The 123686-nt window shown below is 49.4% G+C and overlaps 5 protein-coding genes across 7 annotated transcripts; 2 read left to right on the forward strand and 3 right to left on the reverse strand.

The window, feature by feature from the left end:
* Positions 1-7088: 7088 nt before the first annotated feature.
* MACO1 (macoilin 1) lies at positions 7089-38083 on the reverse strand. Of its 2 annotated transcripts, XM_075721991.1 has the most exons (11): positions 38004-38083; positions 28253-28394; positions 27424-27550; positions 25159-25282; positions 22746-22924; positions 21772-22270; positions 13104-13262; positions 12726-12908; positions 11765-11885; positions 10091-10265; positions 7089-8967 (listed from the first exon to the last, which is right to left on the reverse strand). In XM_075721991.1, exons 1-11 carry the CDS (start codon positions 38081-38083, stop codon positions 8765-8767), a joined length of 1992 nt encoding a protein of 663 aa, XP_075578106.1. In that variant the 3' UTR covers positions 7089-8764. The 2 variants fall into 2 exon arrangements, with proteins under 2 accessions (XP_075578106.1, XP_075578107.1); XM_075721992.1 differs by lacking the exons at positions 21772-22270; positions 22746-22924.
* Positions 38084-41214: 3131 nt separating this feature from the next.
* On the forward strand, positions 41215-52985 carry LOC104037597 (RH-like protein). Its single transcript, XM_009491605.2, has 10 exons — positions 41215-41955; positions 43202-43388; positions 43618-43768; positions 44449-44590; positions 47518-47678; positions 47991-48128; positions 48371-48501; positions 49413-49492; positions 51200-51273; positions 51908-52985. Exons 1-10 carry the CDS (start codon positions 41826-41828, stop codon positions 51932-51934), a joined length of 1221 nt encoding a protein of 406 aa, XP_009489880.1. The 5' UTR covers positions 41215-41825; the 3' UTR covers positions 51935-52985.
* A 787-nt stretch (positions 52986-53772) lies between these two features.
* On the reverse strand, positions 53773-57888 carry TMEM50A (transmembrane protein 50A). Of its 2 annotated transcripts, XM_075721929.1 has the most exons (7): positions 57848-57888; positions 57342-57454; positions 56789-56901; positions 56329-56396; positions 56029-56121; positions 54643-54703; positions 53773-54363 (listed from the first exon to the last, which is right to left on the reverse strand). In XM_075721929.1, exons 2-7 carry the CDS (start codon positions 57432-57434, stop codon positions 54318-54320), a joined length of 474 nt encoding a protein of 157 aa, XP_075578044.1. In that variant the 5' UTR covers positions 57435-57454; positions 57848-57888; the 3' UTR covers positions 53773-54317. The 2 variants fall into 2 exon arrangements, with proteins under 2 accessions (XP_075578044.1, XP_075578045.1); XM_075721930.1 differs by lacking the exons at positions 53773-54363; positions 54643-54703 and adding an exon at positions 55234-55271.
* Positions 57889-58208: 320 nt separating this feature from the next.
* On the forward strand, positions 58209-63283 carry RSRP1 (arginine and serine rich protein 1). Its single transcript, XM_075721926.1, has 6 exons — positions 58209-58366; positions 58521-58576; positions 59870-60499; positions 60841-60995; positions 62192-62275; positions 62757-63283. The coding sequence occupies exons 1-6, from the start codon at positions 58278-58280 to the stop codon at positions 62940-62942; spliced, it is 1200 nt and encodes a 399-aa protein (XP_075578041.1). The 5' UTR covers positions 58209-58277; the 3' UTR covers positions 62943-63283.
* Positions 63284-64152: 869 nt separating this feature from the next.
* Positions 64153-66416, reverse strand: SYF2 (SYF2 pre-mRNA splicing factor). Its single transcript, XM_075721927.1, has 7 exons — positions 66360-66416; positions 66162-66269; positions 65932-66057; positions 65561-65678; positions 65385-65475; positions 64669-64767; positions 64153-64559 (listed from the first exon to the last, which is right to left on the reverse strand). The coding sequence occupies exons 1-7, from the start codon at positions 66414-66416 to the stop codon at positions 64394-64396; spliced, it is 765 nt and encodes a 254-aa protein (XP_075578042.1). The 3' UTR covers positions 64153-64393.
* Between the last annotated feature and the right edge of the window lie 57270 nt (positions 66417-123686).

Here is a 123686-nt window from a genome sequence, read left to right on the forward strand (position 1 = left end):
CCAGTGAAGTCCCCCTCAGAAATACTGAACATTTTAATAACGCCCTAAACATTTAAAGCAGCAATAAATACGGAGTGAGCTTTAAAAAACTTCCCTAAGAAGCCAAGAAACAAAAATCCCATTTTACAGATGGGTAAGCAAGTAGGGAGACATTAAATGATTTCCTCCAGGAATCTCATCATGAGGAAGATGGTATTAAAGTTACAGTGATCCTGATTTCTTGGCATCATTCAAAATTGGCTGGGACTTTCCAAAGCCCAATATACGACATAAAGTTTTTGTAGCAAATCAGAGCCGTTTAGATGCTTCAAAAGCAAAGCACAAATGGCAAGTCTCCTGTCTGAGAAGGAATAACGTTAATTTGGTGTCAGCCAAGCCTTTTTGTTTTAACAAGTACAACTTGGGTTGTTTTAAACAGGCTTTAACACAAAGTAGTTGCACAAACACACTAACGTGCAGTATCTGCAGTCCTGTGGATGCGGGTCTCCTGCTTAACCATAAAGCTTGAGAAGACTCGACCTCCACGCCGAGCTCTTGCCGCAGCAGCTACTGGGCTCCCCCTCCTCAGCTGCCCGTTTTCCCAAAGGTTGTAGGAGCTTGTGTATCCTTAGCATTAATGATTTGCTGCCAATTTTAACTGAAATTAGCAAACTGATTTTAAAACTAAGCTGGAACAGACGGACAGACACCCAGCCATATGGGAACACTTACATTCCATATGAAGACCAGGTAGAAGAGATTAGGAAATATACTTTCACATTTCTGCGTTAGAGCCAGAAATTGAGAGTATCAGGCTTTATCAATGTGCACCTGTAAGGCAGTTACTGGCACTCAAAAATATACGTTAAAAACCTATAACGTATAGAATTTTTTTTTAATGTAGTGACAAAAAAAAAAAGTGAATGATACTCAATCAAATTCAGCAAATTCAAACTGGCATCTGGAAAAAAAATGTGTCCTTGCGAAACATTAAAGGGATCATTTGTACCTGGTAAGGCAGCTATCCGCGGATGGAAAGAGCCTTAAGGTCTCACTTTGCTGCAAGTGGGTTCGGCAAGTTGTGCTAATGATATGTAAAAACGCCATTCCGAAAGGGCAGGGCCATTTTTGTACTCTGCACTCGCATTGATATACTGACTCCTTGGAGCAGCGCACATGAATCTTTAGATGTAGCGGCAGTTTCAGCCTGAATTGCTGGGTCTTACTCGAGTTGCCAGCTCTGCCAAGGGCTTGAACCTGCTGAAATCCGCACAGGAAGATGGGTTTTGCAAAGAGCTCGGCTTCCATCTGCGCACCGGGAGACGCACGGAGCTCCTCTCCAAACCCGCCCCAGCAGAGCGGTCTTCGAGGCGGTGGAGGGGGAAGCAAACCCCGCATACTTGCGCCTTGCTAGCCAGGTTGTACAACGCGCACGCGGCCGTGCTGCGTGTTTGATTTCTCTCTCCTCTTCTGCAAGTCCGCTCAGGCTCTGAGCACTCCAGGGCAAAAAGCCTCCTCGCTGTCCGTATACCCACAACGCAAGGCACAAATGCGCTGAGCTCGGTCCAGACTTGTAAGCGCTACTCATAGCTTACTAATGTAAGTGTCCTGGGTTCGGCTGGGATAGAGTTAATTTTCTTCCTAGTAGCAGGCACAGTGCTGTGGTTTGGATTTACTAGGAGAAGAATGTTGGTAACACGCTGATGGTTTAGTTGTTGCTGAGCAGTGCTGACACCAGGCAAGGGCTTTTCAGCTCCCCGTGCTCTGCCAGGGGCACAAGGAGCTGGGAGGCGGCACAGCCAGAACAGTTGATCCAAACTGGCCCAAGGGCTATTCCATACCATACGGCGTCACGGGCAGTATAGAAACTGGGGGGTTGGCTGGGGAGCAGCGATCGCTGCTCAGGAACTGTCTGGGTACTGGTCAGCGGGTGGTGAGCGATTGCATTGGACATCACTTGCTTTGTACATTATTATTACTATTATTATTATATTGTTATTATTACTATTTTACTTTATTTCAATTATTAAACTGTTCTTATCTCAACCCAGCAGTGTTTCTCACTCTTACTCCTCCGATTCTCTCCCCCATCCCACCGGGGCAGGGGCAGTGAGCGAGCGGCTGCATGGCGCTGAGCTGCTGCCTGGGGCTAAACCACGACAGTAAGTAATAAAAAAAAGGAGTTAAAAAAATAACTAAATGGAAGGGAGAGGAGGAAAAAAGGGAAAGCAATTTCATTCCACAATCCTCCTCATCTTCTCGAAAGAATAACCTCCCAGCCCACCGGCCCACCCGGTCCTGCTGCGCAGCTGCGTGGCAATGCACGCCGTACGCACCGGACAAGGAGACACAGCGCGGAGCTTAAAGGAGCCAGTGTGGAGAATTGCATTTAAATTCGGAAGCCAAAGGAATGAGCTAATGAAGGTCAACTCCACAACAACAGGGTGTTAACAGGACATCTTGCAGCACCGCTGCGGTTTCTCCCTGGCCCATGTTGAAATTTGGTATAAAGTGTTAATTTGTCTAAGGTTTAAAAATACTCTGTGTTTACAAATAGTCTTTTTTATGTAGCGACTTTTGATGCTGGGCATCTTTTACTATAAATTGAACTTTAATGAGAAGAATTATTCTCTACAGAATCTAAACCAGCTCCTCCACACAAGTCAAGATATGTGCTGTACCCCTTTGCAAATAGAGGAGACTTTCAGCGATTTGTTCTTAGCCCTAAGAAGTCAGATTCCGGATCCTAAACTAGACTTTGGTCCAGGACTAAGTGGTTTTCACCCGCATTTCTAAATAATACCTTTCTTTTACGGGAGGTGACAATTCTACACTTTTGGGTAGCAAAGACATAATGGCTTGTAGGATATCAAGAATAGCCACGGATCTTTGAAAAGGTATTTAAGCTGTAACATTAGCGTTCCCGAGGGAAAAGAGCTACCGGCAAGCGGCTGCTGAAGCAGGCAGGCACCCAGCAAAGGCAGTTCAGCTGGTAAGGACCATCACGATGGACAGAAGACGGGTGAAATACTATAGGTGTATATACACTGTGGAAAGTTTCCTGTATTTGCATCAAACTTCAACCAAGGATCTATATCGCTTTGGTTTCTGCAACAGAAAGGCACCTGGATATGGAGAGTAAAGCAAAGCTTGCTTTCTTCCCTTTCTTTCAATCTCTAGATAGTCTCACATGGAGAGAATGTTTGCATATTGATTATACTTTTATTATCACACAAATCCATGTATTTCTGAGCTCTCCAGCCTTCCCAAGATGAATTTTCTATTCTTCCACATAATGGAAAGACTATGAAATAACATTCAGATGCCTGTTTAAAAAGAAATGGAATTTTTTCCAGCACGTTGGTGACTGAGTGATGTTCCCACGTGCTCTCCGAGCAGCGCCAGGCTCGCTCCCGGCACCCTGGGCCCTCTCGTGGCTCTGTGGGAGAGGACACAGAGCACTTCTCAGCAAGTTCTCACTTTCAGAGAACTCCAAGGCATGTTCTCCTCGGGCCCTCCAGATCGCAAATATTGTCATTGAAAACTGCTATGAACCACAACATTTAGTTTCAGATCCATATTTACTTAGGATTTAGGGGTATTTGGATTTTTTTTTTGCCTTCAAGCTAATCACCAATAAAATACTACTTTGATTCTAATTTTTTTTCCCTATCAGAACAGTTAAATATTTTAAAACTTGAGTCCCTAAGGATGGCATACGATTTGGTTTCTTTACAGATGCGGGGTCCTGCTGCCCTCCAAAGGGCCCCAGGGGCTTTGCAGACAGAAGTGCGTTCCCATGGCTAGCGGATGCGCCCTATGTAATCGCTTTGGTTTGCTTTTTGATACGTGGGACTAAAAGCAGATGAAGCACAAATCTTCTCAGGATAAAAATTGCTTGCAATTATTCTACATGGCAGTCAATTCATAGAGAGGTCAAAAAAAAACCAAACCAAAACCCAAATCCTAAGCCTATTTAAAAAAAAGAAATTACAGATAAACAGATGGGTTTAAGTGACAATACACCTGAAGAGGTTAAAAAAAAGAGAGAGACTGCCTAAAAAGATCATCAAGAGACCAAATTGTTTAGTCAAGGTTAATGAAAGTTAGGATATAGTGGCAAATGCATGAGGAAACAGATCAGATTAAGTGAGCAATTATGGAGATAAAGATTGTAAAACGTTGGTTATTTCAATCTTCTAAGAATCCCTTGGTTTTAGCACCGTCTTAAATTGTCTTTAAAATGCTTGTCATGCATTTTGCGTAAGGAATGTTTCAATCAGGCTTTGAATGGAATGGCTTGAAAGCAAAGGACAAGAACATTCACCTGGAGCTGACACTTGGTTTATGATCAGGGCACTGCATTACAGCTGTGTTTGTTAGGAAAAGGAAATTGTTAAGCTGATGCTTCGGGGTAGAGCAAGAAAGAGCTGCATTTCCCCACAAAAACTGTACTACTCCTGGAGCATTTCCAGAAATCTAAAGAGAGCAGGCTACCTTTCACTAACAGCCACTATTATTTTATTATCATCAAACCATTATTGTTCATACCAGCTAAATTTTGATGGGAAATGATTTCTTGTTAATTATGTAAGACATACAGTTTAAAGATTTTTCATTGTAAGCAGTAAACCCCAGTATTTTCTGACCCTGACAACATGCTCTAGAACAGCGTAATTACCACTCGGAGACATTACAGGTAAATGAGCCACTTACATTTAAACTTGATTGAAATGGATTCTTGCCCTTTTTTCTGCTTATTCTCCTCTATTAGAAATGCTTTAGTCAAATGGTTGTGTATTATTTTAGCGCATCATACAAGCTGATTCAATTAAGATACCGCGGCATCTCAGATTTCATTTTTATAATCTATTATGCATTAATAGAAGGTCTGTTTATGACCTTGGCTTCCAAATTGCAATACAAGAAAAGGAAGTGTCCAGCAGTAAAGAAACACATCCCCCACCGCACACTAACTCCTGTGTGACTCCAGCCCAAACCAGGACAAATAACCATTGAGCTTATGACTGAAACTTGTATGTTAAGAAAAAAACAACGAAAAAAACCCCCCAGCACCTTACTGCTGGGGATGATGAAGCGGCTGCACTAGCGTGCTCAGTGCCAGCAGAACGCAAACCTGTCTGGAGGAGCTCAGACGCAGGCTTTGGGTTGGGCTCTTTCCACTCTCAGATGCTAATCCTGGGACCAGCCCGATCCTCAGTAGCAGGCACTACTGGTGAAGGAAAAGGGTTAAACTCTTTAATAGAGCGTTTTCTATCAAATGCTGTTGGAAGGAGCCTGATTTTTATTTTGAAGTACAAAAAAGTCCATCCGTTGCGTACAAATATCATCGACAACAACATACTGGGAGCAGCCAGCTCTGGACACGGTAACGGCAGGATCAGGAAATGCCCAAAGGCACGCTTCTTTTGCTCTAAGAAACCGTCTCGGAGCCAGTTCCTCTAGTGTGCAATTCCAGCGTGCTTAAGGCAACGCTGGGGTAAGCAAACAACTTCCAAATCTGATTTAACAATTAAGAAAGAAAAAGGAAGATCTGCTTAAACCCTTCAGAGGAAATAGCTACTTCAATGCAGATGGATGCTCACCTGCTTTCCTGCACTGAAGGTGGTATCTCCAGCTTAATTTCCAGCTGGCCGTAGAGGCCATTTCAGTCGAAGCAGCAATTTCTTTACTTTCTGGAAGTTATTTGATGAAGCAAGACTGAGTTCAATACACGCATTTAAGCCTTCCCTTCCCCGTCACCATGAAATATGCTAAGAAAGGGGAGCTAGTTCATCTCAGCACAGTTATAGAAGAGATTCTATGAATAAAGGAGCTTTTCGTTAAATATTAAAAATAAAATTACATACTGCTTTCCGCTCTACTTAAAATTTTAGTGAGGATAAACCCCGAGGTGCCCAAAACCATTACATAGAAGTCCTGCCTTTCCATTACCTTTTCTTCTTAGACTTACGCCAGCTGGAAAAAGTTCTGGATACTTCAGTTTTTCTTTGTCAGATCTCTCTATAGGATTTATTCTGCAGTAATATTTCAAAATTAACTGTAGAAAAAACAAAATAGCCTAGGTGACCCTTCTGCGGTCTTATGTTCTTGAATTCCCCATATATTAATCTTGCAAGTACAATTTATGATGAGTCATTAAGATATTTTCCATTACAGACATTTAAATATTTAAACATCCAGAGGTTGGCTGGTATAAGATTTGAGTGCTTAAATTATCTCCTTCCGCTCACTCCGCTTACCCTGCATAGCAGACTGGTGCCTGCAAATACTTTTTTCACCTTTCCTAAAGGAACATTTCCATTTGAGCTGAAGAGGGTACTAGAGAATGCAACTTCCGCTGCGCTGCACTGTGATCTGTTAAAATCGCAAACTTATCTATAATGTATTTCGATCTATGTGTATGTCAGACTGGTGGTGGTTTGAGAAGAGAGAACTGGGAGGTTCTGGCAGTGCTTGCAGCGGAATCACAGAATAGTTGAGGTTGGAATTTCTTGGTACCTGAAAAATTTTACCTGAAGGCCTAACGCGGTCAGAGAAGAACACCCACGTCAGGACCAGCTGCAGCAGCAGCCAAAGCAAAGACGTAAAAGACAGCTCATTTCCCTGAATACAACTGCAGGATTCCCAATAAAAAAAATTTACAACAGGAACTGTGGCTGCTAAGAGAATGAAGCAGATATACTGAAAACCAGGGACAAGTTGTTCTTTCTTTTTGTCTAGACAAGGACAATGCTTAAACCTCCAAATTGTCCATCTCAGCGTTGCTTCTGCAGAAAGGGGAACGGCTGGAAAGGAACACAGGCTGAACCTACAGGCATACTTTTGCAATTCTCAAGAAATTTACCTGCTTTTATTTTTTTTAGAGCCCACAAACAGGGTAACTTGCTAAGCTGATACATCGAATACAAAACCCATCTGTTCTTCCTTCTGTTTCAGAGAAGTGAAGCTCCGTTGCAAAAGAGAGGACTTACCTGGAATAACAATGTGCTCTTTAAACAAAATGTGTTCTTTTATACCAGGCTAAATCAGGTCAGTTAAAAAGGCAAAAATTATTATTTTTTTTTTATCTGCAAGAAAACGTTTATTCTTTGTAAACCCCACAGAAAAAAAGAATGCAGCCAAGACCGAGTATTGAAAGAAAATTGTGCCAAAGTAGGCAGCAAAATGGGGGAACCTCAACACAAAAAGTCAGTGACAATATTTCATGTTTTGCACAAAGATGGAAAACCTATGACATTTCTGAGTAACACTTTTATGGTGACAATTACACAAGATGATTCAAAAATGCATATGACAGCAACATGCACACCTGGCTAAAGCTAGAAGTTTTATCCCAAAAGAATATCTGTGATTAAAATGATGGAACTTTAATACTTCTATTGACTTGCGTGTCCTACTTTTTTTTTTTTTAGTGAAGCATACATGCCAATTAACATGGAACTTTTTTAAAAAAATCCTTTTTCTTTTAAGAACTTTGTCCTTCCAGAGTCCACTGCATGTTTGCAAAATCATAATGTTGGGTTTGTAATTATGCTAGTTTCCAATACAGTTTTGCTTCCCACCCCTCCAATCCCCACCCTCAAAAAAATCTGAAACACTTCAGAAGTTGCCAGTGCAAACACTTTCTATCAATGTATAATATACATTTTAACTTAAGCCTTTGTGCAATTTATGAGTTTCCTTTAAAACTCCTTAAAAACTCCTTGGCACAGCAGCTGAAACATATTCAGCTCCATTTAAACTGTCAAACACAAGGTGATATAAAGTGTAAATCACAGTTGAATAAAATAAAAAAAAACCCAGAACTGCAGCTTTTATTAGCCAGCTTTACAGTCTCTTGTATACAGTACATTGCACAGTTCCGCCTTCACAATAACGCTTCCTGTATTAATATTGTGCCTTCCACGATGCAGTATAATCAAGGCAAGTTACAGAACACTGCTGAGTTTATATTAAAATAAACAGAAGATGTAACCTTGGTTTATAATGAACATCCAAATTACCATGTACAATTTGCAGTAGACTCTGTAATGAGCTTGATATATAAGCTAGATGACAGTGAAGGGGGAAAAAATAGTTTAAACTATCAAGTTTCCTCTTGAAATGTCTTTTCCCAAGGCACTGTGAACAAGACTGTTAGCAATTCTCAATGACTAAAAACACCGATGGGAATATAAATATTTCACACAACAACCACCGTCACATCATCATCTATTCTCTTATTCTTTCCCTTAAACAACGCCCCTGAAATTTGTTTGGTCCTTTGAGGGGTAATCAAATTATCTTCTCCAACTTCACATATTTGTATTTAATACATCTATAAATCAAAGCTTTGTTAGATTATTTAACCCTTTCGCCGTAAAAACTAAAGGTTTTTCCTCACTATTTCTGAATGAATCTGCAAATTCAATTTGATTATTAAAAAAAAAAGAAGAAAGGGTTCAAAATCAAGCAAAGCCCTGTATTTTTCAAGAGGAAACCATGCAAGAGTACATAAAAAGGCAAAATTGGCTACTTGAAAACCAAGAATTGTTTTTAATGCATTGGCCAAGGAAAATAAATTGCAAAGTTCTGTGAGGTTTTCTAAAAATTTACAAGAAAAACCGATGGGCAGTTCTAGTCAATCCAGATGTTCTTTTATCCTGTTTTAAATGACAACAAATACAGTCTCACACAATACAATTTCATCTTGACTGCAAGAGACACTCCTGTGTGATGCCTTCGGCATGACAAAATTACTGGGCAAAAAGAAAATTGGCATTCATTTCTTCAAGGGCTGATAAACGGAGGCATTGGGATCAAGTCCAGAAGGGCTGGTCTCCACAAATTTGGAAGAGTAATGTGGGGAAACAGGACTCAGAGTGCTGGTGGCTGCAGTGTATGTTATGCTGGGCATTACTGCCATAACTTCTGCAATCTTCTGTTTTAGGTCCTTGATTTCCTGATCTTTCTGAATGATCTGCCCTGAAAACAGCAAATAACAGCACTTAGAACCAGCAGCGTGTTTTCACCAACTGTTCAATGATAAGAGCTGTTGAAGCGAAACACCCGGAAGACATTCAGCGCTCTGACATGACCTCAGTAACTCCTGGTTTGTGTTGAGGAGCTATGTCTAATTACCTCTGGTTACCAGGTAACACAACGAGACGCAGCGCTTCCAGTAGATTTTGCATTGTTTGGATTCACAGCCGCACCATACCAAAAGATTATTTCCACGGCTCCACTTTTTTCTGCCCTTTTCCATTCACATTTTACAAGCACCTCACAGGAGCACAAGTGTTTGCTTATTAAATGTGTTATTTACTTTATTTTCAAAACTGTCCTATTCTCACCATTCTCCTAAACCCCCTTTGCGCACACTCGCAACATCGCTACAGCAATTTATGAAACTAAGAGGAACACCACTGAAACGAAACAAAAAAAAAAAAATTCTCACTCTAATCAAATTTTCCTGCAACCAAGCAAACTTCCGCAAGAAAGTCTAACAGGTACTAAATCAAAAGGTTATTTAATTTTGCTTCAGGGTTTGCACAGCTGAACAAAGGATGGTCTGCGCAGGGGTTTATGCTGGCTTCCTGCTCCCTCTGGTGGCTGCGACACCAGCCCAGCACGGACACCGCTGCCCACGCTTACCCCACCAGCGTGGAGGTTAAAACAAGTTGGGTTATTTTTTTTCCCCCCACATTGAGGTTGTATTTACTTCAGGAATATCAAAATATTATTAGGATTCAAGGACAGTGGCTTAACAGATGGCCATTGCTATTTTATCTCCTAGCTCTTTAAAAAAAGTTCTCCAGCTTTAGGGCAATGGCTTATAAAAACATAGAAAATCATCATAAATTAACTTAAATGCCCATCTTGACATTTATTGTCTTCAGCTGACCTAATCTCCCCAAGCTATTAAACTGATCAGCTGGATTGCTTAGGCTCACATTCACAGAGCTGTAAAAGACAAAAACCCACTGAAAGCTGAAATGCTGCGTGGGGACTGTAGCCCACCCCTAAATAAAAAGCTAGGATATTCCTTCTGTCACATTTTCACTATTTCAGTCGGTACTACGTGTTGAATTAAACTATCCCATATTACCTTGGGCAATCTCAAGCTGCCGTTTTGCATCTCCTAATGCAGAGAACAGATCCAGCTTGATTCTTGTCTCTGCACTCAGGCTGTTCTCTAAGTGCTGTGTTTTATCCTGCATGGCTGAAAGTGCTGACATTAACACCTCCGTATCCTTCTCATTTTCCTTGTACTTCCGCAGTTCCTGTAGGAGCAATTAGGACAAATGTTATTCTCATCGACTTTACACATGAGATACACTGAGAAGTCTTTCTCTTCCCCACAGCACACCACTGGGCCTGGTATTAATACTGTAAAATTAAAATGATGGTTAATTAAGGACACTGTAATATTACCTCCAGTAATTATACATGACCATCATACAAGTGATTAAAGCCATATTGTACAATGCATAATTACAGTGTGGTGAGCAAGTACCATTTACTCTGCTTCCCAGCCCTCTATCATCTGTACCGAGACCCTCCACCCAGAAACCCTCCTCAGCACTTCCAAGTGCCAGCTAAGCAGCTTCACGGTACTCTTAGCCAAGCCGTGGAATATGAAAACGCTTCCCACAAGCAAAATGGGGACTGATCTCTTGCTAGACAGTTTAAAGTGATACTGCATCAGCATTTTAAGCTATTTTAGTTGGCTGACGAGAGGGATTTCTTTATCTCAGAATACTTCCCACGTTGAACCTAGCTGTGCTGCAAACCCAGAAACTCAGAAAAGAGAAAAGGAGGGAGCAAGCATTCTGCACATAAGAGACAGGCACTTTGTGGCTGGGAAGTATGCATGAACATTTCGACTAAGAAAAAACCAAATACTATACACCAAAAATAGCTCTATACTTTTAAATGAAGAAACAATACAACGGGGGAAATATTAATGCCTGTAACAAAAAGGTTCTCTAACAGTTTGAAGATGGTAATAAAATTAAAAAGCTTGATCATAGCTGGTGTTAATTATTTGAAAACCATGCTCATATTCTCCATGGATAAACCACACTTGTTTTCAAGGGCTTGGTAAAACCAGGAACAACAAGGCTGCATATGTTATTTGGAAACAAGTTCACAATAACACCAGGTGGATTTTGAAGAGTGTCTAAAAAACCACAAGCCATTAAAAATACATATTCACGCAAATTGTCAGTTGACAGCCCGAGTACATCTTTAGGAATAGACATTTTAAAGGAATAAGGTCCACTTCAACTCACACGTTTGAGCTCTTAAACCCTAACATGCCAGACAACGTGTCTGCTACAAGTCTACCACAACATACTTTCAATATTCAAGCACTGTCACAAAAAAAAAAAAAAAAAAAGCCTGGCCAGTAATTAAGACTGTACTGAGTAAGCAACCTTACTTGCTAGCAGTTTAATTTATAATGATACAGACTGGCAACAAGCTCCTCACATTAGACAAAAAATGTTGTTGAGGGGATTATATTCTCAGTCTACCCAGACCATTGGTTTGGGGCGAAAAAGATTCTGATAATTTAAACAATTGAGTGGTGTGGAGCTGAGACTATTAACCTTTTTCATACCCACGTTCTTACAAAGCCTGATGCAAGACAGGCAAGACAGACATGTGAAGAGCATAGTTCTTGAGGGTGTTGATTGCCTCTTATGTAGATCCACCAATTTCAGAGGGCTGAAAGCACTCATTGTGATGCTGATCTAAGCCCCTGGTGCTTTCTCATTACCTGAACTTTCATTTCTAGTTCTCGTATCTGATCTTCTTTCAGCTTTATGTCAATTGTTAGCTTCTTGCACTCTGTTTCCAACTCTCGGATACGATTTCGTAAAGTTTCAGTACATTCTCCTCTGCAGAAAAAACATTAGAAGAGCAGGTGGTGAAATAAGAATGAGGCTGTCAATCCTGAACTGTTTATAACATTAAAATTAATATAAGTACTGAAGGATAAAAAGAGGAAGGTAACTCTGTTCTTTTCAGCAAGAGAATTTCCCTTACGGCAACAATGCAAAAAGTTACCCAACGTTATGCCTCAAGTATTAGGAAATTTGGAATACGTATGAAATATGGAGAACAGAAAAGCCGAAATAATTCTTTTTAGACATTTGGAGCACTGCAGATTAAAGTCATCCACACTGGTGCCTTGCTTTCATCTTGAAAAACTTCCCATCTATACAACTATGTTACTACGGAAACACCACTGTGCTGAGCACTCGTAGTCACCAACTAGAGCAAAATACTTTCAAGATGCGAGATCAAGACAGTGTTTTGGCCAACGTCGTTGCATGAATCCTTGATTCACAGCCCCCACATGAAAGGGGATGTTCCTTTTTTTTTTTTTGAAGTAGACTGATCCACGCAGGGTACATCGTCTCTCTGTTAGCACAATCAAGGTACAGCAGATCATTTAGAGCATATTCATCCTTTACACCCTGTACATGTAATGTAGACGAGTACTGAGACTCAGCTTTGTGGAAGGAGAGCTCCCAGTCCTCCCACTGCCTTAACACAAATAAACCTCTTAGCATAAATAAAGGGTTTTTTTTAAAAATCAAGTACAGACTACTCCTGTATGTACACAAGAGTGAAAAATGCCTCCCCAAATCCCCCCCAACACACATTTCGGTAGCAACAGCTACATTTCCGTAATTTTCTGGAGCTGAGCTTGCTTCTGGGGCAGAACAAAGTACCTTGTAGCAGCAGCAAATGCGACAGCACGTGCAGCAGTTGCTTCTTCCAACTTCTTTCTTTTCTTTTCTTCCATTAATTGTTTTTCTACAAAGGCTCGTGCCTCCTGCTCTGCCTTTAGTTTCTTCTCCAACTGGCTGATCATTTGTTTGTCTTTTTGTTTCATTTGTACAGCATTGTGTAATCTGGAAGGTAACAGGTATTGGATTTAATGGAGGATTTTACTTACTAAAAATAAATTGCTGTCAATAGTCCCAAATGAGTCTTGCTGGATTTGCAGAGGAGCGCCTCAAATTTTGTAGACCCTTAACATAATACTTCCCCTTTACCAGACTACAGTCATCAGCAACTAATTTACACAGCTGTGTAGAAACACGTACTTGTTCTGAAGCAGTTCATTTTCTTGCCGGAGCTGTCCGATTTCAGATCGAATTCCCCGCTCTGTGTTAGTCAGAGAACTGATCTGACTACGTAGCTCCTGTTCGATCTGCCTGCTTGCTTGCAGGTCAGCCTTTAACTTTTTAATATCTTGTTCCAACCTAAGAAAGACAATTTTAAAAGACAATTTCAACTTTATTTCCCAGTTACCCAAAGGTTCAAGCACATTATATAAAGGTAAGCAATACCATCTGCCAACCCTCCCAAACCCTTGATTCTTAAAATAATAAACTCTCAGAAATCATGCCTATCTGCTAAATAGTAATAATGTTTTATATAACTATACATACATAGCTCTATGTATAGCTATACACACACTTCATAACCTCCCATGGGAATTTTGTTTTCCTTCAGGCACCACAGAGTTGTAAAACAAATCCTATGGAATTATATTTTTCCTCTTCAAGCAGGAGTGAAATGGGGAAGTCTGAGAGGTTGTAAACAAGGACAGGTGCACATATGATCAAATTTTACTTTTCTCAAGAAATTATGAGTTTCATTTGTTAGTTACAGCTGAGCTATGGAGCATACTGCTGAATTCTCACCTAAACGTTTTTTGTTTTTTTTTTTTTTTTTCCTTGAAGTACACGATGTGCATGTTGAATAAAGAGTACGTGTTAAGTCATCCAGAGTTCAGGAGTCAGTAAATTTAGTTTTAATTGCTCCTGAACAGAGACCATCTGCTATACACTTAACTGCAGCTTTAGAAAGTTCTTGAAGACTCATGCAAGCTTATTAATTAAAAGATTTTCAACCAAAATTGGTTAAATAAAACACAAATTTCTAAAGGGAGGCCCCCAGCTCACCTTTTTTTCCCCTCATTTTCAAAATAAGATTTTTGATTCTTAGAATAAAAGTCACAGGTGCATAATCAACCATGTTTATGAGCACTGCGTTACATACTTATTTAAAGCAAATATGCCTCAGTCATTCACACATACTACTCATTTGCTCCGTCAGTTATTGATTTAAAAGTTTTTAAATGTTGATGAAGAAGATAAAGATGTTTTTATTTTCTAAAGCTCCATACAGAATTAGGGGTAGTAGAACATTAAGACTTGGGGAAAATAGTCACAAAACCCAAAATGAACTGCCCTTATTGACATTCACTAGCGCAGATGAACTCTTACAGGTTTTTCTCCTCATAATGAACACACTTAGCTCTTTTGGGCTTCAGTGCAGGAAAATCTCAACCTAAAATGCTAGTGAGAGATGTAACGGTATAAGGCGTAAGGACATCCTGTGTGAATGAATCAAGAAGTTAAATGTGGAATCATCAAACTTACGGAAATTCATAAAAGTATGTCTGTAATAGGCTAAAACTGCACTGAAGAGGTATACTGTGCAAATTAACAGCAAGAAACAGCCTATAAAAGAGCACAGTCTATAATACACTCATAAGTCAAATGCTCAGATCCCACTTTCTACAGCTGTACTAAGCTGCCTTTCTAGTTATACTTGAACTGCCCTACTGGTAAGATGAATTCCTTTTAATATCGTATAAATTGTGGTCAAATGTGCCTTTAAAAAGAAAGAAAACCCAACTTATACTCAGTAGGCAAATAGTAATAGTACAAAGCAAATACACATTTCATATTGAAGACTACAAATCATTTCAACACCTCGTACTCTGTTGTAGGAGGAAAAGAATTTGCAAACCTAATATTCATTCAACCACGTAACCATAGCACACAAACCAAAAATGGAAACCCCATCAGCGGATGTTATTAGGTATGTATTTTCACCATGTTCTGCATGTTAAGTGATAGAGCTGGACAGTCGTTGGATGGTGATGTAACAGTTTAATTTAATCTTCCAATAACCAGTAACTAAGTGTTTTAGAAAGAGCAAACTCAATAACTGAAGAGAGTAAGATGCTGTAGGAAGCATTAACAGACTGTTGTCTGCCAACAGATTGGTTTTAATATGGCGTTTCATAAATAGGTGAAAAAATGGCTGGTAGGACAATGTAAAGGAATGCACATAAATCACACACCCTTTACATTGACAAGTACCCATAAATAATTTCAACATACATCCCTACAGTAAAGTAGTAACTGTGAAAACAAGACAGCTGTAAATAGCCTTTTCTCTATAACTAAGGCTATGTCAAACTTGCTCAAATAAAATACGCCAGGATTTATTTTGTGTATTTAGTATTCCAGGAAAAGAAGCACTGATCAGGTAAAGCCCGATAAATCAGAGGTGCTGGCAGAGGACAAGCTGAATTTGCATTTTTGGCAAGAGAGTATTGACATTAGTTCAAACTTCTTAAGCCATCTGGTTCATGGCTTTCCTGCCGGTTTCAGTGAGGGTTCCGCACCTGCAGCGCTCATGGGGCTGGTCCAGAGCGTGCTGTAAAGATGCAACCTGCGCGATCTGTAGAGCGCACACAAACGTGAGCAGAAAGGATGCCTGCTTTCCAAACCACGAGGCCGCCAGCCACAGCCTTGCTTTTTACTCAGCATAGGTAAGAGAGTCCAACCAGAATGGCACACGTTAAATTTGTGAGAATCGGGATCAGAAAGCATCCCACACTCATGATCCATCACTCAAATCCTGCCTGAGCACAGAGCCAGAGCCTCGTGGATGTCCTTTCCGCCTTAACTTTTCAAGCATGCTCCCAGTGTCAAAGAGTCATCCTTTTACTCTGAAGGACAACAGGAGACTTTGGGTAACTTTTACAGGAAAATGAGACCGACCTGCCGTTATGACTTTCACTGTAAATCACAAAGAAGTCAGGACTAAACTCAACAAGAACTGATCAAATTGTGGGTGCTTCGGCTGTTCATGAAAAACCAGCAGCCATGCCGCTAAAAGACATCCAGACAGACCACGTACGGATAGAGCATTACTGCCCGTGAGCAGCGCGCGCTGCTCGCCTGCAACCCTTCATTCGCTAAGCGCTGCAGAGAGGAGTTTCTTTTTCTTAGAAACTGCTAGCAGGTGTAAAGTGGGAACTATATACCTTGTGCATCCATTAAAACACAAAGGCTCTCCAATTTACTAGCCACCACAAATGAGCTCGTGGTAGGCTCAGGAGTGAAAGAGTGACAGCTTAACCGGTTCCACTTACTGTAATAAAAGGATTCCGGTACTTCCACACATCTGAATTTTTCAGGCCACCATGCAGTTAAGAGTTTTTATTCTGTTGTGAAACAATTGCTCCTATCAGTACAGATGACCTAACTTAAACAGTCGAAAGGCAGAATAACATACGTAGAACACAATCAATCTATGTACAGCGAGTGATCAACTAGTGCCGTGCAATTCCAAAGGGGCAGAAGAGAAATACAGAGAAAACTAATCTCTTCCAAGTCAATGGCAGACAAAACCACTGGAAATTTATCTGTCGATGGACTTGTTTAGAAATAAGTTTTAAAGTAAGATTTTAATTACTCCTTTTAGTTATGCTGTAATTTTTCCTATAGCTTTCAATACCAGAGCAGGCATTTTCTGCAATTTATAGAGCAAATAAATGCTCCTTACTATCTAAAATTAGTTAGGAAGCAAATAATACATCATAATGCAATGACCAAATGTTTCCTATATGGTTTCTCTCCCAGACCTGCCACAATTAGCTAGAGATAAAACTTCATTTAAAAAAAAAAAAAGAAAAAAAAAAAAGAAAAAAGAAAAACCACATGAAGTTAGTGTCTCTCAAAACCACACGTACTCCTTGCATTCCCCGGTGTGTAACCATGTTCTTATCCATCTTATAAAGTCCAGTCAAACATTTTCAGACTAAAAATTTCCTCCTGTGAAACAGCAAGTCAAAGCTCTTCTCTGTACATAGACAGAGTCATCCATCATTTTCACAGAAATACAAGGAGATTAAAAACACCCTTTCTGTTGCCCCTTTCTCAAATGAGAGCACATCATCAAGGTAACCCAACACAATGTCATAAAAGAAAGCTTCGCTGCTACGAGCACAGACTAGTGCGCGGAGCTTTCCCTCCTCCCCTCCGTAGCAGTCTGCACTCCTGTTACAATGATAAATGACCCAATAAGACAGCACTTTTTTTAAAAATTATTATTCATTCTACCATTTCATTTTCTGCTTAAGTCTCTTATTTCTGGGCTTACTGGAAAAGCTATTTACAAAGGGGGCCGGGGGGGGGACGACACACATGAAGAAAACGTGAGCTCTAGAAGATACTTTTCTCTATTGCCGCACAAGCTACAAGTCTTTTTGACACACAGCTATTTTTAAAATGAGGGTTTAGTTGCAGATTATTACATTGTGCTGTTTATACAGCTAAGGCCAATTTCTTTCGGTTTGTCATTACCACAAATGCAGATTTACCCATTTTCTGTTCTCAGCACTGCCTCATGATTCCTGATCTCACTGATGAAGAGAATTAATCAGTAATCACCTCCAAGACTGAGTATTTTTCCAAATGCTTCAGGGAAGATTGATGGATCAACTTAAAGACAACTCAATCCAGCTTAATCCTCCTAAGTATTGATAACTGGTGAATAACATATCCTTGTTGCTTAGTTTACTTGGTTAACGCAATTCCACAAGCACCTGGCAATTGCACAGAAATTAAACACAATTTAGGTAAAAATTGAAGTTTTAAAAGACCCAGAAGACACTTAGATACTTTTCTAAGAGACCCGTTTTTTCCTTTGTTCTGTTCTGGCCCAATCTGTTGGCATACGCATGCCCCGCAGTGAAGCCACTTTGAAGAAGCCAACGTGATCCCACAGCATTGAGGTTCTCCTGCTGTAACTAATATGCTGTTACCAGCAGTTCCTCAGAGCTTTTTTCATTACCAAAAAGACAGTAATCCACAGAGAGAAAGCCGAGTTACTTATTTTTCTCCTACACAGAATTGATCTAAGTAGCTGGCATTTCAAAAGGTTATTCTGCTTCTGAACAGTACAAGCACTATATTGACAGTGTGGTCTGCTAGAAGGATCGCTTCCCGGATTTCTAGTTTACATTCCCAATTCCTTTACTTTCACATTCTACGCTTTCCTTCACTCCCATCGTATTTCATGAAACACTGACCATCTCCCCCACTGCAGCTGACAGCAGAAAGCCTTCTGGTATACTAATGCCATTTCAGGCAGGGGGGATAAGGAAGAAGCAGCAATCGCTCTTAGGACATCCATGGTGCCACGGAAGATGTACAATAATTAGCATCAAATGGACAGAAATGTACATTAAAACCTTCAAGTCTGTCTCTGCAGGTAACATAAAATTTTAGGAAAGCAATATAAGATGTGGTAGACTAGCCCTTGCTTCACAAATATTTTTCTTAGTCCAGTTGCCAGAAGATGTCATCGTTACCTCTGAGAATAATTAGTACATAAGACAGCTTGTTTCAACACCTCATGTGCCAAAGGCAAGACCTCTATGGATACAAACAGTTTTGCCAAGCTGCACTGCCAGGTTTTTGTGTGTGTTTTTTTGTTTTATTTTAAGGGTGCAAATAGCTAGAAGCAGGACACAACTATTACTATGTAATATGCAATAAAAAAAAATAAATTCTGCAGCAATTTCAGCTTGGACTTGTTCCACACATTGAGCCCCTAAAACGTGAACAAAACCTGCTGCACCTCAGAAGTGAGAGGGAAATGATAACAGGAACTCAACTTGCTCTGCACCTGCTGACAGACAATACTAAGGGCTACCAAGTTCACCCTGCGCTGGAGAGCAAACGCATCCCTCCACTGGCCCAATTACCATAGTGTTGGGAAATAAGCAGCTCAGATGACAGAGATTCAGTTAAGTGCTTGACAAACAGCAGATTTCAGCATCCATCAGAAGCAGACAGTCATTTCAACTGTAGGAACAACAACAACAACAAAACCTAGGGCAGAGATTACTTTCAAGACTGATCGGCAGGGACGGAGCCTCTCGAATCCCTCTGCCCCAGCTATCAAGATGACAACAGCATTATATTCGCTGAAATACCTAGAGATGGGGATCGGTGACTTCCTCTCCAAAAAACTAAACACGCATGCTCTAACAATTGACCAGACAGAACAAAAATAAAAACTTACTGTTTCAAATAAGAACAACATTGTGAATATAAAATGTAAACTTAAATTAATTAGCACTAACCTTTCAGATATGTGACATCAAGTATTTAAGAGGAAAAATTAACAAGCATGCAAGACTGTCTTGTTCTCACCCCCCCTCCCCCCCCCCCCCGATCTTTACCGTCTCGAATAACCGCTGTTAATCCTGAATCCCTAGCAGTCATAAGGCATACTTTACATTTAATACTGGTTAGTCAGCTCAGGGAAATAATTTGTGAACACAAAAGGAAAGCAGCTTGGTTTTGACATCCTGCTGTGAGTCTGCTGGACAAGAAGTTATAAAAAGCATCTTTATTTGGAAGCTGAGCAGGTCGGATTTGAAAGTTGGACACAAATGCAGGACTTCACGCAGTCCTTTTCAGGGTACAGCACTGATGCAGGCTAAAAGTTTAGTAACAGTGAGTTAAATCCCAGACAAATGGGAATGACTAATACTAGTGGAAAATATAAACAAATGCCTGACACTCCAGGGACAGGATAACTGACAAGTTAAAAAAAACAAACAACCAAAAATCATGAATTTTTAAATTTAAGTGCATTCCATCCTATCCAATTTGTCAGGTAAGTTTATGCTTCTATAGGTGTAGGAGTTACATACTCAATCTGAACTGAAACAAGATTTCATGAATGATTTCAGTCACCTACGTTTGTAAGAAACTGCGAGCAGCGACACAGGGGAAGTTGGTGTTTTAAGTGCTCTCGGCTTGCCTGCACGGGGAAATGAGTGCACGATAAGCAGCTACATGAATTTGCAGCACAACAGCCACATCACACCCACGCGTCGCACAGAAACACTCGACAAACAAGAGACTGAAGTAGCTTAATTCACTTTCAGGGCAGAGTAAGGCTCCGTTACACAAAGGCACTTTCAGAGTACGCTAATTGTGTACTCCGTCCCTAGCCAGTGAATTGGAGGAGCTAGAAAGCTGTAAGGGCACAGCCTCGTTTATTGTACACTCACCTCTGCATTAGAAAACCGGCTCTGGACGGTCACAATGACCACCTGGCCTAAGCTCACATCCCAGCTTATAAAAGTTTCAACGTGTAATTTAAAACTTAAAACACACGAGGTTTAAATCTCATTCCTTGTCCTAGCTACATGGGACAAAATTCCTAGTCTGGTAGGTCATTCTATAAAGCACTTTCCTTCTCTTTTCTCAGGACTTCGAACCACATTTTGAACGGCAGCAAAGCTGAACTGACCTGTTCTCTTCTTCAGTGAGCAAAGAAGCCGTGTAAAGAGTATAGAGACGCCCACGTGAAGCCGGCGACATACAAATACAGCAGTCGTAGACGTGTTTATTTAGATGCAGCTTTGCTGAAGACAGAGCCATCTGCATCCCATTAATCTTGGTTTAATTTGATTCACAGATTGGATTGATTAACTGGTTTCTTACTTGCTTCATACACATTCTCTACAGACATTAGGTATCAATTAGTCTGGATATTTAATCGGCAGAGGTACGCCAATCAGCGGCAGAGTGATTATCAGAGGAGAAAATAATACTTTCATTGAAGTAATTGTATTCACATAGCACAAATCCTCAGAGACAGACCAGAGTCAGAAGTCCAATTACCAAAAGGTACCTGCAGGGAAGGCGAACCTGATCTGACAATTAAGTTAGCCAACAAGGATTTGTTGCCCAAAGAGTGTTGTGCACATGAGAAAAGGAAAAAGAGAGACCTAAGCCAGGAATGGTAGGAGAGTGCATAATTCTGCAACAGTTTTGTTCTAGACATACCTCTATCCCCATTTTGAACAGTTACACACTACCTTTCTTACAAGTACTTGTTTTGGTAATGTGACAGCACTGTTGTCTCAGGACTTACATGCTGTAGTACTGAGCTGCATTTCACAAATACATCTTTATTTAAACTTCAGATAAGCATATGTAAAGGTGTGACTTTTTCAATCCTTACAGTTTACAAAGCAGCTAAATTAAATCCCTGTGACCTGTACTTAAACCAATAGGGCAGCAGGTAAGAAAGCAGGAATCTGCACTTATCATTTTAAGGAGTTACGTAGTAGCTGATACTTTGCACCTATACTTGTCAACTGAAGATTAAAACAAAAGCCAAACAATTCAAGGGAAAAAAGAAACCGAAACAAAAAATTAAGACAAAACACCTGTTCAGGCACCATCAAACCCCACTGAATTCCCCAGAGATGTAAAGGTCACCCCACGGAAGATTTGTCAAGAACACATCCACTGAGCTCTGTAACAATGATTCTGCACATTTCTCTCATGCCTTCTATCAAATGATTGTCAAAGCTATTTATTATGCCTCACAACACCCCTGTGAGGTAGGTAAGTATCGTATACTGAGGTAGAAAGGAAGAAATTTGCTCAAGGCTGCATAGCAAACAAGAGGCAAAAATCAGGAACAGAACCCAAAAGGCCCAGCTCCTAGTTATCTTATTCCATTACTAGACAATTCTGTCTTCTTTATGGGATCACAAGTTACATTTTCCTAAGAAAAAACAAGAGAGTTCCGATGTATTGGAATGAAGGGAGGATAAGACAGGCTGTTACACAACACTCAGATCAAACTTACCTTACCAGTGCATCTGGTTTGCTTAGCTGGTTATTAGGAATACAATTTTCCATTAAGTCCTTATGTGTGCTTGGGCTCTTGCTAGCACATTTCTGTTTTTTCTCATTTTTAGTAGATGAGGAAGGGATGCTCCCATTAGTTGCACTGTGACTGCGAGGAGAGGAGTTCACAACTCCGCTGACATTTTTGTAATTTTTGGACGAGGCAGTGCATGAGTCCTCTTTTAAGAGGTTTTCTGTACTTCCTACAAGATCATTATTTAATCTTTTACTATTGATATGGTTTTCCATATATTCAATTTCTTGTATTTTAGAGTCTACAGGTTGCAAAATATTGTTATTTATTCCAAGGTTGTGTTTCTTAGCATCCTTGTCCTTTTCTTTCCCTTTTTCTCTATATTCTAGCTCTGGCAACGTTGCAGATAATTTTTTATTGGCTGGAATGCCTCCATTGTGCTGCATAAGTATTGAGGAATCCATATCAGATAATCCTTTGGCTGCTGCAATACCAAAAAAAAAAAAAAAAAAAAACAACTTAGTTCATTAAATCAATCAATACTGTGACATACAAAGAAAAATCATTAAGCACACATCAATCACTTCTGCAGAAAACAATCATTACTAGAGTCTATTTAGAAAAGAAAATCAGAAGTCACATGATATTTTAAGACTTTTTCCTCATTACAGGCAGGAAACAGTAACCAAGGGATTTAATAATAAATACTTGTGCTGCACAGAGCACTGACTGACTAGATTGATGCAACTGCTAATGAAGAACTAAACAGAGAGGACATAATTCATTTCTACTGTCATACTAACGACTGCCAAAAAAATTTTATTTCTGGCTCCTGTGTTTCTAAGTTCACTATACGTTCATTGAAACAACATGGACTAAAGAAGCTCTAACTTAGCAGGGCTTTTTTTTTTTTTAATAGCAGATAATAGCAAACACATTAAGTAATAAGTATAACTTGCCTTCCTCTGCCTCCCTCTCTTGCCTTTGTAGCATCTGCTGTTCGGGGGGCAGAGCTTGCTGGAGAAGCTGCATGTAGAACTCATTCTCTTTCTGCACTTCTTTTTGTTTTCTTAAACGCATTTTGTAGCTGACGTAACTTTTAAAGCCAAAGCCCAAAGTCACAACAGGGTAGCCAATACTAAGAAAAAAAGTAACGTTATTATTCAAAATGTAACCAGAATAGCAAATTAATAAATTGTAAGAAATTATATGGCTGTGAATACATCTGGATTACAACTCTTCATAGAAAATTATATATAAAACGTTTTTTTGCTGTACTACAACAAAGCTACAGTTCAAAAAACGTAGGCACTTCTTTATCAAGATAAAATTACAGTTCATTACAGACGGCAATTAACTGTAACACAGATTAAAGGATTACGACAGTGCAATTGCATTACGCATAGCAAAGACAGCTTTTAGACAAGCACCAGACTAGGAATTATGTATCTTTTAAGGAGAAAACAGCCAAATACAGCAGAAGTTCCCAAGTTTTGTTCCAAAAGGGCCATGTAACATGTAAGACATTAAACTGGGAGATGCGTTAACAACATTCATCCAGAACCGTGGAAGGAGAAACTGATCCTTAGCCCCATCCTTTCACACTCAGAAACTGAAGAGCAGATCCCTTTTCCTCCATGCTTTAAAGCTGAGACAAAACAATGGTTCTCCAAAATACCGCCCCTGCAACAGGCCCTGCGACACCTTCCCACTGCAGCACAAGCCGGGAAACGAGAGCCGGAGAAGCCGCAGAACAGAGCGCGCTGGGGCTGCTGCATCCCTGGGGGCACCACGGCTGTGGGCCACGGTGCCGGCGCCCGCGGCGGGCACGGCGAGAAGGGACCCTGGAGGTAAAGCCTCGGTAGCCATCTGCCTCTGGTGAGGATGGCCACGATTCAGACAGCTTTTGTGGGCAACAAACGGCCTTTGGAAATTCCTCCTTTAGGAGACTGACCTTGAAGCTGCAAGCAAAAAACATCTAATCTCTAAACTTAGTTCTTCCACTTATCTTAGCGACAGATAAGATACGAAGAATTTCACTTCCAGCCAGACTCCGCTGTTCCATTTGTTGACAGGGATGACAGAAGCGTAGCAGAACTTTGGAATTATTTTTTTTGTATATCAGCTTCATCATGCGGAATTTAAGTATTCTTATTAGCTTGTGACAAACGCACCAATACAGAATGCTTACAAATCATGCTAGTGATTTATTAACAAGGATACTCAATCAATGAGCAAACATCCCTGTATAAAAATAAATATATCTTTGACAAGTATTTTAACAAAGCACAGTGAAGTTGCATTTTAAACACTGAAGGTGTCCTAGACCAGGGGAAAACTCAGATGCAGATGACTATTAACCATTAAAATCTCCTCATTCTTTGCTCAGTAATAGCACTGTGCAAATTGCATTTCTAAGGGAGCTGCCAGAATGCAAGGATCATTTGCATATGCATCTGACATTATCTTTGCCAAATGCTTCTTTTGTAATACTGTGTAAAGCCAGCTGTAGCTACAGTTCTAAAACTCTGATGACAAGCTGAAATGCTTGCACCCAATTCAGCAGCAAAGACCTTTCTTCACAGCTCCTAAAGTGCTTCTGTAACCTATTATAGAATTTAATTAGTGTTTAAGGGATTTATTGCACAATGTAGACAATATAAATTACAATGACAGATGTCTAATTTATTGGAGACTGTATCACAGGGAACTGGACCAAACGAGTCCAGGAAACACAGGACACTTTTTAAACGCAGCCTGATCAATACATACTACACTAAAAACTTGCGGAATAAAAGTGCATTTTTTCCAGATATGGATACTCTGCAGTTAAGTCTTTTGCCTGAGGTCACTCTTATCACTTCCAAAGAAGTAGTGTAATAAGTAGTGTTTGGTTTTTATTTTGTCACAATTTTCAACCTGAAGTTTATTCATTTCCCCTGGTGAATTATGAAATCAGACACTCATGAGAATCCTTCTCATTGGAGGGCAAAGAGGGGAGTGCTTTGTTACAGGAAAAAAAAAAAAAAAATCTCGTGATCGGATACATAAATTATCAGCAAATTTTTTTTTTCTCCTACTTTTACCATCTATTCATTATGTAAATACAAAATTTGTAAATTGATGCCAAGAACTTTCAAGAAATGTCAGGAATATCCATGCTACAAATTCCCCACAGCTCACAAGCGCTGTATCTTCAGGAAGGTTGCACTTGGTTAATGTTTAGCGTACTTTTCTCGTGGAATATTTAAGGACAGATGTGCAAGGGGAGAACTGAACAGCCAAACCCTGAACCAAAATAAAAACCCCTGAATATTTATTTCTGTGGTGAAATAAAGGTTAATGGGAAAAGGAGGGAAAAAACCCACTTACCAGTGTGCTGCAAATGGACGACAAAGGTCTACATGGAAGTTTTTTAAATCTTTAAATCTAATGGCTGCTTCGATATAAACAAAAAGTATCCACAGTGATACTGTTGGTAAGCACACACCCCTCTCTAGTGAGAGAAAAGAGAGAAACACCTTAGTAATGTATTACAAACAGCAAATATTTTAAAGTTATTTTTAAAACATTCCAAAAGACAAGGGAACTTTTCAGACACATATAGGGAACCGTAAGAGGTTTTTTTCAGAATAAAGTATCTAGGATGTCTTTATTTTAAACCAACTCAAAACTTTTGTCCCCTTATCTTGCTTTATTACTTTTATAAGGCATCAGTGAAAAATAACAGATGCACAGCTAATGAAATAGCTTGGCACAAAACCCTATACAGAAAAGGAACACAAATGGAAGAAACTGCAGAAGATGAGGTAATGTAACAGCTTATGATCTTTGAGTCAGAAGTGGTAAGCTTGGACTACTTTTTCACTCCAAGTTAGGTATATCTGAGTAGCAGCAGCGAGCAAATCAGCTGAGAAAACAGGAGTGAGTAAGCACAGTACTGGTTACTCCATATACAGTAATGCAGACACCAGTCTGTGACTCAAAACGCTCCATCAGGGGCACATTTAGGACGCGGTATTGATTTCTCTTTCCAGCACTACTGGTGAGAATGTAAAATAGTAGCCAAGCAAAACTAAGGTCTTCATCCTCTTGGCCAATGGGAAACGCCACTGTTGCATGCAATATAGCCACCGTAAATTTCCACAAATCAATTCCAGTTATATGCCACAAGCTTCATAAAACCAAACAAAGTTTTTTGATTACATACTGACATCAACATACTGTGTGCTTATTTGGAAACAGCTCTTAAATTCAAAACTAAAAAGAGCATTACTCCGAGGCCCTGATGTTATTTACTGTTGTCTCTAATTTGGTCTCTCTTGAGTAGCTGCACTCTGCATAAATGAGAAACCTATAGCAGAAACTGTCAGCTTAAAGGGACTCAACATTTCAGCTAGGTAGACATACCACCTAAAAAGATTGTAACTTCCTAAAAAAAACCACAAAACCCAAAACCCAAACCAAGAAAAAAAAGAGCAAGTTCCCATCACCTTAGACAAGCATTTAAAAAAGAAGAATCCCTAAGGTTGCAATGATTAAGGTATTAAACAAGCTCAATAACTACAGTTAAAACTGTCCCATCAGGTTTTTCCTTTAGGGTTTCTAAACATCGACCCTGACAACAAATTCAGATAACACTTTAACATCTTAATACAACCCTAAAAATAACTCCAGATTTTTTACGTATTTTAAATTGGGCAGCAACTGGTTCACAGTGTATTCCATTAGCTCCCACATTGTCATCAGTATAAATGACTAACTTGTCAGAAAGATGACTGCTTTCACCAGTAAGCTGAGAAATGATCCATGCTATCCTGCAAATTCTTGTGATCTGACGGCAAGTCTAACATGAAATGCTAAAAAAGTCCCAAATCCCAAGGACTTGGGCAGGGAAAAGTTACTAAAAAAAAACCCCAAAACCCACAACAACAACAACAAAATCAAGTTTCATTCCTGAATTTTTTTGATTGAGGGAAAGACATATACGTAACCCACGTCAAGTATTAGTGCTCATGCAAAATAAACCACCTCCCCCCAATCCAATGGCTGCCCCAAAACCCCAGGATTTATTAAAAAAATACAGACCCAAACAACCAAGGATTAAAAAAAAAAAAGGCGGGGGGGGGGGCAAGGAGAAGATTTCTCCACACATTTCAAACTGTTGGGGCAGCCACTGGTATTACCAGCCTTTTTGCTCCAAAACTGAATCCAGTTGACACAAAGATTTGACTAATAGGAATTTAAACTATTATAATAACCAAAATTAAGAACACACTAATAGAGTAGGAAGAACGTAACACTGTTTCACAACTTTTTGTATGTACTCTGTATTTGTTGAATTACTGCAGAAGTGTTTTGAAGTCAGGATTTTTTTTTTTTTTTTTCTGCTCTGGAATTCCTGTTTATACACCTTCAGTTCCATTGGTCATGTGTTAATGATTACTACAAGATCCACCCAGACATGAATCAAGTGCAAACTGGCATACTAACAGAAGCAAAAGAACATTTTTCAACTATAACAAAAGTGCATTAAAACCAACGTGGTAACAAATAGAAGAGGGTTTCTGCATGCTAATAAAAGCTGGAAGATACATATTGAAAGCAGTAAGTTATAAATCAAAAATAGTGACCTACCTGTGTGCCAGACATACTGTACCCAAACATACGTGCTGGCAGCAAAAAACAGCCATTGTATTGGTATGAAGAGCAGACATATTATATTTGATGTGAATGCTACACAAACAAAAAATACTGAAAAGGCCTAAAAGAAAGGAGGGGTGGGGGAAAAGAAGGGTGTTTTGGTTTATTCCAGCAAATATTACCAGTTTATTTATTAATGGTGACACCACAATGATTTCAACATAGAAACACTAGTGCTGTTTATAATCAGGGCAAAGAAATGGAGCAGCCTAGCCAACAAAAGTAGAAACTTGGCCAATTAAGAGAGAACAAGCACAACTTGAGAATTTGTGCCCATCCACTCTTCCAACTAATCTCCAAACAGCTATATTTATTCGTTATTATTTTGTTTGAAGACTTTCATTTACACTCTTGATATAATATTATAATTACTATATTCTCCTTCTGGAAAACAACCAACCAACCAGCAGCATCATTTACTCTCCGAGAGAGTAGTAAATATCTAAACAGGCAAGGGCTTCTGTTTTATGTTAAAGAAAACCCTGTTATACAGGGATCTAAACCAATTCACTAATCTCAAGAATTCAAACAATATTTTCCTATGGCAAAAATCTGATGGCTATATATTTCACTTCCACTTGCCACAGATAAAACAGGTAGTCAGAGAGAAGAGACTTGAGCCCAGGTCACCTAGTCACTTGAAAATTCCTCCTCTCGTGAAAATGATCACCAGCACCATTAAGTTAGTTGTGTAACATGGGATATGCCCTGAAACGTTGCAGGATTTCCCTACAAAGGGACAGTAATTTTGTGTTATACTTACCAAACCCTGGTATCTGAAGGAATCGTAAACGCTCCTGATGAAGAGCCAGAACGGCCACAGATACTCAAATCTGAACTCCAGGACAAAATCTGCCAACAGTACTAGGGCCCACACTACCAGGAACTTCAGATACAGAAAAGTACTGTAAAAAAAAAAAGTCATTTCAGGTCAGTATTTCCAGTAGAGAGACTGACTTTTTTTTTTTTTTTTAAATTAACAGTTCAGGAATAAAAACTATAGACAACTATAACACAGGTAAGAAAACCTCATTCAAAATAATTCTACAAAATAGGTAGTTTTATTACTACATTAAAATCAGGCCTGGTCTAATGAAGTTAATTACATTTGTTTTTGCAGTAGCAAAGAAAAAGAAGGCTCGCTGCTCTTACGAGACATTCAGCGACAACCTCCCTTTAGCTTTGCAGCGTACTTCTACAAAGTGAAGTCTTGCCAACAGGTACGCTGCCACAGCTGAAATGCTGCTCTTCTAGCCTGCACTCTTGCACTTGGAGCTCAGGAATTTCTGTGCTCCCTCTCCTCAACAGACTGCAGATGTTCACTCATTTTCCACATTTAACACAGACAAACTGCAACACCAATAAATTGAGATATATTTTAAGCCTCTAACTATAGCAATTAGGAAGACTGTTTTGATACTGAGTTGTCAGAGATATTTGGAAACATTCACATTAAAGTCAATGCAGCCATTTAAAAAAAAAAACCTCAAAAACAACAGAAAAATGAAGGCACATGAGACTTGAGACCAGACGGTCTAACTTCTATTTTTTTAATTATTTCAAAGCCACATTCTCTTATTCTTAGTCCTGCATTTTGAACCATCAATGATCCTTCTTGGCTACAGAGCTCAAAGTATTTTGAGATCGTACCTAACACACACGAGAGCACTTGAGAGACCAGCCCAATCCATCCTGCTAAGAAAGAAACAGCAAAGCCCCTTTTCCCCCAAAACGCAGCACCCAGAGATCTAGTGTGTTACTCCAGCACCCCAAAATGCAACTACCTTGCACTGGATTGGGTTACAACAAAGGTGGGGTTTTTAAATATCTTTTTATTTTTTAAATCAAGGGCAGTTCTTTTTCTTTTTAGTAACTTATTTTTCCTCCTCTATCATACTGCCACTGCCAACAAAACCAGTAGAACTTTGCCCTGGAATGTTTACTGATAAGTTGCCAAGAGTTTGCACGCACAGTGCCAGGTAGGGTCAAGTTTCTGCACCGCTCACGGACACGTGGCTTTTTTTAGGAAGTTGTTCAGAGCTTCAGAGAAGATACAAAATACAAAACTTGCATGAAAAGGGTTAGGTACCAGCAGAGGTTTAGAAGCAACTGGACTACTCGTGCAGTTACCCCTCACGTCGCTCGTCACACGAGCTCAGCTTCCAAACCACGCGACCGGGCAAACACTTTGATTTCTTGCGAATCAAAGATGAACTGCATACACCTGAAAGCGACCCTTATCAACTGTCCTGGCCCTGCAGCTTCCCCCAGGGGAAGAGTTTCTGCTAGGCTTTCCCGCTGGATGCTACCAGGCTCTCCCCAAAAGCCCAGTGCCGAGGTTTTCACTGTGACTGGATCCCCTGAAAGGAATTGCTTCAGTGGAACTACTTACAGAAATGCTCTCAAATGTCCTCACATGAGTGTATGCTTTAAATCAGCACAAGCTAAACAAAGACTTCATAGAAAATACACTTGTGAAGTCTGAGACAAACAAGCAACTATTCCTACATTTAACCCACCCCGGCCTCCCCCCACCCACCTTTTTGAATATTCTGTATCTGGAGTTTAACCTAATGGGACTAAAAAAAATAAAAATGCAAATAAAGAGGCTACAGGAAGCACTTTAATGGAAACAAAATTAATGACACGCACTCGGAAAAGTTAAGGTACTGCTTTTTTTCAGTTTTTACAGAACCATCCCCAGCGACTTAGTCAAAAATTACTCTTGGAGAAGAATGAAACTGCAGCATAAGTATTATAAAGAAGAAAAAAAAACCCACAACAAAACCCAACCAACCAAAACCCACCAAAAAAACCTTAAATGGACGTTTGTCCTGACAGATTATGCTTGCATATGCTGCTGTTCTCTGTTTATTTAAAGTTTAAATCTTCAAGAGAAATCTGTAAAAAGCAGCTGCATTCAGAGAATACTTGGACATAAAAGGACAGACACTTGGGTACGCAGCCACCACTGTGTTCATTTTGATCGTGCTGTTGGATTGTGCATGTGCAGCTCTTAAGATTTGAGAAAATATATAAAGGCATTGCACCGAGGCGACCATTATTCTGTCTGTTTAGCTGGAAAAGCAGTTGTGTTGCGTAGGCACTTTTTCCTGGGTTAAAGTTACGGCTATTGTTTATTTTTCTGCCACTGAAATCCATAGAGACTACATTTTTCCTAGCAAATTAGGGTTATCAGAACTAATGCTTTTCAAGTGTTAAGTGCCACTCTAAGTCAAAGCATTTGCTGAATAAGAGTTCTGTAATACAGCCATTAAAGTGATTTCTAATATTAAATTCATATCAATCTGAAGGCCGTGGTGACATTTACCACCTTTTACACTGGAATTGCAACAATACAACATTTGTAATAAGGTTTTCCCAACAAAATCAAAGAGCCTACTTCTCAGTAATCTGAAGGACTCAAAAGCAATTAAGAATTTAATGAGTACAAGACTAAGACAAGAAAGTTATTTCCTTTTATAAAAGACTTCATCCACTTATGTTGGCCTCAGCAACAAACACGGTTGTGTAACATATTCTACATATGCATTCAGCTGCATGAGTCCACATGCACACACGCGCTCATAGAAAACGTCATAAAGGTACTATATGCCATCAATTGTTTGGGGCATTTTTTGGGTTTGGGGGTTTTTGCGTCCCCCTGCCCCCAATTAAAGCATGCAGGACTGCAGGGTCGGAGACTGCAGTCCACAACTAAACACTCCAGCCCAGCTTTAAAATAAAATGGATATTGATAGCAGCCTAAAGACATCGGCTCCCTCCTCGAAACGGGCTGGTTTTACAACCTGCGCTGGGCTTCCACGCTGCCAGAGTTACGTACAGAGCTGGGTTACAACCAGCTCGGGTGCCTTTGCAGCACGCTGCAGTCCGCAGACGGCAATGAGGCTTTGTAGGCGGAAGAAAGGAACGCGCATCCCGGCTTCCCTTCTTCCATAAAGGCACGCTGCACACCAAGATTTGCTGTTCCTGGCAAGCACACGGCTCATCGGTTAATTTACAAGTGCTTAGTGAACGGACACCTCTTCAGTGAACGCTTAAATTAGTGATAGCTGAAAAACATCCAGCGAGAATTAAACCCCCAAAGAAAAACAGGCTTATGTTTCATACAACAGACCTTTCATATAAGATCACATGAATGAAATGACTAACAAAATTTAGCAGTAGCCCTCCTCCCTTTCTCTGCTTTGTACTGGCCACTTTTACTTCATCTTTGCCCTTCGATCCCTCGATTCCTTCCCGACACCATTCTTCCCTTCAGCGCGTTCCTGTTGTTATCCAGTCTCTGTCCCCACCGCGCCTCCGCTCCAACACGCTCATCCTACAACCGAGACAGCCGGCGCTCCTTCGGAATCCAGCACCAGCCATTTGGTGCTGGGAACCTCCGATAGTCATTGATCTTTCTGGGCACATCCGCACACTTCTCCAATTTTGATAGCTGCTGCGTCAGTATCCTCACTTCGAGATAATATTCACTAGGCGAAGTGCTTTCTAACCTCTGTAGCCCTTATAGTAGAAAGGCTCAAATATATTCCATAATGCCAATTATAATTCCAAGTTTGCTCTCAATAGAGGGGAAGATTGTTGCAGATAAATACCTAAAATCTGGGTTATCCAATTTTCTGACACATGTTAAAAAAAAAATCTGACTTCAGTGATCTGACAGAGGTTTAAGGAGGACAGGGCTTCCCCTATAAAACTAGCATATGGTGTCTAATCTTGTAGGGTAATACAAGACGAGGGGGAAGGATGGACACATTCATGAGAAGAGCAGGGTACCAAACGGGAAGGAGCAGCGATTACAGTGCTGCAAATTCTGTGAAAGGTCAATTGATTGCTAATGTATACTGAAAATAAAGATTTATTCATAACCCAACAGTGGCTGTGCTCCCCCTTTGAATTTTCAAACAAATAATTTTCCTCCTTATTCCTCCTCCCCCCTGCCTCAAGTGCCAGATGCCATTTCCTTTTTTTTTTTTTCCCCTCCTGTTCTTTGTTCTCTTTTTATTGCCCCACAGAAACAGATATTGTGCTTGCTGTAAGGTAAAAATATTAAAAAAAAAAAAACACTAGAAAAAATTATGCTCCCCAAATCCAAACTGGTAGCAAATTAAACCTCCATTCCACCCCACTATTATCAGCAAGTGCCAAAAGCTGGAAAGTGAATCTTAGCAGAATTGATGGCACATTTCATTTTGCAGCCTGACTCACACAAGGCAACGGAGTGGAAGGCATCTTGAGGCTGGCAGGGCACCAAATGCAGAGGCAGGCTTTAGAAAGGTGAAGCTCAGCACGCGTGTGAAATTACCAAATAGTCAACAGCCACCATCTCAAGGTTACCCATCCAATGCCAGACAGAACACTGGGGATGCCGACTGACCATCACTGGAGATTTTCAGATAAAAAAGCTTTACATATGTCAAGACACAAATATATAGACACAGGTAAGATTATTGCTAGCGGACAAAAAAAAGCAGTCCAGAATGAGCACAGGAAGTATGCAAGAGAGAAAACATGACTGCTGGGATGTGGTATGCATATTGGAAACTTAGGCAAAATACTTGCCAACTACATTTTTGAAAAGGAAGAGAAATGTAAAGAATCCCAGGAAACCTCCCTGACTACTTATTCAGTCTCTTGATACGGCACAGAACACACCAATCACTGAACTATGGAAATGTAAGGAACAGAAGACAAAACAGAAAACTCTTACAGTCATTCTGGAAGCAAGCGTAACAGACTGCTGAACCACAGGCATATAATCAGCAATCAGTATTGTGGTACTGAAACAAGCGAAACTGTTAGCCCACTATGGTAACTCAGCTGAAAAGACCCGAATCCAGAACGCATAAAATAAAGCTAGAGGAATTGCAGTGTGCAGGGAATGAAAGTCCCTGGCAGAGGGAAGCAATATTACATGTACCATTGGGGTTGACACAGTAGAACACATTTAAATGTAAGCTAAATTAGATTTGAGACCTGAATTTAAGTTAAAGTCATAAAAGGTAGCACTGCTGGTTTGTTACAGACCTCCAGGGCAGGTTGAGAAGAAAATGTTTTTCCCCATGTAGGAAGCTTATAAAAAAAAGTGCCAGAATAAATCAGTAGGAAGAATCATTATGGATTTAAAAAAAAAAAAAAAAAAAAAAGAAAAAGCCTAAAAAAGGCCACATTCTTGGAGTTAGTAATAAACTGTTTTTCCTTACAGTTTATTTGGCTGTCAGCAGAGTCAAAAATCAAGTCCTTGGAAATAAGGCACATGAGAAGTTAGGTGGCACACAGAACCGCGCGAGTACCTGAGCAAAGGGATGACGGTATCAAGGAACGCGGCGCGGCTGGAGATGCCCGGGGCACAGACAGACTGCCTCTGTGCCATCGGCGGGGACCTCCGTAACCACCCGGAGATTACAGACACACACACATCCCCCCAGGCACTCACCTGGCTGCCAGCACAGGTAATGCCTGCGATGAAGGGCAATATATATACAGAGTGCTAAAAAAATCCTAATTCTAAAGGAACATACAGTGTTTACGGACTATTGTCAGGACATCCGTGATACATAGCATAAGTCAGCTGACGTGACAGCGTAACTTAAGCCAGTAACATGTGGAATTCATCTTGAAACTTAACCAGCTACAAAATTGGTACCAAGTGCCAATATGACTCAGTAGAGCCAAGACAAGCAGTATCAGCAATAAAGCTGAAGGATTTTAAATAGATCAAGGATGAGGACTGAGAAGACTTAGAAACAAGCAGTAACAAGTAAACTTTAATTGCTTAACTGATGACAAGCTGCAATGAATACTTTAATTAACAATTAAGGTTTTAATGCAGGCACAGTGTCAAAGGTATGAGATATTAATCACTCAAGCGTTGTAAAAGAATGGCAATGGATAGCGTAAAAAGTGTAAAAGGCAAAGTTTGGAGTGGACACTGCTGTTGTGGTTTAACCCGGCAGGCAGCTAAGCACCACGCAGCCATGTGCTCCCTCCCTCCCAGTGGGATGGGGGAGAAAGGTAAAACTCATGGGTTGAAATAAAGACAATTTAATAGGACAGAAAAGAAAGGGAAAATAATAATAATGATAAAAGAATATACAAGTGATGCACAATGCAATTGCTCACCACCTGCTGACGATGCACAGCCAGTTCCCGAGCAGCAGACCCGCCCCCCAGCCAGCTTTTCCCCCAGTTTCTATATGAGCATGATGTTGTATGGTATGGAATATCCCTTGGGTCAGTCGGGGTCAGCTGCCTGGCGATGTCCCCTCCCAACTTCTTGTGTCCCCTCCCAACTTCTTGTGCTCCCCCCCAGCCTGCTCGCTGCTGGGGCGCAAGGTAGAAAAGGCCTTGGCTCTGTGCAAGCACTGCTCAGCAGTAACGAAAACACCCCTGTGTTATCAACATTATTCTCATCCTAAATCCAAAACACAGCACTATACCAACTACTAGAAAGAAAATTAACTCTGCCCCAGCCAAAACCAGGACAACTGTGGAAATAACAACATCTCACAATTCTTACCATTAGTTTGTTGGTTTTGGAGATCTACTGAAAGCACAGTTGTGCTTTAATTATAACAACGTTCTTTCCCCAGATACTGCAATAGTCCTAAACAGCACAAGTCTTTACCATGCTTGCACATAATATTAGATTGGTTTTTCAGAGTACAGGTAGCAATATTCACTTGAAGCAGCGATACTGCACCGCTGGCATCCCAGGCTTCGGTCACAGCACACAGGAGCAAAGCTGCTCAGGGCAGCGCTGGCGTGCCACGTTACGCAGCACTTGTGCACAGCCTGAAGCACCCGAGAGCTGGAGATGGGGAGTAAAACTAACCTGAAAGGGTAAAAAAAGGCAGAAAGCCGAAGGAAGGAAAAACAGCAGAATGGAAAAAGCAGTCTAAAGAAGAATAGGGAGAGCAGCTGTTGAAAATTTGGTGGGGAAGGGGTTGGGGGGGGGGAAGACTGGTCAGGAATAACTTTGAAAGTGTTTATGAAGGGCTGAGGCCAAACAGTCCAGTTAATTCAGGTGGTGAATATTGGGGAAAGTACTTTAAAGAACTACAGCTGTAAAATTTCAAATAAGAAAGGTTGTGAACCCTTAAGCAAACTTGTTAAAAAGGATACTGCAGAAGTTGGCAAAAAAAATAACATTCAGGGAGACAGGATATTCACATTTTTCAATGCAACCCAGGATTTTGCATTTCTAGCTCTGTTCTGTGACTAGAAATTATTTTTCTATCGCTTCTTATAATCTGCTTCAGATTTACACATGTAGAGAACCCTGCCACCAGAGTTTTACTGCAGGACAACTCCTTCAGTGCTTCACCTGCTCCAGAACTCTTCAGCTTTGCAGCTCTCAACTACGCTCAGGTGTGTCTGTTAGTGACAGCTGTGCCTTGCTCTGCATTGCAAGATTGGAGAGGGAACAAGGATGGGAAGATTGATCTTAATTTAAAAAGCAAACAAAAACCCTACAAGAGTTAAGTATCTCAATCATGCTGTTTGTTCAGCCTAGCTGCTTTGCTTACAACACTACGATGCTACCTACTGATAACTGTATTTACTGGGTTTGTGTAAGCTGATGGTGACAATTAAGATAAGTTGAGTAAATAACTATACTAATGACAAGAATTTAGAAATCTGTAGTTATATGAGAAGCTACCTGTATGTAATCTCTCTGAATTATGGGGGGAAAGAAAAGAGGGGGGAAAAAAGAAAAGGAGGAGAGCAAAAGAAACAAAAGAGCCACAATCCATGTAGAGGTACCTCTCTCTGGTTAGACTTCCAAGGAGGCAAGCCTTCATACCAGTTTCTCTTTTCTTTCTGCGGGACAATACTTTGAAGTCACTGACGACTTCTGTTTATCAAAATGCCACGTGAAACAAAGGCTAAAAGTCCTATTTCTGAACTACAGCATTCCGGGAGAAGTTAGTACAAGAAGCCAGATGTCTCTATGAGCTGTTCACGCAACTACAACAGCTCTACACGCTGAACACACTCCTCATCTGGTGGTGTTCTCATCCTTTTCTGGTTTTCCTTCCTTCTCTCACCCCTCTTTTCCAGCCAGTCACCTCAAAGGTAATGGAGAGAGCGTGATTTGGAATGACTTTTGAAAACTAACTAATTATATAATAAATTGCTTACATTTGGGTTATTTTCTTAAGACTAGTCATTTTAAATATTAACTTCTAAGCAATAGATGGTTTTTTCTTTAATGTTCTAAGCACTGTTTTCTCAAAACCTGGGAGTCTAAAGCAACAAGATGCCCTCTACTTTCAAGTGGAGATTCACTACAACTAGGATGAGCAGTATATTGTGACAATTTTGTTACAGTCAGAGCTCACCATCAACTGTTTCCCTCATGCAAAGCCAACATCTGCATTGTATGAGTTTGCTCGAGTTTCCAGCCACTGCACATATAAACCTCAACTCAACTAGAAACAGAAATGGGACATTATGCTCACTATAACTTTCAAAAGCCAGCTTTCTAGCCTCTACTAAAACAAACTCCTCTTTATTCAGAAATAATTACTGTACTTCATATAAAAATTGGCATACTTAGATACCCTGGAAGCCAGAGCTCTACAATACTCTTTAAAATATGCTCACAACAAGCAAATGCTTAGGAACCTGTGTTTCGGTGCGTTCTGCGCGTAAACACCTGGAAAGCATGCTTTTATTCCCAGGCACCGATGAGCTACTTCCCGCGTCTGGCAACGCGGATCTCATTTCACTACAGCTCCCTTTGCTATTTCGTAGGTCAGAGGCGAGTCCGATACCCACTGTGCTCTCACCACCGCAAGGCCATCCATCCCTGCTCCAGGCGGCACCCGCGCAGGTTCCTGCTCGCGTCCCTCACCGCTAGACCTATCGCTCTCGTGGTGCTTCCACTGCGGAGGCCACGGCACGGGGCCCTTCGCCGCCACGTGAAAGCCAGGTTAACCTCAGCGCCGAGGCTGCCGCCCGCCAAAAGCCAGCGGCCCAGACGCCAGCCTGCTCTGCCACGCCGCCGAAGCACGGCGGCACGCAGGTTTGGCACCCCTGGGAAAGCCCAGCCGGGAGCGAGCCGGGTGGGAAGCCTGCCACGGGAGACAGGAGAGGGGCCCCCCGCCCCACCGCAGGGTGCGAAGCCCCGGGAGGCGGCGGTCTGGCGGGGGGAGGAGGCTCCCACCGGCTGCCTCCTCCAGGCAGCGCCGACAGGACCTTGGCCAGCAGCTCCCCCCACGCCCCGCGCTCTCCCCCGGCCCCGCCGCAGCCGGGAGCGGCCATGGCGGGGGGGCGGCGGGCCCGGCGCGGCCTAGCGGCGGCGAGAGCAGGCGGCGGGGCGGGGCAGCGCCCGAGGGGAGCCGGGGCGCCATGTCGAGCGCGGCCCCCGCTGACAGAGGCGGGGCAGCCGCTGAGAGGACCGGGGCGCGCGGGGACCGGGGCGGCGCGTCCCCCCCTCCCCCCCACCCCCGTCCCTCCCCGCCACCCCGGCGGCCGCTCGGTACCTGCCGTAGATGCCCTCGGTGATGCGGTTCCGCTTGAGCGGCCGCCGCAGCTTGCTGCAGTCCGCGCTCCGCCGCTTCATCCTCCCGGCCGCCTCCGGCACGGCACGGCCCAGCCCAGCCCGGCCCGGCGGGCCCCGCCGCGCGTCCCGGCCCCGCGCTGCCCCGGCCCGCCCCGGTCACGGCAGCACCATCCGCCCCCGCGGGGGGTTCCCTCGCGCGGGGCTTTGTTGTTTTTTTTTTCTTTCCCCTGCTTTTTTTTTTTTTTTTTTTTCCCCGGGAAACAAAGAAATAAAAATAATTCCTGGTCCGTCCCTCCCCGCCGCGTCCCCCCGCGCAGCCGCCGCGCAGCGCCCCGCCTCTCCCAGCGCTGCCCAATCAAGCGGCTGACCTCGCCGGAATGACGGCTTGCTCGGCCAATCGGCAGCGGAAAACCACAGACGGACGGCCGAGGAGGCCCATGGCGGCATCAGACAGTTTGTCCCGCCCCACGCTGGCGGGTGGCCCGCCCACACCCTTGATTGACGGCCGCGAGAGCCCGTCAAAGAAAAGGCTTCGTGAATTGATGGCTTGTGGGCCAATATCTGAGTAGGTTTTGTTCTTCTCCCGCCTACTGTCCTTCTGGGCTGCTTCCCGCCCCTTATTATGATCGACAGCAAGGTTGCCCAATGGAAGAGACAAATAAAAATAAAAGGACAGCTCAGCTATCCATTCGGAAACGGAAGAAGGTGGGCTCAATTTCCTCTGTCAGCTTAGAGCTGAAGTACCGCCCCTCACAATTGATTGGCAACCTCGTTGGCAAATAGGCTGTTGGAAAAGGGAAAGCTAAGTCTCAGGGTGCAACGGTAAGAAGCAGCAGCTCGTCGCGCTCTGTGCTTCCCCCGCAGCGCGGCCCTATCCTGATGGCTTACCGGAGGGAAAAATACCCTCAGAGCGACTGACAGACTCCTCCAGCCAATAAAGGACGCATATAACAGAGTGACAAGGACTTGGTCCAATCGCGAGGCAGGAAGCCGGGGTGGGCGAGGCGACTCGGCCTCTTTTTCCCCTTATCCGCCCAAAGACGGACGGTGGCTGGAGATGAGCCAATCAGGGGCCATGAGGGAAGGCAGCCTTCGGCCAATGGGAGGCCAGTCCCTAAGGGAGGCCTGTTGGGAGGGGCGGAAGTTCAGCCAATGGGAGGCGGGGGGCGGGGCGGGGCGGTCCCGCCGCAGCCGCCGCTCGGGGTTGCCGAGTCACGGATGGGCACCGCCCCCGCCCCGCGCCGTCGCCGCTGCTTCAGGGCGCGGGGCCCGGGCTTTGGGCCTCCCCGTCCTGGGGGCCGCTCGGCAGAGCCCCCGCCGTAAGGCCTGTGGCCCCCTTTGGACTGTGGAAACCGTGAGGAAAGCAATGGTGGCCCCCGAGTCTGAGGGAGGCCGCCAAGGCGGGCGGGCCCGGCCCGGCCCCTCCGCCCGCCCTTCGGCTGACTGGAGGCTGGTGGTGCCTCGGCTTCCCCGGCCTCGCCCGGAGCTGGGCTGGGTGCCATGGGCCTGCCAGGCCTCTCGGGGGGATAACGGGCCTCCCTGAGCGAGGGTCATGTGACGCTGGGCCGAGCCTGAGCCGTGTAGGTCCCGATACGGCCTTGGAGCTGGCGCGGAGGAACGTACGGGAGGCGTCTGGTCCCCTCGGCTGAGTCGATGGGGACGTGTTGCTGGCAGGGGATCTCTAATTTGAAAGTTATTTTGTGTTTCGCCCTGCCTGAGATCACTGAGCTTAGGTCTTTCTGCTTGGGAGGGGGTTTAAGCTGGAAATCCGAGCATCAGCATTTACAGTGTGGCATGTCATCCTGAGGGGAAAACATGGGTGAATTCCTAGCCTTTGGTGTATTTTCCCTGAGTGTTAACGCTGACAAGGGACTTGGTAACAAGTGTCAAGCTAATTGTGTTCATTTGGCCAGGGCAGAACCGTGGAAGGAGTTCTGGGTCATTCTTATCCTGAGTATGAGTCCTAAGGGTTTGTCTTGCAGGAAACAGATGAAAACTAAATAGATATATTGCATTTACAAACCACACAAAGACACTGCATCAGTTAGCTAAATCAATTTCTAAGTTGCTGTTTGAGCTGTTACCTTTTTCTTGTCTACAGAAAGTTCACCAGGCATGCTGGCTCTGTCTGAATTACCCACATGATTACAGAGCTCCCATGGAAAGGCTGAATGTATCTTTCTAGATCTTTATAGATCTTCCTGCATCACGATCTTTCTGAAGTCAGAGCAGCGCTCTGCACATCTGGGAAAGTCCTTTGAATGTTGTTCAGGAGTTTCTGAAATGCTGGTGAGGATACTCAACTGAGTTTTATTAGGCCTGGGTAAAAGCTGGTAAAGCAATTTGATACTGCGCGTGAGGAGGGTGCAATTTATCACCACGAATGCGACCCTTTCACAGATGGCTTGAAAAATACTGTTGTGCCAAATAGCCTGGCTTTGCAGGAGGAATGTCCTAAAATATAAGTGAACTGGAGTTTTTTTTGCATGTGTTTGTCTGGTACATATTTCTGTCACCAGTAGGTGGCTTTCTACCCATTTGTATGCATTGTTACTATCGCAAACCCCAGCATGCAAGCACAGCGCTCAGTTTGAAATGGTCTCAAAGTAGAACTACCTTAACAGAGAAGCGTTCAATTTACCAAAAGGACAGTGAATACTGAGAAGATAGTAATGTTCATATTATGGATTCATAAATTGTCCTCAACAACCAAATAATCTTACCTATCAAATTATGATGTTTGTGCGTGGGGATATACTGACCGTAGATAGCTTCCACCATATAGCCCTGCCTGTGTGCCCAAAATGCTCACTCTAGTGGCTCCTGGTTTAAAAAAAACGGCAACCACAACAAATAAAAAAAGCCCGTGCCTTACCAAAAGGCTCAGAACCCCTAAGGCAACAGGTACCTTGTAGCCACAAGGTGGTAATGGAAGTTGATACACTTCTGTGTGAAGGCTAGGTCCAGATTAAAGAATCGGGAGGATGCAGGTCTGTGGTTTGGCTCTCAATTAAAAGCCTGCAGCACTCTGAATGGTGCTGTCTGCCTGCAATTTCCCGGCCTGGGGATTACCAAGGTCTTCCAGAGTGTTCACTGTAGCTGTTTCCGTAGCCGTACTAAACAATAGACCAATCTTACAAGTAGCATAGGAAATGCTACATCTCCTTTACGTGTGTTAGGTTAATGGTTGGACTAGATGATCTTAAAGGTCTTTTCCAACCTAAATGATTCTGTGATTCTATGTCCAGAGATTCTTGATTCTCTAGCGTTGGGTTGATTCATGATGTAAGAGAAGGTTTGTCGTGGGACACGGGTGTAGAGCTATAGCCTGACCAAGCTGAGAATCACACTGATGATCTCAACAGGACCTTCCCCGACCTTTATATGAAGGGACTTGGGTCTAGGATGGATACGAGCAATGTCAATAACGGTTTTGCATAAGCTTCAACATCCTACCCTTCTGAGTCCATGTCTTTCTTTACTTGCCATTTAGCTGATAGGTCAGGCCCCACAGCAGCTGAAGTAGTGTATGGATGGTATCCTGGAGCATTAAAGTATTGACAGCTTGATATGTTTGTGTTCATGAATACTTTTTGACCTCAGTCCACGTCAGTTGTGGTAAGTTTGGGCTCCTGACATGCCGCAGATAAGGAACTGTTCCTTGCTGACGCCTCTTGGGCTTTTTATCTCTGGGTTTTTATTCCTGCCCCCCCACACCTCCTGCTCATTGGTTTGAGGTTACTGGAACATTTTTATAGAAAAAAATATTAATGTGTTTGTGCTTAATGTAGTCTAGTGCACAATGCCTTCTAATTACCGCAACTTCCGAAACAGTGTGCCATGGCTAATCCTTGTCCTGGAAGCTGTTTTTATCGTCCTCTTTTACTTTTTGTTCCCAGGTGATGTGGCCGTATCAAGCGTCTCCTACTCAGGTAAGATTGGCAGCCTTACTGTGAAAGGAAGGGTTAGTTCCTGCTTTTATTTTGCAGTGCAATAGAGATGGGATTCAGCAGGTTTGTGTGTTTGTTAGTGAGAAGTAGAATGTTTTTCCTGCCCTTTAAGTCCCCTACCTTGCCATGTATGGTGTGTATTTATTTGTATCAAAGCAATGACAGTGAACGAAGAGGTTAAGTGATACTAAATTGCATTGCTGGTCTGTTTTCTGCCCTGTTTGTGGTAATCTTGACTCCTGTTAACGTAACAAGACAGAGCAGTGCCTGCCCTCCGAAGTTTAAGTGCCTAACTCCTGTGAGGTCTTGGCACGCAAAGGCGTTGTTGTGCTACAAAGTAAGAATTCAGGGTGGCAGTATTTTCCATTTGAATGCTTGATGTAAAGAAATGAAGCTAATACAGTGGAATTAAGGGTTTACATATATTTTTGAGATGTATTTTGTGCATTGATCAAAGGAATGTATTAGAAGATTTTGCTACAGCCATAGTGTGTAACGTATTTACAGTGTCGTGAGCTGATTAATCCTCGTGACATTCTTGTGTTACCCTCCCTGTTTTATAGCTTGAAAAATGAGACCTACTTACTAGCAGTTTGATATTTTGCTGTAGGTACAGGCTGGCACAACCATATGAGAATATGACCATTAGCCTGTCCTGGGGGACGCTTCCAGGCCTACAGATCCAAGAGCTATTATATCTTGGACAGCCTCTACCTTTTATGCAATGGTGCTGGTTTCCATATTAAACTCTTTCTGCTGCTTTTTCTGTTCCTTCTACCCAGATGAGGACATTGTACAGGTTTCTCTTTGTAACTCATTTCTTCCCTAATGCCCTTAAGGAATGAATCAGCACTAATTCACACTAACTCTCCCTGAAAAGTCCAACTTAAGGTCTTTCAATTCACTTCAGGAAAAATGAATGTCCACATTTCATTGCTAAACATACTTCATTTCTGTTGTGCCTTTTGACCCCTCAATCCCCATCCTATGGCATCCATTCTGATCACTTTGTAAAATTAAATTCAGGGTAAAGGGTATTTTTTTTCTGATTACTTATGGATTAGAAAGCAAGCTGTGGAATTCTTTACAAGTACTAAGTAATAATGACACCTGAATTTTTATCTGAAGGCTTCTTAGTTAATTGTGATTTTTTTAAATTTATTTTTTAACCAGATATCCAGTCTGCATTAATAAATTCACTGCTGTCTTGGTCTTTTCTGTCATGCAGCTTTTAAAGATGTCAACCGCATGCTGATTTTTGGATTTGGCTTTTTCCTGACGTTTCTGAAAAGATATGGGTTTAGCAGCACTGGATTAAACCTCCTGATCAGTCTACTTGGTGTCCAATGCTCCGCGCTGATAGAAGGTTTATTAGCTTTCCTTCAGCAAAGGGAAAACGAAGGTCATCTGGAAAGGTAATTAGTTTGTGTTAGAATTGGAATAATCTAGAACTGCTGATTGCTCTTTGAGGAGGATAATGCTTTGTTATATGGATTTATTTGCGAATTAGCACAGTTATATTTTCAGACATTTTAGAAGTGTTTGGGTTTTTAAGTACATTTTACCATCTGTTATTCTTTCTTTATTGGCCCTGGCATGGTCCTGATACAGAACGGTTTTTTTCTTTCCTTTCTTTTGTTGCAGAATAGCAAAGGCAGCTGTGAGTACAACTGCTGTGGTCATCTCCACTGGAGCTGTTCTTGGGAAGGCTAATCCTGTGCAATTAATTCTGATGGCAGTTGTGGAGATAATAGTTTTCGATCTGAGCAGATGGATCACCAAAACATTCCTGCAGGTACTGTAGTGCAATTTCCAGGCACAAGGGGGAAAATTTCACTGGGACTTTGGAGTATTGCCTTTTGGTGGTTTGTTAGTGCGCTGCTGACAGGAACATCAGTGTGTTTTATCTCAGTTAGATTGTGGCTATGTTTTCATTAAGAGATGAAGTCTGACTTTGGGACTATACTTAAAGACATGGAACTCCAAACCCTGCATACTCTATATCTGTATAATTGGCTATATCTATATTCTTGGCCTTAAAGGGGGAGCTGATCTGATGGATTGGGATGTAGCGCTCTTGGCCTTGCCTATGCCCTGACCATCCCCAACACGTGAATGAAAGCCTTGACCTAAAGGCACTAATTGCCTTTAACCTTTACCCCCTCCCTGTGTCAGCCCAGTCTGGAAGATCTCCAGTGTGAATGGTATACCAGCCCAGTCTGGACAGCAGAGTCAGACCTGCATTTAACATACGATGTAAACATACCCCAAACTCTCTGTGTATGAATTGTGTGTTTATGAGCTGTATTTGAACTCAGATAAGTTAATCTCGCATAAATAACCCATGCATAAACTGAGGGACTGTGAAAATAAATTGCTTATAGGCAGGTTAAATGAGCAACTATATCAGGAACTGCATCAAAGGCTTCCTGTGGCCTGAAATAAACCACAAATTTGATTATTCTATTGATACAGATTCCAGACAATATCAGCATGATGCATGTTCACCTGTTTGGAGCCTACTTTGGTCTGGCAGTCTCCTCACGTTTCTCTGAGCCGTCACCAAAGTCTGAGAAGAATGCAAGTACCCCGAAGTCAGATTTATTGTCCATGTTGGGTAAGGCATTTGCTTTAGCGTCTCAGTTGGAAGAAGGGGTTGCAGTGAGAACATAAGGAATGTTTTTGGGGGCTGGCCACAGCACACTGAAGCTTTTGCATCCAAAGTGCAGGTCTGAATGCAGCCAAGCATAGAAAACTGCTGCTTGCTGTGGTTCGTGGTTTCTGACGAGTTGGTGAGTCTCAGCATGTTTCTTACCAGGCATATAAGCCACGCCTGCAACAGCTGTGGCTTAGTTTGCTTTTGTCAGTCGCAGCATAAAGGCTATGCCAGGTTAACCGTTCCCTCTCCCAGCTAAGTTGTCCCCTTGGGCTTGTATAGGCGTATTGGTAAGGGACCTATGCGCCAAAGTTGAGGTCATTACTTGTATTTCAGTAGTGCTTACAGTTCCCAGCCGGGGCCAAGGCTCAGTTTTGTTTTACAAGGTGCTGTACGGAGATATGGAAATGCAGTCCCTGCCTAGTAATGTAAATGAAACGATAAAAGCCTGATGAAGGGTGGGGAATATGATATAGACAGGCACACGAGAGAGGATCTGAGTGATGATAGGCTGGATGTATGGGAGTTCCGTTCTTTTTCTTAAAGAAGCAACTTAGTTTCTTTATTATCGTGACTTCTGCTATGTAACTGCCACCAGCTGAACAAAGATATTTCTGTGAAGGCCCACAGAGTCTAATTCTTGGTCAATATTAGCCCAGTTTAGGGAAAGAAAAATTTAAATGCTGCTCTTTGGAGTCCCTGGAGTTCTTGCTTTGCTGGAGAATTTGAGGAGATCAGTATTTCAATCTAACTCATCAGGACACTGTTACACCTTCATTATATTTTCAGTGCAGCTTGCTTCAACCAAGTGCTTGCTGTCTGAAGTAATTATATTGCCATGTCTTGAATAATTCCCGAGGTAATGTGGGTAGAAAGGAGAAACTGGTCAGGCAAATTCCTCAAAGTTCCTTTGTATCCTGCTTCTGAGGGCTGTGACTCTCTGAAAATATTGCGCTTGAGTTTGGGATAAAATTACAAATGCTTTTTACTTAGCACATTAGTTGCTGTAGTGAATATGCTATAGGGAGCCTCACAAATGTCTTTTAAGAGTGAACTCAGAGCACTGACTGAAAACAACCTGCATCCAGTGTCTGGCAGGGAGGTTTGCAATGCCAAGATTAGGGCTGTAGGATTACCTATAAATTGAGAGTACTGCTAAAAAAAAAAAAAAAACCAAACCAAGAAATGTGTCCAGACTGTCTGGATAGACTGTAAGCACTGAACTGGTGAAGAATCCAGATTCTCAAGGGATATCCTTGGTAGAAATAGCACTCCACTTGCAGAAAACATTAGCTAGGAACATGACCTGGCCAGGTAATATCACTTTGCTGGGAAGCCTGTCAGTTTTTCAGATCAAATCAACGTTTATGGGCCAAATATCCTGTCTGAGAGGTGTGGTTATCACCTCCTTGGTGCACTGAAAGGGTGAAAATTAGCAATGGAAATAGGATTTCAAGGAGCCAGGGTAAGCTTGTACAAAAGCAGTAGCTGCCAGGGTTGCTAGAAGCTGGGTTTAACCATTGTGCTTTATAGTGACAATGCTTGTGTCACTTCTTAATTAACTTGAACAAGAACACTTCAGATTTTACTGTCAGGTGAATTGCACAAGCGTCTGGTACCTCTGTGGCATGGAGAACAGAACATTAGCTATGCAAGTTGACGGAACAGCAAAAAGTAATGACCGGACAAGGCAAAATAAACCGTTCTGTTTAAAAACGAATCTGTGCACTTAGAGCTATGAGCGAATCGGGGAGCAAAAGCACGGCTTGCAATGTATGGTCCAGCTTGACTTGGTGTGAGGCCACCTACTTCCCTCTGCTGGCTGGAATTTGATCTATGCATGTGTATCCATATGCACATAGGAAAAGATGCATCCTGCCAAGCAGGGAACTTGTTTTATAGAGGCTGAGATTCCTAAATGCTGACGGTTAGGGCCCAGGCCATAGAAGCAGAAGAACCTGTTTTCATTCCTATTGTTAGCGAAGCCTATGCAGTCATGACAGTGTAATGCTGTCCAGTGATCTTATAGGAGGAAAGCGAATTGTTCTTTCGGACCCACATACTAGGGAGTAGCTATTTCGTAGGTAACTCTTTCACAAATAACAAGAAAGTTAAGCCGTGTATAGCTGAGTTGGTGAAGCATGATCACCTCAGCTCAAGCTCTTGGTCTTTAGCCCTCCTCTGGAGTAATCCTAGTAGAGGTAGAGAGGATTCTGTTCTTCTGATCCAGTTTATCCTCTTTTTCTCTTCAAACCCTGCCAGGAGGCAAGACAACCAGTACCAGTCATACTGGCAGCCAAGGTATGCACTTTGGGTGCACTTGCAAAGTGCACTTTGGGTTTCTTTATAGTGATTTGTACCACATGAGCTGTTTTCTCTTCTTCCTCGGCTTGCTTTCATTCTCTCTTGCAGCTGGTTTTGAACAGTTATTCCACAGTTCCATGAAAAGGAGCAGAAATTTTGGCCAAGGAGCAAGCCCCTGGTGCCTGTGCAGAACAGGCAGGTGCTGATTATTTGGAAATCAACAGTGGAATTGTTCCCACTTGTATCTGAACCTGCATTTAAGGGGATGAATAGATAGTACAAAGCTGATGTTAAAGCTGTTCTTGAAAGGAGCATCCTACCTTCAACTCTGCGAAGGACCAGCCAGATGCCAGTAGAGCTGTGCTTTGGCTGTGTGCCTGACGTTACAGTGGTATGTTTCTGGGAAGGTGTTGGTATAGCAGGTAACTCTCAGGACTGTCTGCACTGTGAAGTGTTATCCTTTGTTTACAGTGCAGGAATTATAGTGGATGCCAAATGTGGGCTGGAGCTCTCCAGAGACAGCCAGTGATGGATTCACTGTGTTTTAGAGCAGGTAATGATAGTTGCTTGTCTTTGTCTCCAAGGTACTCTCTTTCTCTGGGTATTCTGGCCAAGCTTCAATTCTGTACAAGCTGGGAATGACAAGAACAAAGCAATCTGCAACACCTACTTTGCCCTTGCAGTGAGTGCTGTAATGGCCTTCACATTGTCTGTTCTGACCACAAAGGATGGAAAATTCAGAATGGTAAGACACGAGGGAAAATCACTGCGTGGAGAAGATCTTTTTCTGTTACTCTCAGTAATACACTGAAAGTATAATGGCTATTAAGTAAAAACAAGGCCAGGTTTTCAGCCTGACAGTCATCATTAGCCTCCCAAGCAGAACGCTGGAGCTGTAACTTAGAAATTATGTTCTCAGATTGTCATTTACAGTATACAGAGGCCCAAATTCACCCTAAAGAGATCGCACCTGCATGAGAATAGCAATCTATGATATTGGGCTGCTACAAGTGATGACTGAATTCTCACTCTATGTTTTTGTTGTTTTATTTTACAGACTGATATCCACAGTGCGGTGCTAGCTGGTGGGGTCACTGTTGGTCATGCAGCATGCAGTATCAACTATCCTTGGATTGCAATGATTTTGGGTCTGCTTGCCAGTGTGATAGCCATATTAGGATCTTACTGTTCACAGGTAATACTCAAAACCTGAAATTCTTTTTTGTGTAAGCTGTATAAAATTATTTTCCAATGTAGGATACCTCAAGGGAAACCTCTCTTCCAAAGAGATTAAAGCTAGGAAACCTGAAGTCTTTTGAGCAAAGCGCAGGATTGCAACTTGCAAGACCAAAGTTCATTTTTTAGGTCTGCGATAAGACTGTATGTTGTTATCAACTTGTGTTTTGGTGTATCACTTAAACCTTTTCTTCTTCCCAGAGATGCTTGAATCCTGCTCTCAAGATTCATGACACCTCTGGAATTCATTTCACTTTTGGCTTGCCTGGTGTGCTTGGAGCTCTTGCCCACATTGTTCTCTTAATAATAAAAAACTGGACTGACTTCCCAAGGTACATAAATTCTTACTATTAAGTAATAAGCTTAGCTAATCATTATTGTAGTATGCCTTGAGAAGAGTTCTTATACATACAGGAAGCCTGAACAGCATCACAGATAAATAGTTTTATACCAGATAACCTAAGATAATCTCTGAAGTCCAAAAAAGTAGGTAAAAAAAGACTTTCAGAGTTGAGCAGACTTTGGATCAAAACTTAATATTAGCTTTTGATCCTGCTTTCTGTCTCTGTTTTTATTTGATATTAAACACAGCAGACATAGGAGATGAAGGCTGGGGATGTGCATCCTTCCAACACTCATTTTGGCTTTTGTGGTGTGTTTTGGGAGCTTTGTATGCTAATACGGGGGGGGGGGCAGAAACAGCATTTCTCTTCGAATGAGGGTTTAACTCCGAGTCAGGGACAAGAATGCCAGTTTGGACTAAAGCCAGTCTGGAGACTGAACTGGAAAATATACTTGGGGAGACACCCTGCAAAAGCTGGAGGGCTCAGTTAAGGATATTCTCCATAGGTTGTTTTGATCTGGCACTGGCATCTCATTTTTTGCAAATCAAGCTCATGTTGTGTCATACAAGAAGTTCTCTGATTTTCTCAACTTAGGCAGGAATGAGTCACAGTGCAGCATAAGGGCCTTACATGTCTCGTCATATTCTTACTGAAACAAACAAATTTAATGAAGTTTTAGTACCACAGTGATGGTTTCTCAGGGCAAAATGTGTACTTTGCAGTCTGTATTAGGCTTCTGATAGGATCTCTTGACATGTCTGATGCAGCAGCAGACTCAAGAGTTACAGAATTTTCATGAGAGGTTTTGATGTAGAATGCTGTGTAGATACAGATTCATTCACAGTCTTAATGCTAAATTGAGTAACTGTAAAAGGTGAAACACTTGTTTTGCTTTTCAGAGTGGGTTATTTGGTCCTGGTTCACTTGGGTGCCTTCTGCCTGACCATCAGTGTTGCCTTGGTAATAGGTTTTATTACAGGTCAGTATTGAAAACTACGTTTCAGTAATCTCTTCCTCTTTTGTATGTCATCTTGTTGCACTTGCTATCATGCCAGTGCAACCCTTTGCAGAAAGAGGCCAGTTTAACTGGGGCTCTGAAGTGTGTTTCTGTGAATAAATTATTTGTAGAAGAAGCCATGGGAAACATGAATGCCAGGGAGTCTTCAAAGCCAGTCTTTTGAAGAAGTGACCTATTCAACATAAATAACCTAGTAGCACCATTCTTTCATTGGTGAAGTTTATTTTAACAGATGCTTAACAGCTGCCTTCGAATTTCAGACAGGAGATGTGCGAGGATGAAAATAGTTTTACATTTGGGTATTGTCTTAGTGACGGAAAAATGCTATCTAGAGCTTCTCACTTTTTAGGCCAGTTGGTATAAATCTGCGAAGTTTCACTAACGTCAGTAGCTCGCTTGCATCAGCCAAGCGCTAGGCCTTTGATCACTAGTGGTTTGGGATCATCAGGACTCACGTGCTTCTCTTGTGACATTCTGTCTGGTTTATGGCAGCTGCAGTTTTTCTATAGCTGTTAATTCTGTCTTGAATAAAAGAGAAATGGCAGATGAAAACTGCTGTGAAATAGACTCCAGAATGATTTTTTTTTTTTTTTTGGTGCTATAATTGATCTGAAACCTTTGCATTACCTGAAGTGTAATTAAAAAGCTGAGCTAATCAAGCAGATTTTTAAAAAACATTCTAAAATAATCAAGCATTCAGTGTTTAACCAATTGTTTTAAAATCTAGATGTTTCCATCTGAAATCCCAAGCTACCAGTGCTGTTAAGCCTCATTGCTTTAAATGCACAGGCATTTTTCATGCAAGAAGTTGATAATTTTTGATGTATTTTTAGAGTCTGGCAGGCTGTTTAATGGAGTTTTACCTAGATGTCATGGTTTAGCCCCAGCCAGCAACTAAGCACCACGCAGCCGCTCGCTCACTCCCCCTACCCCGATGGGATGGGGGAGAGAATCGGAGGAGTAAGAGTGAGAAACACTCCTGGGGTGAGATAAGAACAGTTTAGTAATTGAAATAAAGTAAAATAGTAATGCTAATAGTAACAGTATAATAATGATAATAATAATGATACATGAAGCAAGTGATGCCCAATGCAATTGCTCACCACCCGCCGACCGATACCCAGACAGTTCCTGAGCAGCGATCGCTGCTCCCTGGCCACCCCCCCCCCCCCACAGTTTCTGTACTGCCCATGACGTCATATGGTATAGAATAGTCCTTTGGGCAGTTGGGATCAACTATTCTGGCTGTGCCCCCTCCCAGTTTCTTGTGCGCCTGGCAGAGCATGGGAAGCTGAAAAAGTCCTTGACTAGCATAAGCAGTACTCAGCAACAACTAAAAACATCAGCGTGTTATCAACATTCTTCTCCTACTAAATCCAAAACACAGCACTATGCTGCTGCTAGGAAGAAAATTAACTCTATCCCAGCCGAAACCAGGACACTAGAGTAATTAGTTTTTAATAACACAAGCCTTGATCCTGGCAAGCTTCTCTCTTTGTATATAAGGTCAGCTGGAGTCAAGGGGCTCTGCTGAAGCATTTGGTTCTGAATGTGTATTTCAATCTATGTTACATTTGGATGCGGGTTACTAAGAAACCTCCAGTTACACAAAATATTCCCCTTTCCCTGGTGTATATATTTATATTGGATATATGTTTTTACAAATAGGTTTAATCTTAAACCTCAAACTGTTTAAGACCGTCCCTGGATCAAAGTACTTTGACGACCAGTTCTATTGGGAGGTAAGTTTCAATGTAAAATTAACTGTGTGGGAGCATATATAGCACCTTGTTGACCTTGATGAACAACTCTAGGTATTTGAATTTAAAAAAAAAACAAAAAGGGGGATAATTCTATTTCATAGTACGTTTTGGATGCCCTGTTTGAAATGGATCAACTGTTCCCCCAGTTGATCCGGAGCCTGAACATTACAAATGTTTGGAGTCTTCAGCTAGGATTGCCAGAGCCGTTGGTGGGCACAGGGCTAAATCTGAAATCATCTTGTTTGTTGTAACATGTAACCTTCGGGGCTCAGACATCCGCTGGGACTGACAGCCCCGCCCTCCGTGCTTCATACACAGCTCCTGAGGAGACTTGAGCAGCATCCAAGAGGGATTTTTAGAAAATTCCAGTGAGTGGAATGGAAGGTGCTTTTTTATGCAAACAGGCCAAGCCGCCTGGCCTTCACGGCTGCAGAGTGGCTATTCAGTCCGACGCACAAACACAGCACCTTTAGGTGCTGAATGTGACGCTGTATCTGAATTACAGAAAAAAGAAATGGATGAAAATAAGCTTCTAATAAGGTTTTCCATTGCCTTTTTCATATGATGATTTGATGCATAAAATGTTCTGATGCCAGAATGTTTGTCTTCACAGTTTCCCCATTTGGCTGTTGGATTTTGAATGGAGGAACCCAGATGACAGATTTGACCAAGATAAGCTTTTCCTACTTGTCGCTAGAGAAAATTAATAGCTACAACGGGTTGAAAGAGCACTGAAGTGTCAATTCTCAGGCTCAAAAAAGCCATCCCAATGGACACACAAAAAATTAGTAACGAACTGTTCCAGTTATGCTTGAAAGATACAGGGTGTAAATTTACAGATGCAAACTTATAACATATTTCGCTTTTCTGCTTTTTTGGTCTTACCTTAAGTATTTGTTTGTAGGATATGTACAAAAAAGTTGGCTGCATTTGTTGCTGTAATGGCTTATCAGTCAAAATGCTTGGAAACTTTATTTTTAGCTCCCAAGTTTAAGAGCCAAAATATGTATTTTAAAGTATAGTTTTTCAAGGAGTACATACTCATTCTTACCTAGGGAAGCACTGAAGTACTCGTTTTTAAGCTAAATTAATTCTGTTGAAGGCCTTGTTAAGCAAGGATTTGATGAGTGAGCTGGATCAGGGCCAGAACTCTGTGTCTTGCCAGACTGGGTGCTCCGAGTTATCTGACTGCTTAAAGAAAAATCTATAATTACTTGGCTCAGGCTCTAGCTATTTCAAAGTTCAAATGGCATGAAGTTCAAGTGTTCTGCTTGTGGACGGTGCCCCTGAGATCAATGGTATTTACTCAGGATTCGGCAGCAAACCTCGGAACAGCCTGGCTGTGCGGTGACAGTCTGCACCGCCGCGGGCTCAGCTGCCCAGCAGGCTCTGGCTGCCCCACGGCTGGGGAATCGTCCTTGGTACGGCTTGGTACCAGCGCTGCGGCCCGATTTCTGAAGTGCCTTTTAGGAATTCATTCATTCCTCAACCTATGTCGAGCTGTTTTACTCCGAAACAAGCCGGGGGCTCTGGTGCACGAGCTAGGGCACGATCGGGCAGAGGATTCTGTGCAAATGAACCCTTGATTTTAAATGGATTGTGATCCTCGGTGTTTCTTCTTTGTTTCAAAATAGTTGGCATAGAAAATCCTCTTTCCAAAATGCTTACCTAATAAAAAAGTCAAAATTTGATTGTTTTTATTTATTCAGCACACTGGCTTAAAAATGAAGTAATGAGGAAAAATGTAGCGCTGAAGACAAAGCACGAGTTCTTCGATGCTCGCTACAGTAATGCGTGCTGGCCTCAGTTCATTCGTTAGGGATTAAGCAAGTCGATCACTGCAGTTAAGTGTGAGACAGGTTTCAAGTAATGAAAAATTACTCGCGGAGGAAGGGCCAGTTTTTCTTATTTCCAGGTCACAAAAGAGCCGGCGATCTGCTGAGTTCATCAGCTTCTGCCAGTGGACGGCGACGCTCAGCCTGGATACGCGCTTACACCTTTGTGTTATCTCACAGTTAAGGCACTATTACGTGGGTCATACATCCAGGCTTAGCTCGTGCACTTCACTTCCTCAACTTGCCAGTGACCAACTTCTGCAACATAAATGGCTCCTGCTGTTTCCTAGCAGGAGTGCTTTTAAGAAATAGTATTTTATTCCCTCCCTTTCCCCCACTTTTATGATTGATTTCCTGAGCACCCAGCCTAGGTGAATGCAGAGGAAGGGGCAGACAGAGGAAGAGCTGTCTCACCCCTCAAGTGAGTATGCTACAGGATCAAAATTCTCCCCAGCAGCGACTGTCCCTGTCTGAAGAGTAGTCTTCTGAAGACAGAACTCTGATCTGAAGAGTACTTTTCCTTTGTTTTACAGCAGTTAGCAAATAGTTTACAGCAAGCTTTGTGGATGAGCTACTTCCATCTAGAGCCACTACGTAATTCGTACTTGTGCCTCTACAATGGCATCCGCAGCAACGGTAAGTTGTTACTCACCAGAGACTTCCTTGTTATCATCATAGGATAAATTAAGTATTCAGGGAGGGGGAAAAAATATCCCAAAGCAGCATAGCTCTATATTATGCAAGAAAAGCCACACACCAGTAAGTTTTGAAATTGAAGAAATGGTTATATTGTCTAGATATAGGAAATATTTAATAAATATATGTTAAAAAGTTGTTTTAAAGCATTTTTAGCAAGTCTTGGGTTGTAAATAACACCATAGAAACAGCTGGTTAAATACATCTGTTTTCCACTATACTATTTACTTGTAGCAAACATATCATAAAAGTGACTTCCATCATTACTTGTAGCGATTTTACATTTGTCAAAAACATTGCAACATTTAAATCAACATACAAGAGTAAAAAAAATTAAACAGAGTAGAACCAGAATTTTTAGTCCTGTGATTTAAGTTTTCCTTGTTTTATTTTTAGACACAATTGAAGGTCACCCTTTACAAAATGGTTTTACAAAATTTGCGGAGTGTGCAGTTAAAAAAAAGCATGGCCAACGTACTTCCACACGTGTGTTCATTGCCACAAATCTTCCGTGCGACCAAATTTGAAGACCAGTCCTCTGTTTAAAACAGAATAAAGGGAGATGAGTACAGAACGGAGCAAATCAAATACCTGGTATTTTAAATACATGATTTCAGGGACCAAGTTGTAGTATTTGTAAACCCAATTCCTGGTCCTGCAACGAAACCTAGATCCCAGAGATCTACTGCCTTTACCAGCAGCTTATTCACCCGTGTCTCGTTACAAAACAGGGCTTAAGAAAAAACACATTACAGCAAGTTTCAGTTTCAATCATTATAAACAAATTAGATAAATGAAGAAAGGAAGGTAGTCTTACCCAAAAAAGATGAACGCATTCTGGAAAAACACAGCTATTCCGGGGTATACTATTGGTTTTTCTAACGAAAGAAGAGAAAAAAAAAAAAAAACCTGCATAAATTTTTTGGAAGTCATTTTCAAGAATATCCCATCTCTGATATTTCAGAAACACTACGTTGCGCTGTGATAGCAAAGATAACCAGCTCCATTTAAATATGAACATTTGGAGTCTGTGCGCTGTGAAGCCGCGGTAAGGAGCTGAGTCAGATGGAGGGGTCCGTTACAACGTAGGATTCCCGACTGGCTACAGGGGTGAAGCGACAACAAAGCCTCAGCGCTGTTGCTACTACCGAACGCGTCCGCCTAAGCCAGATCCTTCCTGCGTGGGATTTAGGCAGCTCGTAGGCCCCATTCGTTCTCTAACAAGACGGTCCCCTCCGATCTGTTGCTCAGTTGTGTGACACGGAAGACAAGCGCAAGCCTCACCCCACTGGAAAGTTAATTCAATGGCTTTTGTCCTCCCAGAATCATTTAGCTTGCCAAATAAAAGAAGCCTCTCTTGTTCTCTAACCAAAAATGTGCTTCTCAAATGCAGTGCTCGTGAAGACTGTAATTATCACATGGGACTGCACATCCTGTTTGGAACACCTGTGTGTGTAAGTATGTATACATATATATTCAAATATAACGACAATATACAAAATGGGGGTGCACGTTAGTAGCGCTACTGTGCAACTAATGCACCCAGGTTTCCCTGAAAATCCCCTGTGAATTGAGTAAGGTCAAAGCTGACGAGAATGTAAATTAAATAAAACCACCACTGTGCCCTGACTAGTCTGAAATTCGCTTCAGCTCCAGGTACAAGTAGTATCTTTACATTTCCTTAAGTGACCTAACTTCCTTTTGAAAAACAAAGACTACTACACCGCAGTTTTCATGTCTTTCTCAAGACTTGCCTTCACAAAAAGTTACTGTGGTACCTGTTAAGGTATGAATTTAAATAAGCAATTTGAATTTTTTTTTTCTCCCTTTTCCTAATTTAGTATAGAGGCTTTGGGAGCAATTTGCACAAAATCATTTTTATTATAATTTTTATTCTGGGAATAATGTTCACCCTAGGAATTATTCCCATATAACTGCAGCAGTTTAATTATATCAGTACAGTTCCCAGTTGACCAAGACCTGTGTTTCTAGTGAGGCCAGTTGGAAGTTTGTGACTTAGAAGCAGATAAAATTCATCCCAATAATAGTAGATAGTATGGAATAGTGGTGTGTAGGGAACCAAAATATTAAAACTGGGCCTGCCTAGAACCTGTCTAAAGGTAAATTCTAAAATTCAATAGTCATTTAAAATACTTTAAACTTTGAACAATGAATCTGGTCACATTCCATGCCGTTATCTTACCTTTAACAACGTAGCCTCCAAAAAGGATCCACATGGAAGCAATCAGAGATCCAAAAGCCATCATAAAACCGATGAACAGCCAGATCCGAGCACCTTGAAAAAGACGTAGGGCTGTTTGGTGCCTGTGTCCGAGGACAGACACTTGTGCCTTTCAGTGTCCTTTTGTTTCAGAGCACCCGCTGTCACACACCAGAGCCACGCACAGATACACAACGTGCACGCTGGTGCAGCTCCTATGACCCTTCCAAGACTTAAAGGCTTCATGGCTCTATTGCTATACGACAGCCTATGGCACCGTACCTGTTTGTCCCAGACAGCCTTCACTGTAACTGTCGCCCCGCACTTGTCCGTTAGACACCGCATTGATCCTGTACGAGCAGAACAGGATAAAACTGGGTAACTATAGGTAAAGCAAGAAGTAAACGTTTACAAAACAGTAGGAGAAACTTCTCAGAAACCTATATAAAAAAAAGATGATGATGTGTTTTTTGTGTTTTTTTTTAAAAAGGGACAAGACTAAACCTTAAAAAGCATTTCTCCAAAGACTAACAAGACTTGGACCTGTACTACACACTTAATTTTTTTCAAGTAGTTCCTTACTGTAAATACCAACAAGTATAAGAGAGATATTCGAGATACTCAAGATAGTAATTTGATGTGTTATTCTTAGTTACCTCTCTATTTAAAGACTATACATTCTTTTACAAATTGCACAAAATAAGTTCTAGGAGCGTGTAGCTCTGATCAAGAAATTACTTACATTAGGAACGCAATAGTGGCTATAACCCCACAAGCATGGTATGAATGGTTGAAATCTTCCACTTTAGGGTATTTTACAGCTGCATCTATGATGATCCACCAACCTGTAAAAAACTGTTGCAAAAGAAAAAAAAGCACAATAGCTTAAAATATGGACACAAGCCTTTTAACATAATATATAAGGTATATAACAGCAACATATAAGATTACTCTAGGAAAACTAACGTTACTAGATAAAATCATTCTTACAGTCTCTAACCCAGAGTCAACTGATAGCATAACTTGTTTTGCCATCAACTTAGGAACAAGGTTAAATGCAAAGCCAGAGATGTGCCTGCTCCCGATAGTTACTACGTGGGTAGAAGCTGTGAAACTTAAGTAACACGTGGATGCAAGCACCCAGAACAGATTTTATCATTAATTCTGCTGCTGCATCCGAGGACAATGTACCCCTGTTCTTCCTTTTGCTTCCAAACGGATAATAATTTTTAGCTCATCGACAGCTGGCTACCATCTAAAAAGCCCGAAAGCAGCGTAAGAGAAGCTGTACGTACCAGCACCCCCGCCGCAACAGAAGCGATCGTGTTTCGTTTCTCGCCCCAGTCAACGCACTCCGAGCACCTCAAGCTCTCAAGAAAGCCTGACATTTTTTCAGCGCTCTGAAGAACTGGAGAAGAAAAAAAAAAGGACATTTCTTTGAAAGAGGAAACCCATCACGCGTCAAGGGCTGGCACGCAGCAACGCGCATCGTGCGAGGCGGGTTAAAAGCGCTACACGCTACCTGCAAATCCCGCAGCCAGGGCCCCTTCCCGAGAGCCGCCCGAGCAGAGCGGCTGACAGAGCCCGGCCACCAACGCCCACCCGCGAAACCGCCGGAGAGGCGACGGCCCCAGAGCTGAGGCGAAGACACGGCGGGGTCAGCGCACCCAGCCCTCGGCGGGGGCCCCGCCGCCCTCCCGAGGCCGGGGACGTCCAGCGGGGGCTGCGGCCACCCGGGACGGGGAGACAGGCACCGGCCGAGCCTCCCAGCCGGCCCGGGGAGCGCCGCCGCCGCGCTTACCTGAGGGCGGGGAAGGACCGTGGGCCGCCGGCTCCCGCAGCAGCCCGCACCGCCGCCGAGCCGCGCGCACTGCGCATGCGCGGCGCTCAGCTGATGCGCTCCGGCGGCGGCAGAGGGCGGGGCGGTAGCGCGCAGGCGCACTGGGGCGGGCGGGGAGGGACCGCCCCCCCGGGTCCTAAACAGCCCCTTCTGCGCGTGCGCCGCGGTGCCAGGGCAGGGGAGGGGGCGAGGGCGGCCAGGGCGCACGCGTGGGGACAGCCGCGCCCCTTCCCCCCGCATTCTGCGCATGCGCCGTGCCTCCCCGTTACGTAAGGGGCGGGGGGGTTCTGGAAGGTTCTCGGCCGCCCTCAGTCGCTGCTGGGTGGCGGGAGCGGGTGGCGGGTTCTGTGAGGGCTGTGTCCTATCGCGGCTTGTTTCCTGGCCGGTCGCTATGGGGGTGACTCGCGAAGCGGGGCTGTCTCCTCAGGCGTCGCCGCTGGAGCAGGATCCGTGCGGGGGAAGCCCGGCCGGCTGGAGCCGGTGAGGCGGAGGGGCGCTGGGCGGGGGGCAGCTCGCAAAAGGCGGGGGGGGGGGGGGCCGGGAGAGGCCGTTACTCGCCTTTGGCTGAGGGCGCCGTTGCGGGCTGATGGCGGGCGGGGGACACACGTTATTGACTTTTTTATTTTTCTCGCAGAAGCGCCCTGGTGTCTCACGGGAAGCAGCACGGGGGGTGTCCGGCGGCTCCCAGCGGTAAGTACCCATAAACACTCTGTGACGGGAAGCCCGGCCCTGTGGATTCAGCCCGCTCACGGGTGGGCGGCGGGGCCCGCGCTTTCTGCGCGGTTTGCCAGGTGAAAACAGGTTGTGTGAGGATACCTGAGAGGTGCCCAACATGGACGGTGTTGGAAACGCTGATGTCTGGGTAGCTCAGCGATGGGAGGCGGGGGTGGTGCTAGAGGTCAGAATTAATCAGTTGTTTGGTCTTAGTTGTGCCCGCTGCAGTGCTTGTGACCTTGGCCCTTGTTTAGAGGTGAAGTAGTGAAACTTGAGCTTTAGTAGTAGCAAGGGGAATGCTTCTTACAAGCTCGTGTAGAACTTAGTATGCTGGACTGATTTCAGTAAGGTATTAAAATTTATTTTGTAACTTTGGTTTGCAACGAGCGCTAACAGAAATTTTGTGATAAGGCAAGCTTCCTGAAACTGTAAGGCAGTGACGTAACTCAGGGTTTAAGTACTTGTGATAAGATAGTTACGCCCTGGAATACAGTAATCTTTGTAGATAGAAAATGGCTGCCACTAGAGGGACAGCCATTTTAATTATTAATATATAACCTTAACAAGCGTTACATCTTTTAGAAGTTGTATCCAGTGACTCCTTAGCTGTATTTTTCCCTATTGCATATAATATTTTTAATAGCAGCTTGCTATATATGCTGCTGGTATGTGTGCAACTTTGTGCAGATAGTTTTGTAATGTGATACAATCAAGATCTTGAAGTGGCTGCTTTGTACCTTGAAGGTACTTCCCCCTGTGTTGGAGGAAAACAGTAAAACTCCTTAGAACTGCAGAACAAAACTATTAAATTTGTACTGGTCTGGAAGGCAAATGGTTATTTTGCACTGTAGATGCAATAGGCTGCATTTAGAATAGATTGAAGATAAAATACCTTAAAAATTGTTTTGGGAGGGGGGAAAAAAAAAGGTATTGACTCGTATCCTTTTCACAGAAGGTGTGTGCTTGCCTAGCAAACAAGGGGTGTTAAACTTAAAATCCACACAATCAAACCTCTCTTCAAAATTCCACGCAGAACTACTCGCAGTTGAAACTGAAGCCTTTTTTATTTCATATAGAAGACTGACTACAGGCGAGGAAATGATGCAACTTAAAATTGTCATGTGCAAAACATGCCGATAAACTGGATGAGAATTGTTGGCATGTTTAATTATCTTTGAACTTTTTGCCTGTGTGTCATAATGTTTGTTGTTGCTGTATATGTGACTTGATGCATATAAATCTTTAGCTTCCCCTTCCCACCCACAACAGGAACAGAGACCGGGTATTGCAGAATGACAATAAAAACAGAACCAGCTTCTGAAAATACCTGCATGGAGAAAACAGTGGTCGGGAAAACTGATGACATGACAAACTTCATGGATGACTTAACCCTCAGCTCACCGAAGAAAAGAGAGTCATCTTTCAGATCTAAGAGAAGTTGTGATAGGTCGTCAACAAGGTCATCTAGCAGATCCTCTAGCAGTTCACGGTCCAGTTCAAGTAGTTCCTCTTCAGCTTCATCCAGGAGCTGGAGCCGGTCCAGATCTAGATCAAGGTCACGGGCTAGAAGAAATGGTTCCCGAAGGTACAGAAGATACTCTCGCTCATATTCCAGAAGCCGGTCGAGATCACGTGGCTACATGAGGTACCGAGGAAGGTACCACGCCAGGCACTACAGGCGGTACCACCGCTCTCCTCCGAGGTACAGATCCCGCAGTAGGTCCTGGTCTCGTGGAAGATCGTATTACAGAAGGTCCTATTCGAGAAGCAGATCACCTTCAAGAGGCCGAAGATATTACGGATTTGGGCGAACAATATATCCTGAGGCTTACAGGAACTGGAGAAGCAGGTCACGAACAAGATCTCGGAGTAGGTCACCTCTGCATTTGAGTGAAAAAGGTACTTTTTTTTTTTGAGACTTTTGTTGTGGGAGAACCTCAAAACATACAATTTATCTTAACCAGTTGAATTCTCATCTGTTTACTTGCTTTGTAGAGCATAATTGGTAATGGCAATGTGGAGGAAAATCTGTTGTTACAAAAGTGTATTTAAAAAAAAAAAGTAGTTCAGAGTATATTCTTTGCACTTCAGCTGAAGCTAAATGTCCCAAGTTCTGAGGAGAATCATCACAGTTGATGCTTACATACACGCAGCAATAGTAACCGTGCAGGTTTTAGGCTTGCGTGAGTAGGTACATGTTGATTTAAACATAAGAGAATGACCCTTTTTCCTTCTTGCAGACAAAAGGGAACTACTGGAAATTGCAAAAGCTAATGCTGCAAAAGCTCTGGGAACAGATAACATAGTCTTGCCAGCAAGCTTGAAGATCCTTACTCCTTCCAAAGAGATAAAAAATGAGAAACAAGAGTGTGAAGATCCTGGAGAGTCAGCTGAGGTACGTATGAACTGGAGTGTTCTCAAGGAAAAGGTAAACACTTCTTAAAACTTGTTGTCTGCGTGGATGTGTTATAGTTTTTAACTGTGGAGTTTGTGATTATGAATTCAAACCCTTGCAGATTTACCAGAATGCTAAAAACTACTCTAGAAACCACTGTAGACTTTGAAGCTGAAAGTAGTGTGGACTCTTAAGAGGTGGTTGATCCACCGAGCACATGCAGGCTTTCCAGTCGCGATAGGCTGGGAAGCAGAGGTGAATGTCGTTTGTTCCTTTGAGTTGTTCTTGCCTGTTGCTTAGACTAGCTCATGTGTTTCTGACCTAAAACAAGGAGTCTCCTTACCAAACCTAGTGAATAGTGTGGGGTTTTTTAAAAGGTTAAAATCTTTCTACCCTCTCTAACTGTGAAAAGCTTTTCATATGCAACAAACTTGTTTCCCAGAAATTACATACCCAAGCACACAATGCATTTTACATACTTTATTTCTGTCTTATAGAAATCATGACTATGGTTCCAGACATGATGAAGAAAATCTGTTGGTAATTAAGGGACTTGTGGGCTATAGCTGCTGTGAATTTAAGGGAGGGAGAAACTTGAGCAGCTTAAACTGAACTTGAATTTTAGTTTGGCTCTGTTGTTACGGTGTGTTAACCTGAGTGGTGGTAAATACAAAACTGCGATAACTGCTAGATCGAGCAGATACTGCTGTTTCAAATGGAAGTAAATTTACTAAGGGTTTTAGACAAATGGTACAGGCATCCCTTTCATAATATATGCAATATATTCCAGATGTTGAGAGAGTACAGAAGAAGAGGCCTGCATCACTTGCAGATAAGTTTATTGTCATTATCCAAAGCTCTGTAGGATGGATATGCAGAACTTCATGCAACTTACTCTACTGCTACACTTCATTGTATGGCAGTCCATGCTTTGAATCATTTGAATCCTTTTTAAAACTGTAACTGGGGCATGGATATCAGGTCACATGTGAATTGGCACAATGACATTGATAAAAACATTCAGTGTTTTCCAGTTTGAGTTCAACACTGATCTGTTTGTGTATTTAGTAGCTTACAGCTACTTTTGACGTAAATATCTGAAAGACTCTACCTGAAAGTTCATATTCTCTAGTAACTGCCTTAACTTGCACGGAATAATGTATCCTCCCACTGAAGCTGCGTGTGCTCTTCTCTAGCAACCCAGAAGACTAGCGGAAGACATGACCAAGAGTGGAATGGAGAGAGCAACCATACAGAGGAGCATTTCTTTCAGTCCTAATGTAAGTGTGACTTCCCAAGATCCAGAACTTCATCCCTCGTGTCAGGCTTTTCCCAGTGTTGGTTGCCAGATTAAAGATCTTATTAATAGTAACAAGTTGAATTTAATGGTTTGATAATTACTTTCCCAGAGGAGTTAGATCAGTACTTTAGCAGTGGAGCACTGTAAGCACACTACAGCAGTGTATTTATTTAAAATAGACGTTTACCTTTCAGTGCTTAATAATGTTGAATGCCTACACTGTACTATAGACATAAAAGTGTATGCCAGAACTGGTTTACACCAGAACGTAGTTCAAGTTATGTGTTTGGATATATTTTAATAATGCAGAACTAAGGGAAGAAGCAGCTTCCCTGAATCCTGTGTCAGTTAAGTGTCAGTAGGCATCAGGTCTCCTATGAGCTGATAAACCCCTTGAAGTTGACAGGTCTTGCGGCGTTCCTTCTCGTTCCACTGTTTCTAAAGGAAATTTCTTTTTCCAGAATACAATGGCAAAACCAGTACTACAGAAGCCAGTGAGCCATGTTGTTAAAGAACCGGCAGTTTCTCCGGGAAGAGAAGAGGACAGAAAGGGGAGTCCCTATGGGCAATGGGTTCCTGTCAAGAAGGAGGAAAAGAAAACATTTTTAAACTTCTCGCCTAGAAGCGCACCGTTGCGGGCACGCTAGCGTATTTTTCTCGCTGTCTCTGACTGCAGCATTATAGATACTTCAGTAGTGACATCTGAAATTTTTTGATCAGGTTGAAGACTTGTTAATACTGAGTATTTATTTTGAGATCTTAATTTTGGAATCTTAGGTTTCTCTTTCAGATCTAGAGCACAGTGATCCAGAAGCCACAGATGGGAATCTTGTGTATATTTGTAAATATTTTTGTATTGCTTTAATGGACTAGAACTTAACAGGTGGGTAACTTTTTCTAAACAATAGTTCAGTAGCTGTTATTTTGGACACTTGACTTACATTGTGTAACTGTTTAAGTAAATAAACTTTAGTTTTGCACTGGCTTCTCCATGTGTCAAGTATCAGACCTGTGTTTGGAAGTAAGTTGACTATGTCCTGGAAGCAGTTAACTATTTCCAGGTTCAGCTTCCACTTACCTTCTGTTGCGCTCTGTGATAACAGTAGGGTAATTCTTGCATCATTCTGAAAGGACCATTGCACTGGAATTGTTCCTGCCCAGGCTGTGGCTGGTTCAGGGCCTCCAGAGTAACTTCCCCAATAGCCCTCTGCAAGCGGGGAGCTTGCGCAGGCTGTGTACCCGACTGCTGTATGTGAAGCTATTGCCACTCTCGCTGTCCAAAGTGTTGCACCCGAGCAGCTGTCACTTCTGCTGACTTCTAATGCTGAACTTGACTGAGTGCTGGGTTGCGTTTTGATTTTAGGTCGCTTTAAAAACAGCCTTCACGGGCTCACTGTACAAGGCAGTAAGCGAATTGTGAAGTTAGCGGAGGAGGCAGCGCTCCAGAACGTAGCAGTATGGTGCTCCCCACAACCTTTGTGAAGAAAAGTATTGCAAGTAGGTCAGCTGGCTGTTGCGTGGTTTTGGGAGCAGGTGAACTCATTTTTTTGTAAAAATAAATGGTTAGTAAAATAAACTGACTTTGACAGCTACAGTCTGGAAGCTTCTTTAAGAAACTTAAATTGCCAAGACAAGGCTGGCAAAGGTACTAAGGATTATGTATTTTGTGGTGACCCAAGGTGAATGCTTGAGGCAGTCCCTGCTCCTCGGCCAGGACAGCTCTGCTGTGCAGGTGCTGCCCATGGGAGAGCTCAAGCATGTTCCTCAAACATTCCTTCATCTTCCTGCTCAACAAGTGTTTTCAGGGACTTTACCAGTCCTCAGCTACTGAAGAATGAAGATAAGCTTTATTCTAAATTGTGTCATTAAGTTTGTGTTTATTTAGAACACGGAATTACACAAGCTGGTTACTTCTGCAAGTAAAAGCTATATACAGCTGCAGTTGTTACACAACTTACTTCTATCAACATGAAGTATACTATTGGCTTTACAAATTACTGAGAGGCCTACAGAGTATTTTTCTGATACAACTTAAAATTGGCTGCACAATCTAACAGACGTAGAGGGCTGTGGTACGTGCGCCGCTGGAGACGGCGGTTCAGACGGCTGTTCCTCTCTCCAAGTTCTGTTTGATCTCGGCTGTGTACTTCCCGTAGAACCTCTCTGCCTTCTTGTTGAACTTGGCGTTTCTCTCGTTAATGTAGTCGATGTCTGCATCGTCGTTGTAAGGACGTCTTCGGCTGTATTTATCACGCTTTTCAATTCTGTTAAGACAAAAAGCAGTGTTCTGAAGACCGTGGGTGAATCCTGCAGACTTGATGACACAAAGCTGCTCTGTGTCACACACTTTGTTTTATCTTCGTATTTACTCACTGTTTCTCAAGATCTGCAACCATTCTATCAACCCCTTCCTTGGATGGCACGTGAGTTCCGTGGAGAAGACTGTCGGATGTGGGATAAAGCGCTTCACCACTGGACAGGAGTAACAGAGGGGCAGCAGTTTACAGAACCGTACCGACAGCTTTGAGATTTCACTGCTTCTGTCTGGTTCTTAATTTAACACTTGGGGCACTTAGCTCGTACTGAACTGTGGGAGTCCCAGATTCAGGTGAGAATGTGTTGGTACTAGAAACAAGCTACTAATAATTTTCAGAGACAAAAGCACACGCCTACAAAAGATACAGGAACCCCACACGGGAACTAAATCTGTCCGAACGCAAACTTGGCAAGTTCTCATCTGTTCTCATCATCGTCTGTTCTTAAACCATGCCAGGCTGCTTAAAAAAACCAAACCCCAAACCTACTCTGAGAAATGAGTAATCTACTCAGGCATTTAAATACAATCTAACTGACAAAATATTTCTTCAAACTCAGTAATGCCAGGTTTGAGGAAATGAACCTCATCAATTACGCTGCTGCCCCCCTTCCCTACCGAAGCGGCGATTGCAGAGATCCTGTTAAAAGGCTAATTAACATTACAGCGTATACGAGCATATGCACGTGCTGAAAGGATTGGTTTAAGTCTTCAGTGTTTGCTAATAATGCACAAATACCACAACCAATATCGGATGACTGAAATCAAAACTTACTATTGCTCTTTCAGCTTCTCGTACTGCTCCAGATCAGGTTTGATCTGCCGGGTTAACCTCTGGTACTGGCGCAGCTGAGCAGCCGCGTAATCTTTGGGAGGAAAGGAATTAGCGTCAAGGTGAAGGTTTTTATTTCACAACTTGGCAAAGGTGTTTGTTACGAACGCAGACATTACCTGAAAATCCTAGATCTGGATTTTTCCTCTTCTTTTTCCTTTCCCATCTCTCGGCATCCTCAGCGCTGATCTCTAGCAGTTTAACTCGCTCGTAGTCTTCTCCTCTCGCTGCACATTCCTAACGCAGCACAAAGAACGCTTCAGCCTTAACAATAAGATAGCGGCCGGGCGCCAAACTTAGTCAGAACTGCCTAGGTCAGCCCAGTCAACCTCTAGTGCAGGATGGTAATGTCAATAATCAGGAGGCTAATTAGGAGATGGATTTTTTTGGGGGGTAACATCTGTGTAAGCTCCCAGGAAGTGGGGCTCAGCACCACTGCAGGCGCTTGGGCTGACGGCCGGGTTATGGGAAGCTGTAATCATGTGTTTACCTTCTTTTTTTCCTCCACCTTCAGCTCCCACTCCAGCCGAGCTTTTTTGGCTTCCCAGTTTGCTGGCAATTTCAGTCGCTTGTCTTCTTCCACCACTTCTTGGTGATTCAGCTTCCGAGCCTCGTTCTAGGAACAAACCCCTTTGTTACGCACGGGGGCAGCGCTCCCTCACGCAAACGGGGCACCCGCAACCCCGCCGCTGTGCTGCCCCGGCTCCCGCCGCCGCGTACCCGCTTCATGTGGAGCTCTCGGAACTTGCGCAGCCGCTCCTCCCGCTTCTGCGCCGCCGCCGCCGCCGCCGTGCCAGGCCTCGCCTCGTCCTCCGAGCCCGAAGAGCCCTGAAACGACCCGCGCTCAGCCACCGGCACTGGGAAGGAGCCGGGACCCCCCCCCCCCGCCCCGTCCTCCCCTCGCCGCCGCCGCCTCACCCCGCCATCGGGACCGGGATCCCCCAAACCGCCCAGCGCCGACACCGCCGCCGCCATCGCCCCGGGCCAAACGCTTCCGCTTCCGCTTCCGCACTTCCTGCCGGAGAGGCGCCGCCGCGCTCGGGCGCCCCCCAGCGGGCGGGAGGTGCTGCCGCCCCTTTCCCGCGCCTTCCCCTCACGCCGTGAGGCGGCCGCGGCCTCCGCCACCGACCCGGCCCTCGCCGCTCCTCGCCTCGACGCCTGCGGGGCTTTTTTATTTCCCCCCGGAGCTGGAGAGGGCTCGAGCTCTGCTCCCCACCGGCATCTTGTAGCTGGGTTTGCCATCACGGCCTCTGGTCGTCATCTCCCCTTTCCGCTGCCCAATTGAAAACGAACCCCGGGGTCACAGGGGGCTGTGGCGCGGCGGCCGTGGCCTCCCCTGAGCCCCGATTGAAAACGAACCCCGGGGTCACAGGGGGCTGTGGCACGGCGGCCGCGGCCTCCCCTGAGCCCCGATTGAAAACGAACCCCGGGGTCACAGGGGGCTGTGGCGCGGCGGCCGCGGCCTCCCCTGAGCCCCGATTGAAAACGAACCCCGGGGTCACAGGGGGCTGTGGCGCGGCGGCCGCGGCCTCCCCTGAGCCCCGCTCGCGTTTGCTCTCCGCAGCCTGGAGTCAGCCTTCGGCATGGCTTGGGGTTACGGGCTCAACTTCTGTGTGCTGAGGAGAAGCAGATGAAAAGAGGTGAGTCTCCTTTTTTATCTCTGGAGGCAGAGTCAAAGCCTTGTCGCTGCGTCTCGGAGCCGTCTGGAAAGCAATCTTTAAATTACCCCTGTATTCCAGACACTAACGTCCGGGCAGGCAACTTACTGTGGGCTTGAAGTGACTCCATGGTTTAGAAAACACTGTTAATCAACCTTTTTTTTCTTCTTCCAAGGAATCAACGGGGTGACACAAGCTTCATAGTCACGGAAGCAGCAGGTGAGCCAGATGAACCCTGCTGTGCCTCAGCTCACCTGGAAGTACCGGCGAGATTGGGGGTCCAGCCTGGCGTCGGATGAGAAACCGAGAAAGAGCATCCCTCTGTCTGCGCCGTCCGTCCTCCGGGAGTCACTCAGGTTACCCGCAACAGGTTTGCCCAGGGAGAAAGTTGCAGCTCTCACAGAAAACAAAGTGATAAAGCTTTTGCTGCAACTTCTGAGCAAAGAAAATCAAAATTTCCCTAATATTGCTCCAGTGGCCAGGATCTTCCAGCCTTACAAAGCCAAATGTAGATTTACTATAAGGATTTATTGGTACTATTGATATGCGCATGCAAATGCATCTCTGTTTATGTACATGTAATGTCCTTATATTTGTACAGTAAAGGTAGAAAGCTTCAGGACTTTTGCTTTTCTTTGAAGAAACGATCCAAACCCTAGAAGGTTAATAACTGCTGGCCAAAGATATGTTTTTTAAATTGACCTTGTCAGCTGCGGCTCGTGACTTTCCAGCAGAGGGAAATGCAGCACAAGCCATGAGGGGTTGTGGCAATGGCAGGCAGCCCTGGCAAACGCAAACTATCTCTGTTCTCTTTTAACTTCACTTTCTTCCACTGCCAAACTCTGATGCATGCTGAGTGATTAAAAATATCAAATACAGTGTTACCCAGCAAGGAGTCAAGCCAGAGGAAAAAAAAGAAACCCAACCTTGTGAAGCCAGTGCTGTAAAACTGAGCAGACTGGGGCAAAGAATGGGAGGCAGAAGGCTTTTATATAGCCCTGTTGACAACAGCTTAAGAAAAAGGAGAGGGTTGTCCCGACGTGGTTTGGTTTTTGGGTGTCCCCCCTCACCTGCCTTGTCCATACCCTCATGGCTTGGCTGAGGGGCGTCAGATTTTGCATGTGGAGCGAGCTGCCACCACACTGGGGACAGGGACCACTGGCGCTGGAAGAGGGGGGATTTCTGAAAGAAGCAGCCAGCGAAGCGGTTGATGTCGTCGCGCTGTAAATTGGGCAGCGCGTTGTCAAAATCTGAGTTACGTGCTTGGGCCGTGGGTTTATGAATATTTCTCTGCTCCATCTGGAGCTCCCGGCGCCTCTGCCCTGAGGTTGTCCCTTAGGTCCTGTCCTCGCCAGCTTGGAGCCCTTCGCAGCGAGGGGTGTCCCACCGCCTGCGTGGGTGGCCCCGTGGAAAGGGTTTTTAGGGAAGGTGATCAGTGCATGCCAGGAGCAAAGGGAAGCCGAGAGAAACTTCTTGCTGCCGCTGCAGCAGCAACCCCGGCCGTGTCCCGCCTTTTATTTTCTGCAGCATCCAGACAATCTCCTGCGGCACCTGAGCACTCGGTCGCTCCTTGTCTCCTCCGAACCCAAGTTAGGAGCAAGCAGAGGGGCGAGCGGCAGGGGAGGAGGGTGGGCTCTGGGCAGAGGCTGCTCCAGATATCTGCTCTGCTCTGTGACGTGGGGGTGGCCACAGCTCAGCTGCAGAATGAGGCCATCAGCCGCTTGCGTACTCGCTACCCTTTTATTTAATCACGGGAAGCTGGAGGGGTTTTATGGGTTTGTGCAGTTTCTTGGCCCAGGCAAGCCCTGAGCTCGGTGGAGCCTCTTTTCCCTTCTTGCTACCGTAATGCAGTTATAAAATAAACCCAGGAGGTTTCCCTGGCTTCTGTGGATTTGCCTCTGGGTCCAATGCCAACTCGGGGAGCCCGGTCCCTGGTGCAGGTGCCGAGTACTGCTGCGAATCCCAACCTGGCCTGAAAGAGCAGGGAATTCACCCAAACCCTTGCGCCAAGGAGCAGGGACTGGTCCTGCGCGGGCTGACAGTGAGTACATGCAGATCTGCTCTCGCTGTCACTTACAGTTAATTTATTTTTAGATTAAAAAATGTTTTTATTTCTCATGCACACAGAATTGGCACTGCTTTTTTGGGTCGTAGCTGACTCCATTGTCTTCTCCAGTTATGCCTCCCCTGCAGTGCCGAAATGAAAAATTCCAGTTACATATTGTACAGGGGATGGGAGCTTGGAGGAACTGACTCATCTCGGTTATATTTGTCCTTTTCAAAGGGGAAGATCCTGGTCGAGGGGTGGTGGGGAGCAGCATCGGTTATCTCCCATCCACCGCAGCAAACATGCGGGGTCCGAGTGCCCCTGTGAAGGCAGCCAGGCGTCCTCGCAGCGGAAAGCTCCTCAGGCTGCTCAGACAGTCAGGGCAGCGCGGAAGGGAGGGGTTTGTGTCAATTCTCAGAAAAATAATTGTGGCTCCAGCGTGACGGAGGCCACAGCGTGCTCCCCGGGACGCGAGCCAAGCCCCCGCGCGCCAGCGCCACAGGTAGCGAGCCCCAGTCCTGGGGATGTTTCCCACCCACGAGGGAGGGTGGGGAGGGAGGGTAACCCCGAGCTGGAGCTGAAGCGAGGTCTGCAGCATGCCCGGCTTGCTTAAACACAACAGCGGGGACACCGGGACGGCCGGTCCCTCGCCCTGAGCCGGGGCATCCATCAGCGCCTCTTCCCTAAACGTCCGCCCTCGCTGCCTCTGTGCCACGGCGCAGCCGCCATCTCCCACCCTCGCGGGGCAGCCCCGGGGCTGATCCACAGCAGCACCCGGCTTGTGGGCAGCAGCGGCTGGAGCTGGGCGTGCGGCGCCGTGGCTGGACCTGCGGCACCAAAGCGTGGGCGTGCAGTGCCGAGGCTTGAGTGTGCAGTGCCGTGGCTTGGGCGTGCAATGCTGTGGCTTGAGTGTGCAAAGCCATGGTTTGGGCGTGCAGTGCCGTGGTTTGGCCGTGCAGTGCCGTGGTTTGGCCATGCAGTGCCGTGGTTTGGGTGTGCAATGCCATGGTTTGGGTGTGCAATGCCATGGTTTGAACATGCAATGCCGTGGCTTGGGCGTGCAATGCTGTGGCTTGAGTGTGCAAAGCCATGGTTTGGGCGTGCAGTGCCGTGGTTTGGCCGTGCAGTGCCGTGGTTTGGCCATGCAGTGCCGTGGTTTGGGTGTGCAATGCCATGGTTTGGGTGTGCAATGCCATGGTTTGAACATGCAATGCCGTGGCTTGGGTGTGCAATGCTGTGGCTTGAGTGTGCAAAGCCATGGTTTGGGCGTGCAATGCCATGGTTTGGGCATGCAATGCCATGGCTTGGACATGCAGTGCCGTGGTTTGGGTGTGCAGTGCCGTGGTTTGGGTGTGCAGTGCCGTGGTTTGGGTGTGCAATGCCATGGTTTGGGTGTGCAATGCCATGGTTTGAACATGCAATGCCGTGGCTTGGGTGTGCAATGCTGTGGCTTGAGTGTGCAAAGCCATGGTTTGGGCGTGCAATGCCATGGTTTGGGCGTGCAATGCCATGGCTTGGACATGCAATGCCGTGGTTTGGCCGTGCAATGCCATGGCTTGGGTGTGCAATGCCATGGTTTGAACATGCAATGCCGTGGCTTGGGTGTGCAATGCCATGGCTTGGGTGTGCAATGCCATGGCTTGGGTGTGCAATGCCATGGTTTGGGCGTGCAATGCCGTGGCTTGGGTGTGCAATGCCGTGGCTTGGCCATGCAATGCCGTGGTTTGGCCATGCAATGCCGTGGTTTGGCCGTGCAATGCCATGGTTTGGCCATGCAATGCCATGGCTTGGGTGTGCAATGCTGTGGTTTGGGTGTGCAATGCCATGGCTTGGGTGTGCAATGCCGTGGCTTGGGTGTGCAATGCCGTAGTTTGGCCATGCAATGCCATGGCTTGGGTGTGTAGTGCTGTGGTTTGACCGTGCAATGCCGTGCCTTGAGTGTGCAATGCCGTGGTTTGGGTGTGCGATGCCACAATCCAGACCTGCAATGCCATGGTTTGCACCTGCGCTGCCACAGGTTGGACCTGCAGCACCGTGGGTCCCTGCGCCGGGCGCCAGTGCTGCGGGAGAGGGCGGGAGTCGCGATGCTCTGCTGCGGCCGAGGACGCCTCTTCTCCCCTTGGTCCCGCAGGAGAGCTCGCCCCTCCCCAGCCGCCGCGTGTCACATCGGTGCCATCACGTGCAACCTGCCACATGGGCTTCTTGCGTGTCAGAAGGGAGCCGTGAGCGTGCTGGGGGATGTGATAAGGCCCCGGCATGCGGTGGCGTGAGTACAGCTCTCCTGCGCGGTCCCAGCAGCTGCGGGAGCCGCTTCCACTTCCTGCCCGTCCCTGCCTGTGCAGCGCAGCTCCATGCTGTTCAACAGCTGCCGCGCTCCATCCTGTTTCGTGATGAAAGGTGCTTTAGAAGCGGAAGAACATTATGATGATCAGGAGAAATAATGTGCAGGCAGGGCTGGAGACAAGGCAAGCCTGCGCTCAGCCCCGTCCCAGCCCTTGGGATGGGTGGTGGCGGCGGGGGGATGGACATCCTCAGCCGGGTCGCAGGGACCCTTCCCCACCTCGGATTTTGGGGGAAAGCGCAGGGGTGAGCGTGGGTGGCACATAGGGGGTTGGTTTGCCGTGCTCCCGCTGGGCCGGCTCGCTGCAGTGCCACCCTGGTAGCGTGCCAACGTCTGGGAATCTCAGACCCGTGGCCAAATCTCCTTTGTCATTGGGATGAAAATGGGGGACAGGAAAAGAGGCAGCGCCCGGGATGCCCACGTGGCCGGGAGCCCCAGGGCTGGGACCGGCAGCGTGCTGGGATCGACCATGCTGGGAAGCCCTTTGCAAGCCAAAGCGCTGGTTTGGGTAAAGAAGAAGAAAACCAGACCTAAAACTCGCATAGGACTAAATCAAACTTGCAATAACGGCATTAATCCGGCGAGACGGGCGACATACTAGTGTATTGGAAGACAAGATTAATCAGAGCATATTTACTTATTGGAAGAGATCTCATACGCCGCTTTATTGCGTGTAGTCGTTAACCGTGAAGAAATTTGGAGAGAGGGGAAATGTGAAAATTGTTTGGTTTTTAGGTAGAAGAGAAGCCGGTTTGCTTTCAGTCTGGTTCCTTTCAATCACAGACTACTGTTTGTGTCCTGTTGGGTTGCAATTATAATCTTTCAGATCAGACACATAATCATTGGGCTGGAGAGCAAAAGGTACCTGGGTAATGTGCTTAACAGAAATTAACCTGGTTACGTTCGTACTCTATTGAAAATGAGAAAGTGCTGATGGTCAAAATCAATTCCTCCCCAGCCAAATTACTGCAGGGCTGGCTTAGGGTTTCAGCTAAATGCTCAAGCCTCAAACAATGAGCCGGACTGTATTGAATTAGGCTCCTGACCGTACCGTTCAAATGATGGCAACGCTTTGCCGTTAATGCTAGCAGCGAGCGGCTGGGCAAAGTGGAAAATCCACCCGGTTCTCCCCCGGGACCGCGCAGAGGGTCCCGCTGGGTGTCCCCGCTGCCGGCCAAATGAGGGGCTGCGGGCGAGCTTTGCCCAAGCCTTCCCTGTCCACGTAACAGCCCAGCGGTCCGGGATTGCAGCTGGGATCGGGACGATGGGCTGGGGGACGTGGGGTGGAATCGTCTGGGATTCGCAGCCCTAAGGGCCGATAAATCACAGCCTTCCCGGGGGGGTTGATGTTTCTTTTGGAGACTTCTTAAGTGCCTGGAGAGCGGGGCAGCTCTCCGCAGCGCTTGTCAACTCCTGCCCGGTTACATCTTTTCCCTTAAAAGCCGGAACCTCGCGGAGTTTCCTGGATGAGAGCACCTCAGTCATTAACCGTGAATTTCCAATGAAGCAGATTTACAGTATATAGCACAGAAATATGCTGGTGTGAGACAGCAGGAGAGCGGCCCGGGGCACTCGCCCCTGCATTTCTCCCCTCGCCGGGCTCTGGCTGGGACACGGCCCGGCCGATGCTCTGCCCTCGAGCATTGCCGGCCGGCACGGCCGCCCCGGTGCCGCGGTGCAGGGCCGCGCTCTATGCCGCAGCCGTTTTGGGAGGTGCCAGGCTGGTTCTCCACCGGCCCCTGCGGGATGGGGATGCCTTCGGGGCTCCCAAAACCCAGCAGCAGCAGGGATCGATCGCTGGGGGCGGACGCTTCCCGGGGGGAATATGACAAGTGGCAATTAATTAGCTGTCAATAACGGGGAAGGATGGGACCTGTGGTCCCACTGTTGCAATTAGGAGGGAGAAGGAGGCCGGAGGGAGGGATGCTGCGAGCTGGGCAGCGTGGCGGGGGACACTCCTGCTCTTGGTCCCGGCATGAGCGATAGTGAGTCCACAGCACTGCGGCGTTCCCGAGAGGCTGCCCTGGACGCTGGGGATTTGCTTCCCTCCCTGCTGTGGGTGATGGGGCTGTGCCCCAGGGATGGGCCAGGGTGGATCTGTCCCCAGCGGGGCAGAGGGTGGCTGCCGGGGAGCAGGCTCTCCGGGCGCGGAGGGAGGATAACGTAACGTTTCCCCCGATCAATGAAGATTTTGGTTTGTGAGTTATTAGCCCGGTGTCATAAACTATCTCAAAACCACAAAAGTAAAATAATAAATCTCTCTGTTTACCTCCTGTGCGTTGTTTTTAAGTACCAAAGTCCCTCCGGGCAGCTGTTCGATATTGCATCGGCCAAACGCGAACACAAATCACAAAGACGAAGCCGGATTTTGGGGAATATTAGTCAGTCTTTGCTGTTTTCCAGCACTTGGCGGTGTGCAGGGAAGCTCCCGCGGGCTCGCCGGGCACCGCAAGCAAGCGCCGACCTCGTGACCAGCGCAGGAGGGCCGGGGCAGCACCGGGCGAGGGGGATGCTGCTGCGGCACCGGGGGACGTGTCCCTGTCCGGCGCGGGCCCCAGCGAACATTTGGGACGCCTCTTGCCGCTGCCTTGCCGTCCCCCCGCCCGTGGATTTTTGCCGCTGCAGAGCTCGAGCTCCCCCAGCCTGGTCATCGCTCCCTTGTGACCCCGCGGCGAGCCCCGCTGCGTGGGAAGCACACTTTAGCCGTCGTTAAATATTAAAGGGCAGCCGGTGCTGGCAAGCAGCAGGCACCTCACCCCCAAGCTGCGGTTCATCGGCAATGCCGGGGGGACAGGGGCCAGCTCCCCCCGGGGCTCCCAGTGCTCCCAGTACACCGCTGCTGGGGGCCCATGGGGCACCCAGTGCTCCCAGTACACCGCTCCTGGGCGCAAGCCCAGCAGTGCTGGGGGCCCACGGGGCACCCGGTGCTCCCAGTGCTCCCAGTACACCGCTCCTGGGTGCAAGCCCAGCGGTGCTGGGGGCCCATGGGGCACCCAGTGCTCCCAGTGCTCCCAGTGGGGCACCCCTGCCAGCGGAGGGGCTGTGCCCCCCTCACCTCATCCTCTGCCCGGTGCCCTGGGGATCCCAGAGGTGTTGGGGTGTCTCCTGACCCCCCCCAGCCTCCCTGCCCCTCCTGCCAGCCGCAGGTTTTCTTTTTAAAGACGCTTCTGGACGCTCTTCCCAGTATTTTTGTCTCCTGGCCACAGCCACTGCACCCTCCCTCGTCATTAACTGCCTGGGTTGGGTTGCTCCGTGGTTTTCCCTTATCCCAGCGGTCTCCCCGCTCGTTACCCACCAGAATAAACCTTTCAAAGAAGAAAAAAAGAATGGTAAAGGCTATTTCAGGCAGGGCCAGGGCCAGCAGGTTCCCCTCCGCGGCACTGGGAGCCGGATCTGGGGAAAACTTCCAGCTGCAAAGAGAAGCCCTGCGCCTGGCTGCAGCCGAGACCTGGGAGGAAAAAGCGGATTGCAAAGGTGGGGGGGGGTGGCCAGGGATGCAGGAGCTCACCCCGGAGTGCTGCACAGCTCCGGGAGGGATGCTGGAAACCCAGCCTGCGTTTCAGGCGTGAAGCAATTAGGATTGGGGTTTGATGGCTTTAGTGAGGTGAGCTCAGAGAAGAGAGCCGGGGCCACAATGTCTCTTTTCTGGGGCGATGTGAGATGCAATTCGGAGCAGGGAGCAGTGGGTGACGTGGTGCATTGGGGCACATCACGGCGCGGGCGGCGCGGCTCGTCGTGACTGCTAACGAGCACCGGGAAGGAGCCGGGGCGCGGGCTGCTCCCCGTGGGATGCCCCGAGCCCTGCGGCCCCCGAGCCCCCCCCACAGCCTCTGTCTTTGCAGAGCGGCGCTGGGAAATGCATCGTTTCCCGTCTCGACACCTGGATTTGAGGAACCCCCACGCTGTTCAAAGGCAGAGAGGGAAGGAAGCCAGCCCCTTCCCCAACCATGGGGAGCCGGAGTGGGGTCCCGCTCCCTCCCGTGCACCGCAAAGCCACCCCATGGCTGGTGCAGAACTCAGGATCACAGGGCTGGAAAACCAAAAGGAGCCGAGTGGGAGCATTTTGGGGATGCAAAGCTGAGCTCCCCGCGCTCCCCGGCCCCACGCTGCGCCCTGCGCTCTTGCCAGCCGCTGGCAGCAGGATGCTCCCCAGCCGGGCTCGTGTCTGACACACCATAGCAAAGCCCTGCTACTACACGAGGGTGGGTTTTTTTTTTTTGTGGTTGCGGAGTCGGATTCTGCTGGGATGTAAGCAGGTGCAGCTTACTGGGTTTCTTCTGAGGCCTGATTTTGGCCCCTAAAGTGTTAAGTGAGTGCTAAGCCCTATAAAATTACCCTTTCAGCTACTATTTCTGCACAAAAGGCTTTCGGCGACAAGATATGCCAAGGCATCTGATGAAGTAATATGTCTATTCTCATTTGTGACATTTATTATTAACAGGGGAAAAAAAAAAAAAAAAAAAAACCAACCCAGCCAGAAAGAACTCTTAATTGAAGGACTATTGTGCCGTGGTAACTGCTATTAAATTAATCTGCTGCATTCCTTTCCACCCACACACTTTAAAACTTCCTGGTTATAATTAGAACCATTTAAAACCAATTTGACACTCCTTGGATGATGCAGTTCAGCTGCTTAATATGGTGAAACTTTGGTGAAAGGAGCGGAGAGGGGCTGCAAGCAAGCTGGGTTCGCTTGGCTCTGGTGGAGGATCAGCCTCGGGAGCCGGTGCTCGTGCACGGGGATGCTCGGTCCCGTGGGGAGACGCAAGCTCGGCTCCGCTCCCTTCCGCTGCCGTGGTCTGCCTCGGTCCTCCGCAGGCATCCAGTGGGAGATGCTCCCGTGGGAGCTGCCCGGAGCATCCTGTGCCTGGGGACACCCATGGGTGCTGGTCTTTGCTGGGGGCTGCAAATACCTTCCCCCTGTTTTGGGAGGCACCTTGAGCAGTCACCTCCTCCTTTGTGCAGGGTGATAAATGCACTGATGCAAAAATGTTTGGGCATTCAAGTGTGGTAAAAAGGCATCTAACTGCAGGACCGAAAGGTGGTTTGGTTTTTTTTTTTTTTTTTTTTTGGCAACAGGAGACCTTAGAGGCGTGCTGATGCCATGCACCTCTGCGCCAATGCTCTGCCTGCCTCGAAACCTCGGTCGGGGCGAGGAAACCCTCAGAGGGTGCTGGTCCAGGGCTGGATTTGGGAAGGCTTCTCCAGCTGCATGGGACTCGGGGCGTAGCTGTTCACTGGGAGAATAAACAGAGAAACCACGAAGCCTCGCCGAAAACTGGTGCTGCGCCCCGGAGGGTGTCACTTCTGCAAATCTGTTCCTGCTCAGCCGCCTTTATCTGTCATTCTTGTAACCACCTGGGTGGCATTTTGATGGTATCTGCAGGGCTGCGCGTAGCTCTCGAGCACATCCCCGACCACCTCAAGGCAAAGCCAGTTCCTCTAACCGGCCCTGGAAGATCCCGTTAGTCACGGTATCTTTACTGTCACCTTCTGTTTCCTTCTCCATTTGGCTTTCAGTTTTGCAACATGTGTTAACCAGGACTGTGTGCCGGATCCAGACCCAGCCCCGCAGCTTCCTCACCCGCCGCTGGGACGATTTCCTCCCGGTGCCCACCTTGCACCCATCCACCCGGCAGCCAGGGGTGTGATGGCTCCAACTCTTACATTTCGGGGGAAAACTCGCTCTTTTGCACTCTGTACCCTCTGTTCCGCACATTTTTCCCTTCGGGGAAGCGCTGCGCTGAAAACCTCGAGGGCTCGAGCGTTGCTCCCGGTTCCTTCTGCTGCAGCTCAATTTCAGGTTCCAGCGCAGCCCTTGGGGCCGTGGCTTTTCGGACGCGCTACGTGCAGAAATTTGGGCTGCCGTGGCCCCAGCGGCTCCGCAGAGCCCACCCTCTTAGCGGGGGCCGGTAACAGCTCCTGGTCCTGCTCGCCACTGCTGCCAGCCCACCCCTGCACCCTGTACAGCTCCAAGCACGCATTTAACCATTCTGACCAGCGTTATTTGCCCTCCTTTCATGGCCAGACCCCCTCCTTCCCATGCCAGCGCCTTCCCTTCTCTTTGACCTCACTGCTCTCCCTCTTGCTGATGTTTTACGTCTCTCCCAGATGCCCTCAATCACCCTCAGCTCGGCCTCGTTTCCCTCGTCCAGGGCTCAGTGCGGTGGCACGAGGTGGGGACGTGCTCTCGTGCCCCATCCAAGCGTGTGCCACAGTGGATCTGCCAGCAACGGCAAGGAGAAGGAAATGTGGATTTTTTCGCCTGAGCAGGTCACTGTTGTGGGGCAGGGAGCCCCAGCTGGGGCTGGTGATGGGGACCCGCAGACGATGGGGCGTCTCCGCAGGGATGGAGCACGACAGGCTGGCCGGGGCTGGCGTCACCGCATGTGCGGGTTTTGTATTTTTTTTTTTTTTTTTAATAAACAAACTCCCAATTTTTGAGATTTTGAATTTCTTCCCTCCTTCTGTCCTCCCCCTTCTTCCGCTCTGGAGCGTGATCAGCCCCCAAAGAACAGAGGTTATTTATGCATTTGTCTAATCTGTGTTGGTTGGGTTTGTTTTTTTTTTTTTTCCCCTCTTGCTACTTCGTAATTTTTTCCCAACTTTGGAAGCGCGACAGAGTGGCCAAAGGAAAAACAAAACAAGGATATTTCTGCTACCCTGTAACTTTGCAAAAATGCTGCGTGCCTGCGCTGGTGCGCGGCGGGGGGCGTAACGAGAACCAGGGGCTGCGAGCTCCGGCCAGACGGTGTAAAATTAGCCGAGGAGGCGGGAGAGGGGGAAACGTCTTCATCCCGGGAAACCTCCGGAGCCCAGATGGGTTTGTACAGAGCGAGCGGGATGCGGACTGCGCTCACCCCTTGCAGCGGGGCCGAGCCGAGCCCGAGCGTGATCTACGAGTCCCCTCTGAGCATTTAGCTCCGCTCGTTAAAGCCTCCCCATCCGTCTCCCTTTGCCAGCTCTCCTCCCTCCGAAACCCAAGCCGGGGCCGGTTGTCTTTCCCTTCCCTGCGAGCTGCAGCGTTTCCCCGGCTGCTCCTCCTAACCAGGCGGCTCGATCCCATCCTTGCCGGCTTCCCAAAGCGGAACCCCTGGAACGGAGCCGTGCACCCGCAGCCAGCTCTCCCGGACCCCCATCCTCCCAGGGCCGAGGCGGGCCCGTGGAGGGGAGCAGGAACGCCGAGTGCTCCCCGGCTGCCCTGGGCAGTTCTTTCACTTGTCGTTCACAAGCAGCCTCTTGGCAGGAGGCGTCAGCTCGGCGCGGCCGCTCTGCCAGCGCCCGTCGCCACGCTCGCGCCCGCTGCTCTGCGGTGCCCTGGGCGGTGGCCGTCCCTCCGCGCCCCCGCCGTCCCTGGGCAACGGGCGAGCAGGGGTTCGTCCGCGCGTGCCTGTGAAACGTGCTGAAGCAGCTCGGATTGGGGGCTTCAGGACAAAAATGAGATTAAAAAAATAATCCAGGCTGTATATTTTTAGGTGTGGAAATCCCTCCGGGTCCCGGATGCGGGGCCGTGCCGGTCTCTGATGCCCGCGCACGGCGTTTGCCGGGGGCTCTCTGAGTATTTCTGAGAAGCGTCGTGGGCTGCGCTATTATTCACATACATGAACGTCCTTTAAAGTAAATGTAGAGATTAGGACGTGGACAAATGCGATTTAGGGAATCGATGCTGCCAGGTCAGAGGTCCGGGCGGAGGACTCTACTGGAACGGATTTAGGCATCGCAGAGGGTAACTGAATAGGATAAAACGCCCGTGCTTCTCAGCAGCGGGGTGCTAATTAAGACACACGGGTGCCCGGGCCGGCGCACGGTGGCACGGCGGTGCTGAGGGTGCGTGGGTGGCAGCGGGAGCGTAGTGCAGCACCGGCTTCCTTCCTGGGAATGGAAAAGAGGGATCAGTTGGAATCAAGAGGGACAAGGAACAAAACAAGCCTGTTCAGAAGCTGATTCGATCTGACATGGTCTTCTGAGCTCTCCAACTGGCGTTTACTGCTAAAGATACGGCAAAGAAAATAAATCTCCCGGGCATGACAGCTTGCTTTAATTAATAACATAACCGACCGCTCGGCCGAGCGGGATGGGAGGGTTTCGGCACTGGAGGTACCAAAGCGGGGCTGGGTGATGGGGTAGCAGAGGGTTCGCCAGCCCTGCTGCTGGGCCCCAAGGCAGGAAAAAAATAGCTAAAGCAGAAAGAAAAAAGGAAAAAAATAAAAGAGCAACAAGCGGACACTTGCGACGAGAAGCGCGAAGGGGTCGGATCCGGGCTGCGCGGTGCAAGGAGCTGGGCAGACCCCGCCGCCGGCGCGGGGTGGGGGAGGACGCTGGAGCGCTCGCCCTCCCGCAGCCGGACGCGCTTATCGATCGGCAGCGCTCGCGGCCCGGGGCAGGCGGAGCTGCCTCCCAGACGGGGCGGCTTCGCTGAGCTCCCCGGGAGAGGGGGATAATTTATATTTGAGACGAGGAGCTGCTGAAAGGGAAGGGGCCGGCGCCGGGAGCGTCCGGGTGCTGGGACACGCAGGGATCCTGCGGCATTGAAATTCCCAGCTGCTCCGTCCTGCCAGAAACCTGGGAAAAGCCCAGACCTGAGCATTTAAATAAATGTAAAGACCCAAGATTTTTGTTTTCGCCCTCAGTTCCAGCCCCACCACGGCGCTGGGACCCTGCAGCCCTTGCGGAGCTGCCTGGCACGGGCGGATGCTCCCGTGCTCCGGGAGCCGGCGCATCCCCTGGGCTTGCACGAGGCAGCTTCAGCCTCTTGCTGCCTTTGGGGCGAATTTCCCTTTCCCGTGCACCATGGCAGGGTAGGAAGGGTGCAAAGTCAATGCTGTGCTGCAGTCTGGCCCCTTCTTAAGCCCCTTTGGCGGTCCTGTGGGTTCAGAAATGAAGCCCAGGCCCAGCTGGCGCAATCTGGGGGGTGGCAAGAGGCAGGGCCAAGCACCTGGCACCGGAGCTGCCCTGCAAAGCAGCTCCAGCGGGATGGGGTGGAGGCAATCAGGGATTAATCAGCTGCAGTCGGTGGGAGGGAGCGGAGGCGAGGGCTGCTCGGGATCCCGGCTGCGCTGCGCTGCGCACCAGCGGCTCTCCCGAGAGCCGGGGAAGGGGCTTTTGGCTGCTCCCGTGCCGCAAACCGCAGAGGCTGCTTTGGCAACCGTGAGCCTTGAAAAGCAGTCGCTGCTCCTCGGAGCTGTCGCGATGCTGAAATGTCTCACGATACGCTCAGGGTCCCCCTGCGCTGGAGCCCTGGGGAAAGCAGGGGCTGGTGGGCAGCAGAAGGGTAAAATTTGGGCTGCCCTGGCCCGGGGCTGGTGCTGGGGGGCAGAGGAGGAGTTGGGTCGGCCCCTGCGGTCCCTGCCCCAGCAGCTTTAGGGGTGCTTTAGCACCGGGCTGGGATCGCGTGGCCAGCAGCTGAGTCTGTATTTGGCTGCCTGGAAATACCTGCAAAGCTGTTCAGCTAACGGAAAGAAAAAAATTCAAAGCATTTGCTTTTGAACTGGCTGGAAAAGGCTTCTGGGCCGCTTTACCAGGCTGCTAAGGGAGCATTTCTCTGAAAAACAAAACGGGAAAAAAAAAAAAAGCTTTCCCATCAACAAGTGGGAGCACTTTATTTTGAAACACTGACATAACGTGCTTGACGGTTTTGACTTTTAAGACGCTGGCTCAGGAAATGGGGAGAAACTTGCAGCGGATTTGGATGTCGTCAGGCGTGCAGGTTCAGCCCAGCAGCTCCCGCTGGAGCATCGCCCGCGGCCGGCGCGCGGGGCCGTGCCGAGCTGCTCCCCTGGCTCTGCCAAAGCTCCGCGCGGGGGGCGATACGGAGGAACCCGCTTATTTGTTTGAGCAAAGCTCTTTCACGGGAGCGGCTCCGTGACGTGCTTGGGCTGGAGAAACTTTCCCCCTCGCCTCCGAAGCCTGGCCGGTCCCAAAGGTTGTCACCCAGCGTGGTGACACTCGAGCACTTAGCGGCCTGCTGTCAGTCCCCAGATGAATTATTTCTCTTTACTTTTCTTGAGTCGGATTCTCTCCATTTGGTCTATTGATTTGAATTTTAAGTGAGGGGGATAATGTTGTTTTTATTGTGCTGAGCGGGGAGCTGAGGACGCTGGCGGGGGGCTGCGGGCGCTGCAGTAATAAATGGAATTATTATTGTGTGCTGGTGGACGTGAAGCTGCCGTGGTGGGGGGTGAAGGTGATTTGGGCGGCGCAGCCTTGCCGCACTTTGGGGTGGTGGGACGAGCTTTTCCCCGCCGGGAGCCTGGCCCGTGCTGGGTGCCCATAAATCCCTTTCATCCCACGTGAGGACCACAGGAGCAAAACCAAAGCAACGAAGCCCCGCGCACCTTGGGTGGCTTTGGCATTAAATATATATGGGGAGAAAATTAGCTTAATCAAGTCGAAACAGAATTGATTAATATTTTAGTAAAAATGTCACACTCGTGTTTAACATACTGGTTAAATCTCAGCTGGAAAAAACCATTGTGGTTCTCCACCGTCTTTTTTTTCTTAAACCCAGGCTGGTTTCCACGGCCCCGTCTCTGCCTACGGGGGCTGTTGGGGCTGCCGACCTCCAGTGGGGTTGCTGGAGAGCATTAGATGCACGCAGCTCGCCGAGCTGTTTGCCCTTTAGCTGAGCAAATAATTAGTAGCGGTTTAAAAAGGCCTTTTCTCCCCCTCCCCGCTCCCTTTTATAGGTACAATAATCAGATAAAATATTTCTGGAAGACTATTTACAAACTTCCCCATACCCATCAATCTTGCCGTTAAGAAGGAACGGAGGAAGATATCTAACCTCAAGAAGCTGCTAATGCAACCGAGCTATTTAATGGTGGGGTGGATTTTTTTTTTTTTTTCCTGCTGCCATTACTATGGAATACATAATAACATCAATAATTAAATATAAATTGGATTTAATATTTTATGCTGGCGACATGTAATTTACACTCTACCCGAGAAATCAAAAGGTCATGTCTGAAGTAAAGGCAAGAAGTAGGGGGAGACGGGCTCGTCCGTGAAATGAGTCCTGCCGTCGTTCTGACGAGCTCTAACCCTGCTGAAAGGCAGGCTCAAAAATTTCTCCAGGGAGGGAAATAAGAGCTTTGTTTGGGGTGGAAAAGGAGAGGTAGTGGCCGGAGTGCAGGTTGCATGATTTTTCCTGCTGTATTCCGTCCCGGATCTGACGGCTCTGGGTGCAGGAGCGCTCTTGTTCTTGATTTTAAGCAGCGGCCGGCGGCGACGGCCGTAGGGCTGGGCTGAGCGGCGAGCGTGTGCTCGCGATGCGGCCCCATCGCCGCTGCGTCTGAGCATCCTCGAAGAGATGCTGCTCAGGAGCCCGAGAAGATGCCGACGTTATGGCAGGCTGGCAGCGCTGCCGCTGCATTGATTTTTGTGGGATTGCAGCAGATTTCGGTGGCTTGCCAAGCGGAGCAGTCTCCATTAACGTGGTGGTAATTCAGGAACTGCCTGTGTTATTTCTGGAATGTTTGAAATATTTTCTTTTTTTTTTTAATTCCCCCCTCCCGCTTTAGGTTGGCAAACGCCTTGTCTAATTTTCACATTTGTACGTGGGATTTTGTACCAGCTCGGGGTCTCTGCAGCCCCGGCTCGCTCTGCCATTCGCTTTACATCTGTAATTAATTAGAAATAGGAAAAATCAAGCATCCCTTAGGCAGATGTGGGGTCTTCCAGCTTTCCAACCCCCATTCTGCATCTCCTCCTTCGTTCCCCTGGGTCAGGAGCGAGCCGGCAGGATGAAGACCCCCTTAATAAGATCTCACAGCAGCTGGATGCCCGAGCAAACCTTGAGCCTTCCCGGGGCCCGGGCTGCGCTCGGCTCGCTGTGGCACGGGGAGAGAAGATCCCCGTCGTGGCTGGGATAAATTATTGCTCAAGATTGTGGGCAGAGAGGTTTGGGGCTCGTCTGGGCTGCCCAAAGTAGGTTTCCTTGCAAGTGAGGCTTCTGCTTTTTTAAAGGTTGTGCAATGCATCTGGGCAAAGCCACTCTTGATTCTTCTCCTTCTTCTCCCTGGAGTGGGCGAGGTGCTGGGGTGAGACGAGGAAGTCGGGGAATCCAGCCCGGATGGTGGTTGCTTTCGGTGTCTCACCTGGCACGAACGCGGGGGAGGCAGGTAGCACCGGGCACGGAGAGAGGCAGCGCTGGCTGCCGAGCGATGGGCGCCGCTTCTTTTGTGGTTGTGGAAGGTTTTGAGCCTGAAAAATAAAAGCTGAAGGCCGAAGCGGGGGAAAAAGAAACCCCTTTTGTGCGTTGCGGGGCAGCTGCCCGGAGCTGCTGGCTGGGATTTGGCTGTCGCCCTGTGCGGGATGGAGTTCGGCTGCCCCGGTAAAAGCGGGGCACGGCCAAAAACGTGCACGCGGAGGCACTTCGAGGGAAGGGCTTTAGGGAGAGCGCGGGCAGGCGAGGAAAACCCGTCGACGCACGGGCACCGTCGGGTGGCCCTTGCAGGGCGCGCGAGGGCGGCCGAGGCTGGCACGTCGCCCGCTCGCCCCTCCCGGGGGGGCCTGGGGTGCGATGCTGGAAAGGCCTGGGCCTTATTTTGGGTGTGTTTTGCCCAGATTTAGTTACTGCCATTGAACTGATGAGTGGCGCCCGTCCAGGAGGGTGTGCTGCCTGTGACCAAGGTGGAAAAATCCTCACCGCTGCTTTCGTTAATTGAATGTCTATTTTGGTTTTTGTAGTCTCCACGGCCAAGTTAAATAAAAGCCTGCGATAGCCGACTTTCCACACCCTCCAGGAGTTATAAACCCGCATTACAGTTGCTCAGAAGTGGGCAGAAAATGCCCTGTTCAATTTGGCAAGCCGCGGATGTGGCCAAAACGTCTCTGTTGGGCTTTTCGCCGAGCCAGACCCCCACCGGCCAGAAGGACCTCAGGGGAGCCCGGCCCCGACGGAGGCATTTGGGGAACCGCGCTGGCTGGGAGCGCCAGATCCTGCCTCCGGACTGGGATCCCCTGCTGGGGTTAAGCCTGATTTGGCTTTTTGCATCATCTGAAGGGCGGCAGTCGCTGGCTTTTAGGGGCGCAGCTGGCTTGGGTACCTTGTTGGACGGCGCGGTCCGAGCTGCGCTGCCCCCAAAGGCACTCGGGGAGGAGGTTTATAAGGTCGCTCCACTTTCGGTGCCTTTTTATGAGGCTTTGGAGTCCACTTGGAAAAAGAGCTACTTGTTTTTTGTCGGGGCTAAATGGTTTTGATCAACAATGCGGCATTTTTTTTATACCTCCTTCCCTTGCCCAACCCGCGGGTGAGATCAGCACCTGCCTCCGGAGGAGGAAGGATCTAATGAATTGCAAAAGGATGCGACTGTACCTGCCTTCTCGGGGCTACGCTTTAGTGGGCTCCTTCCATTTTATTTTTTTTCCCCAAGTCAGCTATGGAAAATCTATATAAATCCCCTATTCTTGCAGCTTATGGTGCCCCTGAAAGTGAAAACACCTGGTTTCAAAGGGCAATCCTGACTCTTAATTGCTCTTAATAGCATATTTTGATTTTATGGACAGGATAATGCAACTTGGGGGCTCGCTTGCTTGGCAAAGGAAACACTGGGCTTTTCGGATGCTTTGAAGTTTGAGTTCAGGAAGGGTTTTGGTGGAGGAGGAAGGGTTTTGGTGGAGGAGTCAGGGCCCTTCCCTGTGTGTCTCTGTCCCCTGTACAGGCTGCATCAGCTCTTCAGGGACACAACTGCAACAAACTCAGTGGGGATGGGTCAGAACAAGTCTCAGACTATATAGTTTCCACTTTTAATGCACCAAATCCAGAGGTATCCCGGGCCATTCCTGTTTTGAAGGGCCGAGGAACTTCTTTAATTCTTAAAAGATTAATATAGCAAAGTTGCAATACCATTGATATACTATTATTTTCCATCTTTATTCATCCCCAGATGCAGCAAGAATGGCTCCCTTCAGGCCATTCATAATTGGCAAATGCTTTTAAGACCTTTAACAGTCGCACGCTCCATTTTGCAAGGTGCCTGGTTTATTGTCTGAAAGAGTCGCTCTGAGAAATTACTTCACTAATGTTTTGCAAGGGACCAAACTGAGTGATTGATGGACAGGATTCAAGTCACTGATAGCCGGTCACTTAATCTGCAATCAGGACTGTCCTGATCAATTTGAGAGGCAGAGAGGAGGAGATGTGGAGATTTACCTTTGCTGTGGCGGCTATCGAGGGATTATTGCCCAGAGCAGCCAAAACTAGGGCTGGGCTGTCTGTGGGAGCCGCCGAGGTTAATCCCAGTGGAGGATCTGGACTTTTGCCTTTTCTTTTTTAGGCCTAAGGATGCCAATATCAAGGATGCTCTACTATGTCTTTAGCTGTGCCAGTGGCACCGGTCTGCTTACCTGTTGCTCGTGCTCTTCTTGATACCCATAAACTCTCCTCGCGCCAGGTAAAGGCTTTTCCATCACCTCTGCAAACTCTGCTTTGCAATGAGTCTTTGCAGTAGGAACTATTTGCGTTTTGGCTGCCCTGTTGCTGTGAAAAATGCCTGGGCTGAGACGAGGGGGCCGGGGTGCACGTGCAGACCCGACGGCTGGGCTTGTGCCCAGGCTGCTGGATTCTCACGTTGATTTTCCAAAAGACCGCTTCGGAGGGGCTGGGGGACAAATTCCCTGACACAGCACCAATGTCTCACCCTTTTTAACTGAGCCTCAAAGCCAGTTCAATTTGCCCACAACCCTTGAATTGAAAAACCAGCACAGGGTGCGGGTGGCTGGGGATGCTGCAGCTGGCGTAGCCGGAGCTCTCGGCAGCCCCGGGGAGACCCGCGAGGCGCGAATCCATCCCGAAAGCTGCCGCAGGAGGGACTCGATGCCGTACCCCTACGGCAATGCGGGCACAAACCCCGCCGGAGACTTTCTGTTGGTGTTTAACTCTTCTTCCCCCTTGCAAAGAGAGACAGTCCCTGGCTGGGATTACTCCCCGACAAGAAAAGTTCAGCAGCTCTTTGTTTCGCCGCTGCAATCTTTTGCAACAGAAAGCAATTACAGCTAACGGCTCTAAGGCTTTACCTCCCCAACTTGATTTGCCTTGTCACGTCCCATTAACTTCGAATTCAGCACTAATCCCTGCCCTGAAATATATAATGAAAGACATTCAAAATATATCAAAATGGCATTGGTATTGATTTATTAATGCTAGGGAATGCTGCCCTAATTGAATTTAGGTCCAGGAAGTAAGTTAATGCAGCTGACAGTGATACAGGAATCCAATCTCCCCAGCGCACAGAGTTAGGACTTTTTTTTTCTCTCTTTGTTGTCAGTTGGATAAATAACAAATCAATTTAAATTTCAACGAGGTTGCTAAAAACAAGGCAGCACCTGCCTGGGCCAATGTGTCGGGCGGGGATTCGGCTGCCGGCGAAGGTCAGGGAGGTTCAGCAGGGGCTGGAGGACATCCTCGGGTCTTGCTGGGGGCTTCTTGGTGCTGGCCCCTCCCTGGAGGCTGGGGACCTTGCTTCTCGCCGGGGTCCAGACTGGCGACTTTGTTGATAAATGCTGTTGTTGGTAACGGTTATTTTCCCGTCGCTCCTAACGCAGAGGGCTCGGAAGCTTCTCCTCCTCCAAACCCCACCTGGGCTTGGACCTGCAGATGCTGCCCATGGGGGCTGCAGTTGTGGGGCTGTGCTGGGGCAACACGGGTCCCTTCCCAGGGCTCCGGGGTTGTCTCTCTGCCTGACCTGCCCAGAAACTCTTATCTTCCCTTTTTTTGGGGGGTGCAAGCAGGGGTCTCTGCAAAGCAGCAGGAGCTGCTGCTCAGTGCTGCCTCTGGGAGATGCTGCGAGCATCCCCGTGGTCGCGCCTTGACTTTTAGCCATTGAACACGTTCGTTAACGCTCGGTTCAAATTTATGCTAAAGAAGTCACAAATGCTTGTTGCTAATCGGTTTTGGTACTAAGCACCCGATATTGCTACCCTGGAATTGCAGATCCCAGTCGTTCAGAGTTGTCTTTTTTTAATTTCTATGGGCTTTTTTTTTTTTTTTTTAAGCCCTGAGGAATACTCATGGCTTGTGTTTGAAATCCAGCCCTGCTGGGGTTGGTATGGTCAAGAAGGCAGAGGAGCCTGAGTTAATTAAATCAACAGCTAACAGTGGAGGTTACCCACAAAAGTGAACCTTGGTGCCCCTAAAACCACTGACCAGAGAATGGCTGGAAAAAAACAAAACCACAGTTGGAGTGAAATGGAAAAAGAAATCTTCAGCTCTATATCACTTCAGCTACCCACAGGTATCAGAATATTAATTGCTCTTTGACTTGATTTTGTTGTGGGATTAAGGGCACATTGTGGCTTATGAAGATATTCTAGGAGCCACAAGGATGGATGCAAAATCCATCCGTTAAGCATTTCTTTGCCTGCTGAAATCCAGGATGCTACTGCAGTAGCTCCAGCGAGAGCCTCCCGCTGCAGCCGCTCTCCTGGCACGGCCCGGGGCACCGAGAAGCCACTTTGGCTCTCCCGAACCGCGCGCTCCCCTCCGACAGCTTGAAGCTCCTTGTCCCTGTGCGGGGAGATCTGGTACAGAGTGTAATTCTCCCTAAGGTTTCGGATGCAGTATTGATTTGTTGGCTTTGCCCACAGTGAAAACTCATCCGTGGAGGCTGGTGCTGGGTCCTGCCTCCTCCATCTGTTCCCAAATGCACAAATTGCTGATGGATGGACCAGCATGGAAATTTGCAGGGAGGTACCTGTGGCCAGGAGGGTACCAGAAGCTATAAAACACACGGGACCATCTGAGACCGGGATGAGCTACACAACGGGTTTTCCTCTCTCCTGCAGCAGGCTGTCCTCACCTCCAGTGCCAGCTGGTGCTGGAGGACCCATCCCTTCTCCCGGGGCGTCCCCATCCCTTCTCCCGGGGCGTCCCCATCCCTTCTCCCGGGGCGTCCCCATCCCTTCTCCCGGGGCGTCCCCATCCCTTCTCCTGGGGTGTCCCCATCCCTTCTCCCGGGGCGTCCCCATCCCTTCTCCCGGGTGTCCCCGTGATGCTCTGCTGGGCGCCGGCTGCCCTGCGCGGCGGCACTGAGGGATGTAAAAAAAAAAATCACAGCCTGAGCATTGCTCAGGCCAGCATGCAGCCGGCAGCGGGGAGGTTTCCTGAGGACAGAGGCAGCATGGAGCTGCCGAGCTGCAAACTGAGCTGCCTCCGGCCCCGTGTTTGCCGAGCCGGGAGCCAGCGGAGGGAAACGGGCACCTCGGGGCCGTGCGTCGCTCCCCGCCCAGCGGCCGGGTGCTGGGGGCTGTCGCTTGGTGCCTTTTTCAAACTCATAAATCCAAGAGATCAGAGCAGGGAGATCCAGTCCAGCCCATAAGTCACGGGATGTCAAATAAAACCACGGACGTTAAAACTTTACTGCAGTGAATAGTTTTAATTTCCTGGGTATAACAGCTGGGTTGACGCTAATGGTAGATGAAAGCGAAGATTTCCCGGTCGGTCCAGCCCCAGCCTGGATGGACGCAGCCAGGAGCATGGGCTGTTAACAATGCGGCTCTTTATCCCCCGAAACTCGGATCCATTAACCCCGGAGATGTTAATTACAACAGAAATTACCTATGAAAGACCTTGCTCAGGAGCCTGAATGTTTGCAGCCAGTAATAACTTTATTTTGTTGCATGATGCTGGTGCCATTTGTTTAGTGGGGGTTTGGGGTTGTTTTCATTTTTGGTTGAGGGGTTATGTGTGTGTGGGGGGTTGTTGGTTTTGTTTTTAATGTGTTTCAGTAATATAATAATCAACATCTTCTGCCTGGCCCTGACTGTGGCCCAGAGGCTTCGTGCCCGCTGCGGAGGTTTGCTGCGGTAGCCTTTGTGCCCTGCGGCGGCCTCGGAGGAGGATGATAAATGGGTATTTGGAGGATAAAGAAAAGACGTTGGGTGCTTTGGACTTCGCAGCTGCTGGGAGCTGCTGTCGACGCGCCAAGGGGGTTTGTTCTGCCGGCTATGCCGCGGGAGGCCCGTGGGGATGCTCTGCATGGCCGTGTGCAGCCGGGGCACAGCAGGTTTGGGCTGGGCTGCGGCACCTGGGGAGAGCTCGGTGTCCCCAGGAAGCCTTTAGGGTCAAGCGCCTGCCCTGAGACCCGTCCCCAATCCATACTGGGCCCTTCGTGCCATGAAGGACTTGCCCGTTGCAGGGGCTCCGCAACCATTTAATGGCCGGGATGAGGGAGCCGCTCGCTTCCTGGCTCTCACCTAGCCGCTTCTTCACTCGTTGGGATTTTATTGCTTCTTTTCATCTCAAAAGCCTGCGGGCCCAGAGGAGGGCATGCCACCTGGGCTGTCCTCTGGCACCGTGCTCTCAGCCGCTCTTGGCTCCACCACCAGCGCAGTGCCACCGGAGCTTGTGACCGGGCAATGGCAATCGTGGGGACACCTGGTCTGGTACCCTTTGGAAGGGATGGAAAATCCCCAGCTGACATCAGGGCTTGGGTCAAGCCCTCACTTCCAGCCCATTCCCTGCTTTCATTTTTCCTCCTGGGTGGGGGGCTCCTCCCAGGCACGGGGGATGCTCAGAGGTGACCTGCTCTCCTGGAAGATGGACCAGATGGTGGGTCGAGGCGCTGGCCGAGCCCGTTCCCCCCACAAGCAGAGAGGATGCTGCTTATGGAAGTGGGAGAAGAGCCGAGACGCTAAAGAAGAACTAGGATGTTGGCAAACCGCCTTGTCTGGCTTCGTCTCAAAGTGCAACCCAAGAGGCGGCTGTGTGGTGGGTGACGGTGACCCTGTATGCCATGTGCTCAGCCGGCAGAGCCGAGGGAAGTCGCGTTGGTGGTCGAGGATGGGTTTTGGGTTCATGATGGCCCTGTTGTGCCCTGAGCAGCCTTGGGTGATGCTTGTGGCTGGTTCCCCTGGGCAAAGGAGATGAGAAGCCCTTTGCAGAGGCTGCCCTGGCAGCTGCGCTCGCCCTTTGCCTGTGCAAAAGGAGCTGCTGGGAACAGGGAAGCCATCGGGTCACGGCACCTGCGTGGCCAGGGACCTGTGTTGTCTCAGGTCAGGAGCAAAGGGAGAAGCGGGAAAAGGCCACCCCGGGGGGTGACCGCTGCTGGGAACAGGAAAACAGAAGCGAGTTGCCATCATGCAGCTGTGAGAGCTGCCAGACCCTGCGCCGGTGCTTTCCCCACTCCAGCAGACGGGACGCAGGGTTTGGGACAGCCCGGTGGCCACCGACGCAGCCGGCCTGTGCCAGGAGCAGCGTGGTGCCGAGGGCTGGCTCGGGGCCGGGTGGGCACCGACTCACTTTCCTGGGGTTTTCCGGGGCTGAGGGCAGCCTTTGGCCCGGCTCTATGATCCTGGTGACTTCTGGCCCCAGGGAAGGGACCTTCCTGTCCCTGTGCTGTTGGGGACAGGCAATGGGAGAGGTGGCACAGAGGCAGAGCTAGTCCTTGTCTAATTCTTTTCTTTGCTCTCTCATTGCCACTTGCTTTTCTTGAGTGGTGTTTCCCCTCCAAGTCCCTGCGGCTCAAAACCTGGTGCCAAGCGGAGGTGACAACGTGCACCCAGCCCTGCCCTCCGCAGACAGGCATCAGGGCGGTGGCGGGCGATGCCATTTCACATCCAACTCCTAATTAACAGACAGGGTCTCTAGCTCCCGGGAAAAGGGTATGATGTGGACGCTGGAGGGATGCGTGATCCTTGAAGGTGAGGCAGAAAGCGGTGGCCCAGGCTGCGCGCGTCTTGCAGAACAGGATGGGCTCTGCCCGCTCTCCTTGCTGGTGAATAAAGGCAATTCTCGGCCAGTACAAACAGGCTGATGTACGTACCCGGTTGTGTTTCGTATGATATTACTCTGGTTTTAGAGTAATATTGCAGCCGGTCCTTCATTAGGTGCTCCTCTCCCTTCGCGCGTGGCCGCAGCCTGCTTCCCCAGGTGCCAAAGACAGGTTCCCCTGCTGCGGGTGCGACTTCGTCCCTGGTCGCTAACAGCCTCGGGGCTGCGGGACAGTGGTGCCGGTGCCGGTCTGCAGCCGGCGAAGCCGTGACACCTCCTCCATCAGAGATCCTGGCGTAAGGTACTGGCCCCAGTGAAACCAAGGAGGGCAAATGCGCTGATGAATGCGTTCCAGCGGGGTGCAGTGCTCGGCGCCAGATGCAGAGCTGCACTGGATAAATCATCAATGGTTGTTAAATTGACTTTGTGAATTTTGGCTTTGGGGGTTTTTTCTGGAAATAAGGTTTTGCCCCTCTGGCAAGGATCTCTTGCAAGGTTATCTGTGTGTCTGTATTAAAATTGCAATTACGCACCTGAAAGTTGACGGAGCCGCAGCACGGCCACGGCCTCCCAGTCCCCCGCGGATGGACGGGACGGCGATGGGGACGGGGACAGAGGCAGGACTGGACCTTCCCGCTCCCTTGGGTGATCCCCTCACCCTCCAAACACGCTGGATATGGCCCCCGCCACCTGGTGAGCGATTCCCGGTGATTTGGGGCGGTTGAAGGGATCACGGTGCTCCCCGGCACAGTTCAGGTCCTCCTGGCTTCTGGAGCAGGGCAGCAGAGCCTGGCTTGTCACTGGTTTTAGGCATTAACATCTATGATCGCAGAGCCCCCAGGGAGCTCGGAGTGGAAAATATTGTGTTCCTCATCCCAGCCCACCCCTTGCTTAATGAGCGCATTAACAACAAGCCCCCGTTTATTTATATCAATTTCAAAATCTCTGAAGACGCTCCTATATATAAGCAGGGCATCAGATCCCATCCCTGTAATGGGTCATTAATGTATTTTAAGCGAGAGAGACAAGTTCGTGTTGGCAGGGAGGAGGATCAAAAATGCTTTTATAGCAAAATGACCAAGAGTGCCTTTTTGATTGCCTCTAAATTCCCAGTGAATAAATGAATAATAGAAAAATAAATGAATAATAGATATATCGGTGGATTAGATATTGCAATGCAAGGATAATAAGTCACCCTGTACCCCTGCCAGAATATTTGTTTAACAGGACAAACTGGGAAAGTCGATACAGAAGGTGCCTGGGGACGTGATAAAACTCTTCCGGTCGTGTCACCGTAGGAGACAAACTCTGGGTGCTGCTTCAGGCGGGTGGTTTCTTGGGGTCCCGCATCCAAACCGCGTCCGAAGAGGATGGCAGCCTCCGCTCGGACGCGTTCCCTACATCGGGAGCAGCCGGACACGCCGTGAGTGCTGCCGTTACGCTGCCGCCAGCTTTGCTGCGGGGAAGCGGGGCTGCCGGCCGGCGCTGTGGGGTGCGGTGGCCAGCCCCTGTGCTAGCCACCGGCCCTGGGGCCCTGGCCAAGGCCAGGGGTGCCCCGGCCAGCGCGTCCCATCGCCGAGCTGCTCTGGAGCGATGTGCACTAGAGGGAGACAAAGCCCCACGCTCCGCTGGTGGGACCTGGGTGCACGGTGGAACTGGGTGCCCCATGGGATGGGGTCCCCAATCCTGCCGCCGCGGACACGTGGCGAGCGCTGCCGGGGTTTTTCCCAGCGCAGGGTCCAGCCGGATGCACGGAGGATGCTCCCGCATGGGGCCGGGAGCTCCTCGAGGGCTCAGGTCTGGATTTATGGGTGAGCTGAGCCCAGCCCCTTCGCACCCCTGGGGATGGCGGGTGGGGCGGCACCCGCTGCCGTGGTCCCTCGGCACGACACGCGATGGCACGCGGCTTTCCCGCGCGGCGCTGGTGCCCGGGCTGCGCTCCCCGTGCCACCCCGCGCGGCCTTGGCTGCTGCTCCGCCGTGACGGCAATCGATGTCCCCAACCGCGGCGGCACCCCGCGGGGCCCCCGGTCGATAGGCATTAGGGGCCGGGAGACGGGGCCGTTTGTGGCTTCGCCGTCGGAGCCGCCGGCCACGGCCGGCAGCAGCTCGAGGCTCTGAAGCCACATGGGAAGCGCGGTCGGGGCTCCCACAGCCGCCGGCACCGTCCTCTCCCCCGCAGGGCATGGATCCCTGCCTGCCCGTCCTGCCTGCCTGTCCTGTCCGCACACCAGTGAGGTTTTCCTGGGGTCTAAAGGGCTGAAAACCCACGGGATTGGGTTTCTGCTTGGCCGACGAGAGAGGCAGTCCCTTGGCAGAAGGTTGCTCCCGAGTGATGGTTTATGACTGCTCCCCCAAGGGGATGCTCTTTTACCAATGTATGTTTTATTCCAAATAAATACAATAGGTACGGGTGAGAACAAAAATATTTTTCACTGTAATCCGTCTCCACCCATCACCTCCCTCTGGTGCAGCGAGGCTGCCCACCTACCTGGTGCTTGGTTTGCTTGCGTGTAGATCGTGTGATTAAATGCAATTTTTAAAAATTTATTTCTTCTTTATGCCTCCCCCCCAAAACAACCCCAAAACTCTAATCTAGAAGTTACTCAAGGAGGTGGCGTTTCCCACCGCAGTGCTGCCAGCCCCCCAAACTCAGGTATAAATTCAGGGCTTCAGTGAGTAACGTTGGACATCGCTTGCTTTGACTCAAGGGCGGTGATGCTGATCCCTCCCAGCGGACGCCTTGGCTGATGGCTGCATCCTTTAAGGAGATCCTTTACATCTTCCTGCTGACGAGTTCACCGGGTGGGATTTATCAGCAGCCCGTTTTACGGCATCTCCGAGGCGTGAATCATGTCCACAGGGACGTCCGCTGCAAGAAGCCATGGGCAGGGGCTGGGCTGTGCACGTGTTTCGGGCTGGAAAGGAGCAGAGTGGGCTCCGAGGAGCCGCTTTCTCTGATCTGCAGGGGTTTTGCCATTGGGAAAAGGCTCACGGAGGGACAAAGGACGTCTGCGTGGGGAGGGCTGGAGCTGCACCCCATCTCTGCACCCCACGTCTCTGCTCCGACCTCTCCGTGTCGATCTCGTTGGAGTGGATTGCTGTTTTCCTCCTGGCAGTGCCGGATTCGGTCTGAGCCTGTCCCATGCTCAAGTACTCTGTTTCAGTGGGGTTTGGTTGGTTTTTTTCTTGCCTTTTGCTCTTTTTCTGTTCTGTAGAAAACCCACTTTCTCTTCCCGAGGCCATAGCATTGCCACCCTGCACACTCAGCCACCTAGGGTGTCCTTAAAAAAAAAAACACACCCAGAAAAAAAAGTAAAAGAAGCAGGGGCTGTTCTCCTTAGCACGGCTGAGGCTTTTCCCTTCCCTTTTTCCACTCTTTGCCCATGACCACAAGGCCGGAACGGGCTCTCGTTTCTGAACCGCTGTTAAGATGCTCAGGTGAAGCTCTGCCATGGGGCCATGGCAGCTTTTGCATCGCCGCCCCGGTGCATCTCAGCAAAATCCGGCTCCACCAACCACAGCACCGGCTTGCAGTGGCTCCGCTTGGCACGATGCAAACCGAACGCTGCCAGCGGTGCTTCGCGCCTGCAAATAATAATTAGAGCAACGAGCACGTCCTCCGTGCCGCGGCATTCAGGCAGGAGAGGTGGAAATGGCCCTCGGCAAGTTTTTGGGGGAGGGTTTTGAAGCGGCGGCTGACAGCGGGGTTCGGTCCAGGTGTTAGATGCTGTCCCTGTGTTTTGGCCGAGAATATCCTCTGCGGTTTGTTTGAGGGCTGAGGGATGCAAACGAGCTCTTGCTTTAGTTTGTTTATTTGTTTAGAGCCATGGTCTGTCTTTTTCTGGCTTCTAATTTGGACTCGTCCGAGCAGCCTCATTTGTTTAGACAGCCCATCTGTACCAGGGCTTGAAAAAAACGTCTTTCTGGGACATTTTGCCTAGGCACTGAGATCACCCAGTGAAGCCATCAGCTCCTGCGGGCTCGGCGCCAGGCAAGTGCCGGCCGGGGAGGGCACAGACTGTGGCGGCTCCTCCAGCACCGGTACCCCCGGGACCTGGTGTCAGCGGTGAGTTTTTAGGGTGCTTAGAAAAGCCACGTGGAAGCCCAGGGTCCCTGTGGCACATGCAGGTAGCTCCCCCCAGCAGCTATCTGGGGCAGCAGGGATAGGAACATCATTAAGACACCTCGTTAGTCGCAGCCAAGGTCCCCAAAGCAGCCACGATCGACCACCCCGTGTCCTCGCGTCCCTCTGGCCTTGTCCTACGGGGCCGCCCAGCCGTGACGTCTGCAGGTGCCATCCTGGAGCCTTTCCCACCGCTGACGTGCTGGTGGTAACATCAGGGAGGGGTTTTCTAGGCAACTCGAGTAGGACATGGCGATGCTCAACTCAGCCCCTCTGTAGCAGACAGCGCCTTCGCGGCAGGACCTCGGAAGCATCGCCTTGCATTTCAAGGAAAAAATCCCTGCCTTGAGTCAGGGGAGAGGGGAGAAGGCTCCGGTTTTCTATTTTCTTAATAGTTTGTTTGTACACTCGATGAAAATGGCTGTGTCATTAGAAACCACAGGTTCCCCACTGTTGACATCTCCATTAATGAAGAAATCATTTCTATTTGCAGGTCAAGAGCTGTGGTTTGCAACCAGTTACGCTAATGAAGACTGTGGCATGCCCAGCCTCATCTGGCTCCGTGCCAGCACCTGTGGAGAATTTGACCCACGCCACTGAGTGCTTTCCCCAATTAAACGGCGCGGCAGCGGGACCGGCGCTTCCCCGTTACCTCCCAGCAGGAAGGCTGCAGGTCGCAGGCGGGTTTCTCGCGGCACCTGAGACCCCCGATGCACCCCGAGCCGTGCGGGCTGCTTTCGTGGCCGGTGGCTGGCAGGGAGCAGCCGTCCCCATCCTGGCCTCGGTCCTCGGCGTGCCGTCAAAGGAAGGAGCTCCCGGGTAGGGTGAACCAAGGAAATAGTGAAGGGATGCTGCAAAACCAGCATTTGAAGGGCTTCCCCGGGGTCTGGTGGCTGGGAGGTGGATGGAGAGGAGCGTGGCCGGCGCTGCACAGCTCCCGGCCCCACGGCAGCTCCGCTCATCCCCCAGTGCCAGGGCTCTGCCGCGGCCCTGGCACTGCTCTTGCTACCGTCTGCGTGGCAGAGTGCTCTGCCTGCAGGGACACCCGTGCTGGCCACGGCCCCAGGCGTTCCTCTACAGCTGGGCTCAGCAGAAGGTTTCCTTTAAACACTCCCATCCACCCTGTGTGTGCTGGTGGCACGGGGAGACCTCCATCCATCCATCCATCCATCCATCCATCCATCCACCCATCCACCCACCCATCCACCCACCCATCCACCCATCCATCCACCCATCCATCCATCCATCCATCCACCCACCCATCCATCCATCCATTCATCCATCCACCCACCCATCCATCCATCCATTCATCCATCCATCCATCCATCCATCCATCCATCCATCCACCCATCCACCCATCCACCCACCCATCCACCCACCCATCCACCCACCCATCCACCCATCCATCCACCCATCCACCCATCCACCCATCCATCCATCCATCCATCCATCCATCCATCCATCCATCCATCCACCCACCCATCCATCCATCCATTCATCCATCCATCCTCCAGGTAGTGACAGACTCCAGACTCATCCCAGAGATTTTAAAACTTCATTTCAGCCTGCTGAGGACCTCTGCACCTCTCAGCTCCTTTGCTGTTCCAGGCGTGCTTGGAGGTGAAGCGGAGCAAGCCGGGAGAGGTCCGCCTCCGCGGGATCGGGCAGGCCCTGCCCTCGCAGGCAGCCACGGCGCGAGGTTTCCCCAAACTGCTGCGTACCCACGTGAGATGCAAACCAAGCCCTGACGGGAAAGTTTCTTCTCGTGGTGGGTTGGCACCTGGGGGGCACGGCTGGGAGAAATCTGGGGGGAGGCAACGGCTTTCTGTCTTATATCAGAGGATATAATTATGCACTTTGCACCCCTGTTTCTTAACACAAAGGAGGAATGTGCAGTTATGTGATCACAGTTTGCTGCAGTGAATTATTTAGTCAATCTGTCCCGGAGCATGTTGTTGAGGCTAATGTTGCTTGTACTAATGTAGGAAATCATTAAAGATCAATAAAGAAATCATTAGCAGTGTGACGCCCTTACCGAACCGCCTGAGCTACAGATATACCACTTAATCCGGCCATAAAAACGGCACCATGAGCTCATTTTAATGGGTGTCAGCAAGATTGATTGGCCGGGGGCAAAGGTTATAACAGCAATTTGGGAGCAGGACCGCTAATGCACTTGTAACTCTTTGGTACACTTTAATGCAAGTTAAACAGAAAATGCCCTAGAAACCGCATAGAGTCCTCTTGTGCAGACGGTTTAAAAGACTTTCAATGTAATGCAAGATTTAGGAATAGAAATAGCACAATAGAGCAGATGGATTTTACTTAGTTAAAGCAAAACAAGCCAGAACGCCGCTCAATAGAGACGACTCCAAGCAGCCTCTAGCGGGGCTGAAGCTGCTGGGGACGCGGGGCAGGGGTTGGGGTTCGGTCCCCGATTCAGCCGTCCCCTTCCTGGCTGCGATGGGGCTTTGCTTGGTTTACCTGCTGCTTCGCAGGGACGTGGGGCACTCGGCCCCGCTCACCTTAAAGGCGTTCGCTTTTCTGCAAGTGCTGCGAGCACCCAGGAGATGCCCTAGTTTTTGGTGCGCTTGCACGACTTCTGCCTTTTCCCAGATGCGCACTGGGCTGTGGGGTGACCTTGGGCAATTCCCTGCCAGCACCGCGGTTTCCCCATCTGTGAAATGGGCTCAGGGACGCTTTGCGATGGGTTGCGCTGCTGGGCGATGTCACCGGCAGGTCACTTCGCAGCGCTGGTGAACGGAGCCGGAGGTCCTCCAGGCACTGGTGCTCCGCTGGCGCGGAGATGTTTCCTGCACAGGGCTCTCCCCCTCTTCTCAATGCTAAAGAAATACCGAAGACTCAGGAAAAGCCATATTTACATAACGAGGCCTCATCTCCCTGCAATCCTGACGAAGGGCATTGGATTCAGTAGACAAATCCCAATACCGAGGAGGGGAAATTGTGGTGGTACCAGAAGCACACTAAAGCAATTAGTGGGCAGTGTTGCCGGGCTCCACCGTTAAATTCTGTGGTCACTCACATTTAATGAAACCCCATCCCAACAAAGACACATCAGCTGTGACCTCCTCATACTTCACGCTGGCCACAGGCACACCACAGCGGTATCAAGAGTGATTCGAGGCATTAAGGAAAATTACTTATTGCAAGAGAGTGCCTAATGAAAAAGCACAACCCAACTGACCAAACTTAGCGAGGCTGAAATAATGGGAGTGTGGTTTTTCTTTCCTCGCTCGTCAGGTTTAAATTACTGGTGTAGGGATGAAGTCTTCTGTTAATTAGTCTTTTCTTTAGAGGTTTCTTCCTTCAGGGTGAGCAGCTGCTTTGGGAGGTTTTGCCCCGGTCCAGGATGCACTGGGACAAGTTTGGGTTTGGTTTGGGTTCGTTTCCACGCCGCGGCGAGCGCTCACGTGCTGCAGCTCGGTTTCCATCAGGGAAGCATTCGTTCCCTTCCCCGCCTTAAAAAGTGTCACAAAACCCCCTCTGTTCTCATATATCCTCTTTCTTGACAAGACCGAAGTATCGGAGCCGCGTAACAAGTTGCGCATCAATTTGCCCTTAATTCACTCAGCTGAAATTTATGGGATTGTTCCTGGGCAAGAGGAAAGCTCAGCCTGTTGCCTACCCAAATTCCCTTTCCTAATTGTTTCTTCTTAAGCTGCTGCTGCTCTCGAAAGTGCTGGGACTGTCCGTGTGGCCATTGCTGCTCTGCCTGCCGCTCGGAAAGGGTCTTGGGTTTGCAAATGCTGGTCCAGATGCAACTTTCAGCCCCAAATCTGAAGCCGGCTGAGTCCTTTCCGGGGCAGCACAGACCCACGTCAAGGGAAATGTTGGGTTTCGCGTAGGGCTGTCATCACCCTTGGCAGCATCCCTGGGACGGGCACAAGCACCAAGTTACTTCTAGGCCAAAATAACAGCGTAGGGGGCTTGGCAAAATCTGGAGTGGGACGAGCTGTCGGCTCATCCATAAAGTTTGTCTTTTTGTGGTGGGGCAGAGAAGGCTGGTCTTTCCCTGGAAAAAATGCTTCCAATTTGATCAAAACGAGACATTCCTTTGGGGCTAAAATCAAGTGAAATGATCAGCCTTCTCTGGACCGTGGTGCTGCTGTAGAATGGCCGCGTTACGGAAACGGTGCTGCTGGAGAGCGGCTGCTCCGTGGGGTTTGTCCGTGAAGACCCCGGGCACGGCGGGCAAGGAAGGCCAGGGTTTCGCCCTGTGCCATCTCACCGCTTGCTGCCGCGGCGCTTGGCGGGGATTTTGCCGGTGAGTTCATGGCTGCAGTCTTCGGAGAAGCCCGTGGGTGTTGCATCTTCCCTGCCCGGAGAGCCCCGGGCCACTGAGGAAGAGCTGGAAAAACTGGAGAATTAGTCAAATCGCCCAGTAGCCAAAAGCACGGGAAGGTGTTTTTTCTCTGTATGGCACACGCCGTTTACAGGAGCCTTCTCCAATCCCCTCCGCCTGATCGCCGCTGTTTGCCACGCCGTATTTTAAAGCATTGAACGTTTAATTATAAATGGCATAATAATCCATGGCTAATGAAGTACAGAGCCCTGCGGATGCAGCGGATGCAGCTTGCATTAGCTGCTGCTCGCTCCTGACGACTTAATAAAACACTCGTTATCCACTGCCAGCCGGGAGAAAGGTTAGATCCCTGTTTAATAAGTAATTTCTAATGAAAAGTTTCGGGCTGGTAATCAAGGAAATGCACTGGCCGCGGTTGCAAGTGTTTATGAGATTCTTGGTGAGTTATTCCTACGGTGTTTGTGCGCTGCTGCGGCTGCAGCCGTCGCTCGGAGTCGGGTCGGGCTGGCTGCTCGTGCCGAAGGGAAAAACCTCCTCGCCCCGCAGTCCGCACTGCCCCGACCTGGAATCCGGCCCGAGAGAGGAGATGGTGAGCGGGGACGGCCAGGGAGGTGGCCCGGTGCTTTGTGCCAGGGATCTGCCGCACTTTGGGCTGAGCGCGCTGCGGCTTTGTCCTCGCCGCCACGGCACGGCCGGGCCCAGCGAGGCTGGGGGGGAGCAGAGGCAGCCCTGGCACCCAGCCCCAGCGCCCGTCCCCGTCCCCTGCCAGCGCCAAGGACAGGGATGTGGCACCGGGATGCTCCTGGGGAGCACGGCAGGAGCCGAGAGCCCAGGCTTGGCGTGCCTCTTGGGTTTGGAAACCATCAAAACCTGTTATTTTGCTTTGTTTTGGGGTTTTTGTTGTTGTTTTGTTGGGTCTGGGTGGTTTTTTTTTTTTTTTTTTTTAATTTTGTGATATTTTTTCCTTTTGCTTTTTCCTGCAAAGCCAGTGCTGATCTGGGGTTTGTTCCTCCCTCTCCGCTTTTAGGCCAGTCCAACACCATGCCCCGCGATCCTGGGGCTCTGCGACGATCAGCAAGGGCCACCCCGCGTGCCACGGGGGTCCGGCACCGCGTCCACCTGGGCAAAGCAGTGGGCTGGCATCCCCCTCCCTGCAACCGCTGGCCCCCATCATGTGCTGGGGAAGGGAGAAGCAAAGTGCTGAGAGACGGTAATTCAGCATAAATCTTCGCTAGAAAGAAAAATCCCCACTGGGGTTTGCAACACTGGCTTTTCTTCAAGCCCCAGAGAGCTGCAGGTGGGGGTCACTGGAAGCCACGTCTCCTTCCCTCCCGCCAGCCACCCCCCAGCAGCATCCTCTCCCACGCGGCCACCCCGGCACGCTGGGGGCTGCAAACCACCCCGGGGCCATCGGCCACCAGTGACTTCCCCAGCGCGGCGCAGACTTCTGCTTGGGGAGCACGGCGGGCGGCCAGGGGTGCGTGAGCCGCTGCGCCGCGGCCCCCCCGGCACCGGAAGCTGCTGCGTGTTGTGTCTGCTACATCGCTGAGAAAAAAGGCGATTTCATGATTTCATGCAGCGGCTCTGTCTGCTGGAGCCGGGGTGGGGGGAGGAAAAACGCCCTCCTCCGCTTCCTCCCGGCCGCGGGGACAGCGGGTGACAGAGCTGGCGGCACCCGGGGGGGGATGCTCAGACCTGGGGTCCTGCGTGCAGCCTGGCCCCATCCTGGGGGTGCTCCCCCATCCCCTGCACCCCCTCCACCCCCTCCCCATGGTCCCCAGAGCAAAACCCCTGGAGTTTTGGGGCAGAAATGGTGCAAAGCCATCTCCGCACTGGCCCTCTGGCACAGCTGTCGCCCCGAAGGGATGCCCTGAGCTTCCCGCAGCCCTTTTCTGTTGCGGGGACCATGTCGGCAGCTGGCGGGGCTGGATCGCTGGTTGGGGTGAGCCGGCTCCCGGCCGGCCCCTGCGCTGGGCTGGTTTCACATCAGTTATCTGGGTCACAGATAAGGTGACTCTTGGCCCGTGTCTTTGTGTCACCCGCAGGGTTCCTGCGAAGTTCAGCAGCGTCTGCGGCCACCGGGTTTCAAATCCTTCTGAGCAGTGCAGGGCTGGAGTCGCTGTCCCCGTCCCCACGTGACACCCACTCCTCGCACCTTGCTTTGCCGCTGCCCCACTGGCACCCCATGGCACCCCGGGGCGGCTCCGCTACCCGCGCCAAGGGGGACCTGCAGGTCAAGCCCCGAGGGCTTGCAGTGAGGGGTTTGGATTTCCCTTGAGCCTGGTGGGACAGCCTGGGGGAAGTAGCTTCAACATTAGAAGTTGTTACTTTTTAAATTGAAACCTTAGAAAAATTGGTGTCTGGCATTTCTTCCCAAGCCAAATGCAAACCTTGCTGTATATTTTTTTCTCCCCTTTCTGATCTGCTTTGTTGGGTTTGGAGCCTTGATATTTTCTCTTGCAGTTCTCAAAATTGCTCAGGAACTGGGAAAAACTATGGTTTGGGTGGATTCTTGCAACCAAGGCAGCTGGGGAAAAGCCAGCGCCTGTTTGCTGCCCCGGCCCCGGCTTGGAGCTGGAGTCGCCCATCACCCATCGCCCGTCACCCATCACCCATCACCCGTCACCCATTGCCCGTCACCCATCGCCCATCACCCATTGCCCGTCACCCATTGCCCGTCACCCATTGCCCATCACCCATCGCCCATTGCCTGTCACCCATCGCCCATCACCCATCCCCCATCGCCCATCACCCATCACCCATCACCCATCGCCTGTCACCCATCGCCCATCACCCATTGCTCATCACCCATCACCCATCACCCATTGCCCATCACCCATTGCCCGTCACCCATCACCCGTTGCCCGTCACCCATCACCCACCACCCATCACCCATTGCCCATTGCCCACCACCCATCGCCCATCACCCATTGCCCATCACCCATTGCCCATCGCCCATTGCCCATCACCCATTGCCCATCACCCATCACCCATCACCCATTGCCTGTCACCCATCACCCATCGCCCATCACCCATCGCCCGTCACCCATCACCCATCACCCATTGCCCATCACCCATCGCCCATCACCCATCACCCATCACCCATCACCCATTGCCCATCACCCATCGCCCATCACCCATCACCCATCACCCATTGCCCATCACCCATTGCCCGTCACCCATCACCCATTGCCTGTCACCCATCACCCACCACCCATCACCCATCGCCCATTGCCCACTACCCATCGCCCATCACCCATTGCCCATCACCCATCACCCATCACCCATCGCCCATTGCCCATCACCCATTGCCCATCACCCATCACCCATCACCCATTGCCTGTCACCCATCACCCATCGCCCATCACCCATCACCCATCGCCCATCACCCATTGCCCATCACCCATTGCCTGTCACCCATCACCCACCACCCATCACCCATCGCCCGTCACCCATCGCCCATCACCCATCACCCATCACCCATCGCCCATCGCCCATCACCCATTGCCCATCACCCATCGCCCATCACCCATCGCCCATCACCCATCCCCGCCATCAGCAGCACGATGCCGCATGTGCCCTGACTTTACCCCTCCGGTACCTCCCAAACGTGAATGAAATGTGGCTTTGTGATTTATTTTTATTTTTTCCCCCCAGGTTGAGTCACCTGCAGAGGCCGTTCCAAAATGATTCAGAGCAAATTACAGGAATTCAAACCTTCGATCTTAGAGCGGTTTCGTTTCAGGAGGAGACCCGGCGATGCCGGCGGGGAGGTGTGAGCCCCCCCGGGTGCTGCCGCGTGCGTCAGCAGCGCTCGCTGAAGTCCCCGTCGCCCCGTGGGTGCCTCCGCGCTGACATCGGCCCCAGGGAAAGCCACCTCCTGCTGCCGCTGCGGCTCCTCGCTGGCCAAAGCCACCTGCTTGATCCCGCTCCTGAGCTCGGAGGACCTCACATCGCACACGTGATGGCCCGGAGAGAGCCAGAAATGTCTATTATTCACCCAGAAAAATGCCACTTCAACAGCCCGAGTCGCTCCGGCTTGGAGCCACCCCAGGTTTATGAAGACGCTGCTAACCCACGACGAACTGGGTACGCACGGTGGGTCGTGCCTCAGTTTCCCCCGTTGCTAAGCCAGCGGCTGAAACCCTCGGCAGGGCAGTGTGCCACTTCGCAAGGAAGGAGAAAAAGGCCTTTAAAAATCCCGGCTGCGCCTGCCTCCCCCCGCCGCCCCTGCTCAGCTCCCCGCGGGGTCAGGGGCAGCGCTGGGCTTCTCCGGGGACACCTGGGGCCCTCCCGGCTCGGGGAGGTGACCCCAGCCCCGTGCTGGCGGCCGGGACCTCGGGGGTCCCTCCCTGGGGAGGGGGTGGGGATGCTCGACCTCCGCAGCTGCCCGAGGTCCCGGCGCCGCCCGGGGTCCCCTCGGGGGTCCCCTCCAGGTCAGAGGAGCCCTCAGCATCTCTCCTGCCCTCTCCATGCGACACAATTTCAGATAAGAGGTTTGGGGTTTCTTTCTTTGGTTTTTTTGAGGCAGGGGACAGTTTTCCTGTTTGAAGAGGGGAAAAAAAAAAACCCCTCTTTGGAGCTTCCTCCTCTTAAAAGATCTGACCTTGATCTGTTGCGCGGGAGATAATTGTGCTGCAGGTCCTTCGAGGCAGCGGCACTGATCGCCACTGCTGGGGGCTGGCGTTGGTCTTTTTTTTTTTTTTTTTTTTTTTTTTTCTGGTTTCTCCCCCCCCTCCTTGCTCTGACTGTGACTCACCCGGCGGCAGCGAAGACACAAGTCCCTCCGTTTAGAGAAACCGCACGTCTGAAGAAGTTTCCCACGGTCTGCTCTTTAAATAGCTGCTGCGAGCCGTGGCTGGACCACGCCGGTGCTCGAGCATCGCTTCCCCCATCTCCTTCCTCTCCCGCACGCCTTCCCCTTTCCCCCCATCACCCCCAAACCACCCCACGGAGGGGATTTTTTTTTCCCCAGCGAGAACCCACCACCGCTTCACCCCAAAACCCTCACGGGCGTCCTGAAGCCCCCCAGAGATCGTGCGGTGCTGCCCAGAGGTCTCTTGCCCAGGCTGGCAGCCGAGCCCCGGCGCTTCGCAGCCATCCCCTGCCAAATCCTGCCTGCAGCGCTGCCTCCGTCCCTGTCACCTGCCACTGCCTTCGTGACAAGAGCCCCGTGGTGCTGCTTCCGCCCGGGGCTCACTTATGACGCCGCTCAGCTCTTGCTCGAAAAAAGTTGAAAAAAAAAAAAAAAAAAAAAGGCAAGCAAGAAAAAAAAAAAAAAAAAAGCGGTGAGAAAGGAAAGAGCGTGCCAGGGGCCCTCTGCGCACCTCTTTCCAGTAAGCGAGAGCGGCGAGCGCAGGGAGGGGCGATGGGTCCTTCTGAGAAGCCCGTGGCGCTGGGGGAGGCGGAGGGGGCACCCGGGGGCTGCAGGGTTTCTGTGAAAGCAGCTGGCGGTGGGGAAATCAAGTGACGGGGGCGGGGGGGTGGATGTGCCCCCTCCTGCGCACGAGCCTCCCCCTGCATCGCTGGGTCTTCTTGTGAAGCGCTTTGGGCATGAAAGGTAAAATTTGGACGTGCCCCCAGCGCCATCCCCCAGCGGGTGCTGGGGACCCCCAGCCCTTCATGAGGACCCCCAGACCTTGCTGGAGACTTCGAGGGGACCCCCAGCCCTCCCCGGGTACCCCGGCCCCGCACAGGACCCTTTGGCCCACATGCCGTGGTGCGGATGCAAAACCCCTCATCTCGCCGGGCCGGCGCAGGGAAGGGCTGGGGGGTCTCGGGGCGTTATCACCGGCGCTCACATATTGGGGTGCTGCAGCTTAAGTGCTAAACCTTCCCCACGTTGGCTACGGTAAGATGCTAACAATAATCATCATCATCATCATCATCACAATTTAGGCTACAAATTACTTTCTGGATATTCACAGAGGGTGAAATTCTGCAGAATTTGGCAGACTGTGGCAAGGTGCCCCCGTCCTGCTGCGAACAGGTCTCCGCTCCCGGCATCACCGCATCCCGGCTGCTCCCTGGCAGGGCTGCTCCTTGCTCCGGGCAGATTCCTGGGGGCTGGCAGGAGCCGGCCAAAATCCCACTGCCCCAGCTCCTACCAGGGGCTGCACCCACTGCAGCTCCTCACCCCGGCCGGGCATGTCTTTTGCATCCCCGAAACAGCCAGGCTTAGTCCTCAGTTATTTTTTCTGCGCTTGAACGATGCTTCTCAGGTTTGCGCCGCCTCTCGCCCGCGTCCGTGCGTCTCCATCGCCTTCAGCAGGATTAGCGCTGCTTCGCGTCGGGGCGAGGGAAAGGCAGGTTTGACCATTTTTTTCTGGTGCCAAGTGAAGGAGTCTCTGCAGAAGCCGCCCATCAAGCAGCACCCGGGGACCCCTGCCCGCCGCTGCCCGCTCGCCCCCCGCCGCTGCCAGGTCACCGGCCCGAAGCGCCACATCCAGACCAAAGCCTGCCCGAGGTGACACAGCAACAACCTCAAAGCGGTGGGGTGTGGGGCTGCCCCACACTTCCCTGTCTGGGAAGGCAGCTGGCTGGCGTGCAGCGGGGCTCACCCCGGGGATGCTTTTCCCAGCGCCGGTAGCTCTCTCCTTCCTCTCCAAAACATCCGCTCCCAGCTTGCTCGGGGCGATGCCGTGCGGGGGAATCTCTTGCCGACCTGCTCTTGTCATGGCCCTGCTCCGCAGCAAAGTGCCCGAGGGCTCAGACCACCGGAGGTGGATTAGAGGAAAATAAAATTAAAACGATGCGTCAAAACCTCGAGCTGCATCTCTGTCCGCTTGCAGCCGGGGCTCCCCGAGGCGGGTGGAGCTGGGTCCCACGGCTCTGCAGGTACAGAGCCATGGGGGCACGGGATGGGGAGAGACGGGGTCCGGATTCTGCAGGTACAGAGCCACGGGGGCACGGGATCAGGGAGAGACGGGGTCCGGATTCTGCAGGTACAGAGCCACGGGGGCACGGGATGGGGAGAGACGGGGTCCAGATTCTGCAGGTACAGAGCCACGGGGGCACGGGATGGGGAGAGACGGGGTCCAGATTCTGCAGGTACAGAGCCACGGGGGCACGGGATGGGGAGAGACGGGGTCCGGATTCTGCAGGTACAGAGCCACGGGGGCACGGGATGGGGAGAGACGGGGTCCGGATTCTGCAGGTACAGAGCCACGGGGGCACGGGATCGGGGAGAGACGGGGTCCGGATTCTGCAGGTACAGAGCCACGGGGGCATGGGATGGGGAGAGACGGGGTCCGGATTCTGCAGGTACAGAGCCACGGGGGCACGGGATCAGGGGGAGACGGGGTCCGGATTCTGCAGGTACAGAGCCACGGGGGCACGGGATGGGGAGAGACGGGGTCCGGATTCTGCAGGTACAGAGCCACGGGGGCACGGGATCGGGAGAGACGGGGTCCGGATTCTGCAGGTACAGAGCCACGGGGGCACGGGATGGGGAGAGACGGGGTCCGGATTCTGCAGGTACAGAGCCACGGGGGCACGGGATGGGGAGAGACGGGGTCCGGATTCTGCAGGTACAGAGCCACGGGGGCACGGGATGGGGAGAGACGGGGTCCGGATTCTGCAGGTACAGAGCCACGGGGGCACGGGATCAGGGGGAGACGGGGTCCGGATTCTGCAGGTACAGAGCCACGGGGGCACGGGATCGGGGAGAGACGGGGTCCGGATTCTGCAGGTACAGAGCCACGGGGGCACGGGATGGGGAGAGACGGGGTCCGGACTGGGGCTCGCTCCTGGCAACTCGCCTCGGCCGGAGCCCCCTGCTCCATCCCAGCCCTTCCCTCCCTCCCTGCCACATCCCGGGTGCTGGGATCAGCCCTTCCATTTTTCCACCCTCTTCTGCACTGTCAGTGGGGGATTAAGTGCAGATTTGCTACAGATGTGATCAAGAGAAACAGCTGCCTGTGAGGGGGGGAAAAAAAAGGACAAGAAAAGGGAAAAAAAGTAAGAAACGGAGGCAATGTTATTTTGTTTAGCACGAGGGGTGTTGAATGAATGGGAACAGAACACCACGGATTGAATCCTTTTAAATTCGTCCCTGGTCTTTAAGCCGTTAACTCTTCTGGTTTGCATCTCCTCTCTCTGGAGGAAAGCAAGTAACTCAGTTGTAGTCCTAATAAAGAATTTTGTCTCTGAAATAAAACATAGTACTTGCAATATGGATGGCAGGAGAGAACCGGTGACCAGCTGGTAATAAATTATGTTTATTATTGACATTACAGTAGCTTTTACCCCCAGCCAGGAGGGATCGGGGTCCTTTCCTGCAGCCGGCAGAGCCGGTTGCTGCGTTGGAGGCTCGTGTCGGGATTTTGGAGCTGGTCATGGTCAAAGCCTCCCGGGACTCAGGGCTTTGACCCCATCCCGGTTCCCACCCAGCGCTGCTTTCACGGGCGCTTTCTGCAGGGTGGCTGTGAGGAGGATCTGGTTTCTGCGAGCAGATGCGCGAGGTCACGGCTGGACTGGGTGTCAGACCCCCGTTTCTTGACTCCCAACCCACCACCCTAACAAAAGTTCACCCCGGCTTGCTGCACCGCTGGTGCTTTTGAAGCCAGACAGGGAAAAAAAACCTCCAACCCCGCCAGGTTTTGAACCTTAAAGCAGAGACCACCTCGCTCGGCTGGCGCAGGGCGGCTGCCAGGGCTTTCCTTGCCCGCGGCTCTTTGCACCACGCGTGGCTGTGCCTTCCTCCCCTGACGCTGCTGGGTTGAGCGCTATTTCGGAAGGCAAAATAACGGCGATACCTGGCTAACAGCACCTTTGGAGACTCAAAAGCCTGATGTGCAAGTAAGATCCAAAACGGTCACCGTGGCTTAGCCCAGGCAGCGATCTCAGCAGGCCGGCGTCCTGTACTGGTTTTACTGGTCTTAGAAGAGAAACCCCGAGCCGAGTTAAACTAAGGCGATGCCAAATCCATCGCGTTGGGTATCTCGGAGGGCCACAAGCCCCCGTTCGGGTGGATATTCTCCCTGCGGTGCTACACCGGTACTTGTGGCGTGCCTGGAGCTGGCGTGGAACGCCAGCCCGAACGCGACGCTTGTTGAAGCGCGGAGCAGGAGCCCGGCTTTTCCGATGCCTCCTGCACCTTCCCGCCCGGGAGGCACCTTCCAGTGGACAACATCTGGCTGTGCCTCCTCCGTGCACTCGGATGTTTCTGCTCCCAGGTCTTTCCCATCACAAAAAGTGCTCAGGAGCAATTTTTTTTTTTTTGTCTGAAAACTGGGGGGGGGCTCATGCAGGCGCCTGTAGGAAGGAGAGATTTCCCTGAGCAGCGGCAGGGATTGCTCCCCGCCCGCTCCAAAGCGCCGCGCTCGTGGGAAGGTTTATTCCTCGGCTTTACTCAAACAGCCAGATTTTTATCTGCCCCCCCTGGCTTGGAGAGCCGTGGCTCCGCGACGCCTCCGTCTTGGACTGAGGTTGCAAATGGAGAAGGCAGCGGCCCCCGGGCTGGGGGGTGGCGTCCGCAGCCGGCGGGGGGGCTCCTCCTTCGGGGGCGACTTTATTTATTTAGTGACTTGAGCGATAGCTAATTGGCTTTCTTAAACAGACCAGCAAAAAATAACTTCAGTGTTCCATTTAAAAACAAAGGTGAAACCTTCTACTTAAGAGTGAAAGAAATGGGGTGGGGGGAGAGTAAGGTTTTTGTGGAAAAAACCAAATCTCAGCCAAACTACAACCTGTGCCTTTTTTTTTTTTTTTAAATGAGCCATTTTCAGCTAAAAGTTTTTAATGAAAAAAAGATGTGAATCTTATTTATGGAGACACCTTCATTGTGAAACGCTCTATAAATGCCGGGTAATAATTCCGATTGGATCACTTACAAATTCTGTGGTAATAAAAAAAAAAAAAAAAACAAACCAAACGCATGCATGTGTGTGTATATATATGCACTGTAAGAAGGGGCTGGGTGACTCCTCAAAGCCTCTTTTCCACAATTCCATGACTATATTAATATACTGGTATTTTGTACTATTGTGTGACCTTATATCAAAAAATTTCCCAGCGCATCTTTGCCTTTTGATTTGGTCGTGGATTTTAAAATTGGAAAGAACGACGAGCCCGATAGATCAGATCCTTAAAGCAGGAGCGTGGGGGGCACTGGGATGAACGTATGTACGTATGTACGTACGTATGTATGTTTGTAAGTTTAGGGGTCCCCCCTCCACTGTCTCCTTCATTTACTGAGTGTTCAGGGGCTGCAATTTCCACCTTTCCTCTGAAGTCCAGATGAATTATTTTGGTATTTTACATGAATCCTCCCCTCTCCAGGCAGCGCGGCTGCGCGGGGGGGTTCCATCACCCGTGGACGGATGCTCGGTACCCAGCGAGGCCGTGTCAGCCCAACGGCTCCGCTGAGCTCCCCCGTGGGTGGCCGGCTCTCTGCGTCTTGGTTCGCTTTTTCTTTTCTTTTTTTTATTTCTTCAAGGTGGAAAATGTCTCCAAATCCACCTCTGCCCGCAGGCTGTGGGCATAACACTCATTTTTCTAACCACTTCAAAAGCTCCCTGATAACGAGCTGCAGCCCACGCGTGCTCTCACGTGCTCGCCAGCGGAGAGAGAAGCAGTGGCCGGCCACGAAACGCAAACCCGGCGCGTCCTCCCAAGGGCAGCGGGTCCTTCACGGGGGGCAAAGCCGGGATCCTGACCCTCCTGGGAGCCCCCGTCTTCATCGCTGCCCCAAAATGTGCCCTGGCTGAGCCCCAGCCTCCCTACCTGCTCACAGCCCAGCTGCTCCTGCTTCGCAGGTGCCCCTTGAAATGTGAATTATTGCTTCTGTTTAATAAAGCAAATCCAACCCGGTCTCCTGGGGAGGGAAACAAGGAAGCTGGAGGGTGATGGCAGCTTCCCCCAAGCCCTCCAGGTGATGTTTTTTCCTTATTAACACCCAATCTTGCAAAATACGCTCTTAAAAAAGAAATGCCTGGAGCCTCCCTCTGCAGCCTCTGCTGCAGGAGCCCCCTGCTCTTGGTGCAGGTCGTGGTGGGACCATAGATAGCGCTGAGCACGGTGGGGAATGGACCCCAGGCTGCTCCTGGTCTCCTCCGTGCTGGTAAACTTGGATCGACTTCTGGCGTGGTCATCCCTGGCGGGAGGCGTCAAGGGAGAACCCACCAGCGACCGTCTCGGCTTCCTTGGCTTCTGCAGGAAACTCTCCTTGGAGAACGCACGCTCCGAGACCACAGACCAGACACAAAAATTCACGTTCTTCGCCATAAATTGTTGTTTGTTTTTGCCTTGCCGTTTGCGAGAGCGACAGTTAAAACGGGTGGGTGACCGCGGTACGATTCCCTGGGTATTTCGGAACAGGCAGATATTTTTAAACCCAAAAAGGAAAGTGAATTTCCTCATGCTCTGTGGATGAATTGAGGTTTGGGGGATTTTTAGACTTTCTCTCCCTCTGTGGGGCTGGACGTGAAGTGGCTTCAGCCCCACGGCTGCATGCGTCTGCTGGCCCCGCTACTTTTTTGCTTATCCCGCTTGGAAAGGCAGCAAACCCCCTCGGCGCCGGTGACGCAGAGGGGCCGGTGCTCACCGGGACAGGGCGTACGGCGGGACGGGGCTGTCACCCCCCAGGACCCCGCCAGCCCTCGCCGGCGCCCGCCCGTGATCCCCGGGGTCAGGTGAAGGGTGCTGGCGTGACCACGCTCTGCCGGCGCGTGACTGCGGCGTGACCCGGCGATGGCGCAACCCGGCCCGTGCGGGGTTCTCCCTTCGGGCTGACCCGTGCTCTCGGCTCAAGCGCCGCTGCTTGGCTGCCATCTCCGGGGCGCTGCGTGTCCCTCGCCCCATCAGACACCCCCGGACCCGCCGGGCGCCTGCGGTGCGGTGGCGGAGGGGTGCCAACAGCTCGGCCGGGGCGCGGACGCGTGTTGCAAACTGCTCCAAGGAGCTGCTTGTCGTCCCACGGGTCTGCTGGCATTGCACCCCTTCCCTGGCAGTCTCGGGGTCCCGCAGGAGTGGGAAGCAGCACGGCCAGCCCGTCCTGTCCTTCTTTCCCTGCCAACACCTCTGTCCCCAAAGCCCCTCCAGGCTCCGGAGATGACTGGGCAGGCGCCCGGTCTGTGCCCAAAGGCATCGCCAAGTTGCCTCAGACACTTGGTCCCCTCCTCAATTTGCTTTTTTCATTTCTCTCTTCTATTCCCCGCCTCATCCCAGGGCCATGGTCACCCCTGCGGACAATCCCCCGGACACGCTGCAGAGTCCCTCCGCCCGTACCTTCCCGGCTGCTCCTGCAAGCACTGGACGGCAGCTCCGACGGACCATCGGCTCTGCCGCGCTGGCTTCCACCGCTCCCCGGCTCCGGCACCACCAGCAGCTCAGCACCAGGGCTCTGCATCACCCCAATGGCAAACATGGCTCCCAGGCTCCGGGGCTTTCCCTTCCACCCCCTGGGATGCACAGGGAAAACAAGGCAGCCGTGATGGGAGCGATCCCGTGGTTTGTCCCTGCTCCAGGGTCAGGCCGCATCGCTCCACCGGCATTGGAGTTACAAGACCGGCATTGTGCCACTCGCCGCACACGCGTGCCCACATGGCTCCACGCAGCCGGGCGCTGTGCACCGGCCACGGGCGTTCCTGGAGCACCCTGGCGCCGGTGAGGAAGGTCTGGGGTGAAGCTCGGACACAACCGTGAGTTGTTCCCGCGTTGCGGCAGTATTTATGGAGCTGATCACATGCCTCCTTTCCCATAGCTTCGGGCAGAGCCAGCGCGGGGCTTGGTGCCGGGATTGGCGGTGGAGCAGGGATGCGCCATCGTGGCCTCATGGCTCGGGCAAGCTCGGCTGGGCACCGGCATCAGCCCGGGGTGTTGGAGAGGGTCATGAGCGGCCCCTCCGTTTTGGGACAGCGGGGTGAGATGCTGGCGACTGGGCTGGCTAAAATGCTGCGTGCTGAAATGGTACAGCGCATCGCAGACGCGCCGGGCTGCGCGCCGTTAAGGGCACGGCTTATCTGCTTTCAGTCATCTCCCCAGATGAATGGATGTTTTAGTCCCCGTCGCCCCGTGCCTCTTTCCCAAGGACAAAGTGAAAGCCTCATCCCGCCTCCCTGCCTTGCACATAGTGACGCTGTTCGGGAAGCACCGAGCGCTGCGGTGGCTTTCCCTACGGAGCAGACCCGCGGGTGCTAAAGCCCTTAATTCTTGCATTTCCCCGGTGTCCAGGCGCCGGTGCTTGGGCTGCATGGGGAGGTGTGCAGTGTGCGTGCGTACGGTGCTGCCAGACCCGCTGCCTGCACCTTTGGGAGCTGAGTTTGGCCGCCCTGTTCCCGGAGGCGAGAGCCGGCGGCGCGGGGCGAGGCGGGAGCCTGCGCCCAGCTGCGGTTTTGGCTGAGCGGTGGAGGAAGCGGCTGGCCTGCGAAGGCCCTCAGCCACGCCAGCGCACGGCGCCGGCTGCACACACAGCGACCTGCGTGCTGCGGGGACCGTCGCATCTTTCTTAGAAGCAGCTCTTCGCACGGGGGTAAAACCGGTGGGTTTGCTAAACCAGAAGTGCCTGGGTGGTTCTGCGGCTTGCAGCAGCTGGGTGCAGGCAGCGAGGGTGCAGGCAGCGAGGGTGCAGGCAGCGAGGGTGCAGGCAGCAGGGTGCAGGCAGCGAGGGTGCAGGCAGCGAGGGTGCAGGCAGCGAGGGTGCAGGCAGCAGGGTGCAGGCAGCGAGGGTGCAGGCAGCGAGGGCGCAGGTGCTGGTTGCTGTACCTGCGCTTTGGCTGGCAGCGTGCAGCTGCAGCGGGGCTGGCTGGAAGCTGGGGCTCTGTTTGCAGGGGAGCATTCGGGCTCGGTGGCTTTTTGGGTTTGCCCTTCACTCACAGCAAAGCCCACAAAGCGAATCCAGAGGTTCAGGGTGGTAAAAGCAAGGGGGAAGGTTTGGGGCTGGGCTGTCTGACACTTTTTTTTTTTTCTATCTATATTATTATCGGCAGGAAATATTCATCCTCCGTAACGTGCCCACTTGCCTCTAGCCGGCACAGAGCTCTCCCCAGACACGCGGGGAACAAACCCACCCAAAAGCCAACCCCACGCCGCGGCTGCAGGGGAGAGCTGTGCACCAGGCTCTGAGCGGGGGGGGGCCATCCCAGCGGTGGATTAATTGCACAAGAGCTTTTAATCAGTTATTTTTAAAACGTGCCCATTCCCGAGCCGTGGTTTGCAGAGGCAAATAGAACCGCGTCTTTAATCTCAGAAGCCAGACTAACACCAAGGGCTCCTTCTATCAGTTTGTATTCCCTTGTACTTTCTATGGGGTTTCACCTCATCCTGGCTCCGTTTCGCAGCTCCTGTGGTAACGCAGCTAATGAAAAAGGCCCCATTTTTGTAAACAGAAGTAAAAGGGCAAGAATTTAACATGGGTTTGGTCCTCAAATCGCTCTGGAGCCTCGCGGGGCTTCGGGGAGGAACTTTGCATCTCCACAAGTACCGGCAAACACTAAATCATCGGGGATGCCCGTGACTCTCGCCCAGACGCAAATAAATGCGTGTAATGAAGTGCATTGCCCGGGCTGGTCGTTAACCTCCCTCGCGCGCTGCCGGTGCCACATTGGTACCGTGCCTGGATAACGCCTGGAATACCCAGCAGGCTGCAGCCCCGTAACGCCCCGTACGTCCGGCTGCAGGAGCAACTGGGAGCGTTGCAATTTAAAGCCCCACATGAGGAAAAAAACGTGATTTGAAGGGGCAGGAGGAGAAATTTTAGGAGAAAGGTTGATTTTGTGGATCACATCAGGATGATGACCGGGACCAGAAGCACCGGCTGTGCCGAAGGGGCTCGGGACCACGTCCGTGGGGCGGTACAGCCATGATTTAGGGAGAAGGGGGTGGTGGGAGGGTGACGGAGAAGAAAAGCCCCATCTGGAGCCTCCCCCATTAGTGCTGCTGAAGGATGCTTGGTCAGCGTGTAAATGAGCACAGCTGAATCGGAGCTCCCGTCTGGCACCTAACGATGTGGGGAGCGGAGGATACCTTAAAAGCACCTTCCCCTTCCCTTCCTCCTCTTCCTCATCCTGACTTTTCTCCCCATCAACTGCAGTGGGACCTAAGCCAGGTGAGGGCTAAGCCTCCCACCCCTTTTTCTGCAGGGAAGGAGCCATGAAATCCAAAAATAGCCTGAAAAACCTGAATATTGCCCAAGAGGCTGGTCAGGCTGAAGCAGGCAGGGGTGGCGAGCGGGATGCTGCCGGGCTGAGCCACCCCGCTCCCCTTGGGACCGCAGTGGAGGGCAGGGGACCGCAGTCCCCTGCCGCTGGGGAGCGGGAGCGGAACGATGCCACCGCTCCGGTGAAAACACCGTTGCTGCCTGCAGCCTGCCGTGCCGGGGCTGGAGCTGTGGCTGTGGTGGGTGTCTGGCAAGCGAGACAAGGCGATGCTGTTCAGTGCCACAGACCCCGCTCTGTGCAGCAGCGGGTGTTTTCCAGGCTGGGTTGCTTTTCCCTTCCCTTTTGTGCCAGCATTTGCACAACCTCTGCCCCCTTCGCTGCTCTGAAACCACTTTCCCCCCTCTTTGCTTAAAAGCAGCAAACAAGCAGTTTTCAGCCGCAGTAAATACAAGCAGCTCTTTTTTTTTTTTTCTTTTTCCTCCTTTTCCCCCAACCTCTAATAGCACCGCAGGAATCTGCGACATCTCAGCCGATAACATCTCGATACCTCTGACCGCCAGCACCCATCGGATGAAAAACTCGGTGGAGGACAGCAGCGAGCAGCAAGGCGTGATGAACACCAAAATCTCCAAATACCCTGAAGTCGCACTTGTGTGCCCTGACGGCCGGCGTCTTCTGCCTTGGGTCCTATTTGCCTGCGGATTTGGGTCGCTCAGGCTTAGTTTGCATTTGGCTTACTCCATCAGAGAGCTCCCTTTGCTTTTTCTCAGGAGGAGAGGAAAAAAGAAAAGGACAAATAGCATCTCGTGTTTCAACTCGACATCGCTTCCCATTTAGGGAAAACTCCTCTCCGAGGGTGATAATGGCAACTTTCTGTGAGAAAACCCAGGCGCGGCAGTGTCCGACCACGGCTCCTGTTCCAGGCGTGAGCACCCGCTGGGTGCTGGTGTTTCTGCAGCCTAGCAGAAACAGCATCTTTAGGTGCTCCTGGAAACCTGTTGTGCCTGTATTACTGGATTGGCTTTATTACTTAAAAAAATATACAAAAATTATCTGCTGTTATTTGGGCAAAGCCGGCAGTCAGCCGTACCCATTGCCTTCCTCCTCTTCCTCCTCCTCGCCAGCCCTCTCCACCTTCCCCCGTCCCCTCTCCACAGCCAGTGCTGTTTATTCTGCCGCATGTGCTTCATATTTTTGCTTAATACTAATTCACATAAAATCCCTGTGAAGAAGAACCACCCATCTATACATATGGAAACAGTCTCAGCACGCAGTCCCCATACCCAGCTGGGAGTCGGGAAGCCGTGTACAGCTCAAAATTAGGATACAGACAAGTGGTGAATGTGGGAGAAAAGGCAGTTAAAAGGAGAAATTAAAAGGAGAAAACCACGGCATGTAAACGGGTTATTACTTCAATCACCCAATTAGGAATCTATGGACTCTCTTCTTCGTTTCTTCTAAGGCAACAATATAATTAATTAGAGAGAAATGTCTCCTCCGCTCCCGTCTGTCACTCAGCCACGAGTCCGAGCGAGCCTCCCATGAACCGCCAACTACAAACCATAAAATTATTAGTCAAAAACAAATGGGGGGGGGGGGGGGGAAACCCCAAACCCAATCCCAGCACCCCGAAGCTGCAGCGATACCGCTGGCCCGTTGACGCCACGGATCAGGTGACGCCGCTCTCCCACCCAGCGGATGCCGAGCCGGCGGCTCTGCCGTGCCGACCACAGAACCACCAGCCAGCCGGAGGCTACCTGTGCCGCTGACGGGGCTTTCCTCTTCCTCGCTGCCGCTTCTCTCATCCCTCCTCTTCCTCCTCCCACCCGCCAGCAGCTCCTCCAGCGGAGCCGGGATACAGGACAAGGGGAATGGCTTCCAACAGCATCTTTGACTCCTTCGCCACCTACTCCTCCGCTTTCCTGCGCGGTGAGTACAGACCGAGCTCTTTCGTTCCTCGGCGGCAGGAAACGTCGTCGGGTTTTGCATTTTATTTATTTTTTTGCAAGGAAGCAAACCGGCAGCGGGCTCTGATGCGGCTTTGCTGGCACCTTGCTCCTCGCCGCTGCCCGCTGGGGTTTTCTGCCAGCTGTGCGATGCTCCGGGACGCCGCTGTGTTTGTCCGGGTTTGGTGGGTGGTTTGCTCACTTTTTTTTTTTTTCGCCTTTTCCCGCGTGATTGCAGCACTGGGAAGGGTCGGGGCTGAGCGGTGCTGGGATTGATTTGATGTGTTTGCTGCAGTCAGAGTCGTTAGCCAGGTGCCGGGCGGGTGCAGCCTGAGGTGCTGCGCGGGGCGAGCAAAAATCTGCAGAAATGTAAATTCCTGCTAAAGAGAAACTGGTTTGCAAGGAGAGAAGAGCTGGGGACATTAGTGCTGCATTCAAGCTTACAATTTTATATGTTTACTTTTATATAATACCCTAAATACGAAAACACACGGCAACTGTAGATAGTGCTTTACTAAATGCGTAACTTTGTGGGGCGATGAGTTTGTTCAACCTGCTCTTCCTGGTCTCCCCGCACACCCCGGGACTCGACGCTCTCGTCCGTTCCCGCTGCCTTGGGACGGGCCAAGTGCCCGCGAGACGGTGTCGCTTCTCCCCAAATTTCTCCTCTGCTCGATCCCAGCTCCCAGCAGGATCTCGCGTCCCCAGATCCGAACCCGCCGTCATTTCTCCGCTGCCGCCCTCTCGTCGTAGCTCTGCAGCTGGGCTGCGCGGGGTGAACCGGGCGGGTTGGCGCGGGACGGAGCCGCTGGCACCGTGGCTCCCAGGTGTGTGCAAGACCTTTTTGGGAAGACCAGCCGGGTTAGCTCAGTTGGTTAGAACACGGCGCTAATAACGCCAAGTTTGCACGTTCAATCCCTGCTCACTGCAGGGGGGTTGGGCTCGATGATCTCTCAAGGTCCCTCCCAACCCAAAGCATTCTATGATTCTATAAGAAGCTGGGGGGTTGTTAATGCATCGGGCAGAGCTCTGCAAACCTCTGCCTTTTCCCTTCCTGATGCGGCTCGGGAGCAAAAGCTCGAGCTGATCGTGGCTGCGAGGACGCAGGTCCTGAGCGATGGCTCGGCGCGTCGCGCCGCGCCCAGGCAGATCGGGGCGGGGGCAGCATGAACCCCTACGCAAAGAGCTAAACGCAGCAGGTCAGGCACAAATGCCTCGCTCTAGACCAGATTTTGGCCTCTTTCTAAGAACACAAAAGGTTACGTGTCCTTTTGCGGCGATCGGTGATGTCAAGCTGCATCACCACACCTGCATGGCTTGGAGCCTTCGGAGCAGAGGGAGTTGGAGAGGCAGCAGAAAGAGCCGGGGATGGGGGGATAAATCCGGAGCGGCTTCCCAGCCCCAGCACGGATAACCATGCCGGAGAACAGGGCAAATGGGCAGAACAGCCACGTTCATCACAGTGCCCTCCGCTCGGAGATGGTGGCATTATAAATGTGTCCTTTGTACTTCATGCAGCTAATTAAAGGCAGTCCCATGGCAAGGAAATAAGAGAAGTTTATAAAAAACATTTGCCTGGTTCTTTTTAATCTATACTTCTCCCTCCGCAAGCCAGATGAAGAAATGCCGGGGTTTAACTGGGCCTGCTCATTTAAAAATAAAAAGAGAGCGAGCAACAGAAATATCACGTCTTGTATGCAATTTCCATACAAATAGGAACCCATAAAAGCAATAAACAACTTTGTTTCAGACATAATTTTTTATTAAATGGGGGAGAATTAAATGATTGCACCAAGGATGGAATATGGCCAAATGGTGAAACATTTGTTTAGTATTAGGACAAGAAATCCTTGTTTTCTTTAAGGAACTCAGTGTGTCTTCTCCTGCCCGGCTAGATTTGGGTGAGTACTGCAAAACATTCACGAACGTTCATTTAAATTCCTCATGGCTCTGAGGGATTCAACCGCATTCATAGTTTTTGTTTGCTTTTCTGGGCACATCCGTGAAAATGGGTGTTTGTTTGCACAAATATTTAAGGAATGAAATGAAAAATCCCAAAGGTATTCACTAGTTAGTCTGGAAACGTGTTGGTGTTTGTTTTTTTTTTTTTATAGAAAAGGGATTTTTCGGCTTTCCAATGGGGTGGGTGAAGGAGCCCCACGTGGGAGAGCGGCACCAATCCCTGCTCACATGCGCCGGATTCGCAACCGAGTAAAATATCTGGCGGGGACTGAAATAAATTTGCCTCCAGTTGACAGTTTTGGGGATATAAACCCCATTTTTGGTGGGCAGTGCTGGCTTGGCCCGGGGGCTGCCTTCACATCTCCTCGCTTCTCTTGGAGACCAGCCAGAAGCTGTAAGATAAACTGGGCTGAACTGGGGGCACCCCTCCCCGCCCCGCTGCTCCCGACGGCCGAACCCCGCGGTGGGTGCCAGCCTGAGCTCCTGACGCAGCACGTGGGACCCGACCAAGCCGCGGCCGCGCTCCTCCACGGGGCTGCCAAACACTTTTTTTTTTTTTCTTTTTGCTTTTTCCAAGGAAAAAATAACTGCATCTTTTTCTGCTCCATCTGAGCACCCTGCGGCTCAGCTCCTGGATCTGGCCGTGCCCTCCTGGGACCTCCGGAGCCGCCGTCCCCGTGGCAGCCGGTTGCCTCTAAGTCATCAAACCACAAATGTCACATCCGTGAGTCAGTTCTTCGCTACCGATGGCTATCGGGGCGGGGCCGCAGGGGCTGGTTTCTCAACAGCCACCACCGCCTTTTCGGTGGAAACCTGCAGGGGCGGCCACGGGTGCGATGCCCACGGGGCCGCCGAGGGAGGAGCGAGGGGCCAGCGGCTCGGATGCTCTCGGACCTTTCAGCTGAGGGTTGGGAGTTATTTTGCCTCGGGGTGAGCCCTGCGAAGGCTTGCTGGCGGCACCATCCCCTGCTTAGGATGCCCAGGCTGGGCTCCTTCTCCTCTCCCTAGCTCAGGTCGCCGATGTTTGACATTTTTTTTCCTTGGCCTTTGTAAATCAGAAAGCAGGCGGGAGCAGCCTGTGAGCCATCACCATCCGTCCACGCTCCCCGGTGTTCTATCACGCTTTTTGCCTCTTTCTCCATCATACTGATGTCCTCGCGGGCAGCTGCCCTCGCCCCACCGCCTTCCCCAGGTGGCTTCGCGCCCTCACACAGGATGCAAAGGGCACCGAGCCTCGGTCCTGGCATCCAAGGAGGGCATTTTACTGTTTATTTTGCAAATGCACAAGTGTAGGCATGCTCTCAGCCCTGTTTGGCCATGATGCGGCGCTCAGCGCTGCTCTGAAGGAGCTGGGACTGATCCTGGGGTTTAGCCCCCGCTTTGCTGCTTCTCCTGGGCTCTCCGGGTCCGCGCCTCCAGTTGATCGTGGCAAATTTCCTCCTGTCTCTGCACGTTCTTCTCTACTTTGCTAAAGGGAGCAGGTGGTCCGTGGGGTGTGGGGAGCCTGAGGGTCCCCGCTGGCCCTTCACAGCCTCATTAGCCTAACGAACAGGCAGGGTTCTGCCTAAAGCGGGGAGCGTGGGGGCTCAGAGGGTCCCTGCAGAGCTGCTCTGCAGGGTTGTGGTCCCGCGCAGGGCAGCCTTGCCAGGGGGGTCTGAAATCCTTCCCCCACCTCGAGAATATCGCCCACCCCACAGGGGAAGAAATGAGCCGTGGTCCCATGGGGGACCCACCCCATCCCTGCGACGTGGCAGCTTGGATGGACAAGGTGACTTCTCCTGGCCCTGGACCTGCCCCAGCAGATGCTGGAGGAGGAGCAGGAGGAATCCCTGCAGTGGCGGAGCCGGTGCCGGTCGCCTTTGGCTTCTGAAAGTGGGTGACGCCAAGTGCCCTGGTGCGGCGGGTGGCCATCGTTTCTTCTCTGGAAGGTCGCTGCATCCGCGCCTTTCACCCATTTGCCACGGGCACGGTTTACTCAGAGTTTCGCAACTGCTGCGTTGGGGGCTGCGGTCTCGGGCTGCTGCCGCACGCCGGGGCTGGCTCATCCTGGGGCGTGGGGAAGCCGGGCTGGTGCTCCGGCCGTGCCCCAGCACGGTGCCTCTCCACGCTGCACCCCCAGGTCGCCAGCAGCGTTCCTCACCTGCCGGGGCAGAGCCGATGGCCCCAGCTCGCCCCAAGCAGAGGTTTCTTTTTCCACCCTTCCCAAAACTGGCCACCGCAGGATTCCCGCTCTGCAAACTTCCTTTTAATGGATTTCTGTGTTTCTTCCTAACCACAGAAAGTTGTAACCCTGACAGTATTTCAAGTCATTTTTTTCCTCCTCCTGCCACGCCGTGCTCTGGGCAATGCCCCCGGCGGAGGCTGGGTGAGCAGGCACCGAGTAGCACTGTGCACGTGTAATGGCGTCACCGAGCCTTGCCGTCGTATTTCCCTAAAGGCAGGGCAGGCGTCTTGTCTCATCCCCTACCACCCAAGGTGATTTTTTTTTTTTTTTTTTTTTTTTTTTTTTTTGGCACATGGGTAACTAAGCTCCCCACCAGCGTGACGGCAGCGCATCACACTGGGGGGCTGCAGTGATGGGGTGCTGGGGTGGGAGATGCGAGCACATGGCCCATGCCTGCCCGCAGCTGGATACGTTATCTGTGGCTGCAGGCGGGAGAAGCAAGGCAGAGCCTGCATGCTGGGGAGAGGAGGGATGCCCCCATAGATGTCTGCACACCCATGAGCATTGCACTCCCCATGGGCGTTTGCTCACCCGTGAGCATTGCAATAGCCCCAGATGTTTGCACGCCCATGAGCATTGCACTCCCCATGGGCGTTTGCTCACCTGCGAGCGCTGCAATAGCCCCAGATGTTTGCACGCCCATGAGCATTGCACTCCCCATGGGCGTTTGTTCACCCTTGAGCACTGCAATAGCCCCAGATGTTTGCATGCCCATGAGCATTGCAATACCCTCAGATATTTGCACGCCCATGAGCATTGCACTCCCCATGGGCGTTTGCTCACCCGTGAGCATTGCAATAGCCCCAGGTGTTTACAGGCCTGTGAGCATTGCAGTCCCTGTGGATGTTGGCTCACCCGAGAGCATTGCAATCCCCCCAGATGTTTGCAGGCCCGTGAGCATTGCAATCCCCATGGGCGTTTGCTCACCCAAGAGCATTGCAATCCCCCCGGATGGCTAGAAGATCTCTCAAGGTCCCTTCCAACCCAAAGCATTCTATGATCATGATTCTATGTTTGCACACCCATGAGCATTGCAGTCCCTGTGGGTGTTTGCTCACCAGAGAGCATTGCAATCCCCCCAGATGTTTGCAGGCCTGTGAGCACTGCACACCCAGGAACTCCCCTGCAGTCACAGCTCAGCCAGAGCCTGCTCTCACCCAGCACCCCGAGTCCCTGTACCCCTGTGCGAACCCTCCTTCTGCCCCCCCAGCTCCCCGGGGGCGGAAGGCACGGGGAGCCCCCGTGCCGCCCCGGCCCCGCACACACGCGCTCGCCCACGCGCCGGGGGTCTGGCGCACAGCACCATGTGGCCATGAAATCTGGTTTGCCACCATTCATCCTCCCCTCCCGGGGCAGGCTTGTGCACTCAGAGCTCGCCGGTTCCTGATTGACTGTCAGTGGCTTTGCCTTTTCCAAGGGAACCCTGCTGACTGGTGGCAAGTCTTTTTTTTTCTTTTTTTTTTTTTTTTTAAATATATTTGGGGGGTGGGGGAAGGAGTATAAATCCATTGTCTCTCATCACCTTGTTATGATCTAATAGGGGTAGAGAGACAGTGGCGTTCCCCTTTGCTGAGCACTTTAATTCATGATGATTTCTTAGACTCGATCTCCTCCGATATGTCATCAGTGTTTGCGGTCCACTGTTTTGGCCGCGTACGGTTTAGGAAACAAAGAATGAGCTGTATGTTTGCAGGCTCGGATCCACACATGGTCGGCATTAGGAGCAAGAATGTGACTTCCCATCCGAAGCGACGAGCCCGAGCCACGGGCCACGCCGTAAATACTCCCCGAGCGAGGCTGAGCAATGAGGGGAGAGCATTGAAAAACCTGCCAGGAGGTCTCCAGTGGCATTGGGGTGCTGGCGGTGGGGGCTCGGGGATCAGCCCTGAGGACGGGCGTCCCCTCTCCCTCCTGCTACAGGGCGCCTTTGCACCTGATTTTTCTCCTGGGTGTCTCCAGGGTGGGAAGAAAATGTCGCCGTGGGGGTGACGTCCATCAGCTGTGCAAGCGATGCAGGAGCCCGAGGGCTGAGCTGTCCCCCAGGGCTTCCCATCACACTTTCGTTTTCCTTGGCTCCGGGGCTTCATCCCTGACGTGCCGGGGATGGAGCAGGCGCAAAGGCTGGGGCTGAATCTGCACTCCTGGCCGCTTCCTCCCAGAGATCATAGAATCATAGCATCATCAAATCGTTCAGGTTGGAAAAGACCTTTCAGATCATCCAGTCCAACCATTAACCCAACACTGCCAAGTCCACCACTAAACCAGTTAAGGGTAGAGTAATAATTTCATGCTTCCAGGCTTGGTGGCTGGATTATTTTTTAATGAAAGTAAAAACTAGGAATCACTAAGGTTGGAAAGGACCCCTAAGATCATCAACATCAACCCAACACCCCCCTGCCCACTAAACCATGTCCCAAAGTGCCACATCTACCAGAAACTCTCAGCACTGCCCAGCAGCCTTTAACTTCAATTCTTGGCTAAAAATCATTAACCCTGTCCTGTCGTTGGTGTAACCTCTGCGGGCCCCGTGGCGAGCGTGGGCGAGGTGAGGCCCCGTGCCGCCGGCTGGCTTCCGCTGACGCCGCTCCAAACCCGAGGCCGACCGTCTTGCTGAGCGGGGATCCATGATGCGCCGTGGCAGGGGAAGGTGGAGGGAGCAGGGAGCCGGAGAAAGAGCTTCTCTTCATGGGGGGGATGCTGGAGGAAGAGCTTCTCTTCAGGGTGGGGATGCCGGAGGAAGAGCTTCTCTTCACGGGGGGGATGCGCCCCGTGCTGTAAGGGGGATGTCCGGGTGCCCCGGGCTGGGGGATGC

This window comes from Pelecanus crispus, chromosome 16, assembly GCF_030463565.1.
Source record: "Pelecanus crispus isolate bPelCri1 chromosome 16, bPelCri1.pri, whole genome shotgun sequence".
Taxonomy (NCBI): Eukaryota; Metazoa; Chordata; class Aves; order Pelecaniformes; family Pelecanidae; genus Pelecanus; species Pelecanus crispus.

Excerpts from the sequence above, each read along its gene's own strand:
- MACO1 (XM_075721991.1), bottom strand. The coding sequence starts at position 38,083 with ATGAAGCGGCGGAGCGCGGACTGCAGCAAGCTGCGGCGGCCGCTCAAG. Across the intron at positions 28,395-38,003 it reads ACCGAGGGCATCTACGGCAG|TACTTTTCTGTATCTGAAGT; the intron begins GTACCGAGCGGC and ends TTTTTTTTACAG. Across the intron at positions 8,968-10,090 it reads GCAGCTTGAGATTGCCCAAG|GGCAGATCATTCAGAAAGAT; the intron begins GTAATATGGGAT and ends TGCTGTTTTCAG.
- LOC104037597 (XM_009491605.2), top strand. The coding sequence starts at position 41,826 with ATGCCTTCTAATTACCGCAACTTCCGAAACAGTGTGCCATGGCTAATC. Across the intron at positions 48,502-49,412 it reads AACTGGACTGACTTCCCAAG|AGTGGGTTATTTGGTCCTGG; the intron begins GTACATAAATTC and ends TTTGCTTTTCAG. Across the intron at positions 49,493-51,199 it reads GGTAATAGGTTTTATTACAG|GTTTAATCTTAAACCTCAAA; the intron begins GTCAGTATTGAA and ends TTTTACAAATAG.
- TMEM50A (XM_075721929.1), bottom strand. The coding sequence starts at position 57,434 with ATGTCAGGCTTTCTTGAGAGCTTGAGGTGCTCGGAGTGCGTTGACTGG. Across the intron at positions 54,704-56,028 it reads TGGAGGCTACGTTGTTAAAG|AAAAACCAATAGTATACCCC; the intron begins GTAAGATAACGG and ends TTCTTTCGTTAG. Across the intron at positions 54,364-54,642 it reads AATGCGTTCATCTTTTTTGG|AGGACTGGTCTTCAAATTTG; the intron begins GTAAGACTACCT and ends TGTTTTAAACAG.
- RSRP1 (XM_075721926.1), top strand. The coding sequence starts at position 58,278 with ATGGGGGTGACTCGCGAAGCGGGGCTGTCTCCTCAGGCGTCGCCGCTG. Across the intron at positions 60,996-62,191 it reads ATCCTGGAGAGTCAGCTGAG|CAACCCAGAAGACTAGCGGA; the intron begins GTACGTATGAAC and ends GCTCTTCTCTAG. Across the intron at positions 62,276-62,756 it reads GCATTTCTTTCAGTCCTAAT|AATACAATGGCAAAACCAGT; the intron begins GTAAGTGTGACT and ends TTCTTTTTCCAG.
- SYF2 (XM_075721927.1), bottom strand. The coding sequence starts at position 66,416 with ATGGCGGCGGCGGTGTCGGCGCTGGGCGGTTTGGGGGATCCCGGTCCC. Across the intron at positions 66,270-66,359 it reads ATCCCGGTCCCGATGGCGGG|GGCTCTTCGGGCTCGGAGGA; the intron begins GTGAGGCGGCGG and ends GGGTCGTTTCAG. Across the intron at positions 64,560-64,668 it reads GTTGCAGATCTTGAGAAACA|AATTGAAAAGCGTGATAAAT; the intron begins GTGAGTAAATAC and ends TTGTCTTAACAG.